The sequence below is a fragment of the Anomaloglossus baeobatrachus genome, chromosome 8 (assembly GCF_048569485.1).
Source record: "Anomaloglossus baeobatrachus isolate aAnoBae1 chromosome 8, aAnoBae1.hap1, whole genome shotgun sequence".
Taxonomy (NCBI): Eukaryota; Metazoa; Chordata; class Amphibia; order Anura; family Aromobatidae; genus Anomaloglossus; species Anomaloglossus baeobatrachus.
Window position 1 is genome coordinate 246308862 of NC_134360.1, and position 123526 is coordinate 246432387.

At 47.7% G+C, this 123526-nt stretch overlaps 1 protein-coding gene and 1 long non-coding RNA gene across 2 annotated transcripts; both read left to right on the top strand.

Moving 5' to 3' along the window:
- The first annotated feature begins 36158 nt into the window (after positions 1-36158).
- LOC142249523 (uncharacterized) lies at positions 36159-64307 on the top strand. The gene is made up of 3 exons (XR_012725074.1): positions 36159-36271; positions 63742-63888; positions 64161-64307. It is a non-coding gene; the product is annotated as an uncharacterized LOC142249523 (long non-coding RNA).
- Positions 64308-64709: 402 nt separating this feature from the next.
- Positions 64710-111482, top strand: PTCH2 (patched 2). Its single transcript, XM_075320511.1, has 24 exons — positions 64710-66933; positions 68406-68598; positions 85028-85217; positions 86345-86414; positions 86525-86616; positions 96270-96465; positions 96557-96678; positions 96759-96906; positions 97279-97410; positions 97496-97651; positions 98713-98805; positions 98922-99047; positions 99422-99540; positions 99630-100035; positions 100122-100434; positions 100644-100786; positions 101943-102123; positions 102206-102486; positions 102574-102711; positions 102921-103063; positions 106188-106287; positions 106379-106654; positions 108341-108817; positions 109424-111482. Exons 1-23 carry the CDS (start codon positions 66787-66789, stop codon positions 108815-108817), a joined length of 4242 nt encoding a protein of 1413 aa, XP_075176626.1. The 5' UTR covers positions 64710-66786; the 3' UTR covers positions 109424-111482.
- Positions 111483-123526: the final 12044 nt, after the last annotated feature.

Consider the following 123526-nt stretch of genomic DNA (forward strand, 5'->3'; position numbering starts at 1 on the left):
TGACTTTCGGCCTCCTCCCTCCGCATCCTCGGTCGGTGGCAGGCTCTCCCGCTTTTGCGACATTTGGCTGTCACAGGTCAAGGACCGGTGGGTAACAGACATTTTGTCTCGCGGGTACAGAATCGAGTTCAGTTCTCGACCTCCACTTCGGTTCTTCAGAACCTCCCCACACCCCACCCGAGCAGATGCCCTGCTGCAGGCGGTGGACTCTCTAAGAGCAGAAGGAGTCGTGATCCCTGTCCCCCCTCAGGAACGGGCGCGAGGATTTTACTCCAATCTCTTTGTGGTTCCAAAAAAGGACGGCTCCTTCCGTCCTGTTCTGGACCTAAAACTGCTCAACAAGCATGTGAACGCCAGGCGGTTCCGGATGGAATCCCTCCGCTCAGTCATTGCCTCAATGTCTCAAGGAGATTTCATAGCATCAATAGACATCAAAGATGCTTATCTCCACGTGCCGATTGCTACAGAGCACCAACGCTTTCTACGCTTCGTGATAGGAGACGACCATCTTCAGTTCGTAGCTCTGCCATTTGGTCTGGCAACAGCCCCTCGGGTGTTCACCAAGATCATGGCGGCAGTGGTAGCAGTCTTGCACTCTCACGGACACTCTGTGATCCCTTACTTGGACGATCTACTGGTCAAGGCACCCTCTCAAGAGGCATGCCAACTCAGCCTGAATGTTGCACTGGAGACTCTCCAGGCGTTCGGGTGGATCATCAACTTCCCAAAGTCAAATCTGTCACCGACCCAATCACTAACGTATCTTGTCATGGAGTTTCATACTCTCTCAGCGATAGTGAAGCTTCCGCTGGACAAGCAGCGGTCTCTACAGACTGGGGTGCAGGCTCTCCTTCAAAGTCAGTCGCACTCCTTAAGACGCCTCATGCACTTCCTCGGGAAGATGGTGGCGGCAATAGAGGCGGTTCCGTTTGCGCAGTTTCATCTGCGTCCACTTCAATGGGACATTCTCCGCCAATGGGACGGGAAGTCAACATCCCTGGACAGGAAAGTCTCCCTTTCCCAGACGGCCAAAGACTCTCTGCAGTGGTGGCTTCTTCCCACCTCATTATCACAGGGAAGATCCTTCCTACCACCGTCTTGGGCGGTGGTCACGACAGACGCGAGTCTGTCAGGGTGGGGAGCAGTTTTTCTCCACCACAGGGCTCAGGGTACGTGGACTCGGCAGGAGTCCACCCTTCAGATCAATGTTCTGGAAATCAGAGCAGTGTATCTTGCCCTACTAGCCTTCCAGCAGTGGCTGGAAGGAAGGCAGATCCGAATTCAGTCGGACAACTCCACAGCGGTGGCATACATCAACCACCAAGGGGGGACACGCAGTCGGCAAGCCTTCCAGGAAGTCCGGCGGATTCTGATGTGGGTGGAAGCCACAGCCTCCACCATATCCGCAGTTCACATCCCCGGCGTAGAAAACTGGGAAGCAGACTTCCTCAGTCGCCAGGGCATGGACGCAGGGGAATGGTCCCTTCACCCAGACGTGTTTCAGGAAATCTGTCGCCGCTGGGGGGTGCCGGACGTCGACCTAATGGCGTCACGGCACAACAACAAGGTCCCAACCTTCATGGCACGGTCTCGCGATCAAAGAGCGCTGGCGGCAGACGCCCTAGTGCAAGATTGGTCGCAGTTCCGGCTCCCTTATGTGTTTCCACCTCTGGCACTCTTGCCCAGAGTGCTACGCAAGATCAGATCCGATTGCAGCCGCGTCATACTTGTCGCCCCAGACTGGCCGAGGAGGGCGTGGTATCCGGATCTGTGGCAGCTCACGGTCGGCCAACCGTGGGCACTCCCAGACCGACCAGACTTACTGTCCCAAGGGCCGTTTTTCCATCGGAATTCTGCGGCCCTGAACCTGACTGTGTGGCCATTGAGTCCTGGATCCTAGCGTCTTCAGGATTGTCCCAAGGGGTCGTTGCCACCATGAGACAGGCTAGGAAGCCCACGTCCGCTAAGATCTACCACAGAACGTGGAGGATATTCTTATCCTGGTCCTCTGCTCAGGGAGTGTCTCCCTGGCCATTTGCATTGCCTACCTTTCTTTCTTTCCTGCAATCTGGGTTAGAAAAAGGTTTGTCGCTCAGCTCCCTTAAAGGTCAGGTCTCGGCGCTATCCGTCTTTTTTCAGAGGCGTTTGGCACGCCTTCCTAAGGTGCGCACGTTCCTGCAGGGGGTTTGTCATATTGTACCCCCGTACAAGCGGCCGTTAGATCCATGGGATCTGAACAGGGTACTAGTTGCCCTCCAGAAGCCGCCCTTCGAGCCTCTGAGGGAGGTTTCACTTTCTAGACTATCACAGAAAGTGGCTTTTCTGGTAGCGATCACATCTCTTCGGAGAGTGTCTGAGCTGCCAGCTCAATCATCCAAGGCTCCCTTCCTGGTCTTCCACCAGGACAAGGTTGTGCTGCGCCCCATTCAGGAGTTTCTCCCGAAGGTGGTGTCCTCTTTTCATCTTAATCAGGATATCTCTTTGCCTTCGTTTTGTCCTCATGCAGTTCATCGGTATGAGAAAGATTTACATTTGTTAGATCTGGTGAGAGCACTCAGAATCTACATTTCCCGCACGGCGCCCTTGCGCCGTTCGGATGCACTCTTTGTCCTTGTCGCTGGTAAGCGCAAAGGGTCGCAGGCTTCTAAGGCCACCCTGGCTCGATGGATCAAAGAACCAATTCTTGAAGCCTACCGTTCTGCTGGGCTTCCGGTTCCATCAGGGCTGAAGGCCCATTCTACCAGAGCCGTGGGTGCATTCTGGGCATTACGACACCAGGCTACGGCTCAACAGGTGTGCCAGGCAGCTACCTGGTCGAGCCTGCACACTTTCACCAAACATTATCAGGTGCATACCTATGCTTCGGCGGACGCCAGCCTAGGTAGAAGAGTCCTGCAGGCGGCAGTTGCCTCCCCGTAGGGGAGGGCTGTCTTGCAGCTCTAACATGAGGTATTTCTTTACCCACCCAGGGACAGCTTTTGGACGTCCCAATCGTCTGGGTCTCCCAATAGAGCGCTGAAGAAGAAGGGAATTTTGTTACTTACCGTAAATTCCTTTTCTTCTAGCTCTTATTGGGAGACCCAGCACCCGCCCTGTTGTCCTTCGGGATTTTTGGTTTGTTTGCGGGTACACATGTTGTTCATGTTGAACGGTTTTCAGTTCTCCGATGTTACTCGGAGAGAATTTGTTTAAACCAGTTATTGGCTTTCCTCCTTCTTGCTTTTGCACTAAAACTGGTGAGCCAGTGATCCCACGGGGGGTGTATAGCCAGAAGGGGAGGGGCCTTACACTTTTTAGTGTAATTGCTTTGTGTGGCCTCCGGAGGCAGTGCTATACACCCAATCGTCTGGGTCTCCCAATAAGAGCTAGAAGAAAAGGAATTTACGGTAAGTAACAAAATTCCCTTCTTTTTAATTATTTATTTTTTGGCTAAATACAAGGCTAAGCACCCTTTAGCGCCACATGAAAGTCACTAAAGGGTGCCAGCTTAGAAAATGCAGGGAGGTGGGACATTATATAGGTCTTTCTCATCTATCTATCCATCTATCTATCTATCCATCTTTCCCTCTATCCATTATCTGTCTAGCTATATTATTTATTGCAGTTACCGCATAAAAAACTGCAGGGACCAACCTGCGGAAAAACCGCGGCAAAATCGCATGCGGTTTTCCCGTGGTTTTGGTGCGGTTTTTTTTTTTTTTTTTTTTTTTACCGCAGGTGCGGTAATCTTCAACTCCCAGAAGTTTCTCAAGAAATTTTCTTGAAAATAATTTTTCTAGTGTGCACATAGCCTAAGTGCAGAACCTCGGATAAGCAGGACTATGATATAACATTCTATACCCCTCCAGTAATCGTGCCCCAGTGTCTCGTTGTCATCGTAGATTCGTTTACATGTTGTTTTAATCCATCTCGTAAGTAACACACAGTAAAAGTAATGGGCACTTGTCAGCGGCCCACCCTCTGTAATTGTAGGGTACGTGGCATAGAACATGTAATTTACCTCTTTAGGTCTCCTTTCTCCTTCCCCACTGTCACACGGACGGTCACACATCTATATAAAAAGAGAGAGCGAAGACAAATCGCAACGAGTCATCGACCAGAGCGGAAAAGTCTCCTACACATTGCAGTCTTCATGGGAGCAGTATTATAGCAGTTATATTCTTGTATATAGGGGGCAGTATTATAGTAGTTATATTCTTGTATATAGGGGCAGTATTATAGTAGTTATATTCTTGTACATAGAGGGCAGTATTATAGTAGTTATATTCTTGTACATAGGAGCAGTATTATAATAGTTTATATTCTTGTATATAGGGGCAGTATTATAGTAGTTATATTCTTGTACATAGGGGACAGTATTATAATAGTTATATTCTTGTACATAGGGGCAGCATTATAGCAGGTATATCCTTGTACATAGGGGACAGTATTATAGCAGGTATATTCTTGTACATAGGGGCAGTATTATAGCAGGTATATTCTTGTACATAGGAGCAGTATTATAGCAGGTATATTCTTGTACATAGGAGCAGTATTATAATAGTTTATATTCTTGTACATAGGGGCAGTATTATAGCAGGTATATTCTTGTACATAGGAGCAGTATTATAGCAGGTATATTCTTGTACATAGGAGCAGTATTATAATAGTTTATATTCTTGTATATAGGGGCAGTATTATAGCAGGTATATTCTTGTACATAGGGGCAGTATTCTAGCAGGTATATTCTTGTACATAGGAGCAGTATTATAATAGTTTATATTCTTGTACATAGGGGCAGTATTATAGCAGGTATATTCTTGTACATAGGGGCAGTATTATAGCAGGTATATTCTTGTACATAGGAGCAGTATTATAATAGTTTATATTCTTGTATATAGGGGCAGTATTATAGCAGGTATATTCTTGTACATAGGGGGCAGTATTATAGCAGGTATATTCTTGTACATAGGGGGCAGTATTATAGTAGTTATATTCTTGTATATAGGGGCAGTATTATAGTAGTTATATTCTTGTAGATAAGAGGCAGTATTAATGGGTTTACAAACCAACCAAAAAGTGGAGGAGGCCAGAAATGTGCTCACAGGACAATGTGGGAAGCAGAAGCTTCATCCGATTTATAAAGAAAATGTAAAATCTGTTTCGGGAGACCAGCGAGATTAGAAAAATAATATGTAATAACCTATTTCAATGTCTTACCAATATCAACTTAAAATGTCCTTTTTATTCCAGAAAAAGGGACATCCGTAGTTTTTATTTCTATTCTGTTCTTTTAACCAAAAAATACATTTCTATGCCATTCATTAGCAGCAAATGCTCAAGTATTGTATAAAATACTGTGATTAGTGATCACTATTTTCCGGTACAGAATTTAATGTATTTTTTGCTTCGTTCCTTGGGCTGTTTTGTAGAGCTCCAGGAGCAGAATTTCCCCCATTCACCTCTCCCACAGCCCCTCTACCACCACCATCCATTGGACCCCCTCTGCCACCTCTCTCCTGTGCTTCCCCCACTTCCTCTAGGCTATGACACAATGTAATCAGTTCTTTCTCTTGTGTTTAAATGGTTAATTGTGTTTGGGTAAGGAGGAGGGGTGGGGTTGGGGGGGTGCTGTAGACCACCCAGCCAGTTACAAATTGGGAGGGTGCAGTGAACAGAGAGGAGTAAAGAAAAAAAAAAAAAGACAGGACAGAGGGCAAGCTAATTGTTCATTTATTCCATGTTGTATAATGTTTGTATATTGTACCGCACACCCCCCCACGGAGGTGCAGCACTCCAAGGTGCTTATTACAGTAAGCGGCGGCTCCAGCAGTGAAGGGGTGCAGGGTTGTAAGGCGATGACATGTGATTAGGGTGCGGTAACAGACTGCAGCGTGGGTGGTCAGGGCCTGATGGCTGCGCTCTGTGGGGTTGCGGTGCCCCGGGGCAGAGGAAGGTGCTGTTCCTTAGTTACTCGCGGTCCTGGCAGAGCCGTGCGCAGGGAGATTGGCATCGGTCTGAGGAGTGGGAGACAATTGGTGGCAGATTTTGCAGTGAATGAATGTGGCACAGTTCTGCAGAGATTCTGTTCTTGGCCCGAGCTGCTAATAAAGACCTGAGTACCTCCGAAATTAGGGAAGAAACTGAATGTTTTTTGGTTAACGGCGTCCTTTCCCAAACCCATTGCCCACTTTATTGATATGGGAACATAAAGGAATTGCCTGCTTTAAGCGTACTGCAAAGGGAATCTGTCACCAGGTTGTTTTCCACCTAATCTGAGAGCAACATAATGTAGGGGCAGAGACCCTGATTCCAGTGATGTGTCACTTACAGGGCTTCTTAGTGCAGTTTTGATAAAATCACACTTAATCAGCAGTAGATTATCATTACAGGACTACTTGGAGTGCAGCAGGTAGTCCAGCATATTCATGAGCTCTGTATAACTGCCAGATCTGCAGCAGAGAAAACACTGATTTTATCAAAATGACAGCAAACAGCTCAGTAAGTGACACATCGCTGGAATCAGGGTCTCTGTCTCTACATTATGCTGCTCTCAGACAGAGCAAAAACCTGGTGATGAGTTCTCTATGGGGAGTGTGGAGTAAGTCACTGCCTGACTCCTCCTCTAGGGCAGCTAATCTGCCGGGTTGATCCTTTTGCAGGCCCCTTATATACATTTATTAGATGGTTTGCCTGTCCTGTCAGAATCTGTGGATTCAGCTGACTTTAGTCTGTTTTGGAGGCCTTAAAGAGAATCTTGACACAAGATGTCTCCTACCTAATCTGAGACCAGCATAATGTAGGGGCAGAGATCCTGATTCCAGCAATGCCACTTGCTGGCCTGCTTAGTGTAGTTCTGATAAAATCACTGTTTTATCAGCAGGAGATTATCAATAGAGGACTAGTATACCTGCTGCCACGTATTCTAACCACAGCTCCACCACCGATTGGCTGCTTTCTGTGTACACTGTGCATAGGCAGACAGCTGCCAATCAGTGATCTGCACGGGGTTATACAGAGAAATGGGAGATCTTTTTAGTAAATTCGTTTTCTATCAAAAGTGCAGAATGCAGCTCAGTAATTTATATATTGCTGGAATCTGGATCTCTGCCCTATATCCTACTACTCTCAGATGGGATAGCAAAAACATGATATAAGATCCCCTTTCAAAGGATTGTCCACTACTTTTGACATTGATGGCCTATTCTTAGGATAGATTGTCAATGTCTGATCGGCCGGGATCCAATACCCCACACCCCCGCCGATCAGCTGTTCCCGGTCCTGGCGGTAGCAGCAGGGGGCCAGAAATGCGTAATTTCGGCGTTGCTTTGTCTTCTGATAGAAGCCGCGGACGGGTACTGCACATCCGCCTCCCATTCTAATCAATAGGGGCCGGATGTGCAGTACCCGCACGCTATCGGAAGACTGAGCAATACCGGAACTGAGCATTTCCGGCTGCCTGCCGGGACAGAGAACAGCAGATCGGCAGGGTGTCGGACTTCATTTCAGATGATGATTGTGATTGGTTGGCTAAAATCATTCATTATGGTTGAAGTTGCCCATTTTCATACATTTTAGTCCAATGTGACATGGAAGTGGTGTCTGTGTTTCTATTATACTTTATCTCTGTCACACTACCGGCTTTTTCTTACAAATATCGTGGTACAGAAAAAATCACCAAATACTCATGTGCAAAAAAAAGGGGCAAGTTGGAGATAGTCACACAAACCCCAAAAATGGGCCCCTCAAAATTGTTGGCACCTTTCCAAAATTGTGGGTAAACTACTTTTTTGTTTTAAGCATGTGATGTTTGTTCAAACTCACCTAGGGGAAGTAATGTGGGCAATATGAAAATCACACCTGAAATCAGATAAAAAGGGGAGAAGTTGACTCAATCTTTTCATTGCATGTGCCACACTAAGCAGGGGGAAGAGAATTGTCTGAGAACCAAAATTGTTGAAAAAAAATCTCAAGGTTGCAAATCCATCTTCTGAGATCTTGATGTTCCTTTGTCCACGATGCGCAACATAATCAAGAAGTTTACAAAACACAGCACTGTAGCTAATCTCCCTGGATGTGGACGGTAGAAAAATATTCATGAAGGGTTGTAACGTAGTCCAGATGGTGGACAAGTTCCAAGGAAATTTTAAGCTGTCCTACAGGCTCAGGGTGCATGAGTGTCAGCCCCAAACAATCCGTCCACACTTTAATGAAAGGAAATGCTATGGAGGAGACACAGGAGGTCTCCACTGCTGACACAGACATAAAAAAGTTAGACTGCAGATTGCCAAAGTTTTTACATGAGTAACCAAAATCCTTCTAGGAAAGTGTCTTGTGGACAGATGAGATCAAGATAGTAGAATTAGTAGAAAATGGAATGAGGCCTGCAAATAAAAACACCGTACCTACAGTCAAATATGATGGAGGCTGAAAGATGTTTTGGGGTTGTTTTGCTGCCTTTGGCACTGGGTGTCTTGACTGGTGCAAGGTATGCACACCAGTGACTATGTAAGGGGAATACATGGAATAGCAGAAACTGCTGTGTGAATACTGACTTGAAAAATCCAATAGCTATATGAAGAGTGAAAATGTGAAAAATGGAATCTGCATTACTGCCATGAACATATGAATCAAGAGAAATTTCTCTTGATTCATATGTTCATGGCAGTAATGCAGATTCCATTTTTCACATTTTCACTCTTCATATAGCTATTGGATTTTTCAAGTCAGTATTCACACAGCAGTTTCTGCTATTCCATGTATTCCCCTTACATAGTCACTGGTGTGCATACCTTATCTCCCCATAGTGATGTTTTTTTAGGTTTTTTGCACCCAGTTCAGACTTAGAATGGTGTTCCAAACGTTATTCGTTATTATTGACTGGTGCAAGGCATCATGAGATTTGAAGATTACCAAAGGATGTTGGGTGTCAATGCAGTGACCAGTATCAGAAAGCTGGGTTTGCGTCCTAGGTCTAGGGTCTTCCAGCAGGACAATGACGCCAAACATACTATAAGAAGCCCCCAGAAATGGATGGAAACAAAGCGCTGGAGTGATCTGAAGTGGCAGCAATGAGTGCAGATCTAAATCAAGGGTGCCAACACTTTCAGCCATTAGTGTAGCTGGCTGAACATGAAAACTGGGAACTGGCTGGTTTCATTAGGGAAAGAGTAGAAAGTTGCCCAATGCTAATCTTCCACCAACCCATAATTTTATTTTATTTTTCTTTACAGAGATCGCCTTCTGGTGGTAACTGCTTCCAGGCAGAATCTTATCATGTATCTCTGTTTACAGGGAGCTCCCCCTAGTGGTGACTGCAGACAGGATCTTATCATGTATCTCTGTTTACAGGGAGCTCCCTCTAGTGGTGACTACAGACAGGATCTTATCATGTATCTCTGTATACAGAGAGCTCCCCCTAGTGGTGACTGCAGACAGGATCTTATCATGTATCTCTGTATACAGGGAGCTCCCCCTAGTGGAGGCTGCAGACAGGATCTTATCATGTATTTCTGTATACAGGGAGCTCCCCCTAGTGGTGACTGCAGACAGGATCTTATCATGTATCTCTGTATACAGGGAGCTCCCCCTAGTGGTGACTACAGACAGGATCTTATCATGTATCTCTGTATACAGGGAGCTCCCCCTAGTGGTGGCTGCAGACAGGATCTTATCATGTATCTCTGTATACAGGGAGCTCCCCCTAGTGGTGGCTGCAGACAGGATCTTATCATGTATCTCTGTTTACAGGGAGCTTCCTCTAGTGGTGACTGCAGACAGGATCTTATCATGTATCTCTGTATTCAGGGAGCTTCCCCTAGTGGTGACTGCAGACAGGATCTTATCATGCATCTCTGTATTCAGGGAGCTCCCCCAAGTGGTGGCTGCAGACCGAATCTTCTGAATCTCTCTACACAGGGAGTTCCCCAAAGTGGTGGTTGCAGACCGAATATTGTCATGTATCGTTGTATACAGGGAGCTCCCTCTACTGGTGGCTGCAGACAGAATGATATAATAAGATTGTGCCTTCAGCCACATATATATCATGTATTTCAGTATGCAAAGAGCTCCCCCTAGTGGTGGCTGCATGTAGAGTATCTCTGTAGCATGGAGCTTCCTCTAGTGGTGGCTGCAGACAAAAAAAGATCCTATGTGTTTCTTTAGATCAGAGCTTCCCCTATTGGTGACTGTAGACCGAATATGATCATATATCTCTATGCAAAGAGCTATATCTAAACTAGAAATGGTTGTACATGGTAAATATCTACTTTAAACAGGTTGTCCAGGCTTTTCACAAATGTTTGCAGTCACTCTGTTACTGCAGACTGGTGCATCCTCATGTTGCGCGCTGTAAGGATTCTCTGGTGGCGGGACTGATTGGTCATGTGACAGCAAGTATGCGATAGGTTACTCCTGGTCACATTCTGACTAGACGTGTGTGACCTTGCTCAATTAACTGGCATTGAGCGAGGCCGCTGATGTCTAGTTGGAATGTGACTGTGAGTCTGTATATTGCATAGCTGTAGTCACTTGACCACTCGGTCTTTGCGAATCCTCAAAGTGCGAATTCACAAGTCTGCAGTGACATTGAGTGACTGCAGATTTTTGTGAAAAGCCTGGACATCCCCTTTAATGCACATGTAATAAAACACTGTGGCTGAGCACTTTATTTGCTTATCTAAAGGATTTCTTTTAAAATCATAAGTTATCCCTTATGCATAGGTTAGAGAAGAATTACTGATTGTTGGGGGTCCAACTGATGGGACCACCAGTGATCTTGAGAACGGGGTCCTATAGAGCTCCATCTTCAGAGGAGCAGAGTTGCGCATGCTTGACCCTCGCTGCCAGAGAAAGCGAAGTACAGCACTCTATTTCCAGCAGTCCCATAGACAATGAATTGTGCTGGAGTGACAGTCGAGTGTGCTCATCTCTGCTTCTTTCCAGGTATATAACAGAGAGTAATAGAGGAAGGGTCTTGCATCCGCGCCAAGGACTCGATGGATTCAGAAGGAGATTAATGCTTCTTTAATAACATGCATAGGTCGACGCGTTTCAGGAGTCACAGTTCCCTTCATCAGGACAACAGGCAAAAGGAACATCAAATTTGATGTTCCTTTTGCCTGTTGTCCTGATGAAGGGAACTGTGACTCCTGAAACGCGTCGACCTGTGCATGTTATTAAAGAAGCATTAATCTCCTTCTGACTCTCTCGAGTCCTTGGCGCGGATGCAAGACCCTTCCTCTATTACTCTGTTATCTGCCATCTCTTGGGGCTGCTGCCTGGACCCGGGTTCCTATATGCCTGCATAATGATTGTGACTGTCACAACCATTATAGGTGAGTGTGATTCATTATTTCACCCCTTTCCCCACTGGGATAAGACCCTATTGCACTTTTTCTTCCACAGTTCGTATTCATCTTTCCAGGTATAGAGAATAGCTGGAGGTCCCAGACGTCAGACCCTCGGCAATGTAAGGGTCTCCTATTCCATAGATACCAAAAACCTAATTTTTCTGAATAACCCTTTAAATACTGTTATTTTGAGCTGTAGTGGTGGAGTTGTGACCGGTCTGCCATATTGGTTGGCACCGAGCTTTCCCAGGAACATATAGATAGAATGTAACGAGTTATCACGATACAACCTTTATAATATTTGATCCTACATAATGTAAACTGCTGTTTTTTTGTTTTGATTTTTTTTTGCCATCAACCCCCCCCCCCCCCCCCCCTTCCCCTACTCGAGTGCCCCGTGTACGCAGATTTACTGAACTCGGTGTTGGCAAACATCGCGCTGGGTTATTTTGTAACTTTCTGTGAGAAATGACACAACGGGCAGTTTCTCTGCCGGGTGAAATAAAAGATTGTGAGGGCTACAAACAGCCCCCTTACTGCCACCTGCTACTCACTGCCGCGCCCCCCCCACCCCCACCGAACCCACCCGGCCCCCTCCACCGAGACACAAAACAAAACAAAAAGCAACAACAAAAGACCCCCAAAATCTTAAAGGAGCCATTCATCAGAGCCACAAAAGAGGGACGTAATACGTTATTATAATTAGTCTTGGGTGGTAGGACTTGCTGCGTTAACCTCTTCCCTGCCAGAGCCCGGACTCTACTCAGCGACACTGTATCCTGCCAGTGTGCAAAGGGACATCGGACACGGTTCATTATACAGAACTGCAGTTATTCTATAGGTGTGCGCCCCCTACAGTGTGCAGCATGGTGACTGATACTTTGGCGGTGTATTGTCACCAGGAACTCGTGTTCCCATTCACTGTCACATCAGAGACTTTATATTCATACAAAGAAAAAAAGAAATAAGTTGCCCAGCACACCTTCGCCATACCTCCACCATTCCTCTGTGCTCAGCACACCTCCACCATTCCTCTGTGCTCAGCACACTTTCGCAATGCCTCCGTGCTGAGCTCACCTTTGCCGTGCCTCCGTGCCCAACACACCTCCACCATGCCTCCGTGCTCAGCTCACCTTTGCTGTGCCTCCGTGCCCAGCACACCTTCGCCGTGCCTCCGTGCCCAGCACACCTTCGCCGTGCCTCCGTGCCCAGCACACCTTTGCCATACCTCCGTGACCAGCTCACCTTTGCCATGCCTCCATGCCCAGCACACCTTCGCCATGCCTCCGTGCCCAGCACACCTTCGCCATACCTCCGTGCCCAGCACACCTCCACCATGCCTCCGTGCTTAGCTCACCTTTGCCGTGCCTCCGTGCCCAGCACACCTTCGCCATACCTCCGTGACCAGCTCACCTTTGCCATGCCTCCATGCTCAGCACACCTTCGCCATGCCTCCGTACCCAGCACACCTTCGCTGTATGTCTGACTGCAACCAGTCATAGGCGCCGGTGGGCGGGGAAAGCAGGGAATTCATGATGGATTAATGAGCGGCCGGCATTTTCAAAAGAGAAGAAGCCGCCACAGTGAGAACGCCGTGCAGCGCCGCGCCGGTGATCGTGGATCGGTGTGTATGATAGAGGGGGTGGGAGGGAGAGACAGACATGGACAGAGAGAGAGATAGAAACATAGAGAGAGACCGACAGACCGGCCGACAGAGAGAGACTGACGAAAAAAGTGCCTTTTATATTAAAAAAAAAACATAAAACGTGGATCGCAATAATAATGCAATGCAAGCGCACTGCTGAACATTTTGGCAGCGATTTTCTACAACTCATTGATTTCAATGGGTGTAGAACGCAGCCAAAATGGCAAAAACAATTGACATGCTGCTTCTTTGAACGCATGTTTTTTTGCCACAAAATATGCAAATTAAACGCAGCGTTTAGAAACGCAAAGTGCGGTCTAGAAATCCCCATTTTACATTGACTTTGCTGGAAAATCAAAACGCATGCCTTTTGGCATGAAAAAGGTGCTTCTCAAAACGGACCTAAAATGCAGCAGAAACGCAGGTGGAAACGCAAAGTGGGGTCTCAGCCTTAGGCTATTTGCACATAGGAGGAGTATTCTGCCCGGAACCCGCAATAACTGACATTGCTGTGCAACATGTTCAGTCTTTTGTTACCTCTTTTAACCACTTTCGGTTCGGAACCTGTAAAGCATGTTCATTCTTCGGTCACTCTTTTTATAGTGGGCAGCATAGAGAAAAGATGATGGAGGCAAAACCGCAAGCGATGCCCCTTCGGGAAAAAGACCGCCAGCGGCTTTGCCTAGGAAATAGTCAGCAGCTCCGCCAGTCGTTTAACCTCCGTCACACGTACTTACGTGCTGAGCGACGTCGCTGTGGGCGGCGGACATCCACTTCCTGAAAGGGGTGGGACGTTCGGCGTCACAGCGACATCACACAGCGGCCGGCCAATAGAAGCGGAGGGGCGGAGATGAGCGGGACGTAAACATCCCGCCCACCTTCTTCCTTCAGCATTTCTGGCGGGTGCCGCGGGACGCAGGTAAGCTGCTGTTCATCGTTCCCGGGGTGTCACACGGAGCGATGTGTGCTACCCCGGGTACGATGAACAACCGGCGCAAAGTAAAATAAACGATTTTTTAAAAATAAACGACGAGCACACGACTCACGATTTGTCACCGATTTGTGATCGCTCATAGGTGTCACACGGGACGACGTCGCCAACGAAGCCGGATGTGCGTCACAAAAACCGTGACCCAGACAATCTATCGCACGATAAATCTCCTCGTGTGACGGCCGCATTAGTGTAGTTTTGATAAAATCACTATAAATGTGCAAAAAGACTGAACTGCACATTCAGCAGGTGTGAACAGGTGCTAGCTGAAAACACATTATAACTACAAAACATATACAGCTGCACACTGAAATGCTAACAATGAATAAGGGAACTCTGGTATTGCCCAGACATGGAGGTTTTTAACCCACATTTCAGTGTGCGGCTGTACATGTTTGGTAGTTATATATTGTTTTCAGCTAGCACCTGTTCACACCTGTTGGATGTGCGGGTCAGTCTTTTTGTATATTTATAGAGCATCTCTTTCTGATTGAGTATCATGCCTTGTAACAAGGCTGTGTTCACTCCCCTATATCGCAGGAGTCTAGCTGCCCAGACATGGAGGTTTTAACCAGATAGTGGAATTTCAGGTTAGGTTCCCGGTATACAGAAATTACCTTGCCATGGTGACCGGGCTCACATGCATTGGCCAATACATATGCTAAATATCTCTTTTTTTTTTTTTTCAAATATTCCTATAGCAGTAATGTAATACCAGACTTCCCTTTTTCATTGTTAGCATTTCAGTGTGCAGCTGTATATGTTTTGATAAAATCACTGTTTAATCAGCAGGAGATTATCATTACAGGACTATTTGGGTTGCTGCCAGGTAGTCCAGCATGCTAGATTTGCAGCAGAGAAAACATTGATTTTATCAAAATGACAGCAAACAGGTCAGTAAGTGACACATTGCTGGAATCAGGGTCTCTGCTTCTACATTATGCTGCTCTCAGATGGGGGAGCAAAAACCTGGTGACAGATTCCTTTTAAATAAAGAAAAGAGAGAACACTCCCATTCCTTCACCGACTTACATTTCTCCAAAACTTGTTGTGTATGAAACCACCTTTAGGCCATGTGTGCACTAGAAAGTGACCTTTTCTCAAGGAAAATCCGGACCCTCTTAAAGAATCCCTCACCTGCGGTAAAAAAGCGCACCAAAACCGCAACGAAATCCGTATGCGGTTTTGCCATAATTTGGTGCGGATTTGCCGTGGTTTTTCCGCAGGTTGGTCCCTGCGGATTTTTACCATTATCTATGGCAAAAAACGCAGGTACCTGCGAAAAAGAAGTGACATGCACATTAATTCCACAGCGGAAAATCCGAGGGTAAATCTGCAGGTATACAAAAACACAGTGTGCGTACAGCTTTTTTTCATACCCACAGGTTTTGCTGGGGATTGACTGCAGAAATGTTAGACACATTTTCAGCAGCAAATACGCGGTAAATTCGCAGCGTGCGCACAGGGCCTCAGGCTTCCTTCATGTGCATTTTTTTTTTTTTTTTTTTTAGCACTCTTGGCTTTTATAAAAAATGCATGAAATTAATGACATTTTTACAAGTTGTTTTTTTTTCTATTCAGTTATCCAGATGTTCCCCCCCCCCTATAAAAGGGAAATACACTTTTCCTAAAGATGGTAAAAACGTAATAAAGCATCGAGTGAAGCCACAAAAAGATGCACTGATTATAGTACTTATCATAGTTGCCTACTGACTACCACCTAAAATCTGCCCATAGCCACAAAAACGTGGCTAAAAAAAGCTAATCAAAACAGAATATTAGCTTTTTCCAAAAAAAGCGCCTTTATGTGATGGAAATTCCACTTTGGTACAGTATCCGCTATTAACCCTAAAACTTAAAAATGTGAAAAAATTCCTTGCAAGAAATAGGGGAACAAATTCGGGCGCCCAGAAGAACCACTGAAATCTGGGAAAAATAATTTGACTCTTGGCAAGGAAAAAAAGAAAAGTAGGGATCAGTAAAAATATCGGATTCTACTTTCAAAACGAGTTTTACCCCATTACAGTCACTGATAACTTTACGATCATTTTGCTGCCTCCTGTTTGGGGTATTTTCACCTCCTTTCGTGCGCCCCATTTACGCCTCTGATTTATATTGGATGTATTTATTTTTGCAGACAGTCCCGCAGAATTTCTCCCTCGGGCTGTCAGACCTGGTGGTCACTGGAGAAGTTGAACCTTGTAACCTTTAATTATGGCCATTTCTGACCTATTGACTGCCACACACTCCTATTAGATTTAAACACATGGATAAGAGATTTTGGGGGGTCCACACAGCAGTCCTCGCTACAGGAAGAGCCAGAAGGGACCATAAAGGTTCGGTTCCACTTGCGATTTGCATGGACGAGTGCGATCCGATACAAATCCGGTTGTATTCGCACCGGTGCAAAACTGTGGAGCAGTGTCCATCTGCAATTGATTTCTCATGCCACAGCGGCATGCGGAATGAATCACAGCATGCTGCGTTTGGCAGCGAGTTTCGGCTCTCACACCCTCATACAAGTCTATGGGAGCGTGTGAAACATCGCACTACACTCGCATGTCTTCCGACCGCAGTGCGATATATATGTAGAGAGACACAGCGAAGGACATGGGAAGAAAGTGCTCCCCCCCTCTCCTCCGTAGCTGTGATCAGATTGCAAAATCACATCCGCATGACCCTCGGCTGACGCTCGCACCAGAGGGTCATTAGCATATTGCTTCCGCTGCTCTCGCATCACAAGCTGTACACATGTGGAACCGTACCCGTGGGCTATGTGCCCACAGGAGCTTGTTTCTGCGGATTTTGCCGCGGAAAACCTGCGGATTTTTCTGGATTTTCCAGATAAATCCGCAGGTTTTAGCATGTACAGTCACTCCCCATGTTATCCTATGGAACATGGGGCGTGCTGTGTCCACGCTGCGGAAAGTGCGGCTGCCGAACATGCTGCAGATGTAGGCATCCGCATGTATAATTGCATGTCAATTATTCATGCGGAATTACCTGCGGATGTCCCGGCCCTCCGCTATGGAGATAGAGGCCGGGACGTCCGCAGGTAAGCCGCATGAATGTCCGCATGTTTCCCGCAGCTATTCCGCTGGAATCTCGCAGCTAAAAATAGCTGCGGACGCCGGCGGGCAGCTGCGGGAAACATGCGCTCGTACCTGCGGATACATCCGCAGGTACGAGCGCCCGTGGGCACATAGCCTAATAGTGAGGCACCATGATGTCCAGACCGGTGCTCTGTGCATGGGACCATATACTGAATCAGTTAGCAGAATTTTAGACAAAATGGACATAAATTTGATTTTTAACCTGTGGTCACATCTTGTGCTCAAGTCACAGCCAGAGCTGCATTCAAATCAATGCTGATCATTATTTGGAGTAATATTAGCTGTGTGTGTGTATATACAGTAATATATAATATATACGGTATATATGATCTTCCCTACCATGCAGTGCACTCGGATTAGTGCACTGTCAGGAGTAAGCACTACATGTTACAGTAGGTGGCAGCAGTGAGGTGCAATCTAACAGGCAATCAAGACACGATCGGATAGAAAAAAGCGGACAAGTTTTCATCTGTATTGTCATCCAACTTTACACATCAGCAGTTATTCAAATTTACAAGAACATATACAGTTTCTATATTCAAGAATTTAAATGTATCCATAAAAATCGGATGCTTTACAGTTGATCAGTTTGGGATCTACATTTTGCGCACCCGTAGACTTGCATGGGTGAATTTCATTGAAAATGTGCGGAGAATGCTGCAATTATTCATGTAGACATTTGGTTAAAAACAGACATCTGAACAGCTCCAATGAATGATATTGGGCCAAGTGCGGTCAGGTTTTTTTTTTTTCTTCGTGTCAATGTAACCAATTGCAGCTCTAGATATGACTAGAATATAAAACAAAATTCACTATTCTGTAACATATACAGTGTGTCCACCCATATCCTGTCCACCGCCATTACCTTGAGAACGGCGGCAGCTATAGGCATAGAAGTGGTGTCTAGGTATAGTAAAGTAGCCATGCGTTACGCAATGAAACCACCTATAGCGCCACCTGGTGGAAAGCAACGGAGTTAGCATTTTTATCTCGAAAACGGAACGAGATAGAGAAAAAAAAGTGAACTAAAAAATTGCAGGGCATCATCAATTCAATCACAATCAACACCTTGCATACAGAAATGCTATGATATGGAACCCATAACCCCCCAAAACATTGAATACTGGTCACGCATATGGCGCTCCTTTAACTTTGATGCTCACAGTGGCCCCCGTCAGCTGCAATGCACATCTGGCCTCTGCACAGCATACTGTATCTTGCTGCACATTGTGCAATATGGTAGGTGACACGTTTGCACACATCTGTGATACGTGGTCGTAGGTCCTGTAATGTTGGTGGAGGGGTCGCATACACCTGCTGTTTGATGTGACCTCACAGAAAGAAGTCCAATGGGGTCAGGTCAGGTGAGCGGAGGCCACTCCACACAGCCACCATACCCAATGACTTGTAGGAAGGTCTCCATGAGGTATCGCTTCACGTCCACAGAATTGTGAGGTTTATACTTTCTAATCATAGCATTTCTTTATGCAAGGTGTTGATTCATATTGAATTGATGATGCCCTACAACTTCGTAAGTCACTTTTTTTTCTCTATCTCGTTCCGTTTTCGAGATAAAAATGCTAACTCCGTTGTTTTCCACCAGGTGGCGCTATAGGTGGTTTCATTGCGTAGCACATGGCTACCTTACTATACCTAGACACCACTTCTATGCCTATAGCTGCCGCCGCTCTCAAGTTAATGGCGGTGGACAGGATATGGGTGGACACACTGTATACAGGATATGGGGGGACACACTGTATACAGGATATGGGTGGACACACTGTATAGAAGATTGTACGTTAACCTAAAAAAAAATAATAATGAGCAAATCAGAATTACTTTCACCCCTGCAGGACAATCGGCATCATTCCGGATTGATGTGCCGACCATGGCAGTTAAGTGACTGCCGATTTTCTACATGCCAGACGACCGACCACGATTCTATGTGCACAGAATGGTCGTTAATATGATTGTTCTGTGCACATAGAATATTATTGCTCGCGGCAGCACGTCTCTTTGCACAGGATGATGTGCCCGATGAGAACAATGATTTCTAAGCGAGCCCAAAAAATGATTTCACATGGCACTACGCCTCTCATTAAATTACTTATTTTTGTTATTATTTACAGCTGATGATTTGTGACAGTGTACACCAGGGATGGATATGGTGCAACATGTGCAGCCACTCAGGGGCCTAAGAGAAAAGAGGGCCACATCCACCTCCAAAACAGCTTCTGGCAGATCCCGCTGCCCGCTTCGGGATGTTTACACGGCAGGCGCACCACCGGCCTGCCTCGGAGGTGGAGCACGAGTGCACGATAGGACCTAAAAGATGATGAACTATGCCCGAGCAGGATGAAGCCAAAGGAAACTCTGGTGGAGGTCTGCAGCAGTCCTGCCGTGCTAATCTTTAGACTGGCCTGGGTATAGGGGCGAAAGTCTAATCGAACCAGCTAGTAGCTGGTTCCCTCCGCAGTTTCCCTCAGGATAGGTGGCGCGCTCCAGAGAACATAAAGGGGTCTAATATGAGGAGCACAGGAGCCCTCTCCTGTCTGTGTCCCCCCCCCACCCGCTGAAAACTGTCTTCTCTATTCACTTTTGCAGGATAAGTAAGTTTGCACAGATTTTGATGCGCTTTCAGCCATTTTTCTACATTTGATGATATTTCTCTGTTGAAGGTGCACATTTGCCCCATTTTTGGATGACCCATTTTCCCCCCTTGTACTTTTTTTTTTTTTTATAACTATAAATCTTTCTGAAAGGTTTATGTAACTAGGACTTTGGCGGATTAATCTGCTGGGGACATGAGGGGGTTAATTCCGCCTCCCCGGGTTTGGAGCCTTTTGTAAATAAGCTGTTCCCGTCTCCTGGTGTCTTTGGTATATTTGTCTCTCTATCATTTTGGATCTGTGTCTGTGTAAATAAATGCCCCCCCCCCCCCTCCTCCTCTTCTACCTCCTCCCTCTACTCTATGGTTGGGTGCAAACTACCCAGAGTGGCCCCATGTGAGGCCTGCAGCCTTCACGGGCCATGTGGAACAGTTCTGCAGCGAGCTGGTCATCCCCGGCTTGTTTATATAGAAGCTGGCAGGCCTCAGATGAAGACCTCCCTCAGTTTGTTAAGGTTCCTGTCTGCCTCTCATCCCTCCACCAGCCTGAGAGACGTTCACACACGTTCCTGCAGACGGTGCCAGATGGGGCTAATCCCCGGCTGTGAACACATCCTGCTGCGGACCTGAACGGCCGCGTACCCTAAAACCACAAACTTCCTTCTCATCTACGTTGGAGGCTACGCCGCAGATTCCATCAAATTTACCCCCAAAAAATAAAGCCGCGCAGTGTGAAACGTTCCGATAAAAGGGACACCTGACAATGGGCCAGACCCTATAAAGTCAATGGGGTCCATCGGTGTGCATCACGTAACACACCCAACTTTGCACTTTCAGCTCCTATGAAGATAAGTTTGAATGGAAATGTGACAAAATTAAACACAATTCACCCAAAAGAAGAGGGGTGCACGCGTTTCATGCATTGTAACAAACCCTCAGCTATTTAAAGTACACATAAAGGACAAGTATTGGACTTTGGATGGTTGCAATATTTTAATTTACTGACACCAAACATTATTGAAAATGGCAAAATGATCATCAACGGTTACACCAGACCTGCATGCACTGGCGGACACAGACCGAATAGGGGCCCCCGTGCAACAACAATATGAGGGTCCTTTACAGTCAAAAAGCTCCTCATAATGCACAATTCCACCTGCATTCTCCCTCGGACGCCCTGTGCGGTTGCACCAGTGATACGACCGCCCCGCCGCCATGTTTTGTGTTTTGTTTTGTTTTTTTGCAGGTAATAAACAAATGTAACCTTTTGAATTCATATGAAGTTTCCTAAACATCCGAGCATTAAATGGATGCAAAACGCGTGAACTTAGGCTGACGCATTGAACCGGACCCTAAAGAAGAGCCGTCGGTTTAATTTGTATTAAATAAATTAATAGCACAAATGAAAATGAAAAACTTTGTAATATATCTTGTCAGACAAATCTGCTTCTCATGGGTTATATGTCTGGAGCGTAGACTGAAGGGTAAGTGATCAGGATCTCCGTCAACATACGCACATCAGGTCCAGACGGTCATTGTGATACTTGTAGTTCCATTCCTGCAGGGTCCAGGCAGTCGCTGTCAGACTCTGTACATTCTGTAATAATCTGCATTCAGCAGCAAATCTGCCAACTCGATGAGGACGGGGCAAGGCTGCAGCAGTGACCAAGAGACGGGCACCGATCTGTGGCTCTGTGGAATGTGGACCGCGGTCCGTTTGGACAGGTCTCGCAGGGTTGGGGTGCTCGTTCTGATTCATCTGTCATTCATTTTCAGGTTTTCAACTTTTTGTAACATCTCAAGAGAACAAAGCTGTAGTACTGACCCCGTCCTCCGTGTGAGTCATCATAATGGACCCGGTGACTAGTACGGTATGTAGCAAGTGTATGGCTTCTCCTGTATATACCGGGATATGTCCCAGACGCACAGTACCACTCTGTATATACCGGGATATGTGACAGACGCACAGTACCACTTCTCCTGTGTACAGTATATCAGGATATGTGCCATATGCATAGTAGTGTACCACCCCGCGCTCGGCTGCCTGCCGAGCCCCTCGGGTCCGGGCTCGTTTCTGGTGGGTGGCTCGAGCGCCTCCGGAACCAGGGGGTCACGTCGCTCTGATGGGAAGCTGGCGATACGTGTAGGGATTTCGGTGGGGAGGTTCACGGCCGGGGCCGTGGTATTTAGGGATTCAAGTTCGTGACGCCACCCACGGGTTGTGGTGAATATGGACACCACCGCTGCCGTTAATTAGGCTCCCAGGGACGATGTTGTGCAGCCTGGTGTTAACCCCCCCATGGGCAGGGGGTGATGGTCCCGGTGGTTGAGAGGTGCGGGCGTGTTGGTGTGGTGCGGTGCGCGGCCCAAGGGCACTGTTGTACTCACTATGACAGATACACCGGAGTCTCTTGTAAACCAAAAGGATGGTGGTCTGTGCCCGCAGCCGGCTGCGCTGTGCCCCTTATTCGGGTTGGTGGTTTCTGCCTTTCTCCTGCACCTCTGTTTGTGGATCTTGACTGCCTATGCTTCAGCAACGGTAGTCCGCTCCCCGGCTGTGTGTGTGTCGGGAACCCGTTTGCCCGCAGGCGCTGGCCCGTGGGATCTCTCTGCCTGTGCGGTGGCTTTCTATCCCCCTCGGTGGGCTGTTGCCATCTTTCGGGTCTTGGGACGTGAAAGGACCTAAGGTCCAGACCCCAATCAGTAAATTCAATGTGGTCCAGTGGCTTCTGGACCTCGTTCTGGGTCTGAGTACCCCTCCTGGTGCTATGGTTTCAAGTTGGTTCCCCAGTTCGGTACCGGCGGGCCACTACCCTGTCCCGGTCCCTTACGGTTCCACCAGCTGTCTTCCCGGCTCCTGCAGGCGGCCACCACCGTCTGTCTCCTGGCCACAGGGTATCCGGGCTCCTACCCAGATCCCTGACAGACGTCTGCACGTTTCCAACTCCTCTCCTTTTACTACTCCACTATCCTCTCCCTCCCAACAGATCTGCTGTGTTTTCCCGCCTCAGGCTATCCGAACTCCTCGGTAGGCGTGTGTCACAAACCACCGGGGGGGTCACTCAGAAATCCCCCGCGCTGGCTACCAGTACGTCACAATCGGGGGGTAACAAGTGGGGGGTCACCCCTCCTTTATACCTCCCGACCGACAGACAGAGCACGTGACGCGCTCTCTAGCGCCCCTCTTATAGTCAGGCCAATTATGGAATTGCCCGACAATAAGCAAGGAGGCCGCTATACTACTTATGCCGATTATTGAAGGGTCCCCGGTGAGAGTAGGGTATATATTCCCCCGACCTCCGCGGGCGGAATATATAAAATCTCCCCGAATCTCACTGGCCTCCCCACAATAATCCTTGGCACAAACTCGCTGCCACCAACCGCTTCACGGTAACTATTAGCCGAACACACAGACGTGGGATTCAAGATCGAGATAACAGAACAGCCCAAGATTAATTATATAATTTAATCAGCCTAAAGCACACTAGAAACTACAATATATACAATAGGGAATCTACAGAATATACATATGTCAGAGTACAGTTACAGATAAAGCATGGTTTACAGACAGGTATGCAATTCAATAAGTTACCTTGTGCGTCTGGCCACAGGGGGGCGCTGTAGACCAGGTTTCCAGGAACTCCCACAGATGTTTCCTGCACGTGACCCCCAGCGAAAGAACTCTGGAAAATGGCCGAAGTAGGGTTATCAACCTGGGCAAATCCAGGTCCCCTCCTACCTTCGTGACCTCAGAGGGAGCACTGCTCCACCCCTGGCTGGAGTTATGGACAAAATCCACAACATGGAATATGGCCATAACTTGGCCTGGGAGCGTCGTAGGCGGACGCCAATGCTCTCATTGTGACAGTTATGAATTTAGCTACAGAATGAGAGGTTTCATGACTTGTCTACTAGTTCCACATTGGCTGATATCACGCCTGGGGTATTTCCCAAGCTCCCGCTCCCATAAAAAAGGTGTGCCAGCATCGTCCGCATGCGAAAACACCATTTTTATGGTTGCCGTATTTATCGGAAATATGGCTTGCGAGATATGAACCATTTTTTACTGGAGTCGTTCTGTCTGGCTAGTTCCAGAGCCTTATAATGAGATACAACTCTTGTTACAGGGTGACGGCAGGGAGTCATCCTGTGTCCTTTGTTCCCACATCACCTAATTTCCATATCACAGGAGATGGCCATGGGAGGGGTTGCTAAACAAGTTGTGTGAAGGAAAGGGGGGGTGACACCAGGAGAGGGCTTCCTGACATAACTTGAATATCATGATTTATCGTCATATCTCCGGATTTACCTCACGCCTCCCCCCTTTTGAGGGCGCTAGGGGGCAGCACACTCCGGTGTTCCCCCGTGCGCCCGTCCGCGACCTCTCCTTGTCGGGACAGCCCGTCTGCGTTACCGTGGTCACGGCCCCTTTTGTGGCGAATGGTGAAGTTGTATTGCTGGAGCGCAAGGCTCCATCGCAACAGTCGCCCATTCGTCCCAGAGACGGTGTGCAACCAGCTGAGGGGGTTGTGGTCCGTCTCCACGATGAAGTGGCGCCCGTATAGATAGGGTTGCAGACGCTGCAGGGCCCACACTATGGCCAGGCACTCCTTCTCCATTGTGGAATAGGCCACTTCCCTCGGTAACAGCTTCCTGCTCAGGTACAAGACTGGGTGCTCTTGGCTCGCAGAGTCCACCTGGCTGAGCACCGCACCGAGGCCGAAGTCACTGGCGTCGGTCTGTACTACAAACGGCCGCGTGAAGTCGGCTGCCTGTAGCACGGGCGGGCTGGACAGGGCGTCCTTTAGGGCCCGGAAGGCTGTCTCGCAGTCCATTGTCCAATCGACTGCAGAGGGCAGCTTCTTCTTGGTGAGGTCCGTCAGGGGCTTTGCCAGGCTACTATAGCATGGAACAAACCTCCTATAGTACCCAGCGGTCCCCAAGAAGGACATCACCTGCTTCTTGGTCCTGGGGGTGGGCCAGGATGCGATGGCCTCCACTTTCTCAGGCTCGGGCTTCAGTGTTCCCCCGCCTACCCGGTGACCGAGGTACTGGACCTCGCTCATGGCCAGCTGACACTTGCCCGGCTTGATGGTCAAACCTGCCCGGTGGACCCGCCTGAGCACCTGTGCTAGATGCTCTAGGTGATCTTCCCAGGTGGGACTGAAGACTGCAATGTCATCCAGGTACGCGGCCGCGTACCCTTCAAGTCCCTTGAGCAGGGTGTTGACCATCCGCTGGAAAGTGGCAGGGGCATTCCTCATCCCGAATGGCATCACCGTGGACTCGTACAGTCCAAATGGGGTAATAAAGGCAGAGCGTTCCCTGGCCTTGCGAGTCAGGGGGATCTGCCAATATCCCCGGCTCAGATCCATGATGGTCAGGTACTGAGCCCCGGCCAACTGATCGAGCAGGTCATCGATGCGTGGCATTGGGTACGCATCGGCGACCGTGACAGCATTGAGCCCCCTGTAGTCCACGCAGAACCGAGTGGTTCGGTCCTTCTTAGGGACGAGGACTACAGGCGAGGCCCAAGCGCTGTTGGATGCCTGGATCACCCCCAGCTTCAGCATCTCGTCAATCTCCTGGCGCATGTGTTGCTGCACCTCCAGGGAAACCCGATATGCTGAACGCCGGATCGGGGGATGATCCCCAGTGTCCACGTGATGGACAGCCAAGTCAGTCCTTCCGGGCTGGTTGGTAAACAACCCCCGGAAGGGGTGTAGGGTGGCCCACAGCTGGGACCGTTGGTCCTCCAAGAGCTGGTGGCCAACCTCCACATCCTCAATGGATCCGCCTGCCCTAACCTGGGCTAGCATATCCAAGAGGGTTTCCGCTTCTCCCTCCTCGGGCAGGTTGCACACGGGGAGCGCACATGCCTCCCGCTCATGATGTGCCTTTATCATGTTCACATGGAAGGGCTTCCGCCTTCCACGGGCAGGGTCCAGGGTGACCAGGTACGTCACAGGGTTGAGCTGCTGGTACACGAGGTATGGGCCTTCCCAGGCTGCCTGAAGCTTGTCCTGTGGTACGGGGACCAGTACCCACACCTTTTGACCCACTTGGTAGGTCCTCTCACAAGCGTTCTGGTCGTACCAACGCTTCTGATCGGCCTGGGCTTGAGCCATATTGTCGTGTACCAGTTGCGTCAAGGCCTGCATTTTGTCCCGGAAGCGCATGACATACTCGATAACCGACACTCCAGGGGTGGCCAAATCCCCTTCCCAAGCCTCTTTCACCAGAGCCAGGGGGCCCCGCACACGTCGCCCGTACAGGAGCTCAAACGGTGAGAATCCTGTTGAGGCCTGTGGAACCTCCCGGTAAGCAAATAACAGGTGTGGGAGATACCGCTCCCAGTCACGCCCATGGGAGTCGACCAACATCTTAAGCATCTGCTTTAAGGTGCCATTGAACCGCTCGCACAGGCCATTAGTCTGTGGATGGTACGGGCTGGCCACCAGATGTCGCACCTGGACTTGCTTACAGAGGGCCTCCATCAGCTGGGACATGAATTGGGTCCCCCGGTCAGTGAGCATTTCCTGGGGAAAACCCACTCGGGAGAAAATCTCCAGCAATGCGGTGGCCACCTTGTCAGCCCGAATGGACGACAAGGCCACTGCTTCTGGGTACCGGGTGGCATAGTCCACTACCGTCAGTATGAAGCGTTTCCCGGAGCTGCTGGGGATGGCCAGCGGGCCGACCAGATCCACAGCCACCCTCCTGAAAGGCTCATCGATGATGGGCAGAGATACCAGTGGGGCTTTGGGGCGTGGCCCCGCCTTCCCCACTCTCTGACAGGTTTCACACGAACGGCAGTAGGCAGCCACATCGGCCCCCATTTTTGGCCAGTAGAAATGCTGGTTTAACCTGGCCTTGGTCTTAGCGATCCCTAGGTGTCCGGCCATCGGAATCTCATGTGCGATCCGCAACAACTCCGTCCGGAACGGATAGGGTACCACCAACTGTCGGTCCCTGGGCCACGCCTCCGGTGAACCCTGCTGGACCGTGGCCCGGTACAGCCGTCCTTGGTCCCAGACCACTCGCTCCGGGTCCGAGTCCGAGGGAGGCTGTGCCGCCTGCTCCTTAAGAGCTTTCAGGCTGTCGTCAGCTTCTAACGCTGCCTGAAACCCCTGACTAGATGTGGCCAGAATCGACGAGACTGTCACATCTTCGGTCAGTACCCCGGGACCTGTGTCCTGGCCTCCACCTGACTCGGCTGCCACTTGGTCAGAAGGGGAAGAGCTATCGGACCTCCGGGAGGCCCCTTGGCTTCCAGCACTCCCACTGCGGGTGACAGCGGCCACAGCCGCTGCGACCGTGGGTCGTGCCTGCTCCTCCTCCGTTCCTGACCAAGTCGCCGGTTCAGGCAGACCGACCTGGCTTCCTGACACCCCGGTTGTGGGGGAACCATGCACCGAGATCTTACCTGGGAGCACTTCCGCTCCTGGACCGGCCCCAATCTCACCTGCCTGTTCCCCTCCTGCAGCAACAGAACCCCGCTGTGAAATCTCTGGGGACCCCACATTTGCTGTGGTAGCCCCCACCCCACACACTGGTCCTCCCCCTGCAGCACCCTGCTCTCTGCTTATCCCTGCAGAGGGCAGCAGATCCCAGCTCACAGGCTGATTACTTGTAGAGGCATTGTCACACCTTTCTCTGACCCCCTCCCCTGTCACAGCTGCAGCTGTGTGTGTGTCTATGGTGTCTATGCAAGCAGAAATATCAGAGTTCACTCCCTCCTCCCTTACATCATTCATAGATAACACATTAACATTGTCCGGAGGCATGTCAGTACTGGCTGAAGGTTCAGCCCTTGGTTGGGGCCCAAACTGGGAGGTTATCTGCCCCAAATCTGTCCCAAGTAGCACGTTTGCGGGGATCCGATCAGTTACCCCCACCTCCCTCACCCCTCGCCCTGCGCCCCAGTCCACATAAATGTCAGCAACAGGCAGCGCCGGGTCAATGCCTCCAATCCCGGAGACAGCGAGGGTTTTTCCAGGGATCAAGTCTTGGGGGGACACCATCTCAGGCCGCACCAGAGTCACCTCCGAGGCGCTGTCTCGCAGTCCTATGGTCACAGACCGGCCGACGGTGACAGGTTGGAAGCTGTCCAGGGACCTACCACCACCCCCACCCACACAATACACCTTGGGCGGCCCTTGGGACGGGGACGGAGCCGGGGCCTTGGGACGCTGAGGGCACATGGCCTTGAAGTGTCCAGGTAGGTTGCACTGGTGGCACCGTCTTGGTTCTGCCACGGGCCTGGAGAGGGGAGTTGAGGGGGACACCCCCTGCAGTCTAGGGGCAGGTGGGGCAGTCGCAGAATTCATCTTACCCCCTCTCCAGGTGCTGCTGGTGGCTGCTCTCCTGGCTTCCGGAGCCCGATTGTTGGTGTAGTCATCGGCCAGGGCAGCTGTAGCCGTGGACCCCTTTGGCTTCTGGTCTCGGATGAACTGGCGGAGATCCTCAGGGCAGTTCCACAAGAGTTGCTCCGTGATGAACAAGTCCAGGATCTCCGGTCCGGTGGAAAGCTGCAGGCCTTGGGTCCAGTGGTCGGCAGCTCGGGCAAGTGCCCGCCTGTGGTCAGCCCAGGAGTCCTTTGGTCCCTTCTGTAGGCTCCGGAACTTCTTGCGGTAGGACTCTGGGGTGAGGTTGTACTGTTGGATCAGGGCCCGCTTGATGGTGTCGTAGCCCTGATCTGCCTCAGCAGGCAAGTCCCCAAGGATATCCAGGGCCTTACCCCTTAAACGGGGGGTCAGGTATTTGGCCCACTGCTCCTTGTCCAGATGGTGCTGCAATCAAGTCCGTTCAAAAGCAGTCAAGAAAGAGTCCAAGTCTCCATCCTTCTCCAGCACTGGGAAGTCCTCAACACGGACCTTTGGAAGTTTGGTGTCTTGAAGGTCACGTGTGGCTGATGAGGGCCGGAGCTGAGCTAGCTGCAGCTGGTGGTCACGGTCTGCCTGTTGCCGTCGCTCCGCAGCCTCACGCTCTGCCTGGCGCTCTTCACGCGCTGCCTGCCGCTCTGCCCTGCGCTCTGCCAGGAGTTCCTTGTAGCCCTCCTGGTCTCCAGCCTGGAGAAGGGCCATAGCCATTTGAAGAAGGCTATCCGAGCCTCCCAGGCTCGGTGGAATGGCACGTGGTGATCTGCGGCCCGCTGCGGAGCCTGGTGATTCACTGTCCGTTGCAGAGCGGAGGGCTGGCATCTGGCTCGTTGAGGACCCTTGGGCGAGCTCCTCCTCATTTTGTCCAGCAGTGCCAGGTTGTGCGATGTCCTCTGCAGAGCTGTTCTCTGGCGTCGGGCTCTTGGAGGGCTCGTGGACAACCTCCTCATCGTCTCTGGCCTGAGCATCGGCCATTCCTTTGGCTTTGCTCCTGGTGCTCTCAGCCATTCTTGCAGACTTTGGTCACTGACACCGAACTGACACCTGATGCCTCCACACACCTTACAGTATCTGCACTCTGACACTCTAGTGTTGAGCTAGTCTGAAGACCCCAGCAGCCACAGCTGCTGCAGGCAGTCTTTAGTGTCTGGGAGTATGGGTCTCACACTCACACACACTATTATCTCGATCCCACCGCTTGCCACCAATATGTCACAAACCACCGGGGGGGTCACTCAGAAATCCCCCGCGCTGGCTACCAGTACGTCACAATCGGGGGGTAACAAGTGGGGGGTCACCCCTCCTTTATACCTCCCGACCGACAGACAGAGCACGTGACGCGCTCTCTAGCGCCCCTCTTATAGTCAGGCCAATTATGGAATTGCCCGACAATAAGCAAGGAGGCCGCTATACTACTTATGCCGATTATTGAAGGGTCCCCGGTGAGAGTAGGGTATATATTCCCCCGACCTCCGCGGGCGGAATATATAAAATCTCCCCGAATCTCACTGGCCTCCCCACAATAATCCTTGGCACAAACTCGCTGCCACCAACCGCTTCACGGTAACTATTAGCCGAACACACAGACGTGGGATTCAAGATCGAGATAACAGAACAGCCCAAGATTAATTATATAATTTAATCAGCCTAAAGCACACTAGAAACTACAATATATACAATAGGGAATCTACAGAATATACATATGTCAGAGTACAGTTACAGATAAAGCATGGTTTACAGACAGGTATGCAATTCAATCAGTTACCTTGTGCGTCTGGCCACAGGGGGGCGCTGTAGACCAGGTTTCCAGGAACTCCCACAGATGTTTCCTGCACGTGACCCCCAGCGAAAGAACCCTGGAAAATGGCCGAAGTAGGGTTATCAACCTGGGCAAATCCAGGTCCCCTCCTACCTTAGTGACCTCAGAGGGAGCACTGCTCCACCCCTGGCTGGAGTTATGGACAAAATCCACAACATGGAATATGGCCATAACTTGGCCTGGGAGCGTCGTAGGCGGACGCCAATGGTCTCATTGTGACAGTTATGAATTTAGCTACAGAATGAGAGGTTTCATGACTTGTCTACTAGTTCCACATTGGCTGATATCACGCCTGGGGTATTTCCCAAGCTCCCGCTCCCATAAAAAAGGTGTGCCAGCATCGTCCGCATGCGAAAACACCATTTTTATGGTTGCCGTATTTATCGGAAATATGGCTTGCGAGATATGAACCATTTTTTACTGGAGTCGTTCTGTCTGGCTAGTTCCAGAGCCTTATAATGAGATACAACTCTTGTTACAGGGTGACGGCAGGGAGTCATCCTGTGTCCTTTGTTCCCACATCACCTAATTTCCATATCACAGGAGATGGCCATGGGAGGGGTTGCTAAACAAGTTGTGTGAAGGAAAGGGGGGGTGACACCAGGAGAGGGCTTCCTGACATAACTTGAATATCATGATTTATCGTCATATCTCCGGATTTACCTCACAGCGTGGCCAACCGCCTGGCTCTGCCCCCTGGTGTGAACGTCAAGACCTGAGAGGGGTGACTCAGGGTTTTGTAGGTTGGCTGGTTACACCTTTTTAGGGGCTGGTGTTTGTGCAGGGGGTCTACCTGTGACTACCGGGCTAGTCCAGGGCGTCACAGTAGCCCTTCTCCTGTATATACCAGGATATGTGACAGATGCACAGTACCACTTCTCCTATATATGCTGAGATATTTGACAAATGTGCAGTACTATGTCTCCTTTACATACCGAGATATGTGACGGACACACAGTACCACCTTTCCTGTATATAGCGTGATATGTGACGGAAACACAGTACCACTTCTCTTGTAGGTGCCTGGATATGTGACAGATGTACAGTACCACTTCTCTAGTGAATGCCTGGATATGTGACAGACGACAGTACCATTTATCCGGTATATACTGAGATGTGTGCCAGACACACAGTACCACTTCTCTTTTATAGGCCTGGATACATGACAGACACACAGTACCACCTCGCTTGGATATGTGACAGACGCACAATACAACTTCTACAGAATATACTGGGATATGTGACAGACACACAGTACCACTTCTTCTGTATATATCGGGATATGTGACAGACACACAGTTCTCTTGTAGTTGCCTGGAAATGTAATGTGTACATTATACTACTTCTCCTGGATATGTGATGGATACAGTACCATTTCTCTTGTATATGCCTGGATATATGACGGATGCACAGTACCACCTCGCTTGGATATGTGACAGACGCACAGTGCAACTTCTGTATATATCAAGATATGTATCGGACACACAGTACCACTCTTCCTGTATATATTGGGATATGTGATGGACACACAGTACCACTTTTCCTGTATACAGTATAATGAATATGTAATGGACACACAGTACGTCCTATGTAATGGACACACAGTACCACTTCTCCTGTATATAATGGATATGTAACAGACACACAGACCCACTTCTCCTGTATATAATGGATATGTGACAGACACACAGTACCACTCTTCCTGTATATATTGGGATATGTGACAGACACACAGTACCACTCTTCCTGTATATATTGGGATATGTGATGGACACACAGTACCACTTCTCCTGTATATAATGGATATGTAACGGACACACAGACCCACTTCTCCTGTATATAATGGATATGTGACAGACACACAGTACCACTCTTCCTGTATATATTGGGATATGTGACAGACACACAGTACCACTCTTCCTGTATATATTGGGATATGTGATGGACATACAGTACTACTTCTCCTGTATATAATGGATATGTAACGGACACACAGACCCACTTCTCCTGTATATAATGGATATGTGACAGACACACAGTACCACTCTTCCTGTATATATTGGGATATGTGACGGACACACAGTACCACTCTTTCTGTATATATTGGGATATGTGATGGACACACAGTACCACTTCTCCTGTATACAGTATAATGAATATGTAATGGGCACACAGTACCACTCTTCCTGTATATATTGGGATATGTGATGGACGCACAGTACCACTTCTCCTGTATACAGTATAATGGATATGTAATGGACACACAGTACCACTCTTCCTGTATATATTGGGATACGTGATGGACACACAGTACCACTTCTCCTGTATACAGTATAATGGATATGTAATGGACACACAGTACCACTCTTCCTGTATATATTGGGATATGTGACAGACGCACAGTACCACTTCTCCTGTATACAGTATAATGGATATGTAATGGACACACAGTACCACTCTTCCTGTATATATTGGAACATGTGACGGACACACAGTACCACTCTTCCTGTATATATTGGAACATGTGACGGACACACAGTACCACTCTTCCTGTATATATTGGAATATGTAACGGACACACAGTACCACTCTTCCTGTATATATTGGAACATGTGACGGACACACAGTACCACTCTTCCTGTATATATTGGAACATGTGACGGACACACAGTACCACTTTTCCTGTATATATTGGAATATGTGACGGACACACAGTACCACTTTTCCTGTATATATTGGAATATGTGACGGACACACAGTACCACTCTTCCTGTATATATTGGAATATGTGACGGACACACAGTACCACTCTTCCTGTATATATTGGAATATGTGACGGACACACAGTACCACTCTTTCTGTATATATTGGGATATGTGATGGACACACAGTACCACTTCTCCTGTATACAGTATAATGGATATGTAATGGACACACAGTACCACTCTTCCTGTATATATTGGGATATGTGAAAGACGCACAGTACCACTTCTCCTGTATACAGTATAATGGATATGTAATGGACACACAGTACCACTCTTCCTGTATATATTGGGATATGTGACAGACGCACAGTACCACTTCTCCTGTATACAGTATAATGGATATGTAATGGACACACAGTACCACTCTTCCTGTATATATTGGGATATGTGACAGACGCACAGTACCACTTCTCCTGTATACAGTATAATGGATATGTAATGGACACACAGTACCACTCTTCCTGTATATATTGGAACATGTGACGGACACACAGTACCACTCTTCCTGTATATATTGGAATATGTAACGGACACACAGTACCACTCTTCCTGTATATATTGGAACATGTGACGGACACACAGTACCACTTTTCCTGTATATATTGGAATATGTGACGGACACACAGTACCACTTTTCCTGTATATATTGGAATATGTGACGGACACACAGTACCACTTTTCCTGTATATATTGGAATATGTGACGGACACACAGTACCACTCTTCCTGTATATATTGGGATATGTGACAGACGCACAGTACCACTTCTCCTGTATACAGTATAATGGATATGTAATGGACACACAGTACCACTCTTCCTGTATATATTGGAATATGTAACGGACACACAGTACCACTCTTCCTGTATATATTGGGATATGTGACGGACACACAGTACCACTCTTCCTGTATATATTGGGATATGACGGACACACAGTACTACTTCTCCTGTATATATTGTGATATGTGATGGACAGACAGTACTACTTCTCCTGTATATATTGTGATATGTGATGGACACACAGTACCACTTTTCCTGTATATACCAGGATATATGACAAACAATACCACGTCTCTTGCATTCTTTGCCGGGGTATGACGTGTACACAGCGGTGTGGGAGCGTTGTGGGTGGCGGGGAACATGCTCTGGTCAGCAGAGTTTAACCACTAATGCCAACTCCATCCTCTCAAATAAAAATAGGAGCCGCTTCACAGACACTTTACAGGCTGAGCCGAAAATAAAAACACAAATCACAGGATCCGGGACTCTGACCTGGGAATTCCTTCCAAGTGTTGCGGGCTCAGCCAAGTCACGTCACCAGGCCAGAACCGTACGACGTCTATGGCATTCATACATGGACATCTAAAAATACATTGAGATTGTATCACACACCATGGGCTTCCATATGGTGTCTAAAAAGGCAGTATCACAAGGCAGGATTAGATACATCTCAGCGGACAATATCACACTTGATAAGCTTAGATACATGTTAGCAGACATATCACAAGTAATGGGTACAGTATCTCAGCAGACAGTATCATATATCACAGGCTTAGATACAGTACCTAAGCAGAGAGTGTCACACATGAAAGACTTAGATGCATGGTTCAGCATCATTACTCTTCCAAGAACAAATTCTTTTTTTTTTTTAGAAATCTAGAGGTTTGGTCTGGGTTCAATTTTTGATCTGAGGTTTCATTTGTTAATGGGGTCTAGTTTGGGGCCTGATTTAGGGGGTCTGGTCAAGCGTTGCAATTATTCAGAGGTTTTGTCTTGGGGTCTCTTTATTTAGGGGGTCTGGTGTCTCATTTAGAGTTTTTGTCTGGGGGTCTCTTTATTTAGGGGGTCTGGTGTCTCATTTATTTATAGGCTTTGTCGGAGGGGGTCTCTTTATTTAGGGGGTCTAGTGTCTCATTTAGAGTTTTTGTCTGGGGGTCTCTTTATTTAGGGGGTATGGTGTCTCATTTATTTACAGGCTTTGTCTGGGGGTCTCTTTATTTAGGGAGTCTAGTGTCTCATTTATTTAGAGGTTTTGTCTGGGGGTCTCTATATTTAGGGGATCTGGGGTCTCATTTATTCAGAGGTTTTGTCTTGGGGGGGGTCTATTTATTTAGGGGCTCTAGTGTCTCATTTATTTAGAGGTTTTGTCTTGGGAGGGTCTCTTTATTTAGGGGGTCTGGTGTCTCATTTATTTAGAGGTTTTGTCTGGGGGTCTCTTTATTTAGGGGGTCTGGTGTCTCATTTATTTAGAGATTTTGTCTGGGGGGGTCTCTTTATTTAGGGGGTATGGTGTCTCATTTATTTACAGGCTTTGTCTGGGGGTCTCTTTATTTAGGGGATCTGGGGTCTCATTTATTTAGAGGTTTTATCTGGGGGTCTGTTTAGTTAGAGGGTCTAGTGTCTCATTTATTTACTCTGGGGTCTCTTTATTTAGCGGTATAATCCAAGGTCTCTATTTAAACGTTTGGTCTGGGGTATCTATTTACTTAGAGGTTCGGTTTGGGGACTATTTTCATTTAGGGTTTGGGGTGTTATTTATTTGTCCGGTGAAAAGAAGTCTATTCACACTGATGGGGCACTTTTATCCATCACCCATCGCTCCATTCTTCCCCTATGGGGTTCCCAAGGGCTACGCTCGGTTTTTGACAGTCCCATTGGGAACAGACTAGCAGGTCGGATGGCCATTTTGCAATAGGGATGAAAGTACCTCGTGGATTAAGAAAATGTCCCCGTTTTGCCGATCGGTGCAGGTCCCAGCGGTTGGACCCCACCAGTCACTAAGTAATCACTTCTTATGTGGAGAGGTAATAACTTGTTTTCACTAAACATCTCCATTTCATTTTGGGTCTGTATTAGTTTGGAGGGTCTGAACTAATTGGGGGGGTTGCTCTGAATTTAGGAGGTAGGGGGCATGATTTATTTAGGAGCGGACTGGAGGCCTGATGCTTGAGGAGACCGCAGCACACGGCAGGGCTGGACACGGCCATTGGAGGACGCCGATACGTAACATTCCTGTGTCCCCTTCACACACAATGGGCAGAAATACGTGACACAGGTAGATTGAGACGACGTGAGGCCTCATAGGGCACAAAATGGCGGTTCTATGAATAAAAAGCGGTCAGAGGAAGTGCAGACAAATAGAGTTGTGTTTGATAAAAAACAAAACAACTTGTGAGGGAATTCATACACGTAAAGATACTGAGGAGAATGATTTGTAGCCCCCTCATGATTATTGTTTACAGCTCTGCTGCCTGATATTACACCAATGGCACCGCCCACACCAGGCAGCAGCCGCCCGGATGTGAGGCTTTCTTCACAAGCGTTCCTGCTCTTTATATCACCCTTTCAGAGGAAGTAATATCGCTGATTGGCTGTTATAACTGTCAATCATCCCATGCTTTCCCCCTATTGCTTTCCGTACCGTTGCTGGGCGGGACTCTCCTCTATTGGCTGTACACTGCGCAGGGGGTGTGGTCTGCTCGGCAGAGGTTAGGCTGGTTTTTGTAGTTCAATAGGTGATGTATTATTCACACAGGATTAATATTACACTACCTTTCCCATCATGCCTTACTGCGCACTGCCTGTCACATCTCCACCCCGCGACCCAGAAGAGGGGAAGGTAAAGGAAGTGCTGTATCTGCTAATATCAGCTATGCAAAGGCTGTGTGTAGCTAGCTCAGCCTACTCAGTTACTGTTTATATCGAATCCTCTCCTGTGTGATACTGTCTGCTGAGCTGTGTATCTAATCCTCTCCTGTGTGATACAGACTGCTGAGCCGTGTATCTAATCCTCTCCTGTGTGATACAGACTGCTGAGCCGTGTATCTAATCCTCTCCTGTGTGATACTGTCTGCTGAGCCGTGTATCTAATCCTCTCCTGTGTGATACTGTCTGCTGAGCTGTGTATCTAATCCTATCCTGTGTGATACTGTCTGCTGAGCTGTATCTAATCCTCTCCTGTGTGATACTATATACTAAGCTGTGTATCTAATCCTATTCTGTAATACTTTCTGCTGAGCTGTGTATCTAATCCTATTCTGTGTGATACTGTCTGCTGAGCTGTGTATCTAATTCTATCATGTGATACTATATACTGAGCCGTATATATAATCCCATCCTGTGTGATACTGTCTGCTGAGCTGTGTATCTAATCCTCTCCTGTGATACTGTCTTCTGAGCTGCTGTATCTAATCCTCTCCTGTGTGATACTGTCTTATGAGCTGTGTATCTAATCCTCTCGTGTGATACTGACTGCTGAGCTGTGTATCTAATCCTCTCCTGTGTGATACTGTCTGCTGAGCCGTGTATCTAATCCTATTGTGTGTGATACTGTATGCTGAGCTGCTGTATCTAATCCTCTCCTGTGTGATACTGTCTTATGAGCTGTGTATCCAATCCTCTCTTGTGTGATACTGCTGAGCTGTGTATCTAATCCAATCCTGTATGATACTGTCTGCTGAGCTGTGTATCTACTCCTGTGCTGTGTGATACAGCCTGCTGAGCCGTGTATCTAATCCTATCTTGTGTGATACTGACTGCTGAGCTGTGTATCTAATCCAATCCTGTATGATACTGTCTGCTGAGCCGCTGTATCTAATCCTCTCCTGTGTGATACTGTCTGCTGAGCTGTGTATCTAATCCTCTCCTATGTGATACTATCTGCTGAGCTGTGTATCTAATCCTATCCTGTATGATACTGTCTGATGAGATGTGTATCTAATCCTCTCCTGTATGATACTGTCTGCTGAGCTGTGTATCTAATCCTCTCCTGTGTGATACTGTCTGCTGAGCTGTGTATCTAATCCTATCCTGTGTGATACAGCCTGCTGAGCTGTGTATCTAATCCCATCCTGTGTGATACTGTCTGCTGTGCTGTATCTAATCCCATCCTGTGTGATACTGTCTGCTGTGCTGTATCTAATCCCATCCTGTGTGATACTGTCTGCTGAGCTGTATCTAATCCCATCCTGTGTGATACTGACTGCTGTGCTGTATCTAATCCCATCCTGTGTGATACTGTCTGCTGAGCTGCTGTATCTAATCCTATCCTGTGGATACAGTCTAAGCCCGTGTTTCCAATGTGGCGTAAATGCATTTTTGTTGCATCTATTTTTATAGGCTTCTATGGGGAACAAAACAGAAACCGCCTCATGTAACCAGCGTCGTTACGTTTTTAACTGCAGAATCAAATCTTTTCTGCACTTAAAAAACCCCAAAGCATTAAAAAAATCTGCTTCACATCTGCACCAAAAATGCATCAAATAAAGGAGAACATGTACAGTTAGGTCCAGAAATATTTGGACAGTGACACAAGTTTTGTTATTTTAGCTGTTTACAAAAACATGTTCAGAAATACAATTCTATATATAATATGGGCTGAAAGTGCACACTCCCAGCTGCAATATGAGAGTTTTCACATCCAAATCGGAGAAAGGGTTTAGGAATCATAGCTCTGTAATGCATAGCCTCCTCTTTTTCAAGGGACCAAAAGTAATTGGACAAGGGACTCTAAGGGCTGCAATTAACTCTGAAGGCGTCTCCCTCATTAACCTGTAATCAATGAAGTAGTTAAAAGGTCTGGGGTTGATTACAGGTGTGTGGTTTTGCATTTGGAAGCTGTTGCTGTGACCAGACAACATGCGGTCTAAGGAACTCTCAATTGAGGTGAAGCAGAACATCCTGAGGCTGAAAAAAAAGAAAAAATCCATCAGAGAGATAGCAGACATGCTTGGAGTAGCAAAATCAACAGTCGGGTACATTCTGAGAAAAAAGGAATTGACTGGTGAGCTTGGGAACTCAAAAAGGCCTGGGCGTCCACAGATGACAACAGTGGTGGATGATCGCCGCATACGTTCTTTGGTGAAGAAGAACCCGTTCACAACATCAACTGAAGTCCAGAACACTCTCAGTGAAGTAGGTGTATCTGTCTCTAAGTCACCAGTAAAGAGAAGACTCCATAAAAGTAAATACAAAGGGTTCACATCTAGATGCAAACCATTCATCAATTCCAAAAATAGACAGGCCAGAGTTACATTTACTGAAAAACACCTCATGAAGCCAGCTCAGTTCTGGAAAAGTATTCTATGGACAGATGAGACCAAGATCAACCTGTACCAGAATGATGGGAAGAAAAAAGTTTGGAGAAGAAAGGGAACGGCACATGATCCAAGGCACACCACATCCTCTGTAAAACATGGTGGAGGCAACGTGATGGCATGGGCATGCATGGCTTTCAATGGCACTGGGTCACTTGTGTTTATTGATGACATAACAGCAGACAAGAGTAGCCGGATGAATTCTGAAGTGTACCGGGATATACTTTCAGCCCAGATTCAGCCAAATGCCGCAAAGTTGATCGGACGGCGCTTCATAGTACAGATGGACAATGACCCCAAGCATACAGCCAAAGCTACCCAGGAGTTCCTGAGTGCAAAAAAGTGGAACATTCTGCAATGGCCAAGTCAATCACCAGATCTTAACCCAATTGAGCATGCATTTCACTTGCTCAAATCCAGACTTAAGACGGAAAGACCCACAAACAAGCAAGACCTGAAGGCTGCGGCTGTAAAGGCCTGGCAAAGCATTAAGAAGGAGGAAACCCAGCGTTTGGTGATGTCCATGAGTTCCAGACTTAAGGCAGTGATTGCCTCCAAAGGATTCGCAACAAAATATTGAAAATAAAAATATTTTGTTTGGGTTTGGTTTATTTGTCCAATTACTTTTGACCTCCTAAAATGTGGAGTGTTTGTAAAGAAATGTGACAATTCCTACAATTTCTATCAGATATTTTTGTTCAAACCTTCAAATTAAACGTTACAATCTGCACTTGAATTCTGTTGTAGAGGTTTCATTTCTAATCCAATGTGGTGGCATGCAGAGCCCAACTCGCCAAAATTGTGTCACTGTCCAAAGATTTCTGGACCTAACTGTATAAGTAAGAAAAACAAATAACTCCATCAGAGGACACTGTTATTGTGCATTATGGGGCGACACCTGCAGAAAATCACAGCATTTGTACCATGTGTGAACATGGCCTAAAAAGGACTTTTGATTTAAAGGGGTTTTCCAGAAATAACATTTTTGGGGGGATAATGTTTACTTTTAGGCTATGTGCCCACGGGACTCTGTATCTGCGGATTTTTCTGCATCAAAATCCGCAGCTTTCCCCCGGAATCCGCACCTTTTCATAGGTGCGGATTTTATGCGGATTTGACGCGGATTTTGTTACGGATTTTGCGATTTTTTTATTTTTTTTTAATTCAATTGAATAGGCAAAATCCGCACGAAAATCCGCAACAATAATTGACATGCTGCAGATTTTTCCGCACAAAAATCCGCACGATTTCCGCTGCGGAAAAATCCGCAGCGTGGTCACAGCATTTCCCAAATGCCATAGAAATGGCTGGGGAGTAGCTGTGCTGCAGATTTCTGGAAAATCCGCGGCTTTTCCACGAGAAATCCGTGGCAAGATCCGCGCATTTTCCGCAGCGTGGGCACATAGCCTTAGGCCCCCGAGGAGATGCATCTTCCTTTTCTCCTTCCCTGCATCTTCCTTGGTGGCTTTTTTTTTTGTGAAGGCCCCTCGCAGCTGCGATGGTTGTCGTAGTCCCGCCCTGCTCGGTGGCCATCGCTGCGCCCATGTTATCATCCGCTTTTATCTCATTTTTCGAAATATTAGAAAAATGATGGAATCCCAGGAAGCTCGGGTCCGGTGCTATAATATCCTTATAATATCCGGCATTGTGTGCCGCAGCGGTGACCGGGGAGGAATGTGCAAAGGTACAGGTGCGAGGCCGCTCTGTGCATTGTATATACCCGGCCGTCTGTGTTTAGACTATATCTATCAATGCCTGAGTGTATACAAGAGCCCGGCCAGCGCAGATCTGAGCCCGCTATAGAGTGTCACATAATGGGCCGGGGGCTGGAAACGCTAAACCTTCCCTCATCTATTATGTCCCACACAGTATAGGCTTAGATACACAGCTCAGAAGAAAGTATCACACATCATAGCATTAGATGCAGCAAATCAGCAAACAGTATCTCACATATGATTGGATACAGCAGCTCAGCAGGACAGAATCGATCATGATAGGATGAGATACAATAGATCAGAAGACAAGCTTAGATGCAGCAGCTTATCAGTTATCATTACACATGATTGGACTGGATACATCTCTGTGGAGTGTCACACGTGGTAGGATTAGATACAGCTAAGCAGACATGTACATGACAGGATTAGATACAGAGCTCAGCAGAAAGTATTGCACATGAGATTGGATGCATCAGGTCTGTGGAGTATCAGATGCGAATGGTTTAGATACACAGCTCAGCACACTGTATCACACATGGTAGAATGGGATACAGCAACCTTGCAGACAGTATAACACATAACTGGCTTAGATACAAATCTCAGCAGACAGTATCACACATGACAGGAAGAGATACAGCAGCCAGTATCACACATGATAGGGTAAGATATTGCAGAGCAGCAGACTGTATCACACATGATCGGATGAGCTACGGCAGCGCATCAGACAGTATCACATAGGATGAGATATGGCAACTCAGCAGATAGTATCACACATGATAGGATGAAGTATGTCAGCTCAGGAGACAGTATCACACATGATAAAATGAGGTACGGCAGCTCAGCAGACAGTACCACACATAATTGGATGAGGTACGGCAGCCCAGCATACAATATCACACATTATAGGATTATATACAGTGTCTCAGCAGACAGTATCACACATGATACAATTAGATAAGGTAGCTCAGCTTACTGTATCACACATGATAGGATGAGCTGCGGCAGCTCAGCAGATAGTATCACACATGATACGATTAGATACAGCAGCTCAGCAGACTATCGCAAATGATAGTATGAGGCACTGCAGCTCAGAAAACATTATAATTATAACCCATGATGCGATGTGATATACAGCTCAGCAGACAGTATCACACAGGATAGGATGAGATATGGCAGCTCAGATACAGTATCACCCATGATGGGATGAGATATACAGCTCAGCAGACAGTATCACACAGGATACAATTAGATACGGCAGCCCAGCAGACTATCACACATGATAGCATGAGATACGGCAACCCCACAAACAGTATCACATGATAGGATGAGATATGGCAGCTCAGAAACAGACCAACCCCGAGTTAGCCCCCCCTTATTAAGAATTTGGGTAAAAAATGATTCCATTCGTTAGATCTTTGTTAGATCCGGTTTGATCAACCAAAACTAACGTTAGATCTCCTCTACAAAATTAGATATTTACGATCTTTTTCAGGGGGGGCTAACCCGTAGTTAGCCCCCCCTCTTTTGAAATTGGCCGTTTTTTGGATGGATTCTGATAGATATTCGTTAGATCCGGTTTGATCAGCAAAAATTAACGTTAGATCTCCTTTCGTTCCCGAGATATTGGGGGTGTCAGGTGGGGGGTTAGCTACGGGTTAGCCCCCCCTCTTTTGAAATTGGCCGTTTTTTGGATGGATTCTGATAGATATTCGTTAGATCCGGTTTGATCAGCAAAAATTAACGTTAGATCTCCTTTCGTTCCCGAGATATTGGGGGTGTCAGGTGGGGGGTTAGCTACGGGTTAGCCCCCCCTCTTTTGAAATTGGCCGTTTTTTGGATGGATTCTGATAGATATTCGTTAGATCCGGTTTGATCAGCAAAAATTAACGTTAGATCTCCTTTCGTTCCCGAGATATTGGGGGTGTCAGGTAGGGGGTTAGCTACGGGTTAGCCCCCCCTCTTTTGAAATTGGCCGTTTTTTGGATGGATTCTGATAGATATTCGTTAGATCCGGTTTGATCAGCAAAAATTAACGTTAGATCTCCTTTCGTTCCCGAGATATTGGGGGTGTCAGGTGGGGGGTTAGCTACGGGTTAGCCCCCCCTCTTTTGAAATTGGCCGTTTTTTGGATGGATTCTGATAGATATTCGTTAGATCCGGTTTGATCAGCAAAAATTAACGTTAGATCTCCTTTCGTTCCCGAGATATTGGGGGTGTCAGGTGGGGGGTTAGCTACGGGTTAGCCCCCCCTCTTTTGAAATTGGCCGTTTTTTGGATGGATTCTGATAGATATTCGTTAGATCCGGTTTGATCAGCAAAAATTAACGTTAGATCTCCTTTCGTTCCCGAGATATTGGGGGTGTCAGGTGGGGGGTTAGCTACGGGTTAGCCCCCCCTCTTTTGAAATTGGCCGTTTTTTGGATGGATTCTGATAGATATTCGTTAGATCCGGTTTGATCAGCAAAAATTAACGTTAGATCTCCTTTCGTTCCCGAGATATTGGGGGTGTCAGGTAGGGGGTTAGCTACGGGTTAGCCCCCCCTCTTTTGAAATTGGCCGTTTTTTGGATGGATTCTGATAGATATTCGTTAGATCCGGTTTGATCAGCAAAAATTAACGTTAGATCTCCTTTCGTTCCCGAGATATTGGGGGTGTCAGGTGGGGGGTTAGCTACGGGTTAGCCCCCCCTCTTTTGAAATTGGCCGTTTTTTGGATGGATTCTGATAGATATTCGTTAGATCCGGTTTGATCAGCAAAAATTAACGTTAGATCTCCTTTCGTTCCCGAGATATTGGGGGTGTCAGGTGGGGGGTTAGCTACGGGTTAGCCCCCCCTCTTTTGAAATTGGCCGTTTTTTGGATGGATTCTGATAGATATTCGTTAGATCCGGTTTGATCAGCAAAAATTAACGTTAGATCTCCTTTCGTTCCCGAGATATTAGGGGTGTCAGGTGGGGGGTTAGCTACGGGTTAGCCCCCCCTCTTTTGAAATTGGCCGTTTTTTGGATGGATTCTGATAGATATTCGTTAGATCCGGTTTGATCAGCAAAAATTAACGTTAGATCTCCTTTCGTTCCCGAGATATTGGGGGTGTCAGGTGGGGGGTTAGCTACGGGTTAGCCCCCCCTCTTTTGAAATTGGCCGTTTTTTGGATGGATTCTGATAGATATTCGTTAGATCCGGTTTGATCAGCAAAAATTAACGTTAGATCTCCTTTCGTTCCCGAGATATTGGGGGTGTCAGGTGGGGGGTTAGCTACGGGTTAGCCCCCCCTCTTTTGAAATTGGCCGTTTTTTGGATGGATTCTGATAGATATTCGTTAGATCCGGTTTGATCAGCAAAAATTAACGTTAGATCTCCTTTCGTTCCCGAGATATTGGGGGTGTCAGGTAGGGGGTTAGCTACGGGTTAGCCCCCCCTCTTTTGAAATTGGCCGTTTTTTGGATGGATTCTGATAGATATTCGTTAGATCCGGTTTGATCAGCAAAAATTAACGTTAGATCTCCTTTCGTTCCCGAGATATTGGGGGTGTCAGGTGGGGGGTTAGCTACGGGTTAGCCCCCCCTCTTTTGAAATTGGCCGTTTTTTGGATGGATTCTGATAGATATTCGTTAGATCCGGTTTGATCAGCAAAAATTAACGTTAGATCTCCTTTCGTTCCCGAGATATTGGGGGTGTCAGGTGGGGGGTTAGCTACGGGTTAGCCCCCCCTCTTTTGAAATTGGCCGTTTTTTGGATGGATTCTGATAGATATTCGTTAGATCCGGTTTGATCAGCAAAAATTAACGTTAGATCTCCTTTCGTTCCCGAGATATTGGGGGTGTCAGGTGGGGGGTTAGCTACGGGTTAGCCCCCCCTCTTTTGAAATTGGCCGTTTTTTGGATGGATTCTGATAGATATTCGTTAGATCCGGTTTGATCAGCAAAAATTAACGTTAGATCTCCTTTCGTTCCCGAGATATTGGGGGTGTCAGGTGGGGGGTTAGCTACGGGTTAGCCCCCCCTCTTTTGAAATTGGCCGTTTTTTGGATGGATTCTGATAGATATTCGTTAGATCCGGTTTGATCAGCAAAAATTAACGTTAGATCTCCTTTCGTTCCCGAGATATTGGGGGTGTCAGGTGGGGGGTTAGCTACGGGTTAGCCCCCCCTCTTTTGAAATTGGCCGTTTTTTGGATGGATTCTGATAGATATTCGTTAGATCCGGTTTGATCAGCAAAAATTAACGTTAGATCTCCTTTCGTTCCCGAGATATTGGGGGTGTCAGGTGGGGGGTTAGCTACGGGTTAGCCCCCCCTCTTTTGAAATTGGCCGTTTTTTGAATGGATTCTGATAGATATTCGTTAGATCCGGTTTGATCAGCAAAAATTAACGTTAGATCTCCTTTCGTTCCCGAGATATTGGGGGTGTCAGGTGGGGGGTTAGCTACGGGTTAGCCCCCCCTCTTTTGAAATTGGCCGTTTTTTGGATGGATTCTGATAGATATTCGTTAGATCCGGTTTGATCAGCAAAAATTAACGTTAGATCTCCTTTCGTTCCCGAGATATTGGGGGTGTCAGGTGGGGGGTTAGCTACGGGTTAGCCCCCCCTCTTTTGAAATTGGCCGTTTTTTGGATGGATTCTGATAGATATTCGTTAGATCCGGTTTGATCAGCAAAAATTAACGTTAGATCTCCTTTCGTTCCCGAGATATTGGGGGTGTCAGGTGGGGGGTTAGCTACGGGTTAGCCCCCCCTCTTTTGAAATTGGCCGTTTTTTGGATGGATTCTGATAGATATTCGTTAGATCCGGTTTGATCAGCAAAAATTAACGTTAGATCTCCTTTCGTTCCCGAGATATTGGGGGTGTCAGGTGGGGGGTTAGCTACGGGTTAGCCCCCCCTCTTTTGAAATTGGCCGTTTTTTGGATGGATTCTGATAGATATTCGTTAGATCCGGTTTGATCAGCAAAAATTAACGTTAGATCTCCTTTCGTTCCCGAGATATTGGGGGTGTCAGGTGGGGGGTTAGCTACGGGTTAGCCCCCCCTCTTTTGAAATTGGCCGTTTTTTGGATGGATTCTGATAGATATTCGTTAGATCCGGTTTGATCAGCAAAAATTAACGTTAGATCTCCTTTCGTTCCCGAGATATTGGGGGTGTCAGGTGGGGGGTTAGCTATGGGTTAGCCCCCCCTCTTTTGAAATTGGCCGTTTTTTGGATGGATTCTGATAGATATTCGTTAGATCCGGTTTGATCAGCAAAAATTAACGTTAGATCTCCTTTCGTTCCCGAGATATTGGGGGTGTCAGGTGGGGGGTTAGCTACGGGTTAGCCCCCCCTCTTTTGAAATTGGCCGTTTTTTGGATGGATTCTGATAGATATTCGTTAGATCCGGTTTGATCAGCAAAAATTAACGTTAGATCTCCTTTCGTTCCCGAGATATTGGGGGTGTCAGGTGGGGGGTTAGCTACGGGTTAGCCCCCCCTCTTTTGAAATTGGCCGTTTTTTGGATGGATTCTGATAGATATTCGTTAGATCCGGTTTGATCAGCAAAAATTAACGTTAGATCTCCTTTCGTTCCCGAGATATTGGGGGTGTCAGGTGGGGGGTTAGCTACGGGTTAGCCCCCCCTCTTTTGAAATTGGCCGTTTTTTGGATGGATTCTGATAGATATTCGTTAGATCCGGTTTGATCAGCAAAAATTAACGTTAGATCTCCTTTCGTTCCCGAGATATTGGGGGTGTCAGGTGGGGGGTTAGCTACGGGTTAGCCCCCCTCTTTTGAAATTGGCCGTTTTTTGGATGGATTCTGATAGATATTCGTTAGATCCGGTTTGATCAGCAAAAATTAACGTTAGATCTCCTTTCGTTCCCGAGATATTGGGGGTGTCAGGTGGGGGGTTAGCTACGGGTTAGCCCCCCCTCTTTTGAAATTGGCCGTTTTTTGAATGGATTCTGATAGATATTCGTTAGATCCGGTTTGATCAGCAAAAATTAACGTTAGATCTCCTTTCGTTCCCGAGATATTGGGGGTGTCAGGTGGGGGGTTAGCTACGGGTTAGCCCCCCCTCTTTTGAAATTGGCCGTTTTTTGGATGGATTCTGATAGATATTCGTTAGATCCGGTTTGATCAGCAAAAATTAACGTTAGATCTCCTTTCGTTCCCGAGATATTGGGGGTGTCAGGTGGGGGGTTAGCTACGGGTTAGCCCCCCCTCTTTTGAAATTGGCCGTTTTTTGGATGGATTCTGATAGATATTCGTTAGATCCGGTTTGATCAGCAAAAATTAACGTTAGATCTCCTTTCGTTCCCGAGATATTGGGGGTGTCAGGTGGGGGGTTAGCTACGGGTTAGCCCCCCCTCTTTTGAAATTGGCCGTTTTTTGGATGGATTCTGATAGATATTCGTTAGATCCGGTTTGATCAGCAAAAATTAACGTTAGATCTCCTTTCGTTCCCGAGATATTGGGGGTGTCAGGTGGGGGGTTAGCTACGGGTTAGCCCCCCCTCTTTTGAAATTGGCCGTTTTTTGGATGGATTCTGATAGATATTCGTTAGATCCGGTTTGATCAGCAAAAATTAACGTTAGATCTCCTTTCGTTCCCGAGATATTGGGGGTGTCAGGTGGGGGGTTAGCTACGGGTTAGCCCCCCCTCTTTTGAAATTGGCCGTTTTTTGGATGGATTCTGATAGATATTCGTTAGATCCGGTTTGATCAGCAAAAATTAACGTTAGATCTCCTTTCGTTCCCGAGATATTGGGGGTGTCAGGTAGGGGGTTAGCTACGGGTTAGCCCCCCCTCTTTTGAAATTGGCCGTTTTTTGGATGGATTCTGATAGATATTCGTTAGATCCGGTTTGATCAGCAAAAATTAACGTTAGATCTCCTTTCGTTCCCGAGATATTGGGGGTGTCAGGTGGGGGGTTAGCTACGGGTTAGCCCCCCCTCTTTTGAAATTGGCCGTTTTTTGGATGGATTCTGATAGATATTCGTTAGATCCGGTTTGATCAGCAAAAATTAACGTTAGATCTCCTTTCGTTCCCGAGATATTGGGGGTGTCAGGTGGGGGGTTAGCTACGGGTTAGCCCCCCCTCTTTTGAAATTGGCCGTTTTTTGGATGGATTCTGATAGATATTCGTTAGATCCGGTTTGATCAGCAAAAATTAACGTTAGATCTCCTTTCGTTCCCGAGATATTGGGGGTGTCAGGTGGGGGGTTAGCTACGGGTTAGCCCCCCCTCTTTTGAAATTGGCCGTTTTTTGGATGGATTCTGATAGATATTCGTTAGATCCGGTTTGATCAGCAAAAATTAACGTTAGATCTCCTTTCGTTCCCGAGATATTGGGGGTTCAGGTGGGGGGTTAGCTACGGGTTAGCCCCCCCTCTTTTGAAATTGGCCATTTTTTGGATGGATTCTGATAGATATTCGTTAGATCCGGTTTGATCAGCAAAAATTAACGTTAGATCTCCTTTCGTTCCCGAGATATTGGGGGTGTCAGGTGGGGGGTTAGCTACGGGTTAGCCCCCCCTCTTTTGAAATTGGCCGTTTTTTGGATGGATTCTGATAGATATTCGTTAGATCCGGTTTGATCAGCAAAAATTAACGTTAGATCTCCTTTCGTTCCCGAGATATTGGGGGTGTCAGGTGGGGGGTTAGCTACGGGTTAGCCCCCCCTCTTTTGAAATTGGCCGTTTTTTGGATGGATTCTGATAGATATTCGTTAGATCCGGTTTGATCAGCAAAAATTAACGTTAGATCTCCTTTCGTTCCCGAGATATTGGGGGTGTCAGGTGGGGGGTTAGCTACGGGTTAGCCCCCCCTCTTTTGAAATTGGCCGGTTTTTTGGATGGATTCTGATAGATATTCGTTAGATCCGTTTGAGCAACGGTCCTGGGGTGTAGATGGAGAAGAGGAGGGGTCCAAGGACAGAGCATTGGGGGACACCAACAGAGAGAGTGAAGTGAGGAGGTGGCGAGTGAGTTGGACAATCTAAAAGTTCGGTCAGTGAGTCATTCTCGTCCCCCGTGATGCCTACAGGCCCTCCTCTTCACAATCATCGCAGCACACTGCTCCCCTTCCCCCGCCACGACATATCGCCAATGAAGTCCTGATGCTGCCCACAATTCGCCCACGCCGAAGTCGCCGCTGCTCAAACGGATCTAGCGAATATCTGAATCCTTAAAAAAAAAAGGCACATTTCAAAGTGGGGGGGCTTGTTTTTTGCATAGCAAGTTGTATTTTTCCTTTGCACCACTTTGGGTGCATATAATGTTTTGTATAACTTTTATTTATTTTCAGGAGAGGGAAAATTAAAAAAAAATTAATTACGGTAATGTTTTTGAGTTTTATTATTAGTTAATTTTCTGTGCGGTAAAAGTAACAGAATACCTTTATTCTCCGAGTCAGGTCGGACACACCGATACAAAATTTATGACTTTTTTTTACTACTTTTAAAAAGTAAAACTTTTTTTAAATAATGAGAGAGGATTTTGCCTCGCCGCATGTGCAGCCCCGTAGCGCTTTTATTTTTCTGACTACGGAGCAGTGGGATGCCTCATTTTTTGCTGGAAGAGTTGTAGTTTTTATTCGGACCATTTTGGGGCATATTCGATTTTTTTATCGCGTTTTATGACTTCTTTTTGTGACACAAACAGTGAAACAAATAGAAATTCTGGCTTTTTTTATTTTTTTATAACGTTTACCCTGTGGAATAAATACTAAACTATTTAATTTTTGGAGGTTGGGATCCCAGCTGATGGTAGGACAGCTGGGATCTCACGATTGCTGACAGGGCTAGCCGAGGCTGCCATTCCCCCGCCCGACGTGAGAACTATGGCAGAGGAATAAGGCCCGGCTAACTCCGTCGTCAAAAATCAATGATCGGTCGTCAAGGGGTTAAAAATTCCTGTACACAGACTCTCATTTTTAGGTCCCATTTTTAATCAATTTAATTATCAAAACAATAAATCTTACTTATTAGTACAGTGAAAAACACAAGTAACAGTAATACCTTCCAGAAATAGAGATTTAACAATGGAAACCTGAACGTTTAGGACGCAAAATCCCTGGAATAGAAATAGGACACGTACATTGTAACATCTAGACGGAGGTCCTGAGTTATCGGTGTTTGACTTATACAAAAAAGAGAGAAAATTACTAATGTGACTAGATATAAATGTATTCAAATGTTTAATATCATAGAATACCAATAATAATTTACAAAAAATATTCACGAAAGATGAAGGCTGTATCTAAAAAATAGGAGGACTGAAAACTCCCATGAGTGCCAAGCAACTCAAACAAAAGAAAGAAGAACAGTAACACCCCAACACCGATCAGTAAGACCCCAACACCGATCAGTAAGACCCCAACACCGATCAGTAAGACCCCAACACCGATCAGTAAGACCCCAACACCGATCAGTAAGACCCCAACACCAATCAGTAACACCCCAACACCAATCAGTAAGACCCCAACACCGATCAGTAAGACCCCAACACCGATCAGTAAGACCCCAACACCGATCAGTAAGACCCCAACACCAATCAGTAACACCCCAACACCGATCAGTAACACCCCAACACCGATCAGTAACACCCCAACACCGATCAGTAAGACCCCAACACCAATCAGTAAGACCCCAACACCAATCAGTAAGACCCCAACACCGATCAGTAACACCCCAACACCGATCAGTAACACCCCAACACCGATCAGTAACACCCCAACACCAATCAGTAACACCCCAACACCCATCAGTAACACCCCAACACCAATCAGTAACACCCCAACACCAATCAGTAACACCCCAACACCGATCAGTAACACCCCAACACCGATCAGTAACACCCCAACACCAATCAGTAACACCCCAACACCGATCAGTAACACCCCAACACCGGTGTAACACTCAACCATAAAACCCAACACTGGGGTGTTACTGTTCTTCTTTCCTTTGTTTGAGTTACTTTGCACTCATGGGAATTTTCAGTCTTTCTATTCTTTAGATACAGCCTTCATCTTTCGTGAATATTTATTGTAAATTATTATTTGTATTCTATGATATTAAACATATTTGAATAAATTAATCTCCATTTCCCTAGTTTTTCTCCACTCATACAAAAACCCTACTTATGAATGGAGGAACTGTCTTTGGATAGAATTGCGTGGCGGTCAGAGCGCTCCGAGGCTGGCTTAGCTGCTAGTAGATGCTGTAGCTGTGCTCAGCCTGTGAGGAGCTTGGCAAGCGGTGCTGTGTGTCACTGCCTCCTAAGCGTCCTGACCCAGACTGCAGATGTGGGATCAGTTTAGACAGCAGCAGCCCTCCTGTAGGTGAGCGGAGTGATGAGGGATCAGTTCAGACAGCAGCAGCCCTCCTGAAGGTGAGCGGAGTGATGAGGGATCAGTTCAGACAGCAGCAGCCCTCCTGTAGGTGAGTGGAGTGATGAGGGATCAGTTCAGACAGCAGCAGCCCTCCTGTAGGTGAGCGGAGTGATGAGGGATCAGTTCAGACAGCAGCAGCCCTCCTGTAGGTGAGCGGAGTGATGAGCTCCTGCTGCCATGTGAGTCATATTGCTGTGCAGCAGGTGGTGAGCAGTGGGACTCAAGACACACAGGAGAGCAAAACCAATGCAACATTACTGACTTTGGGGGCATTATTGCTTAAGATGGGGGTATGTGAGGGTTATTATTTGTATTACATCTATTGTCATTTCGAAATCCATGCACATTTAATTTTTTTTGTTTCTTCTTGGTTGGTATAGTGTGGCAGTGAAAGCCACTGAGATTTGCATACTAACCTGTACTGTATTTATATGCAGAGTCTATAGACTATTGTAAGTGCCTTCAAATTGCCCCTTACAATTGCCACAGATGTCCACTAGATTTCCTTTTCTTCCATGATCGGCGTGATATCACGGGCATGGCTAGCACTGCGGCCAAACTCCTGATAGAGCTAGCAGCCAGCCAAACAGCAACCAGCCAATTAAGAGCACGGTCACATTGCTCTCCCCTTTTCTCCCTAATGCCAGTGAGCCAGATTAAGCGGAAGAAATAAGAATCCAGTGGATGGTTGTCAGGATAACTTGGGGGCACATACAGAATCTGTAAACCCTGCATCTATATACAAGTAAATATATATGCCCCCTCCCTGCTGTAAAGAATAGCTAAACTTTCAAACCAGTTTAACTCTATTGGCTTCCCCACCCTCATTATAACTTACCTTAGTCCTGCCAGTTGTGTGCTCCTGGACTGTGGTATCACCCATGGTTCTTGCCTTTCACACCCGCTCTGTCTCCCTGACATCCACCCAACATTTCCTCTGGCAAGTGTTTACATGTGTACTTACCCAAGATGGCATCAGCCCCAATCGGAGACTTCCTTTCCTCTGAAATCTGATTAGCAATAAGGAAAGGAAGGCTCTGATCCCTTCTGGTGCAATCTTGGGTGACTACATACAGTATGTAGTCACCAGCAAGAGGAAATATCTGGTGGACATTGGGGAGACCGAGTGCGATGCAGCGGCCAGGAGCGCTGTACTGCTGCAGGACTAAGTAAAGTTATAACAACAATAACAAGGCCCAAGGAGACAATAGAGGTAAACTTGCTTAAGAGTTTAGCTACTCTTTACAGAGCGATTGTCTTTACTCATTTGTTATACCTGTAAACAGGAAAAACTACATTTTAACATATATTACAACTTCTGAATTCCCACATAGTTTGTTTGGGTCTACCGTTTTTACAGAGTAGCTCATGTCGTCATAAACTTCCCAACAACTGTCCTTTCTTCTACAATATGAAATGTAATGGTTTCCTTGAACATGCATTATAATGGCTCCTAATGTGTAACGTATATCTGATATGATCACTTGAGTGGGGAATTCAGAGATCCGTCGCTTTATCGGTAAACCAACACGTGGCTCTATTATAAGATGTGGTCCTGGTTTGTAGATAATTGTAGCACGTTCGCTGCAGTTGGGTGTACATGGTTTATTAATGAGCTTAGATGAAATTTGCATAGCACGCTCAAAACCATGTTTTACATCATTAGTGTTGATTGGCCAAAAGATATTGCATTGTTCTTTGTTGTTTTTACATGTCACATTTTGACATGTAGATATTTCTGTTAAACTGGGGATGTCTTTTAAAAACACTTCTACTGTATGGCCAATGTAATCTTCTGCATCCAAACTTGTAATTCCACCTAGAAGTGTGTAGCTTCTGTAATTTTCCAGTATCAACTGAGCTCTCTTTCTGTACATGTTTTGATTTGACCCAAATTCCACAAAATACTTAACAGCACCCAAAAATGGGTTTTCTGAGTTAGTTATGAAGTTTCTGTATGAGTCATAATCAACAAACATGGTTGACAAACTATGCAGCAGTGAGTCAAATGGGCAAGTATTATTGACCTTATAAACATTATTATTGATATTAATGGTGTTCAAGAGATTCCCATTGCGCAGGATACCTAAAGGTTTTCGTGTACAAGGATCATCAATTATTTGACATATATTTGGATACGGCGTTAAATATGTTGGTCTCTTCTTGAAAGGTATGTTCAGTGGGGAAAGTAAATCCTTGGACTTCAACGACTTGTTATCACCTTCATTTTGTGCTATGGGAGTATGTACAATTTTCAGTTGAGAGTTGGTTTTACCCCGCCAACATTCTTCTTCCCTAAGCTCTACCACACTCTGTTCTGTGTTCCTACTTTCAAAAACACTTGTGTCTTTCATAGATTGTTGAAGGGGCAGGAGAGTGTCTGTCAGCTTCTTTATGTGTTCACTAACCACTTCTTTTTCATGACTTTTTTCCTGCTGCCCATGTTTGTCTTTGGCAGATTCATCGATGACCTCTTCCTTTTCCAATGTTACTAAACTGCTACTTTCTGTTACATGTACAGCAGCTGCTATTTTTGAGCGCCCACACAGAGCACTTAAATGCAATGCAACAAATTTGTCAACTCGCATTGGAGTTTGAATATGCTGAAGAATGGAGTTCTTCAAAAGGCCAAAATCTCCCTCAACTGATGCAGAAGAGGCTGTTTTATTTGGTGATTGAAAAACTGGTTGCATCACAGATGTCCAAATAGGAAAATACTTCAGAAGGTGAAGTAGTTTATGAGAAAAATCTGGACAGAAGTAAGGGTTTGGCTGTTCCCCCTGTTCTAGACTTGCAGTTTCTGCTTCTTGCACAATGTCATTTAGCCAACCTGACAGTGGCTCACTATAGCTCTTTTCATTTTCATCACTCAGCATTTCAGTCTCCTGACAATTCTCCATATACTCATCAATAATTCTCAAATTCCCAGTCTCTATGCAATGGCAAAGGTATGCCTTTGATGATTTATATTTTGATGTTTCATGATCACTGACGTTACCTGTTGTCTCAGATACACAAAGAATAAAGGTACTGAGAACAAGCTGTTTAAGAATGTCAAATGATTCACACTTCACCAGAAGTCCAACACATCGTATATAGAACTTCCTCACAAGTTTTGCATTTTTTGGAAAGCACTTCCACCGACATACAGTTTTAATCAGGTGGGCAACATCTCCTCGTATATAGCATTTTGGTTTTTCACTTTTATTGCCAAGTAGGAGGAACAAGCAAGTCCTCAAGTATGTGTTAAGGCTACAGTCATTTAGAGCTCGTGACAATGCACCAAGTAATGCATGAGAAAAGTCGCAGACACATTCTTTAGGCAACGTCTGTACATCCTTTATCCATTTTTCCAGCCAAAATGTTATAGTTGGAGTATCTTGAGTTTCACTCAACATTTGAGATACACTCATTTGTGTATTCTCAAAGTTAATAACAATCTCATATAAAAAAATATGAGCAGACAATTTATTTTCTCGTTTTATTTTGAATACCAAACTCCCTGTGGCATCTACTTGAATGCGAGGGAGGCAATGCTTTGAACAATACTTCTTAAAAATATATATTTGTTCCTTTGACCAATAATGAACAAAAAAACCATCATATGAGATAGTATGGATATCTCCTGCATACTTATGAGTACTCTTCATCTGAGACAGTGATAAAACTGGATCTTTCAACTTTGGTGTACCAAACATCCTATCCATAGCTTCTTGCCTAGCATCTTGACAAATTCTTAGTGATGGTATGGTTGGTGGTTCCTTTTCTCCAAATGCTATTTCGGAATCAATTGTTTCTCGTCTCCAATTGTAGGGTAAAGTTTTTAACATTTCTTCTCCAAGTTTCCTTCTCTTCTCACCTCTCAACTGATTTTTTTGGAATGTGGTATGGGTCTTGTGTCAGGTGCTCGAACATGAAGAATTAAAGGGTTTCCCAGATCAGGTTCTTCTTCTGCATAAATATGCACTGCTGCTTTGCACTCTGTGCAATGCCCATCTGCAGTTAAGAACTTTCTTGCTTTGTTTTCACCCACACAAACTTTGTTCCTCTTAAAGGAGAAGGCACATGGGAGTCCATGCTGTTTATAAAGAACCTCTGTGATAATAGAAGTCCATGCATGTTTTTTGAGCACCATGCGCCTCTTTTTGCTGTCACCCTCATTATAGAACACAGTTTTGGGCTTGATCTCTAAGTATTGGTTATAAGGGATTAATACATGCCATAGAAGTGTTGGTCTTGTCCCTGTGTGCGCACAAAGCCACCCTCTGAAGAGTGTTCCTCTGGAGAGTTTTCATCAGATGTGCTTGTGTCAGGCCACAACTCATTCATTTCTGTATCTTTGGATTGAGGCAAGATGTTATGTTCCATACGTAAGTACATCTGCAAATCATACCTATTTTGAAATACATAGTCATGTATCTGTTTGGGTTTAAATATAGCCTTGGAAGTTTCTGATTCTTCCATCAAGGAGCTATATTTCTGCAAGGCGGGGTGAGAACATACTTCCCTCCAGATAAGATCAGAGGCTGACTTTAACTGTCCATTAGCATTGAAAATGCCAGGATAAGATTTTAATGTTTTTTTTAATGTCTGACTATCAATAGAGGGTTTTCGTGGCATCTAAAAACAAAAATAGGTAAACATTAGAATGGATAAGCTACTATGTTTTTTTCTTGTCACTAATCAGATCTTACAACCTATATGTCTAGTTTCAAATAAACATTACTGCATGTAACATGGAAAGTGATCCTCGCCGATACACCATGGACATCTCAGTGTTTTGGTTGGAATTTCATTGTAATTTGAACTGTCATTAAAAAATAGATTTTGTTTAACAGGTACCGCAACCTTTTTTTTAATTAATTTATGTTGTTTAAATTCTGTCATGCTGTGGCTGCTGGCCACAGCATGACCGTAACGTATGTGTGGCAGTGCGGCGTGACATCTGTTCCCCAACGCCACTTGGCACATTTTCCTATTGTGCACTTATGTGCTTAAGGGCTAGAACACACAAACGAGTTTTGACGGGCGAATTCGTCCATCAAAATTCGTTCTAAATTCGCCTGCAATGCTGCCCTATGGGGAAGCACACACGGACGAATTTAAGCGGGTGTCATACACGGCGATATCGTGTTCAATATCGCCGCTATTTGGTCATAGCGGCGATATTGCACAGCAATCACCGCGTGTGACATCCCGACGCCGACCGTCGCAAGGTTTCTGAAGTTCCCAAACCTTGCGAGTGGGGCAAAACCGCCGCATCGCCACGTGTGACGCGGCGATGCGACGGCAGCAGAGACTCCTCTGAGCTATTCCTATGGAGCGGAAGCTCCCAGGAGTCTCCGCCCCATCGCGTGACGTCACACGCACCGGTCCGCCTCCATCTTCTCACCATCGGCTTGCAAGGTGTCAGTGTGTGACACCTCGCAGCCGTCGGCGGGCCGATGCGCGGGGCCGCGGCATCGCCTGCGATGCTGCGGTCGCGTCGCTATGTGTGACGCCCACTTTAATTCTCGTCGGCGCCCAACTAGGCGCCGACGAGAATTATCAGTTGCATGCAGCTGATTTCTGAGTTCGCCCAGCGCTGTGAATCAAAGTTCCAGGAGGCTCAGAAACGGCGCCAGCAAAACGCCCGGCATGAGCGTCTGTGTTCATCCAGCGTACTCGCCGGGTGAGTACGCTGGAAGAACACATACGCTCGTGTGTTCGAGCCCTTAGGTGGGATTTAATTTCCTAAGGCTCCTTTCAGATTGCGTTTTTCCCTATGTCCACAGGTCCCGTCGGGGCATCCATCTGGACCGCCCCTCCCCCACTTTGCAAAGCGTGCTCCGGACGCATGCGCTCGACAGGGCCATTCACTGTTATGGAGCGCACTGCGTTACCGTGTGCTCTGTTTTGTGCCATTTTTTGCACATTTACGTTTCTGCAGACGGACATCCGAACGTAGTGAGCTCTCTACATCCACTCTCCTGCTGCCATCCATATCTGCATACATTGATCAGCAGATCCATACACACACTCATGCACAGATAAAGATAGGACAATTACACACAGTAGATCAGACCTTCCTGCATAGAAATATGCCATACATAGGAAATCAATACCTACCTTCACATTTAGTGAACACACTTGTACCAGAATGTGTTTCTCTGCCTGCTCTTATGACTGAAGTGAAAATGAACATCCAAAGAAAAGGTCACACACAGGGTCAGACAGAGGGTGGGATCAAAATCACTCAAAAGTTGATACATTGTGTTGATAAAACTACATGCACATGTAAAAGGAGCTAATGCTATGTCCACACTTTGCTTTTTACCTGCTTTTTTGCTGCTTTTTCAACTGCAGCGTTTAATGCCAAAATGGATGTGTTCTGCTTTTCAAGCAAAGTCTATGGGAATTTGGGTTTCTTGTGCACACTATGCAGTTCAAACTGCAGCCTTTTTGTTGCAGAACTTTGTCAAAAACTCAGCTTTGCAGTGCAAAACCCAAATGGCAAAAACAACTGACATGTGAATTGTTTTTGCCATTTGGGTTTTGCACTGCAAAGCTGAGTTTTTGACCAAAGTTCTGCAACAAAAAGGCACCTTTTTGAACTGCATAGTGTGCACAAGAAACCAAAATTCCCATAGACTTTGCTGGAAAAGCAGGCAGATCTCACCAGCGACCAGTGACCAGCCCCCAGCCAGCAGCGACGTGCAAGCGACGCTGCGCTTGCACGGAGCCGGCGTCTGGAAGCTGCGGACACTGGTAACTAAGGTAAACATCGGGTATGGTTACCCGATGTTTACCTTAGTTACCAGCGCACACCGCTTAGGCTGCTTTCACACATCCGGATTTTTGCTCTGCGGCACAATACGGCGTTCTGCAGAAAACGCCGGTTGCGTTTTTTTTTGCCTAGACTTACATTAGTGCCGTATTGTGCCGCAGGGGCTTGCGTTCGGTCCGGTTTTGGCCGCATGGGGCAGATTTAGCCGATGCCGCGGCCGGATCGATCGAACGTTCCCTGCAACGTTTTTTGCTCCGGCAAAAAACACCGCATCGCGCCGCATCCGGCCGCTGCGGCGCATTTTTCAATGCATACCTATGGAGGGCCGGATGCAGTGCGATGTGGAAAAAACCGCATCCGGTCGGCCGCATGCGTTTTTTTTCCACTGCGCATGCTCAGTAGCATGCCGCAACCGGAAAAAAACAGACGGGCCGCATGTAAAAACTTATGCAAAGGATGCGGTGTTTTCGCCGCATCCGTTGCATAGTTTTCACAGCCGTATTGAGCCGCAGGGCTCAAACCGGATGTGTGAAAGTAGCCTTAGCTTAGTGTGTGTAGGGAGCAGGAGCCGGCACCGGCAGTGTGAGAGCTGCGGAGGCTGGTAACGAAGTTAATATATCGGGTAACCACCTTGGTTACCCGATGTTTACCTTGGTTACAGCTTACCGCAGGCTGTCAGACGCCGGCTCCTGCTCCCTGAACATTCAGGATTGTTGCTCTCTCGCTGTCACACACAGCGATGTGCGCTTATCAGCGGGAGAGCAACAATAAAAAAACGAACCAGCACTGTGTGTAACGAGCAGCGATCTCACAGCAGGGGCCAGATCGCTGCTCAGTGTCACACACAGCGAGATCGCTAATGAGGTCACAAAAACCGTGACTCAGCAGCGATCTCAGTAGCGATCTCGCTCTGTGTGAAGCACCCCTAAACAACTTACCAGCAATCCCAACAACGATACAACCTGATAGGGATCGCTGGTAAGTTGCTAGGAGGTTGCTTGTGAGATGTCACACAGTCAGGACCTAAGCGACGCTTCAGTGATCCCACCAGCAACCTGACCTGGCAGGGATCGCTGGAGCATCGCTACATGGGTTGCTGGTGAGCTGCCATACAGGCAGATCTCACCAGCAAGTGACCAGCCCCCAGCCAGCAGCGACGTGGAAGCGATGCTGCGCTTGGTAACTAAGGTAAATATCGGGTAACTAACCCGATATTTACCTTGGTTACCAGCGCACACCGCTTAGCGCTGGCTCCCTGCACACCTAGCCACAGTACACATCGGGTTAATTACTTGATGTGTACTCCAGCTACGTGTGCAGGGAGCAGGAGCCGGCACTGACAGTGTGTGAGAGCTGCGGATGCTGGTAACGAAGGTAAATATCAGGTAACCAAGGGAAGTGCTTCTTGGTTACCCGATGTTTACCATGGTTACCAGCGTCCGCAGAAGCCGGCTCCTGCTCACTGCACATTCAGTTGTTGCTCTGTCGCTGTCACACACATTTTGAGTATGAAGGGCTGGAGAAAACGGGTTTATTGCCGCGCTAAAAACCACGAGCATGTATAAGTCAAATTATTCTCTTTATTTAGATCATTCCTACGCGTTTCCGAGGCTCATCTGCCTCCTTCCTCAGGAAAAAGAATCTTACAGACAGAGAGGATTTATCCTTATGAAGCAGCAAACAGAGAAAAAAAAATAAATAAATAAAAATAAAAAAAAAATAAAAAAAAAAATAAAAAATGTAGTCACATTTCATACTCAAAATCTGCTCTATAACGGGGCCGCTGCAGAACCACCCAAGCGCTCATCCATGCTAACAAAGGGGTTGTGACTGGCACAACCCGGCCAGGTGAGTGCACTGTTTTTATCCTCTTTCACTCTGTAAACCGGGTAAAACCCTATTGCGCCTTTCTTGTCTCCCCCATTACAGCGCTGTCACACACAGTGATGAGCGCTTCACAGCGGGAGAGCAACAACTAAAAAATGGTCCAGGACATTCAGCAACAACCAGCGACCTCACAGCAGGGGCCAGGTTGTTGTTGGATGTCACACACAGCAACATCGCTAGCAAGTTGTGCCTAAGCAGCGAGGTTGCTAGCGATGTTGCTTAGTGTGACGTGGCCTTTAGGCTAAGTTCACACTGCTTAAATATGACACCTGTTTTGTCTGAACCGGAATTAAACTCTGAATGTGGTAGTGCAGGGGTTCCTTGGTGTCTCCTGCTGGCGGGGTCTCCCCTCCAGTGTCCTATGCCGGGGAAATGCCAGGGAACCACAGACAAACCCTGCAGTACAAGACCCACAGGTAGCCGACAGCAAGAGAGGCCATGAGTACCCGTGCTGCTGCAGCGAAGCGGGAGGACGATGTGCAGGGGAGCACTGCTCACCGGCATCCCTCTGTTGTGGTGCTGTAAGGATTCCCTGAGCTTTCCCGCTGGCAGGGTGACATCACCCCACCAGCGTTCTGCAGCCTGGGGAAATCCCAGGGAAACCCCTTCAGCACCATACATCACATGCTCACATTGGATTACAGAACAGGTACTACCAGGGGTCAAGTTCTGGGAAAAAAATGTGGGAACTCACCGAAGATTTCCTACTTGCCCCCACTCTGATCAGAGTTACACTAACATCGTAATGAAATAATACTGCCATACTGTGACTGAATAAACCGCATGCAAAGACCAATATTACCCCTATACAGTGACCATAGATAAGCAGAAACTAGCTACACGCCGCTCTGCAGACCGCAGTAGTGATTATGTTACCTTTAGTCCTCTTTCACATGATCATATGTGTATTGCGCGCATTAAAAATGCAGCGATGTCACTGCGTATTTACCGTCGTATTTCACGCAGCCTAGTGATTTGTATTAATTGGGCTACGAAATATGCTACAAAATAGAACATGCCGTATTTGTTTTTCACACATTTAACGCATATGAGAATAAACCCATCGGTTTCAATGGGTATATTTCATCGTGAAATACACATGCGTGAAAAACACAGCGTATTACACGACAAAAATAAGATCATGTGAAAGAGGCCTTATATCCATCCAATGGTCACATGCAACGTTTGCTGTTACTGGGGTCATTTGCTCTTCCTATTTCTAGTCCAGACCGCCACAATGATTTTTCCCAGCCTCTACTTGTCTCTGTAGTATTTTGCATTCAGACAGCTACGGGTTAGACCCCCCCAGAAAAAGAGCGTAAATATCTCGGGAACGAAAGGAGATCTAACGTTAATTTTTGCTGATCAAACCGGATCTAACGAATATCTATCAGAATCCATCCAAAAAACGGCCAATTTCAAAAGAGGGGGGGCTAACCCGTAGCTAACCCCCCACCTGACACCCCCAATATCTCGGGAACGAAAGGAGATCTAACGTTAATTTTTGCTGATCAAACCGGATCTAACGAATATCTATCAGAATCCATCCAAAAAACGGCCAATTTCAAAAGAGGGGGGGCTAACCCGTAGCTAACCCCCCACCTGACACCCCCAATATCTCGGGAACGAAAGGAGATCTAACGTTAATTTTTGCTGATCAAACCGGATCTAACGAATATCTATCAGAATCCATCCAAAAAACGGCCAATTTCAAAAGAGGGGGGGCTAACCCGTAGCTAACCCCCCACCTGACACCCCCAATATCTCGGGAACGAAAGGAGATCTAACGTTAATTTTTGCTGATCAAACCGGATCTAACGAATATCTATCAGAATCCATCCAAAAAAACGGCCAATTTCAAAAGAGGGGGGCTAACCCGTAGCTAACCCCCCACCTGACACCCCCAATATCTCGGGAACGAAAGGAGATCTAACGTTAATTTTTGCTGATCAAACCGGATCTAACGAATATCTATCAGAATCCATCCAAAAAATGGCCAATTTCAAAAGAGGGGGGGCTAACCCGTAGCTAACCCCCCACCTGAACCCCCAATATCTCGGGAACGAAAGGAGATCTAACGTTAATTTTTGCTGATCAAACCGGATCTAACGAATATCTATCAGAATCCATCCAAAAAACGGCCAATTTCAAAAGAGGGGGGGCTAACCCGTAGCTAACCCCCCACCTGACACCCCCAATATCTCGGGAACGAAAGGAGATCTAACGTTAATTTTTGCTGATCAAACCGGATCTAACGAATATCTATCAGAATCCATCCAAAAAACGGCCAATTTCAAAAGAGGGGGGGCTAACCCGTAGCTAACCCCCCACCTGACACCCCCAATATCTCGGGAACGAAAGGAGATCTAACGTTAATTTTTGCTGATCAAACCGGATCTAACGAATATCTATCAGAATCCATCCAAAAAACGGCCAATTTCAAAAGAGGGGGGGCTAACCCGTAGCTAACCCCCCACCTGACACCCCCAATATCTCGGGAACGAAAGGAGATCTAACGTTAATTTTTGCTGATCAAACCGGATCTAACGAATATCTATCAGAATCCATCCAAAAAACGGCCAATTTCAAAAGAGGGGGGGCTAACCCGTAGCTAACCCCCCACCTGACACCCCCAATATCTCGGGAACGAAAGGAGATCTAACGTTAATTTTTGCTGATCAAACCGGATCTAACGAATATCTATCAGAATCCATTCAAAAAACGGCCAATTTCAAAAGAGGGGGGGCTAACCCGTAGCTAACCCCCCACCTGACACCCCCAATATCTCGGGAACGAAAGGAGATCTAACGTTAATTTTTGCTGATCAAACCGGATCTAACGAATATCTATCAGAATCCATCCAAAAAACGGCCAATTTCAAAAGAGGGGGGGCTAACCCGTAGCTAACCCCCCACCTGACACCCCCAATATCTCGGGAACGAAAGGAGATCTAACGTTAATTTTTGCTGATCAAACCGGATCTAACGAATATCTATCAGAATCCATCCAAAAAACGGCCAATTTCAAAAGAGGGGGGGCTAACCCGTAGCTAACCCCCCACCTGACACCCCCAATATCTCGGGAACGAAAGGAGATCTAACGTTAATTTTTGCTGATCAAACCGGATCTAACGAATATCTATCAGAATCCATCCAAAAAACGGCCAATTTCAAAAGAGGGGGGGCTAACCCGTAGCTAACCCCCCACCTGACACCCCCAATATCTCGGGAACGAAAGGAGATCTAACGTTAATTTTTGCTGATCAAACCGGATCTAACGAATATCTATCAGAATCCATCCAAAAAACGGCCAATTTCAAAAGAGGGGGGGCTAACCCGTAGCTAACCCCCCACCTGACACCCCCAATATCTCGGGAACGAAAGGAGATCTAACGTTAATTTTTGCTGATCAAACCGGATCTAACGAATATCTATCAGAATCCATCCAAAAAACGGCCAATTTCAAAAGAGGGGGGGCTAACCCGTAGCTAACCCCCCACCTGACACCCCCAATATCTCGGGAACGAAAGGAGATCTAACGTTAATTTTTGCTGATCAAACCGGATCTAACGAATATCTATCAGAATCCATCCAAAAAACGGCCAATTTCAAAAGAGGGGGGGCTAGCTACGGGTTAGCCCCCCCTGAAAAAGATCGTAAATATCTAATTTTGTAGAGGAGATCTAACGTTAGTTTTGGTTGATCAAACCGGATCTAACAAAGATCTAACGAATGGAATCATTTTTTACCCAAATTCTTAATAAGGGGGGGCTAACTCGGGGTTGGTCAGAAACAGTATCACCCATGATGGGATGAGATACACAGCTCAGCAGAGAGTATCACCCATGATGGGATGAGATACACAGCTCAGCAGAGAGTATCACACAGGATAGGATGAGATACACAGCTCAGCAGAGAGTATCACACAGGATAGGATGAGATACACAGCTCAGCAGACAGTATCACACAGGATTGGATGAGATATGACACCTCTTCTTTAGCAGGCAATAATCACCATCAATCCATCGTCATCACAATTTTTTTTTTTTTGCAAATACCGTAATTTCTAAATATTGGTCCATCCTGTGTGTTGTGTCCGGGCAGCTTTATCTACAGCCTCTTTATGTGCATAGAATTTGTAACCCACCAATAATAGCAATGATATAATGTATACAATAATCATGTCCCACACTGCTGATGCTGGGGGTTGTAGTTCTGCAGTGTCCTGTATAGTTCACTGATACATTCTGTCTTATATTTCATTGCAGGACCCCCGGCAGCAGCCTGGAAATAGCCCCCTGCAGAGGGAGCCAACGCACAACATTAACCTAACCCGCCCTCTGCTGGCCACTGCCGCCACTGCGCCTGTCACAGATCACAATTTACCGTAAATTCTGAATTTTTGGGAGAAATAGGTGAGAATATTTTCCTGCAGGTGTTAACACTAATCTGCTTATATCTAATTATTAGTAGTTTTTTTTGCACATTTTTTTTATATTTTTGTCTCATTGCAGATGAATACATAGTAGTCATCTAGCTCATGTGCAGTATATATATATTTACTTCATACGTAGGGCCGGTAACTAGTCAGCGCTCACATTTGGGGTCAGAAATGACCCAAAATAGGAAAAAAAAAATCCAGATGTTGTATCATTTTTATATAATGTTGTAAATTCATCTCTATTAGTGACCATGGGCTGCCATCACGGATCCGATATCTGCGCACACAATGGGATGGAAGAATATTGGGAGACACCAGAAGATGGAACAATTCAGCTCAGTTCTTCTTTAATTGCTGCAAGATGGCCGGAGAAGCATTTTTTGGAATTTTTTTTTTTGGGGTGGTGGAGGGGGGGGGGGGGTTTGCTGTATTTTCTGACACAATGTTTGTGCAGTGATGTGATGCGTGTGAAATGGATCATTTAGCGGCTGGGAGGGAGAGAGAGGCCCCAGCTTTTATAGAAATACACACATCCCTTACATAAATAATCCATTTCAACTCTCTGCAATCTCGTTCTATAAACATCTGTCTGAAAAAATCAACTGAAATTGGGGAAGGCTGCGCCTGGGACGGCCCGCATTTCTCCTAGCATAAGAAAAAAATGCATATATATATATATATATATATATATATATATGTATGTATATATATACATATATATATATACATAAATATATATAAATATATATATATATATATATATATATATATATATATATATATATATATGCTATGTATGTAATATGTGTGTTTTTCTCTTTTTGTTTGTAAATTTAGAATTTGGAATGTTTATAGTAACAGTACATGCTAAGGTCCAAACTTTAAGAAAAAACACAAAAAAACGTACAGGCAACATAATAGGTGGGCAAAGAAAATAGATAAATAATAATAAAAAAATAAATATTATATATGTATATTGAAAAAAAAACACCATACAGATAACATAATAGGTGTTCAAAAAAATAGATAAATGACAATAATAGAAAAAAAATATATAAAAAAATAATAATAAAAAAATATATATATATATTAAAAAAACATACAGACAACATAATAGGTGTGTAAAGAAAAGATACATAATAATGAAAATATATATATATATATACTTATAGAAAAAAACACCAACATAGTAGGTGTGCAAAAAGAAATAAAATCAATATACAGAGAGAAATAAACACCATACAGGCAACATAATAGGTGTGCAAAAAATAGATAAATAAAAAAAAAAAATATATAAGATAACATAGTAGGTGTGATAAAAAAAATACAAAAATAATTATATATAATAATAATTTTATTCATTTATATAGCGCTATTAATTCCTCAGCACTTGACATACAATGGCAACATTTTCCCCATTGGGGCTCACAATCTAGAGTCCCTATCTGTATGTCTTTGTATATATATATATATATATATATATATAAAGAAAACACCATACAAACAGCACAGTAGGTGTCCAAAAAATTGATAAATAATATTAAAAAATTTAAATATATATATATATTCTCTCAAAACACCATCCAGACAACATAGTAGGTGTGAACAAAAAAATACTAATAAAAAAATAAAAAAGAATATATAGGAAAGAGAACACCATATAGACAACATGGTAGGTGTGAAAAAATAATAGAAAATAAAAATAAATACCATACAGACAACATAGTAGGTGTGGAAAAATTGATAAATAATAATAAAAGAAAATAGAGAGAAAAAAAAAACACCATACAGACAACATAGTAGGTGTGCAAAAAAATAGACAAATAATAATAATTTAAACAAAAAAAAAATTAAAAAATTATATATATATATATATATATAAAAAATATATATATATTGATTAATCCCTAAAATTCCCAACTTAAAAAGACATGAAACCTAATATAGTATCTCTCAAAATTGATTTTTAAGTAAAGCTTTTTTTTTTTTTTTTTTAAATCAACATTTTCTGAATAAAAATCCTCTTTTGGTATTTGTGGGGCGCCCCTGTCCCCCCTTCCCGGTAGTCTGGGTGTTCCATATAGCAGAGCGGAGGGGATGTGTGTTTTTGTCTCTGCCGCACAATGGCTGGGTTGCAGCTGTCTCTGTGCAGTCTGTCTGTTTGCACCACTAAATAAGAGATGAGGGGCGATGTGGGAAGGGTGGGTTTTCGGGGCTGTTTGGACAGAGCAGGGTGGTAAGAAATTTGTAGCATTTGGAGGTCTGCGGAGCAGAATTCCTGTAAAAGTTGTGCGGCTTCTATGTTGGAGCCCCCTCCCTCCCCTCCTGTCCCCTCATTGATTTGAGAGGGAGCAGCCTGGGTGGTCTCCTCGCTCCCTCCTCACTTTGGGGAGCTGTTGCTTAGCAGCTAATAATAGGAGTTGTTTAGAGAGTAATTTGCCTCTGCCCTGGCCAATGAGAAACTGCACACATTTCCATGAGCCTCCCCCCCTCCCCTTCCCGTCCTCTCTCTTTACAGGCACAGTAGAGAGTAGCCTTCAGCACAGATGCTGAGAGGCCGGACACCGGATCACACTGTGCCATCATCTTCCTCACTTCCAGGGATTTCTCACATTGCAGTCTCCGGGACTCGAGCATTGGTGCTGGCTCATTGATTTGCATCGGATCAGAGTTGGGAAGCATGAAGAAGACCCCAGGACCTAAGGAGTTGCCCACCTAGATGGAAGCCCCCCAGCCGGCAGCCCCCTCGTATTCCCCGTCCTGCTCACTTGTGCATGGATTATTTTCTGTTGATTCTTTCTAGTCGGTGATTTTTTTGACATATTTACCCTCGAACCGCAATCGCTGCCCCTCTGCTCGCTATAGGATACCAATGGCCTCTGTTCCCCCCAGCACGGGGGAAAGAGGCTTTCCAGGTTTACCCCCGGGCTACAAAACTTCCTACCCGGCTCCAGGATCCGATCTGCTGCGGAGACCCAGCTATTGTCACGCCGCCTTTGCACTTAAGCAGATATCTAAGGTGAGTTGTCAGAGCGGCTCGTGTCATCATCTGTCACCGGGTTAATGGCCCTCACCCATCGGGGCCAACGCCGGGGACACTGGTGCGCCCAGATGTCATCTCATATTATGCATGAAGCCGGCTCAGGTTGGTGCTGACCTGCAGAGCTTGCACTCAGGTCCCGGTCATCTCCAGGATGCATTTTGCTCCTTCCATTCATTATTTGGGCTGTCTTACCCACTGTTCACATTTTGGAAAGATTTTACGTTTGTTTTCTTTTAAGTTGTGGGTGGGACGTGGGGGTCTCCACATTCCTGCACATGTTCTAATGGAAAATTCATTGTTATTGTGCTTTTATTCATTCCGGGTGGGAGCAGGGACCAGCGAATCGTACATCTATGCTGGTTATTATAGTCCAGCCGCTAAAGGGTTCAAATTTCCGGTAACACATGGACCCTTCAGGGGGACTTTGCAAAGTCAAAATATTCCAAATTCCCCCCACATGTCTCTAGTGTGACTGCAGGAGATGAGGGCAAACATTGCTGCTATTGCGGCACAACCTGCAGAGCTGACAGTCGGCGGGTGCGGAGGTATCGCTGCCTGGCATGGTGGTGGTGATGGGTGCAGAACCTGTGCTTCTTCACACATAAGTGCTGAAAGGGTTACTGTCACGTTGTGGGGTCTCTATCTTTTTTGGACCGGCTCCTTTTTCCTTCTCAGTCTTGACATTTTTCAGAGGGAGGAAACGTTGCGGCCGTTGCGTCAGCAGGACCACCTGTGTCGGGAGAAACCTCCTATTTCCCTGCCACAGGATGCCAGCTTGCCCTGGACGGTCCCCTCTGTGGTTGACTTTAGTTTTCCCGCCACAGGGGACTGGCTTTGGGACAAGGCCACAAGAAATGCGTGGGAGGGGAGGGTCAGGGTTCTCATTCAAGGCTCTCCTCTATCATTTTTGGAATTATGGGGAAACGTCCTTTCTCCGCGATTCCCTCTTCCTGGTTGGTAGTCACCTGTCAGACGTTGCGAGCGCAGGGGAAGTTGGGGTGGGGGGGGGGCATGCCAGGCCAGGTGGGTCCTTTTAATAAGTCATCTGGGTTTTCACATCATCAGAAGAGTATTTTATGACCTTGAGAGCTCATGAGCAACATCTATAAAGAGTTGTCCCATAAAACTCACAACAACCTGCTAGGAATTAGAGGTCATTGCATGACACATGGTTCCGCGCCGCTCCCGTACTGCAACATCTGCTCTTAATCTTTCCTCTGGCACAACACGCAACGCCAGGCATCATGGCATCAGGTCCGGGCCTCACTTGTTGCATTGAGGGGGTGGTTGTCCATAGACTCTGAGTATAAGAACATTGGGGTGACTTGAATTTGACTCCTGCTATGATGCTGAGACTTGTAGTCCCCCCCCCCCCCCGTTAATTATGGTGCCCTGGTAGAAGTCTTGCAGTGTCAGCCATCACATTTTGACCCTTTTTTCTTTTTTAGGGTAAAGCCGTGGGTCAGAAGGCTCCGCTCTGGCTCCGCGCTCAGTTCCAGGCCCTGCTCTTCTCTTTGGGATGCTCCATTCAGCGACACTGCGGGAAGGTGCTGTTCATCGGGCTGCTGGTGTTCGGAGCATTGGCCGTGGGCCTAAGGGTGGCCTCCATTGAGACTGACATCGAACGTCTATGGGTGGAAGGTCAGTATGGCAGCATTGGAATGGATTTTACAGTAGCTTCTTACTGTTGTGCTACAAGTAACATAATGACCTGTAATGTCCAGCAGCAAAGCTTCCTGACAACCCATAGGGCTACTATTACAACTTTTGGTTGTCACTCAGCTTCCCAAAACCCCTGAATGGTACATACTGGCTAAAGTATCATTGCAGAAGTAAGTGCCCTTTTGGGTTGTAGCAAAGCTTCCTGACAACCCATAGGGCTACTTTTACAGCTCTTGGTTGTCACTCAGCTTCCCAAGACCCCTGAAAGGTACATACTGGCTAAACTATCACTGCAGAAAGGAGTGCCATTCTGGGTTGAAGGAAAGCTGGATGACAACCCATTGGGATACTATTACTTTTCTTGGTTGTCACCCAGCTTCCCAAGACCCCTGAATGGTGCATAATGGCTAAAGTATCACTGCAGAATTGTGTCGTTCTTGGTTGTAGGAAAGTTTCCTGACAACCTATTGGGCTACTTTTACAGCTCTTGGTTGTCACCCAGCTCCTCAAGACTCCTGAATGGTACATAATGGCTAAACTATCACTGCAGAAAAGAGTGCCATTCTGGGTTGTAGGAAAGCTTCCTGACAACCCATTGGGCTACTATTACTTCTCTTGGTTGTCATCCAGCTTTCCAAGAATGGTACATACTGGCTAAACTATCACTGCAGAAAGGAGTGCCATTCTGGGTTGTAGGAAAGCTGGATGACAACCCATTGGGCTACTATTACTTCTCTTGGTTCTCATCCAGCTTTCCAAGAATGGTACATACTGGCTAAACTATCACTGCAGAAAGGAGTGCCATTCTGGGTTGAAGGAAAGCTGGATGACAACCCATTGGGATACTATTACTTTTCTTGGTTGTCACCCAGCTTCCCAAGACCCCTGAATGGTGCATAATGGCTAAAGTATCACTGCAGAATTGTGTCGTTCTTGGTTGTAGGAAAGTTTCCTGACAACCTATTGGGCTACTTTTACAGCTCTTGGTTGTCACCCAGCTCCTCAAGACTCCTGAATGGTACATAATGGCTAAACTATCACTGCAGAAAAGAGTGCCATTCTGGGTTGTAGGAAAGCTTCCTGACAACCCATTGGGCTACTATTACTTCTCTTGGTTGTCATCCAGCTTTCCAAGAATGGTACATACTGGCTAAACTATCACTGCAGAAAGGAGTGCCATTCTGGGTTGTAGGAAAGCTGGATGACAACCCATTGGGCTACTATTACTTCTCTTGGTTCTCATCCAGCTTTCCAAGAATGGTACATACTGGCTAAACTATCACTGCAGAAAGGAGTGCCATTCTGGGTTGTAGGAAAGCTGGATGACAACCCATTGGGCTACTATTACTTCTCTTGGTTGTCACCCAGCTTTCCAAGAATGGTACATAATAGCTAAACTATCACTGCAGAAAGGAGTGCCATTCTGGGTTGTAGGAAAGCTGGATGATAGCTTTGTATGAGCTGTTCTAGAGGCCACATTGGTTGTCACCCAGCTTTCTCAGCGTTAGATATGACGCTTCATGGACTTATTCTTGGGTCATAGTGTCGGCGACTGCTTTCATTGATTCCTTCTGATCTGGTCGTTCGGATGCATAAAACGCGTCACGTATGAGGTGCAGTTTGGGACTTTGCCGCTGCGTTTCCTGGCGGTGGTTCCCTGTGGTTTCTGCGCCCCGATGCTCATAAATCGTCAGCACAGGAGCCCCAGTGTTCCCGGCAGCACAGAGCGCAGTGTTTAATATTCACAGCTCTCACGTCGGCCGGAGGAAAAGCTTCGGTAAACAGGACGCTGGACGTGTCCCAGGTCTGACAGCCTTCCCTGCAGCTACTGCAGAACCTCTTGGTGTAAGATTAATATGACATTGCTTAAATTCCATGGCTACTTTCTGGTTCAGCAAGTCCTGCCATGATGGGTGGAGTAGTCCTTGCTTCTTGAATGCTTCTCTCCTTTGATCTCGCTTATGACGGGCAGGGGGGTCTCCAGGAGGTTACAGTACACATCCCTCCCCATGACCCCGCTTTTTAGGGGTGCAGGGGGGTGCAGGAGCGGACGGCATACTGTGTGATTATTTTTTTTTTTTTCCCAAGCAGGAAGGCTGCAGAACGAGGCAACGTACCATAGACAGAGAAAACAAACTGAGCATTAGGGATCTGGCCTCCTATAGGCTCCTTTCTGTAAGCAGGAAGAGCAGGGAGGAGGGGAGCTGCGGGGAATGCCTGGGTGGTCACCATAGGTAGTGGGTGGTCTAGGACCTAATAGGGGGACCACAAAAGGCTTGTTGCTGGAGCTGAGTAGATGGTGAGCAGCTGTGTCTTGTAAGGAGAGGGGGGAGGGGAGGCCTGTTAAACATATACCGCGCTCTATACGGTAAAAATAACCCACATGATGGACGATTTATAGGTCCGCGGACACGAGTATCCGTGCATCTGTCCCTGCATACATGGAAGTACATGTGTGTGCGTGTGACGTGTACCGCAGACTATCTCACCACTATTACATCAAAACCGCGTCCAAAATTTAAAAAAAAAAAAAAACATGCAATTTTGCAATTAATTTCACATTTATTTTATTTTCCATACGCAATTTTAATGCGCCCTCCTCATAGATGAGATACGACGATGGGGCAGAGGCTAATCCCGGACAATATTCAGTATATAGCGCAAATTAGAAGGTCTTAAAATGCGTCAAATTTGTCCAGACGCTTCTCTCTTAAAGGGATTGTCCTGTGAAAACAAGAAATTGGATAGGTGATGATTTAGTGATCCGCTGGGATCCGCACTGATTGGCAGAATAGGGAATTTTTTATTGCTAATGAGACACTTTTATCCCCGTTATAAGATGGCGCAGCAGGTGAGACGCTAGATCTCTGGACCATTCATTCCTATGGGGCTGCTGATAATAGCCGAGTGCGGCGCTCAGCAGCCCCATAGGGAATGTATAGAATGGCATTCACACATGCACACTGCCGCTCCATGTCACACATGTGCACTACCGCTCCATGTCACACATGTGCACTGCCGCCCCATGTCACACATGTGCACTACCGCTCCATGTCACACATGCGCACTGCCGCTCCATGTCACACATGTGCACTGCCAATCCATGTCACACATGCGCACTGCCAATCCATGTCACACATGTGCACTGCCGCCCCATGTCACACATGTGCACTGCCCCCCATGTCAAACATGTGCACTGCCGCTCCATGTCACACATGTGCACTGCCGCTCCATGTCACACATGTGCACTGCCGCCCCATGTCACACATGTGCACTGCCGCCCCATGTCACACATGTGCACTGCCGCTCCATGTCACACATGTGCACTGCTGCTCCATGTCACACATGCGCACTGACGCTTCACGTCACACATGCGCACTGCCGCCCCATGTCACACATGTGCACTGCCACCCCTTGTCACACATGCGCACTGCCGTCCCTTGTCACACATGCGCACTGCTGCTCCATGTCACACATGCGCACTGCTGCTCCATGTCACACATGCGCACTGCCACTCCATGTCACACATGTGCACTGCCGCTCCATCTCACACATGCGCACTGCCAATCCATGTCACACATGTGCACTGCCGCCCCTTGTCACACATGCGGACTGCCGCCCCTTGTCACACATGCATCACTGCCGCCACATGTCACACATGCACACTGCAATCCATGTTACACATGCGTACTGCCTCCCCATCTCACACATGCGTACTGTCGCCCCTTGTCACACATGCGCACTGCCGCCCCTTGTCACACATGCGCACTGCCGCTCCATGTCACACATGCTCACTGCCTCTCCATGTCACACATTCGCACTGCGGCCCCATGTCACACATGCACACTGCTGCCCCTTGTCACACATGCGCACTGCCACCCCTTGTTACACATGCGCACTGCCGCCCCTTGTCACACATGCGCATTGCCGCCCCATGTCACACATGCTCCCTGCCTCTCCATGTCACACATTCGCACTGCCGCCCCATGTCACACATGCGCACTGCCGCCCCTTGTTACACATGCGCTCTGCCACCCCTTGTCACACATGCGCACGGCCGCTCCTTTCTGATGTGGGTAATAGTGCCCGTTCTGCCCCGTTGATCCATTAAAGAGATGATAACTGGTTTTCACCAAAGAATTTCTCTAATTTACACTGCCTCTTGGTTGGTTACTTTTTTTTTTTTACTCAAATTTTGGTACAATTGCCATTTTAATCCTCACCCTTTCCCCCCTCGAAGTCACCAAATGATCAACCAAACACATAGGGGCCAGAAATTTGGCTTAAAACTTCAAATATTGCAAATTTTGGGGGAAAATCATAGTTACACCAAATCTTTCTTCGTTTATGGCGGCTGTGGTAACTTTTTGTGGGCTGAGTTTGTGCTGTAAATCTTGGCAGAAATGTGCCGTAGTCTTGAGCGTCTGCACCATGGGGAGTGGGAGCCATACTGCTGCTCGTGGTCAATGCTTGGGCCGTCGTTTTACTGTAGATTCTGATTTTTCCAGAGGGCGATGGTGGCGGTGCAGCGAGGTTTGGTGAAGGGTGATGGCGGCGCAGCGGATTGAATTCTGAGCCATAGTTTGAGATTTTGCGCCTTTATCTAGTCACATTCACATAACCCCGGATGCAGGGAGTCCGAGCGTCTACATCCATGGTGGCGCACATAAATCAAGGGGGACCTGGGAGCCATAAGCGTCAATTTCCAGTGAATTAGTTACTGAAATAAAGAACAGATTGTAGATTAGGCCCCTGCAAAGTGTAAACATCTGTCCAAGGTGACAGCGCTGAGATGTGTGAGGTGACAGTAACCTGTCCGCAGCGAGCGTGCGCATGAACCTCCGTGAGGTGAACACACCGATTATGACTATATTGTGTCACTTTGTCAGGACTAATAAAGTTGTTTAATGCAAATGAAACAAATAATAAAAAAGTGCAGGTGTTGCCCATAACAACCAATCAAATCACTGCTTTCTTTCTATCACTGGAGGGGCTGCCCATGGCAACCAATGAGATTCATTTTTAGAAATGATCAAAGAAGTTATCTCACTGGTTGTTACGGGAAAATATAATTGCAGAGTGTTTTGATTGGATTTTTTGGCAGTAGATAAAAGCAGTGATGTGATTGGTTGTTATAGAAAGCAGTGATGTGATTGGTTGTTATAGAAAGCAGTGATGTGATTGGTTGTTATGGAAAGCAGTGATGTGATTGGTTGTTATAGAAAGCAGTGATGTGATTGGTTGTTATAGAAAGCAGTGATGTGATTGGTTGTTATTGAAAGCAGTGATGTGATTGGTTGTTATGGAAAGCAATACTGTAATCGGTTGTTATGGCAGTATATCATAGCAGTGTTGTGACTGGTTGTTATAGAAAGCAGTAATGTGATTGGTTGTTATAGAAAGCAGTGATGTGATTGGTTGTTATGGAAAGCAGTGATGTGACTGGTTGTTATGGAAAGCAGTGATGTGACTGGTTGTTATAGAAAGCAGTGATGTGATTGGTTGTTATTGAAAGCAGTGATGTGATTGGTTGTTATGGAAAGCAATACTGTAATCGGTTGTTATGGCAGTATATCATAGCAGTGTTGTGACTGGTTGTTATGGAAAGCAGTAATGTGATTGGTTGTTATGGAAAGCAGTGATGTGATTGGTTGTTATGGAAAGCAGTGATGTGACTGGTTGTTATGGCAGTAAATGAAAATCATGTGATTGGCTGTTATAGAAATCAGTGATGTGATTGGTTATTATAAAAGAGTATGAAAACAGTGATGTAATTGGTTGGTATAGAATATGGAAAAAGAGTTGTAACTGGTTATTACAGAGAGTTTGAAAGAAGTGATGTGATTGGTTGTTATGGAGAACATGCAAGCAGTGATGTGATTGGTTGTTATGGAACATGTAAACAGTGTTGTAATTGGCTGTTATGAAGAATTTGAAAGCAGTGATGTGATATCGTTCATGTTCTCCATAACAACCAATCACATCACTGCTTTCATGTTCTCTATAACAACCAATCACATCACTGCTTTCATGTTCTCTATAACAACCAATGATATCACTGCTTTCATGTTCTACATAACAACAAGTGATATGATTGGTTACCATAGAATAAAATGAAAGCAATTATCTGATTGGTTGCTTTGGCTCCAAACCTCACACTTGCCTGTACATGAGGGTTTATGTGTCTGGTCGCTCATTACTTCCGCTCCGACCATCTTCATTCACGCTGTCGTCATTTTTTGTACCTGTGATATGTTTTGTTATTTTTCGGCCCTGGTATTTGCCAAGCAGCAGAGAGGGTGGTTTGCTATATTCAGGATGTGTGTAGGCCGCAGCCTGGCTGGCAGTGACCTGTAATTATAGAATGTGGCGGTGGCCTGAGAGTAGGAAATGTTTGATCTGTTTTGTGGAGATAGAAATCTATGAATCCAGGACATATGTGTATTATACTGTATGTAATGTATGGCTGCCAGATGGGATCCCGCCTCGTACCTGCCATCATCCGCGGCTCTTCTATTGATTGGCCGGCCTGGTGCGTCGTCATGGTTGTATTGTGGCGCACAGGTGATGTCGTGCCAGGCTGGCTAATCAATAGAAGAGCCGCGGACGGTATCGGGTCAGAGGCGGCTCTCAGGGCTCTCATCACTGACGTGGCTGCTAGGCCACATAACCGGCCTTAGGAGATAAATGACGCCAGCGTCCTGCGCTACTTCGTTTGTTTTTTCCTGCTTAGCCGAGGATTCTCATCCACACCATCTGCAAGTCGTCCTTATTGACTCCCACCAACAAAAAACAGCGTCTAAGCCCCACTTCTCCTCCGCAATGTCCCCCGCGCCTCTAAATACAAATCAGACTCCCCCACTCTGCTTATTATAAGTCTTATAATTAATCCCGGGGGTGAATTGCTGCTTCTCCCGGACTTTATGCTTCACTTTACAGAAGTTTCAGCAGAAACCTGGGACAAATGAATGAGGGGTCTCATGGAGGGAGGGGGGTCATTACCGCCCTTCTCCTTTTCCCCTCTCTCCCTCTTATTCCTTGTGTCTTATTTGCAGTATAGAACAATCTATAGGAGGGAGGACAAAAGGCCCAGTCTGACGGGTAAAGACCTTTTGAGGCTTCGGGAAGACGGTGCATCTGGTCTTGGTATTTATGGGTTGCAGCGCTTGGCTCCATCTTAAGTGCTATAGCAGCATTTATATGGGGTGTGGGAAAAAGAAGAAGAAGAAAAAAAAAAGAAGCGTTTCAGCCTGTGGTTAAGATGTTGGTCTGAAATTCTTTGTTGCCAGCACGCCCTGCAGTCCTGAAACTTCACGAAACCTTTTCTTTTACAGAAGCAGAGCTACTTTTGTCTATGGTTGTGACCAGCATTGCAACAAATCCTCATTCACTTAAATGCTGCAATACCAGACATGGCCTGCGGATAGAAGTGGCGCTGTTTCTTTCCTATGCCTGTTTTTTTTCATTTAAATTGGGTACTTTATAGTCGTATAGACCCTAAAATAACCCCATAGGGCCTCGCTGTCTCTTTGTGCCATTAATTGTAGCAGTTTGGGGAAAACATCCAAAATCATCTCAAACTCATTAGTATAAAACGAGAAACTTTTTTTTGTAAACAGGATTATGTAAATTAAAGAAAGGTGATTGGTCGGAGGCTCCATAATGGAAGCGGCTGATTTTTTTGGGCTCATTGTGTCGTCTGGAGCAGGTAGAATACCCTCAGTGAGACGTATCCTCTTAAGCAACATGGTGCCTTTCACACGCTCCTTAATCCATATAATCCACCCAAAAACACTTAGGGTACCTTCACACTTTAGCGATGCAGCAGCGATCCGACCAGCGATCTGACCTGGTCAGGATCGCTGCTGCATCGCTACATGGTCGCTGGTGAGCTGTCAAACAGGCAGATCTCACCAGCGACCAGTGAACAGCCCCCAGCCAGCAGCGACGTGCAAGCGACGCTGCGCTTGCACGGAGCCGCCGTCTGGAAGCTGCGGAGACTGGTAACTAAGGTAAACATCGGGTATGGTTACCCGATGTTTACATTAGTTACCAGTGTGAGCAGGGAGCAGGGAGCCGCGCACACTGAGCGCTGGCTCCTTGCTCTCCTAGCTGCATTACACATCGGGTTAATTAACCCGATGTGTAATGCAGCTACATGTGCAGAGAGCAGGGAGCCGTGCACACTGAGCGCTGGCTCCTTGCTCTCCTAGCTGCTGTACACATCGGGTTAATTAACCCGATGTGTACAGCAGCTACATGTGCAGAGAGCCGGAGCCGGCAGCACAGGCAGCGTGAGAGCTGCGGAGGCTGGTAACTAAGGTAAATATCGGGTAACCACCTTGGTTACCCGATGTTTATCTTGGATACAGCTTACCTCAGCTGTCAGATGCCGGCTCCTGTTCCCTGCTCGCTTCATTTGTCGCTCTCTTGCTGTCACACACAGCGATCTGTGTGTCACAGCAGGAGAGCGGCTTTGAAGAAAACGAACCAGGGCTGTGTGTAACGAGCAGCGATCTCGCAGCAGGGGCCAGATCGCTGCTCATTGTCACACACAGCGAGATCGCTAATGAGGTCACTGCTGCGTCACAAAAAGCGTGACTCAGCAGCGATCTCGGCAGCGAGCTCGCTGTGTGTGAAGCACCCCTTAAACTTTGCTTGTCCCTGCAACACTCATGCAGATATCCTTGTGGGGGTGCTGCTGGCGGTGGTGTCAGGGGGATAAAGGGAGCCCCCGGGGGAATGAAAGGAAAGGAGGAGGCCGAGGAAAGTCTTGTTAGTCAACGTTTTATTGTAGCAAAATTATGTCAAAATTTGAAGCAAATTTTTATATTATTATTATTTATTATTATAGCGCCATTTATTCCATGGCGCTTTACAAGTGAAAAAGGTACACATAAAAAACAACTACAACAATCATGAACATTACAAAAACAGACTAATATAGGAGGAAAGAGGACCCTGCCCGCAAGGGCTCACAGTCTACAGGAGGAAAGAGGACCCTGCATGTGAGGGCTCACAGTCTACAGGAGGAGAGAGGACCCTGCTCGCGAGGGCTCACAGTCTACAGGAGAGAGAGGACCCTGCCCGCGAGGGCTCACAGTCTACAGGAGGAGAGAGGACCCTGCCTGCGAGGGCTCACAGTCTACAGGAGGAGAGAGGACCCTGCCCGCGAGGGCTCACAGTCTACAGGAGAGAGAGGACCCTGCCCGCGAGGGCTCACAGTCTACAGGAGGAGAGAGGACCCTGCCTGCGAGGGCTCACAGTCTATAGGAGGAGAGAGGACCCTGCCTGCGAGGGCTCACAATCTACTGGAGGAGAGAGGACCCTGCCCGCGAGGGCTCACAGTCTACAGGAGAGAGAGGACCCTGCCCGCGAGGGCTCACAGTCTACAGGAGGAGAGAGGACCCTGCTTGCGAGGGCTCACAGTCTATAGGAGGAGAGAGGACCCTGCCTGCGAGGGCTCACAGTCTACAGGAGGAGAGAGGACCCTGCCCACAAGGGCTCACAGTCTACAGGAGGAGAGAGGACCCTGCTCACAAGGGCTCACAGTCTACAGGAGGAGAGAGGACCCTGCCCGCGAGGGCTCACAGTCTACAGGTGGAGAGAGGACCCTACCAACAAGGGCTCAGTCTACAGGAGGAGAGAGGACCTTGCCCACGGGGTTCACAGTCTGCAGGGGATGGGTGAGGATACAGTAGGTGAGGACAGAGCTGGTTGCGCAGTGGTGTACTGGTCTGAGGATTATTGTAGGTTGTAGGGTTGTTGGAAGAGATAGGACTTCAGGTTCCTTTTGAAGGTTTCCACGGTAGGTGAGAGTCTGATATGTTGGGGTAAAGCTTTCCAGAGTATGGGGGAGACACGAGAGAAATATTGTATGCGATTGTGGGAAGAAGAGATAAGAGGGGAGTAGAGAAGGATTACATTTGAACAAACAATTTATAGCCCAGGCTACCTTCACAGTGAGGATTGGAGGTTGTGTGCAGGTAAGTACCAGTAGACTAGGTCACAGGTGTATGGAGGAGACAGGCATTGGATGACTTTGTATGTCATGGTTAGGGTTTTGAACTGAAGTCTTTGGGCAACGAGAAGCCAGTGAAGGGATTGGCAGAGAGGAGAGGTTGGGGAGTAGCGGGGGGACAGGTGGATTAATCGGCCACAGAGTTTAGGATAGATTGGAGGGGTGCAAGAGTGTTGGAAGGGAGGCCAGAGAGCAGGAGGAGGTTGCAGTAGTCGAGGCGGGAAATGATGTGGGCCTACACTAGGGTTTTTGCTGATTCTTGGCTAAGGAATAGTAATTAAGGGATTATATAGTCTCCATTTATAGCGACGAGGGTCTGCTAACATTTCTCGCCTCGCCGCCTCATTCCTGCAGAGGATCCTTAGATTAAAGCAAAAGGTGAAAATCCGGTAATCCAATAAGTCAGATTTTGAGGATACATTTTTCCATCTTCTACAAGTCAGATCCAATAATCCAGAATATTTAACAATTGATGCTGGATTAAAGGGCCGTTACTGTAGTCAGGGATGGTGTGATATAGATTACTGATTTTTTTGGCAGACGTAAAATAAAAAAAATGTGACTACATTTTGCTTTTTTGAAGGGTTTGCGTGTAATTGGTCAGGATCACGGCCGCTTACTCATTCCCAGTTGTGCTCGCTCCCCGCGCTGGGACGCTGCCATTATTTTTTTATTTTACTTGCGCGGCCAGTGCCAAGGTGGTGTGTGCGCTGGCAGCGTCTCTGAGCGCCGTGGAAAGACTCTGTGTGTGTGTGGTTGTTCAGCGCTTGTTATCACATCTGTAGCTGAAAGGAAAGTTAACCATAGGGTGGGAATATTTCCTGTTTAAACACGATGACTGGGTGCAGGAGACGATGGAAAAAAGAAAAAAAAAAAGACGCTTTAACCCTTTCCCAGCTATCCAGACATAACGCCCAGGAATGCCGCTGTTTGTTTTGCCAGTCGACCCGCCATTGACAGATTTAACGCAGCCGCGGGTTCCAGACTAAGCATAAAAATATCGCAATTATTCAGTCCTTTTTTTTATTTTTTTTTGCTCGGCTCCCCAGACATAGAGGAGTTAATGACGCAGCAAATTCACAACCCTTCCTTCTCGAGAAATACCAAGAAGTGGCGCAGAAGACGCTCACCTGCCCGTTTTTAAGACGCGCCGCTCGAGTTGACGTGCCGCCAGGACCTCTGCTAACATAACATACAGCGCTCACGTGCGTCTCCCCGTTCCTGTGTCAGGAAATTTTGGCCATTCCAGAGCGGCAGTCAACCAGGGTGAAGCAAACGGCCGTCCTGGGCAAAGACCTCGCTGCAGAACTTGTAAAGATCCCATTCATCACCGCCCCCATAAAAACCTTTACCTGAAATATTTAGGGGTCCTGGGAGCCTCGTGTCAGGCCTCAGCGGCCGAATAACAGGATTCTGGGGTGTAGGATAACAATAGGCTGATAAGTGCAACCTCATGGTTGTGGGGTTTATTGCATTATTAAGGGGCCCCTGGGTCCCCGATACTTTCCTACCGCAGGTTATGCCGAGCATTTACCACCCAACGCCCCGTTTCTGGGATATTCTGGTTTAGGGCCGTTAGAGCTTCCCATTTGGGACCACCCTTTCATGAGTAAATACCCCCATACACATTAGCCAAACCAACCGATTTTAGAGAAACTGGCCTAGTATCTGATGTGTATGGGGGTCTCCCGATTCACCTAGTATCTGATGTGTATGGGGGTCTCCCGATTCACCTAGTATCTGATGTGTATGGGGGTCTCCCTCCTGGCCTAGTATCTGATGTGTATGAGGTCTCCCTTCTGGCCTAGTATCTGATGTGTATGGGGGTCTCCCTCCTGGCCTAGTATCTGATGTGTATGGGGGTCTCCCTCCTGGCCTAGTATCTAATGTGTGTGGAGGTCTCTCTCCTGGCCTATTATCTGATGTGTATGAGGTCTCCCTCCTGGCCTAGTATCTGATGTGTATGGGGGTCTCCCTCGTTTCCTAGTATCTGATGTGTATGGCGGTCTCCCTCCTGACCTAGTATCTGAAGTGTATGGGGGTCTCCCTCCTGGTCTAGTATTTGATGTGTATGGGGGTCTCCCTCGTTTCCTAGTATCTGATGTGTATGGCGGTCTCCCTCCTGACCTAGTATCTGAAGTGTATGGGGGTCTCCCTCCTGGCCTAGTATCTGATGTGTATGGGGGTCTCCCTCTTGGCCTAGTATCTGATGTGTATGGGGGCCTCCCTCCTGGCCTAGTATCTGATGTGTATGGGGGTCTCCCTCCTGGCCTAGTATCTGATGTGTATGGGGGTCTCCCTCCTGGCCTAGTATCTGATGTTTATGGGGGTCTCCCTCCTGGCCTAGTATCTGATGTGTATGGGAGGTGTCTTCCTCCTGGCCTAGTATCTGATGTGTACTGGGGTCTCTCTCCAGGCCTAGTATCTGATGTGTATGGGGGTCTCCTGACTAGCCTAGTATCTGATGTGTATGGGGGGTCTCCCTCCTGGCCTAGTATCTGATGTGTATGGGTGCCTCTCTCCTGGCATAGTATCTGATGTGTATGAGGGTCTCCCTCCTGGCCTATTATCTGATGTGTATGGGGGTCTCCCTCCTGGCCTAGTATCTGATGTGTATGGGGGTCTCCCTCCTGGCCTATTATCTGATGTGTATGGGGGCCTCTCTCCTGGCCTAGTATCTGATGTGTATGGGGGGTCTCCCTCCTGACCTAGTATCTGATGTGTGTGGGGGTCTCCCTCCTGGCCTATTGTCTGATGTGTATGGGGGTCTCCCTCCTGGCCTAGTATCTGATGTGTATGGGGGTCTCCCTCCTGGTCCAGTATCTGATGTGTATGGGGGGCCTCCCTCCTGGCCTAGTATCTGATGTGTTTGGGGTCTCCCTCCTGGCACAGTATCTGATGTGTATGGGGGTCTCCCTCGTTTCCTAGTATCTGATGTGTTTGGGGTCTCCCTCCTGGCTTAGTCTCTGATGTGTATGGGGGTCTCCCTCCTGGCCTAGTATCTGATGTGTTTGGGGTCTCCCTCCTGGCTTAGTATCTCATGTGTATGGGGGGTCTCCCTCCTGGCCTAGTATCTGATGTGTATAGGGGTCTCCCTCCTGGCCTAGTATCTGATGTGTATGGGGGTCTCCTGACTAGCCTAGTATCTAATGTGTATGGGGGCCTCCCTCCTGGCCTAGTATCTGATGTGTATGAGGGTCTCCCTCCTGGCCTAGTATCTGATGTGTATGGGGGGCCTCCCTCCTGGCCTAATATCTGATATGTATGGGGGTCTCCCTCCTGGCCTAGTATCTGATGTCTATGGGGGTCTCCCTCCTGGCCTAGTATCTGATGTGTATGGGGGTCTCCCTCCTGGCCTATTATCTGATGTGTATGGGGGTCTCCCTCCTGGCCTAGTATCTGATGTGTATGGGGGTCTCCCTCCTGGCCTATTATCTGTTGTATATGGGGGTTTCCCTCCTGGCCTAGTATCTCATGTGTATGTGGGTCTCCCTCCTGGCCTAGTATCTATTGTCTATGGGGGTCTCCCTCCTGGCCTAGTAATTGATGTGTATGGGGGTCTCCCTCCTGGCTTAGTATCTGATGTGTATAGGGGTCTCCCTCTTGGCCTAGTATCTGATGTGTATGGGGGTCTCCCTCCTGGCTTAGTATCTGATGTGTATGGGGGTTTCCCTCCTGGCCTAGTATCTGATGTGTATGGGGGTTTCCCTCCTGGCCTAGTATCTGATGTGTATGGGGGTTTCCCTCCTGGCCTAGTATCTGATGTGTATGGGGGGGTCTCCCTCCTGGCCTAGTATCTGATGTGTATGGGGGTCTCCCTCCTGGCTTAGTATCTGATGTGTATGGGGGGTCTCCCTCCTGGCCTTGTATCTGATGTGTATGGGGGGGTCTCCCTCCTGGCCTATTATCTGATGTGTATGGGGGTTTCCCTCCTGGCCTAGTATCTCATGTGTATGGGGGTCTCCCTCCTGGCCTAGTATCTATTGTCTATGGGGGTCTCCCTCCTGGCCTAGTATCTGATGTGTATGGGGGTCTCCCTCCTGGCCTAGTATCTCATGTGTATGGGGGGGTCTCCCTCCTGGCCTAGTATCTGATGTGTATGGGGGTCTCCCTCCTGGCTTAGTATCTGATGTGTATGGGGGTTTCCCTCCTGGCCTAGTATCTGATGTGTATGGGGAGGTCTCCCTCCTGGCCTTGTATCTGATGTGTATGGGGGGGTCTCCCTCCTGGCCTATTATCTGATGTGTATGGGGGTTTCCCTCCTGGCCTAGTATCTCATGTGTATGGGGGTCTCCCTCCTGGCCTAGTATCTATTGTCTATGGGGGTCTCCCTCTTGGCCTAGTATCTGATGTGTATGGGGGTCTCCCTCCTGGCTTAGTATCTGATGCGTATGGGGGTTTCCCTCCTGGCCTAGTATCTGATGTGTATGGGGGTTTCCCTCCTGGCCTAGTATCTGATGTGTATGGGGGTTTCCCTCCTGGCCTAGTATCTGATGTGTATGGGGGGTCTCCCTCCTGGCCTAGTATCTGATGTGTATGGGGGTCTCCCTCCTGGCTTAGTATCTGATGTGTATGGGGGTTTCCCTCCTGGCCTAGTATCTGATGTGTATGGGGAGGTCTCCCTCCTGGCCTTGTATCTGATGTGTATGGGGGGGTCTCCCTCCTGGCCTATTATCTGATGTGTATGGGGGTTTCCCTCCTGGCCTAGTATCTCATGTGTATGGGGGTCTCCCTCCTGGCCTAGTATCTATTGTCTATGGGGGTCTCCCTCCTGGCCTAGTATCTGATGTGTATGGGGGTCTCCCTCCTGGCCTAGTATCTCATGTGTATGGGGGGGTCTCCCTCCTGGCCCAGTACCTGATGTGTATGGGGGTCTCTTGCTCAGCTGGGCCGAGTGCTCATCTATATGGGGGGAGTTGGAAGAGATGGCGGCTTGATGTCAGTTGTATATGGCCAGTTTAAGAAGTAAAGGGCATCCAAGTCCCCCCATGATGATCCAGTATTTTAGGGGGAGGGGATATAGTGAAGTGCTCCCGCATAGGACCACCTATTACTATTCTTTTCTCTTGGCCCGCAGTACGAGCACTGTTGGCCCCCAAAACCTGACAACTAACACATAAGTAAGTGCCCCCCGCCGGTCGGCAGACGCTCAGCGCCACTCGTCATTCCTAGAGATCCCGTCTGCTCGTCATTCTCGGGTCCCGACCTCTCATTTTCCTCAGATTTGTACAATTAAGGCTCTTTCCATTTTTCTTGCTCGCCGTCCAGTAGGGAACGTTTTTTTTTTTCCCTCCTTGCGTGGGAGTTTGTGTGTCTGCAGCGAGCGAGCGATGTGTCTGCATCACATGGTGAACAGATGAGAGATGAACCTCCACTATGGGTGGTCCAGATGGATGAGGGAAGACAGGACAGGAGGCAACATAAAACATGGGCCCCCTGTAATTACAACGCTTCCTTCTAATAAACTGTATTTATGGCCGCCCGCCTGCCCGCCCGGTGCTGCTGCTGCAGGAAGTTAGCGCCACCGCAGGCCTCTTGTTGAGGTAGGGTTAGCGGGGTCCCATGATTTACTGTGGCTGCGGCATTTTTCGAGGAGGCACATCTTATTTTTCCTCATCCTATATAGGGACAGGGTCACCTCTCATCCTCCGTGTCCCCCCCCACCACATACACACTTCTCCCGTCCTTTGCAGCAACCTCTCCGTTTGAAGTTTGCGTCCTCGGTCCCATTGCCGTCTCTTTTCATGTCTGTTCCCTGGGTTAATTAGGGAGTTGAAATTCCTCAGCCTCGCTCAATGGGCTTTGAAGCCCAGATGGACCAGCGCTCCTTCAAATTAACACTAATGACAAGAAACTTTCTTTCTCGCTCACAAAGTTTGCAAGCGGCGCGGTGAATACCCCGGCCATACAGTTCCCACAGACGGGGGGGCTCGTTATGACATGGACACATTAACCCGTTCTGCTCCACCAGAGGAGACATGATATATACAGGGTGGTCCAAAAGTAGGTGGATAGTATGTCTATAGGGTTATCAAACATGGTGTTGCCCTTAGCAACCAATCAGATTCCACCTTTCATTTTCCAAAGAGGCTGTGAAGAATGAAAAGTGGAATCTGATTGGTTGCTAAGGGCCACTGAGTCAGTTTCACTTTACACCATTTTTGATAACCCTATTACACACACTGTCCACCTACTTTTGGACCACATTGTATATATTTTTTTACAATATGACCTCCGATGAGGCGGATAAAGTCGCATGAGGGTATTAACGCTCGGAATTTCCTGTCTTGTATCATGTACTTTTTTGCATTATGTCATACACCAGCCAGGAATGCAAGGACCCCGCTGCAAAATACTGAACAGTCCTTCTTTGCTTTCCTCCTCCAGCGGGAAGCCGGGTGAGTCAGGAGCTCAGCTACACGAAGGAGAAGATGGGCGAGGAGTCCGTCTACACCTCGCAAATGCTCATCCAGACCCCGAAAACGGAAGGCGAAAATATCCTGACCCAAGAAGCTCTCCTGCTGCACCTCAGCGCCGCGCTGGCTGCGAGCAAAGTGCAGGTCTCAATGTATGGAAAGTAAGTGCCACACTGCTATGGGATGCTGGGATTATGATATCGTTGCTGGGTCTTGGTATTTGGAGGGTGTAATGCTGCAGAACCTCTTAGGGTTTGTGCACACAATCCGGACATGCTGCGTCCTGGACGCGGCAGGTGTTGACCTGCGGGTCCGCGACTCTCCTCTGCAGGAGATCCACAATCCAGGCTCGGGCAGTTGCAGTCTCTCGCTGTGTTCTCCCTGCGGAGAACACTCGCGTCTCCGCAGTAAAGAACACTCGCGTCTCCGCAGCAAAGAACACTCGCGTCTCCGCAACAAAGAACACTCGCATCTCCGCAGCAAAGAACACTCGCGTCTCCGCTGCAAAGAACACTCGCGTCTCCGCTGCAAAGAGCACTCGCGTGTCCGCACCAAAGAACACTCGCGTCTCCGCAGCAAAGAACACTCGCGTCTCCGCAGCAAAGAACACTCGCGTCTCCGCAGCAAAGAACACTCGCGTCTCCGCAGCAAAGAACACTCGCGTCTCCGCAGCAAAGAACACTCGTGTCTCCGCAGCAAAGAACACTCGCGTCTCCACAGTAAAGAACACTCACGTCTCCACAGCAAACAACACTCACGTCTCCGCAGCAAACAACACTCGCGTCTCCGCCGCAAAAAACACTCGCGTCTCCGCTGCAAAGAACACTCGCGTCTCCGCAGCAAAGAACACTCGCGTCTCCGCAGCAAAGTATTGACATGCTGCGGCTTGGAGAGCCGCACCGCATATCAGTTAAAGCTGCTGCCAGTACATGCACAATGGGCATGGGATTTCTATAAATCCCTCCACTGTGCTTGTACTGTACATCGCAGCGTTTTGGACACAGCAATAACGCACTCTGTCCAAGACGCTATGATCCCTGATCGTGGGCACGCAGCCTTAAAAAGCAGAGCCGTCAATCACAATTCACTCCGTGCATTAACTATAGGAAGGGTATTGCCATGGACACTTTAGGCGACTTTGGGTTCTGCTACATCACATGTGAATGGGGTCGTATAGGGGGGGCCGCGTCTCTGCAAAATAAATTGGTCGTCACAATACGACCCGGCTGCGTATTATCGGCCTTATTACATCCCTGCATCGTGACTAATCATTTCTTTCTCTTCCCAGGTCGTGGGATCTAAATAAAATTTGCTACAAATCAGGCGTCCCAATAATCGAGAACGGGATGATCGAGCGGGTGAGTGCAGTGTGTGGAGGTTGCTAGATCTCCATCCCGATGACGGAGAATTCATTCCCATCATATTAGGGGTTTTTGTGACAATTGTTGTGATCTTTCCTGTTTTGCAGATGATTGAGAAGCTTTTCCCGTGCGTCATCATCACTCCATTGGATTGCTTTTGGGAAGGGTCTCAGCTGCAGGGAGGCTCTGCCTATTTACCGTAAGTAATTTTCCTCCTCGTTATGGCGGCAATGACACCTTTCACCCCCCCTCCTCTTATAATCAAGAGATATTTTTCTTTTCATGTGTGTTTATAGAGTTTTGGGAAATGTTAGAGCGTCTATAAAAGCGTTCCGTTTTTTTTTTTGGCGTCCTGTTGGCCGTCGATTTAATAATTTGATGGTGGTCGTCTGAGCTGCCTCTTAAAGAAACATGACAGACGGATAATGGAGCATGTCGGCTTTCTGTCACTATCTTGGAGACGCAGGAAAGTGTCATCCCTCCAGAATCCGGCCCCAGATTTACACATTGTGGCAACCTTGACTGAGCCGGTGTCGCCCCCGCAGGACTTCACATATCTCCCCGCCTCACCCTCCCTCAATTTCACTCTGGCAATTATGTGTCTATTAAGGCCGGGGGAGTGGGGGGAGCTGCAGAGGCTTTGGTGGGTTGTGGGGGGGGTGTAAGTGGAAAGGGGGGGGGGGAGGAACAGAAGATGGAAGCGGGGACAATAGTGACTATTCTTTGTGTTTACAAGTGTGTTTATCTATATGGGGCCCAAGCTGAGCGCCTGCTTTGTCAGCAAATGGTAACAGAATGTATTCTCATGCTAATGATGCTGTAAATGGCTTCAGTCGCTAAACAAATTGAAATGCTGCCATTATTCAGGCCACTGGTGGAATAAAGAACTGTAAAAGAGAGGGGAGAAAGGAGAGAGGGAGACAGCAAGAGACGGAGAGCGAGACGTGGAGAGAGCGAGAGAAGGAGAGTGAGACATGGAGAGAGCGAGACGTGGAGAGAGCGAGAGAAGGAGAGTGAGACATGGAGAGAGCGAGAGAAGGAGAGTGAGACATGGAGAGAGCGAGAGAAGGAGAGCGAGACATGGAGAGAGCAAGAGAAGGAGAGCGAGACATGGAGAGAGCAAGAGAAGGAGAGCGAGACATGGAGAGACGGAGAGCGAGACGTGGAGAGAGCGAGAGAAAGAGAGCGAGAGAAGGAGAGAGCGAGAGAAGGAGAGCGAGACATGGAGAGACGGAGAGCAAAACGTGGAGAGAGCGAGAGAAGGAGAGCGAGACATGGGGAGAGCAAGAGAAGGAGAGCGAGACGTGGAGAGAGCGAGAGACAGAACGAGACATGGAGAGAGCGAGAGAAGGAGAGCGAGACATGGAGAGACGGAGAGCGAGACGTGGAGAGAGCGAGAGAAGGAGAGCGAGACATGGGGAGAGCAAGAGAAGGAGAGCGAGAGAAGGAGAGTGAGACATGGAGAGAGCGAGACATGGAGAGAGTGAGAGACAGAGCGAGACAGGGAGAGAGCGAGAGGAGGAGAGCGAGACGTGGAGAGAGCGAGAGAAGGAGAGTGAGACATGGAGAGAGCGAGAGACGGAGAGCGAGACATAGAGAGAGCGAGAGACAGAGAGCGAGACATGGAGAGAGCGAGAGGAGGAGAGCGAGACGTGGAGAGAGCGAGAGAAGGAGAGTGAGACATGGAGAGAGCGAGAGAAAGAGAGCGAGGCAAGGGGAGAGTGAGAGAAGGAGAGCGAGACATGGAGAGAGCGAGAGAAGGAGAGTGAGACATGGAGAGAGCGAGAGACGGAGAGCGAGACATGGAGAGAGCGAGAGAAGGAGAGCGAGACATGGAGAGAGCGAGAGACGGAGAGCGAGACATGGAGAGAGTGAGAGAAGGAGAGCGAGACATGGAGAGAGTGAGAGAAGGAGAGCGAGACATGGAGAGGCGGAGAGCGAGACAAGGGGAGAGAGTGAGAGAAGGAGAGCGAGACATGGAAAGAGCGAGAGACGTAGAGCGAGACATGGAGAGAGCGAGACAAGGGGAGAGAGTGAGAGAAGGAGAGCGAGACAAGGGGAGAGTGAGAGAAGGAGAGCGAGATAAGGGGAGAGTGAGAGAAGGAGAGCGAGACATGGAGACAGCGAGAGAAGGAGAGCGAGACATGGAGAGACGGAGAGCGAGACAAGGGGAGAGAGCGAGAGAAGGAGAGCGAGATGTGGAGAGAGCGAGAGAAGGAGAGCGAGACATTAAGAGAGCGAGAGAAGGAGAGTGAGACATGGAGAGAGCGAAAGAAGGAGAGCAAGACATGGAGAGAGCGAGAGAAGGAGAGCGAGACGTGGAGAGAGTGAGAGAAGGAGAGCGAGAGAGGGAGAGACGGAGAGCGAGACGTGGAGAGAGCGAGAGAAGGAGAGCGAGACATGGAGAGAGTGAGAGAAGGAGAGCGAGACATGGAGAGAGCGAGAGACGGAGAGCGAGACATGGAGAGAGCGAGAGAAAGAGAGCGAGACATGGGGAGAGCGAGACACAAATAGCTGGACATGGGGAGAGAGTGAGAGAAGGAGAGCGAGACATGGAGAGAGCGAGAGACGGAGAGCGAGACATGGGAGAGAGTGAGAGAAGGAGAGCGAGACATGGAGAGAGCGAGACACAAATAGCAGGACATGGGGAGAGAGTGAGAGAAGGAGAGCGAGACATGGAGAGAGCGAGAGACGGAGAGCGAGACATGGGAGAGAGTGAGAGAAGGAGAGCGAGACATGGAGAGAGCGAGAGACGGAGAGCGAGACATGGGAGAGAGTGAGAGAAGGAGAGCGAGACATAGAGAGAGCGAGAGAAAGAGAGCGAGACATGGAGAGACGGAGAGCGAGACAAGGGGAGAGAGCGAGAGACGGAGAGCGAGACGTGCAGAGAGCGAGAGAAAGAGAGCAAGACATGGAGAGAGCGAGAGGAGAGCAAGACGAGGAGAGAGCGAGAGAAGGAGAGCGAGACAAGGGGAGAGAGCGAGAGAAGGAGAGCGAGACAAGGGGAGAGAGCGAGAGACGGAGAGCGAGACGTGGAGACAGTGAGAGAAGGAGAGCGAGACATGGAGAGACGGAGAGCGAGACATGGAGAGAGCGAGAGACGGAGAGCGAGACATGGAGAGAGCGAGAGACGGAGAGCGAGACATGGAGAGAGCAAGAGAAGGAGAGCGAGACATGGAGAGAGTGAGAGAAGGAGAGCGAGACATGGAGAGAGCGAGAGAAAGAGAGCGAGACATGGGGTGAGAGTGAGAGAAGGAGAGCGAGACATGGGGAGAGAGTGAGAGAAGGAGAGCGAGATATGGGGAGAGACAGTGTCAGACATGGAGAGAGCGAGACATGGAGAGAGCGAGAGAGGAAGAGATAGAGAAATATGGATAAAGAAAAAGTGAAACAGAGCAATGAGTAGAGAGCGTCAAACATGGATAATTAGCTAAAGAAAGATCGCAAAAAACGGGGAGCTGGAGGAGTGGAGAGAGAGCAAAATATAGAGAGCAGGAGTAAGAGAGAAAGGTCTCCTAAAAAGAGAGGGGTGAATTGGAGACAGCAAAACATGGAGTCAGGGGAAGAGAGTGCAAAACACAGGGTGATGCCGGAAAGAGCGAAATCTGCATAATGGGATCAATGAGAGCTAATCCTGGGGAGAGGAGGAACAGAGAGAGCGATAAAGAGAAGACAGGGAAACATGAAGAGAGGGGTGAAGAAAGACCGAGCGAAGCCTAGAGAGGACAAGGATAGAGACCGAGAAATGGGAAACACTAAACAAAACAACCCCCCCCGTGCCCTGATAGAGGAGACGTGTATAGTCTATAGAATAATTATACACCTTCTGTTCAGCTCCATAACTCTGGGCCGCTCGGTGAGATGGTCTGCAGGATGCTGACCCGTACTCTGGGCCGCTCGGTGAGATGGTCTGCAGGATGCTGACCCGTACTCTGGGCCGCTCGGTGAGATGGTCTGCAGGTCGCTAACCCGTACTCTGGGCCGCTCGGTGAGATGGTCTGCAGGACGCTGACCCGTACTCTGGGCTGCTCTGTGAGATGGTCTGCAGACCGCTGACCCATACTCTGGGCCGCTCGGTGAGATGGTCTGCAGACCGCTGACCTGTACTCTGGGCCGCCCGGTGAGATGGTCTGCAGACCACTGACCCGTACTCTGGGCCGCTCGGTGAGATGGTCTGCAGGCCGCTGACCCGTACTCTGGGCCGCTCGGTGAGATGGTCTGCAGGCCGCTGACCCGTACTCTGGGCCGCTCTGTGAGATGGTCTGCAGCCCACTGACCCGTACTCTGGGCCGCTCGGTGAGATGGTCTGCAGGCCGCTGACCCTTACTCTGGGCCGCTCGGTGAGATGGTCTGCAGGACGCTGACCCGTACTCTGGGCCGCTCGGTGAGATGGTCTGCAGGCCGCTGACCTGTACTTTTGGCCGCTGGGTGAGATGGTCTGCAGGATGCTGACCCGTACTCTGGGCCGCTGGGTGAGATGGTCTGCAGGACGCTGACCCGTACTCTGGGCCGCTCGGTGAGATGGTCTGCAGGCCGCTGACCTGTACTCTGGGCCGCTTGCTGAGATGGTCTGCAGGCCGCTGACCCGTACTCTGGGCCGCTCTGTGAGATGGTCTGCAGCCCGCTGACCTGTACTCTGGGCCGCTCGGTGAGATGGTCTGCAGGATGCTGACCCGTACTCTGGGCCACTCTGTGAGATGGTCTGCAGGCCGCTGACCCGTACTCTGGGCCGCTCGGTGAGATGGTCTGCAGGACGCTGACCCGTACTCTGGGCCGCTCGGTGAGATGGTCTGCAGGCCGTTGACCTTTACTCTGGGCCACTGGGTGAGATGGTCTGCAGGACGCTGACCTGTACTCTGGGCCGCTCGGTGAGATGGTCTGCAGGCCGCTGACCTGTACTCTGGGCCGCTGGGTGAGATGGTCTGCAGGACGCTGACCCGTACTCTGGGCCGCTGGGTGAGATGGTCTGCAGGACGCTGACCCGTACTCTGGGCCGCTCGGTGAGATGGTCTGCAGACCGCTGACCCGTACTCTGGGCCGCTGGGTGAGATGGTCTGCAGAACGCTGACACGTACTCTGGGCCGCTCGGTGAGATGGTCTGCAGGCCGCTGACCCGTACTCTGGGCCGCTCTGTGAGAAGGTCTGCAGGACGCTGACCCGTACTCTGGGCCGCTTGGTGAGATGGTCTGCAGACCGCTGACCTGTACTCTGGGCCGCTGGGTGAGATGGTCTGCAGACCGCTGACCCGTACTCTGGGCCGCTGGGTGAGATGGTGTGCAGGCCGCTGACCCGTACTCTGGGACCTTCGGTGAGATGGTCTGCAGGCCGCTGACCCGTACTCTGGGCCGCTCGGTGAGATGGTCTGCAGGCCGCTGACCCGTACTCTGGGCCGCTCGGTGAGATGGTCTGCAGGACGCTGACCCGTACTCTGGGCCGCTGGGTGAGATGGTCTGCAGGCCGCTGACCCATACTCTGGGCCGCTGGGTGAGATGGTCTGCAGCCCGCTGACCCGTACTCTGGGCCGCTCGGTGAGATGGTCTGCAGGCCGCTGACCCGTACTCTGGGCCGCTCGGTGAGATGGTCTGCAGGCCTCTGACCCGTACTCTGGGCTGCTCGGTGAGATGCTCTGCAGGCCGCTGACCCGTACTCTGGGCCGCTCGGTGAGATGGTCTGCAGGCCTCTGGGCCGCTCTGTGAGATGGTCTGCAGGCCTCTGACCCGTACTCTGGGCCGCTCGGTGAGATGGTCTGCAGGCCTCTGACCCGTACTCTGGGCCGCTCGGTGAGATGGTCTGCAGGCCTCTGACCCGTACTCTGGGCCGCTGGGTGAGATGGTCTGCAGGCCGCTGACCCGTACTCTGGGCCGCTCGGTGAGATGGTCTGCAGGCCTCTGACCCGTACTCTGGGCCGCTCGGTGAGATGGTCTGCAGGCCGCTGACCCGCTGCTGAAGTTTCTGTCGGCGGTTTCAGGCCTCTTCCGCTTCAGTTCAGCTTTGGGGATCTCTCCCTCTTTTTTTAAGGCACAGAGAGTCAGAGGGAGAGGCTGCAGAACAAAGGAGCAGTAATGTGTGCAAAAAACAAAAGCGTTGAGTTGGCTTCAGTGAAGCAAAAAAAGGACGGATAAAGGGACTTCACTGTGGAAGCAACTGCCAGCCGCTTGGTATGTGGGAATCTGGAAGAATCAGCCTCGTTTCTGGCCAGATTTAATGAATTATTGCACTACCCCTCCCTCGCCCGCCAGAGCAATTCTCTATGTGTCGTGTCCCCTTCTCCGCTAATGTCCCCGGAGCTGCTCCGGGCGGAGGACTTTGTATCTTTCTTCTGCAGATACAATCTAGACCGCTCTCTTTCTAGATGGCCTAATGATTGGTGGGACCAGTTTTTTTTTTTTCCCCTGGCCCCGGAGTATTCTGCACTCGGGGATGTTTTGGACCATGGAGAGGCAGTAAAATAAAGCTGCCCCCCCCTCCCTCCCTCCCGCCACCTACCTCTCCTCTCCTTTTCTCTACCTCCTCCTCCTCCTCCCTCTCTCTCTCCTCCCTCCCCCTCATTCACCTCCCTTTATCTGGGGGCTTGAGAAAACACAGAACTTGTTACGTGGGGTCATCACATCTTTTCGAGGGGTAAAAATGGTGAATTTCCCAGCAACCCAAAGAGGGGATGCAGGGACCCATCGCCTCTATAAGCCAGTTGTTTGGGAGGCCCACAGATCCAAGTAGATGCCCCCTTTTCATGCGAGAATTTTCTTTGCTCGCTGTTAACCCTTCAGTTGCCAGAATTTAATTTCACCGGAGCTCAGAGACCCCCGAGAGAGGGTCCAGACGTGATATCGGTCAGGTTCTTCACTTGCCGGTTTTTCAGGTCATCGTTGGTATAAAATGTAAGTTAAGACACTTGATAACGTCGAATTTTTTCGGCTCTTCATCGGGGGACACAGGAACCCCGTGGTTCCTGTGTCCCCCGATGAAGAGCCAAAAAAATTGAACGCTGCTGGATAATCTACACTCCTGGACCACCCTCTACTAGAACCGATTTGCACCAACAGAATAAGACATTTGTAACTTTCTAACATCTTAACTGTCAAGATCCCAGCTTGCTGTCAGCGGATGGAATTCTTGGGGATTCTTTACATTTTGCTTGTTACATTGTGAACTGAAAGTATCAGCAGCACAAGTTTTGCAAAATTAAGCGAGGACCTGATTTCTGACAATGAACGTTTCCATTCCTTGAGATCTTGCAGAAGTGACGCACGTGACACCTTAGAACGTCGCGCAATATGTCACTATGCAATGATTGCGCTCACATGAGGCATCATCGGGAGGAATATCCCCAGCGCACGCTCATTCCTGGAGTGGTTTCCTATCGTCCGGCTTCCCTCGCTGTTTCCCCCCCCTCCGTCCGTCCCAGCGTTTTCTCGCAGGGATTCCCGGTCTATCAAGATGTTAGCGAGTTGCTGATAATTGCCCTGACTTGCGCTACGTGCTGATGAAATGGGAGTACACAGCTTTGTTCCCCTGTGTAACAGGATAATACATGCTCTTTTTCTTTTTTTTTCCTCTTAGCATCTGGCACGCCTCATCGGGTAAGGGGGGACGAGCCCCAAGGAGAAGCTCAGATCTTAGAAGGAGAAAGAGGGGGAAAGCGGCAGTCAGACGATCGCAATAAGAAAAAAAAAATTTTAATATCGGATTTTTCCCCTTTAAATTCCCTGTAGCCCTTGTTTCAACTACTAAGAGCCGTGGGCAAGTGTGAGCGGGGCCCGATAATCTGGCATCATCTCTGTAGCAAGGCCTGTGGTCGTGCGCCCCAAACTGTGACTCTCCAGCCATTACCAAACTACAACTGCAGCACGAGCTGGCGAAACCGATCTGCGTCATCTCACAGGCTCCAAACACTAAGGATTCTGTGTGAGATGGTCTGCAGGCCGCTAATCCCTACTGTGGGCTGTTCTGTGAGATGGTCTGCAGGCCGCTGACCTGTACTCTGGACCGCACTGTGAGATGGTCTGCAGGCCGCTAATCCCTACTGTGGGCTGTTCTGTGAGATGGTCTGCAGCCTGCTGACCTGTACTCTGGACCACTCTGTGAGATGGTCTGCAGGCCGCTGACCTGTACTCTGGACCGCACTGTGAGATGGTCTGCAGGCCACTGACCCGTAATCTGGGCCATTCTGTGAGATGGTCTGCAGGACGCTGAACCGTACTCTGGGTCACTTTGTGAGATGGTCTACAGGCCTGCTGACCCGTACTCTGCGTCACTTTGTGAGATAGTCTGCAGGACGCTGACCTGTACTCTGGGTCACTTTGTGAGATGGTCTACAGGCCTGCTGACCCGTACTCTGGGCCGCTCGGTGAGATGGTCTGCAGGCCGCTGACCCGTACTCTGGGTCACTTTGTGAGATAGGCTGCTGACCAGTACTCTGGGCCGCTCGGTGAGATGGTCTGCAGCCCGCTGACCCGTACTCTGGGTAACTTTGTGAGATAGGCTGCTGACCCGTACTCTGGGCCGCTTGGTGAGATGGTCTGCAGGACCCTGACCCGTACTCTGGGTCACTTTGTGAGATGGTCTGCAGGCCGCTGACCCGTACTCTGGGCCGCTCGGTGAGATGGTCTGCAGGCCGCTGACCCGTACTCTGGGCCGCTCTGTGAGATGCTCTGCAGGCCGCTGACCCGTACTCTGGGCCGCTCGGTGAGATGGTCTGCAGGCTGCTGACCCGTACTCTGGACCGCTCTGTGAGATGGTCTGCAGGCCACTGACCCATACTCTGGGCCGCTCGGTGAGATGCTCTGCAGCCTGCTGACCCGTGCTCTGGGCCGCTCTGTGAGATGCTCTGCAGGCCACTGACCCATACTCTGGGCCGCTCGGTGAGATGCTCTGCAGCCTGCTGACCCGTGCTCTGGGCCGCTCTGTGAGATACTCTGCAGGCCGCTGACCCGTACTCTGGGCTGCTCGGTGAGATGGTCTGCAGGCCGCTGACCCGTACTCTGGGCCGCTCGGTGAGATGGTCTGCAGGCTGCTGACCCGTACTCTGGGCCGCTCAGTGAGATGGTCTGCAGGCCGCTGACCCGTACTCTGGGCCGCTCGGTGAGATGGTCTGCAGGCCGCTGACCCGTACTCTGGGCTGCTCGGTGAGATGGTCTGCAGGCTGCTGACCCGTACTCTGGGCCGCTCGGTGAGATGGTCTGCAGCCTGCTGACCCGTACTCTGGGCTGCTCGGTGAGATGGTCTGCAGGCTGCTGACCCGTACTCTGGGCCGCTCGGTGAGATGGTCTGCAGCCTGCTGACCCGTACTCTGGGCCGCTCGGTGAGATGGTCTGCAGGCTGCTGACCCGTGCTCTGGGCCGCACTGTGAGATGGTCTGCAGGCCGCTGACCCGTACTCTGGGCCGCTCGGTGAGATGGTCTGCAGGCTGCTGACCCGTACTCTGGGCTGCTTGGTGAGATGGTCTGCAGGCTGCTGACCCGTACTCTGGGCCGCTCGGTGAGATGGTCTGCAGGCCGCTGACCCGTACTCTGGGCCGCTCGGTGAGATGGTCTGCAGGCTGCTGACCCGTACTCTGGGCCGCTCGGTGAGATGGTCTGCAGGCCGCTGACCCGTACTCTGGGCCGCTCGGTGAGATGGTCTGCAGGCTGCTGACCCGTACTCTGGGCTGCTTGGTGAGATGGTCTGCAGGCTGCTGACCCGTACTCTGGGCCGCTTGGTGAGATGGTCTGCAGGCCGCTGACCCGTACCCCACGGACCCCTGAAAATTGAACATTATGGCACAGCAGAGCTGCCCGCACTTGTAAGGTGTTGCAGAATGTATTCCCTGATTTGCGGTGTGTAGTGACATATTTCATCCCTTTCTTGTTGCAGGGGGAGGAGAGACATTCAATGGACGAACCTGGACCCCATCCAGCTGATGGAGGAGCTCAGCCAATTCACCAGCCTCGATGGCTTCAAAGAAATGCTGGACAAGGCGGAGGTGGGGCAGGCGTACATGGAGCGGCCTTGTCTGGACCCCACAGACTCCGAGTGTCCGGACAGCTCTCCCAACAAGAAGTCACAAGAGGTTAGCCCCAGCAATGTGATCCTCCCACCATGGCCGCCTTCCTGCAGAGCCAGGATAGTATTCTAATACATACGTCCATGTTGCATCGCAGACCCCGGACATCGTGGCCACACTTCAGAACGGCTGCCACGGATTTTCCAAGAAGTTTATGTACTGGCAGAAGGAGCTGATCCTGGGTGGGATGACCAAGGGGACCAACGGAGAGTTAAAGAGGTAATGTGCAGCTCTATTCTGGGCCGGTTATTGCTCCGTGGCCGGGCCACGATGCTGACGTTTCGGGTTTTTTATCTTAGCGCTGAAGCTCTGCAGACCATGTACCTCCTGATGAGTCCGGGGCAGCTGTACGAACACTTCAAAGATGACTACGAAATCCACGACATCAACTGGAATGAGGAGAAGGCGGCCGCCATATTGGAGTCGTGGCAGCGAAAGCTTGTAGAGGTGTGTGACCTTTTTATACCCCATATATCATATTTGTGTCCGTGGGTTATTTTTCACTGAGGGGGTCAGTAAAAAGAATGGGGGTGGGTTTACTCCGAGGAGCTGCAGCTTCTCCGGAGACCTCCAGAGACCAGGTGACCTCAACCAACCTCTGCCCTCTGCGCCCCCCGGCATCTGTAGTCATCAGTCCTTTGTTTGGAGGGGGGATTTGTTTGGCGGGGAGGATAAAATAACAAGGAGAGAAGAGATCCAGCAATCTATAGTATATACCCTGCAGACCGGCACTGGGGTCCTGCCGCCTCCTCGTCCTCCTAATGGTATAAACACATTGTAGACAGAGGGCGATGATAACAAAATGTCATCCGTTCACAGCAAGCGCAGCAGTCCATCCCGCAGAACGCCTCGCAGGACATCCATGCCTTCTCCACCACCACCCTGAATGATATCATGAAGTCCTTCTCTGACGTCAGTGCCATCCGTGTGGCCGGCGGGTACCTGCTGATGGTAGGGATCGATGCTTTCACCTAATATTTGCAGTGATATTGGCTCATAGGGAACAGAGTTAGTAAATCGTCTGCTCTCCCCACAGTTGGCCTATGCCTGCGTCACCATGCTGCGCTGGGATTGCTCGAAGTCTCAAGGAGCGGTGGGTTTGGCCGGCGTCCTCCTTGTGGCTCTCTCCGTAGCATCGGGGCTTGGACTTTGCTCCCTTCTTGGCATCTCCTTCAATGCCGCAACAACCCAGGTAATTAATTAATCCTTAAAGGTGTTGTCCACTACTTTGACATTGATGGCCTATCCCTAGGGGTACTTTGCACGTTGCGACATCGCTACTGCGATCTCGTCGGGGTCAAATCGAAAGTGACGCACATCCGGCGCCAGTAAAGTCTAGATGCACCGATAAACGATCGCAAAAGCGTCGAAAATCGGTGATCTGTGTAGTGTCGGTCATTTCCATAATTTCGCTTCCGCGACAGGTACGATGTTGTTCCTCGTTCTTGCGGCAGCACACATTGCTGTGAATGAAGCCGCAGGAGCAAGGAACATCTCCTTACCTGCGTCCCGCGGCTCCCGCCTACAATGCGGAAGGAAGGAGGTAGGCGGGATGTTTATGTCCCGCTCATCTCCGCCCCTCCGCTTCTATTGGCCGCCTGCCGTGTGATGTCGCTGTGACGCCGCGCGACCCGCCCCCTTAGGAAGGAGGCGGGTTGCCGGCCAGAGCGACATCGCAGGGCAGGTGAGTGCATGTGAAGCTGCCGTAGTGATAATGTTCACTACGGCAGCTATCACAAGATATCGCAGCTGCGACGGGGGCGGGGACTATCGCGCTCGGCATCGCTACAATCGGCTAGCGATGTCGCAGCGTGCACAGTACCTCTTAGGATAGATCATCAATGTCTGATCGGCCGGGGTCTGACACTCTGTACCCCGCTGATCAACTGTTCTCGGACCTGGTGCTCAGTTCCAGCACCGCTTTGTCTTCTGATAGCGGCCATGGCCGGTACAGCACATCCGCCTCCTCTTCAGATCAATAGGAGGTGGATGTGCAGTACCCGGCCACAGCCAATAACAGAAAACGGAGCATCGCCAGAACTGATCATTTCCCGCCACATGCTGCTCCCGCCGCCTTGACCGAGAACTGCTGATTGGCAGGGTGCGGAGTGTAGGACCCCGGCCGATCAGACATTGATGACCTATCATCAATGTCAGCGTAATGGACAGCCCCTTTAAAAGTTAATTGCACACTGTGCAGTTCATCGAGGACTCCTCAAAATCTTATAAAATGTTTTGTCTCTTCCTTTAAAGGTGCTGCCATTTCTTGCGCTTGGTATCGGCGTGGATGACATGTTCTTGCTGGCGCACGCTTTCACCGAGGCCGGCCTGAGTACCCCATTAAAGGTGAGTGATCAAATTTACATCCATTAAAATATCCACCGCTTTAAAAACCACCGGCTGACGCTGCCACCACCGACACCTACAAGGCTCATGGATGTGTTTTTTTTTTTCTATTGTAGGAAAGGACCGGCGAGTGCCTGAGACGCACGGGTACAAGCGTGGCGCTGACGTCCATCAATAACATGATCGCTTTCTTTATGGCGGCTTTGGTTCCAATCCCAGCGTTGCGGGCGTTCTCCCTGCAGGTAACATTACACAGTGAAACATTTGCAGATAAGGGGTGAGGGGGTCCGTCCATCTCCAGTGACCCTGGAGGGTAGTGAAAGGAGAGACAGCATCAGAAGTCTCTAATGGGAATTGTCCGAGCTGCTCAGGTGAAAGGTGACATCAGTACAAAGGCCTTGGATACATTAAGATGTCACCTCCCTGGGGGCTGGCGGTGGTGGGGGGTGGGCTGGGACTTTCTGGGTGGTCTGTGAGATAAGGATGGAATGGAGACTACAGGATGTGTCCACCTAATTATATACAACACCAAGCCTGGAATGTGAACTGAAGAAACGTTCCAGAAGTGATGAGAATTGTCGGAATGATATATCTCCCATGCTTCTTCTATTTTCAGGCGGCTATTGTGGTTGTGTTCAATTTTGCGATGGTTCTGCTCATATTTCCTGCCATTCTGAGCTTGGATCTCCAGCGTAGAGAAGACCAGAGGCTGGATATTCTCTGCTGCTTCTACAGGTAGATCATTGACCGTCTGCTTATTATTCATGGGTCAGGATGTTCATCTCATGGCGAAAGGTTTGTGACTTCCGGATTCTTGTTTGTAGCCCGTGCTCCTCCAGAGTGATCCAGATCCAGCCTCAAGAAATGCCCGACGCTAATGACAATCACACTTACCATCCATCATCCTACGGGAACCCCACCATCACTACCAGCACCCATATCACTACCACCGTCCAGGCCTTCACCCAGTGCGACTCATCTGGGCACCATGTGGTCACCATCCTACCACCAACCTCCCAGATCTCCACGTCGCCCTCCGTCATTGTCCCTACTGTGGACCCTTTGGGGTCTCAGGTCTTCAGCCCCTCCAGCTCCACCCGAGATTTGCTGTCTCAAGTGAATGAAACGAAAGGAAGGCGCGAGTGCGTCCCTCTTCCCTTCCTGAAGTGGAGCCTGTCTGAATTTGCCCGTGAGAAGTACGCGCCTCTACTGCTGAAACCGGAAATGAAGGTGAGTTATGGGGCCAAACGATTATTTAGATCTAGCGAAACCTGAAGATTTGCCTGTACTGAGGCCACTGCTGCTTTTCTTTCTAGGGGATCGTGGTCGCTCTCTTCATGGCCCTTCTAGGCCTGGGCTTGTACGGGACCACCATGGTTCATGATGGCCTCTACCTGACCGATATTGTCCCTCGAGAGACCAAGGAATACAACTTCATCTCCGCTCAGTTCAAATACTTCTCCTTCTACAACATGTTCATTGTTACAAAGGGAGGGTTTGATTACCCCAAGACTCAGACATCCTTGTACGAACTCCACGAGTCCTTTGGCTCAGTCAAGTACGTCGTCCGAGAGGAGGGAAGAGACTTACCCAAAATGTGGCTGCATTATTTCCAAGACTGGCTGAGAGGTGAGGACCAAACTGTATTATAATGTAGAAGGGATAAGTCAGAGATGGTGGGACCACCCAGGACGTCTTATGGGCATAGATAGACCCACGTGACGTTACCTTTATGTGAAGGCCATTGTCAGGACTTCACTAGACTTTTGTCAGGTGGTTTGTAAATTCAGGGTTTTTTTATTTTATCCTCATTTATAATACATTTTCTTTTCCCTCAGGCCTTCAGGATTCTTTTGACAAGGACTGGCAGTCCGGCCGCATCACACAGGATAATTACCGCAACGGCACAGAAGATGGCATCCTGGGTTACAAACTCCTCATCCAAACAGGAAACAAGAAGGATCCCTTTAATATTGATCAGGTATATATATATATTATTTAGGGGCCCCTTTATTCAATAAATAGCTATCGACCGACAGCTATATATCCCGACTACTGTATTCTCTACAAGAAAGCCGGTGTCAGACTCCTCTAGTGTTGGCTTATCTCGTAGAGAACCAAATTGAACCTACCCGATCCTTAACTCCCCCAACATCATCTGTCGGAAGACCCCCTATACACATTAGATTGTCAGACAATATTGGCAGGTCAGGTTTTGCCCACATTGGTCTAAGATGTATGGGGGGATGGTCTTTACTCTGTGAAATGTACAGTCTTCTACATACTTGTAAGTAAACTCAGTGGTTAGCACTGTAGGAAGGGTGGCTCAGTGGTTAGAACTGCAGTCTTGCGGTGGCTCAGTGGTTAGCACTGCAGTCTTGTGGTGGCTCAGTGGTTAGCACTGCAGTCTTGTGGTGGCTCAGTGGTTAGCACTGCAGTCTTGTGGTGGCTCAGTGGTTAGCACTGCAGTCTTGCAGCACTGGAGTCCTGGGTTCAATTCCCACCAAGGACAACATCTGCAAGGAGTTTGTAGGTTCTCCCCGTGTTTGCGTGGGTTTCCTCCAGGTACTCCGGTTTCCTCCCACACTCCAAAAAACATACTGATAGGGAATTTAGATTGTGAGCCTCAATGGGGACAGTATTGTCAACGTATGTAAAGTGCTGTGGAATTAATAGCGCTATATAAATGAATAAATATTATTATATTATTATTATTATTATTATTAATAAATTCCGTTCCCTTAATATGGTGGTTCAGTGGTTAGCACTGAAGTCTTGTGTTGGCTCAGTGGTTAGCACTGCAGTCTTGTGTTGGCTCAGTGGTTAGCACTGCAGTCTTGTAGTGGCTCAGTGGTTAGCACTGCAGTCTTGCAGCGCTGGGGTCCCGGATTCAAATCACACCAAGGACAACATCTGCAAGGAGTTTGTATGTTCTCCCCGTGTTTGCGTGGGTTTCCTCCAGGTTCTCTGGTTTCCTCCCACACTCCAAAGACATACAGATAGGGACTCTAGATTGTGAGCCCCAATGGGGACAGTGTTGTCCAATGTATGTAAAGTGCTGTGGAATTAATGGCGCTATATAAATGAATAAATATTATTAATAATATATCTTTATTATTCTTCTTCTCCCTGCGCAGCTGACTAGTCGGCGACTGGTGGACGAGCACGGCCTCATCCCTCAGGATGCTTTTTATATCTACCTGACCGTGTGGGTCAGCAATGATCCCCTGGGCTACGCCGCCTCTCAGGCCAATTTCTACCCTCAGCCTCCAGAATGGATCCATGATCGATATGACACCACAGGGGAGAATCTGAGAAGTGAGTTTTTACCCTGAGTGGATTGATATAAGCAATTATTTTTGTGAAGAATTAAAATAATCCATGTCTCCTTCCCTCTAAGTTCCAGCTGCAGAACCTATCGAATTTGCCCAGTTCCCCTTCTACCTGAATGGTCTACGCCAGACGTCCGATTTCATCGAAGCCATTGAGAGCGTGCGCTCGGTGTGCAAGGAGTTTGCGGAGCAGGGGGTGTTCAGCTACCCCAGTGGGTACCCCTTCCTCTTCTGGGAGCAGTACATCGGTCTGCGGCACTGGTTCCTCCTGGCCATCAGCATCGTCCTGGCTTGCACATTTTTGGTGTGCGCCCTCCTCCTCCTCAATCCGTGGACGGCCGGCATTATTGTAAGAGCCCATAAAATGCTGAATTATCAGAATGAGGCACGAGGCGCTGCGGCCGCTGGATTAACCTTCCCCCGTCTTGTGCTCTAGGTTTTCATCTTGGCTATGATGACGGTGGAGTTGTTTGGCATTATGGGATTGATTGGCATCAAGCTCAGCGCCATTCCTGTGGTCATCCTCATCGCCTCCGTTGGCATTGGAGTAGAGTTCACGGTTCACGTGGCATTGGTAAGTCGCTCGCTCAGCCATTTCTGCTAATATGTGTAGATCAAAGGATGGAACAGACAACGGAATGGTTAATAGTGCCAAATCAGGGTACAACCTGGGGGTACGGTGTTACTGAGATTTCACAGTGTGAATACAGCCTCGGGGGTATATTTAGGAAGGTTTTTCAATTTTATTTCCAAAAATTAATCTTATTTTTATTTTGCCTGCAGGGATTCCTCACGGCCATTGGTGACCGGAACCAGCGCTCTGTTCTTGCCCTAGAACATATGTTTGCCCCGGTTCTGGATGGCGCTATATCCACGCTCCTCGGGGTGCTGATGCTCGCAGGATCCGAGTTCGACTTCATTTTAAGGTATAGTTCTCTTTTCTTCTTTTCGATGTAGTGTGCTTGATTACGACATGATATATAGCGTTACACTTACTCTGCCTTGTGCCATTTGGGCTCAGCATCAGGTCAGTCCTTGATCATTTAAAGCCCCTTAAAGAGTACCTATGCTTTAGTTTATTTATCTTCTAATTTACGATGTGCGATTAAATGCCCTGCAGATCAATGGGGTCCAAGTGTTAAGACCCCCACAGATCAATCAAAACACTTGTCTGGAAGAAGGACTGCTCTACTTCTGCTTGAAAGATGTAAGGCTATGTGCCCACGCTGCGGAAAATGCGTGGAATTTGCCGCGGATTTTTCGCGGAAATTCTGCTGATTTTTCAACAATCTGCAGCACAGCTACTCCCCAGCCATTTCTATGGCATTTGGAAACTGCTGTGCCCACGCTGCGTTTTTTTCCGCAGCGGAAATAATGCGGATTTCCCTGCGGAAAAATCAGCAGCATGTTAATTATTCCTGCGGATTTACCTGCGGATTTTGCCCATGCAAGTGAATGTCAAAAAAAGCAAAATCCGCAACGAAATCCGCGTCAAATCTGCGTCAAATCCACACCAAATCCACACCTATGCAAAGGTGCAGTTTCCGGGGGAATGCTGTGGATTTAGCTGCAGAAAAATCCGCGGATACAGAGTCCCGTGGGCACATAGCCCTAAGGCCCAGTGCCCACGCTGCGGATTTTGACGCAGATTTTCAGAAATCTGCAGCAAAATCTGCATGTCCATTGTGAAGCCAGCAAAGTCTATGAGAATTCAGAAATGCTGTGCCCACATTGCTTATTTTTCCCTTGCGTATTTGGTGTAGATTGGGTGCAGAAAAATAGAATTCCGCACCAAGTACGCAAGGGAAAAATACTCAACGTGGGCTCAGCAGTTCTGAATTCTCATAGACTTTACTGGCTTCAAAATGGACATGCAGATTTTGCTGCAGATTTCTGAAAATCTGCATCAAAATCTGCGTCAAAATACGCAGCATGGGCACAGGGCCATATACTGCTCTGTCAAGTAGAAGCAGATAAGGCAAGTGTCTTCAGTTATCAGTGGGGTCTCAGAACCCAGACCCCCCGCAATTTTCAGTGTGAATTTACCCTATGGATGTGTTCACACTGCTTTTTTTATTTTTTTTTTTTCCCCCCGGAGGTCAGAAACATCAATTTTTCAAGCAGAAGACGCTTCAGGAATTTTGTCATTTTCTTTGGAGTTTTGTAATCCTGAAGCATCCCCTTTTTTGGCATCCTTTGGTCGTTTCCTTAGGGCTTTTCCAACATTTTTGACCATTCACGCTCAAAAAGAAAACTGGACCTCTTTTTGAGCCGTCCCATTGACTTGCATTAAGTATAGAGCGCCTATAGGGAACTGTCGGCTTTTAACAGCATTTTATTAGCGGTTTTCAGGTGGGTTTTGGAGCAGACTGCCTGTGCGCATAGTGCAGTTTTTGGTGCAGATTATCTTCCAGTTTGTTGCCCAAATCTGCATATCTATTCTTATCCCAGCCCAAGAGAAATAAGAAATGCTGTGCGCACTTTGCTTCTTTTTTCCTTGCAGTTTTTGGTGCAGAAAAAGAAGCAGCATGTCAATTGTTGGTGCGTTTTTTAGCCCTTTCAGCCATTGAATTCATTAAAGAAAACGCACCGAAAATGCAGCAAAAAACCATGCGTTTTTTTGTGCAGAAAATTTCTGCACAATACCCTAAGGCCTTGTGCGCACACTGCGTTTTTACCCGCGTTTTTGCTGCAGAAATTTCTTGAGAAAATGGTTGTAACCTTTCTGCAGACATTCCCCAGCAAAACCTATGGAAAAAAAAAATTAGCTGTGTGCACACTGCGTTTTTTTTCTCAAGAACATTTTTTCTGCAGAATTTCTTGAGAAAAAGAATGAGGATGTCACTTTTTTTCCTGCAGGTACCTGCTTTTTTTTGCCATAGATAATGGTAAAAAAATGCAGGGACCAACCTGCGGAAAAAGCGCGGTAATAACGCATGTGGTTTTTGGTGCGTTTTTTGACCGCAAGTGTGCTAATCTTTCAGACTCTCGAGAAATTTCTTGAGAAAAATCCTTTTTCTAGTGTGAACAGAGCCTTAGACTGAATTCATGCATTTATTTTTTTTTTTGCACCTCCTGCAAATCTTTAACCTTGTGGCGCATTCTGCGCTGTGTGGCCATGTAGAGGTTAACTTGACTATTTAAACCCCTCGTAGATTGACAAAGTTTGACCTTGGGGTCGGGGCTGCGTTGGCAGAAGATTAGAGCCCAGGGGGCTCCGTGTTAAAAAGACGCAGTGTCTGAATCTGATCCAAGAGCCTTCTTCAACCTGGGAGGTCTTGTTTAGAGGAGCAGGGAGGCGGGAGACAGAGCAAGTCCTGACTGATCAGGAAATAGCACAGCGATCCCTCATGTAAACAGACATTCTGTGCACAGTTTGGTATAAACAGCTGAAGTCGCTCAGAGATCTGACTCCTTCCCCCCCACAATCCTAAACTAAACACTCAATGAGAGAGATTACTGCACCCAACATAAACATCACATCCCACTTCTAAGAACTCTGCTGATTCACATCTTGGAACAGCGGCCACTTAACCCTTCCTCCACCACATGCATATAAGTGGCTAATGTGGTGCCGGCGTCATGCTGCCCCCCTTTTCCACCCCCCCATCACGAGGACCACCACTAAAGGTCTGGACAGACCTTGCTCTTGGCACGGGGACAGGTGACCCAGTTCTGCTCGCGTCAACCTTCCAGTTTTATTCTGTGCCAAGAACGCTTCTCCTTGTGTCTATCCTGCGCTCTCACGCTGCGTGTGACACTCTCCCCCATCCCCCCTGGGTCAGAATGCAGGTTGTAATGGATGGATATGGGGGGGAGGGAGAGGTCAGGACACAGGGGCACCCCCCACTGACGGGGAAGGAATCCCCAGGGAAGCAGCAGGCTCCTATGCTCTGACTTAGTGAGACTGGCCCTTTAACTGTGCGGTGTTACCCATTCAGCAATCAAGTCAGCTTGCTGGGAGTTGTAGTGCAGAAATAAAATATTTTGCCCTATTGTAATAAAAATGAACGCGGGACCCCCTGTGACGATATCCCCTCTTCTCTGCAGGTATTTCTTTGCCGTGCTCACGATTCTCACCATCTTGGGGCTGCTGAATGGACTTGTTCTGCTGCCAGTGCTGCTGTCTCTGATCGGACCCCCGGCGGAGGTGAGTCCTACGATGAGATATTTTCTAAGAATGCCGACCCTCTATCATCTGTGTGATATCGCTGACCTAATGCTATTCCTCATATTCATAGGTGACCCCTGCAGACAACAGTAACTGCCTCCCGACCCCCACACCGGAGCCGCCGCATCTCAACCACCACGCCTTCTACATGCCGCACAAAGCCGGAGGACAAGGGGGCTTCAGTGACCCCGAGGACTCCTCAGAATATTACTCCGAGACCACCGCAACATCAGGGATGGAGGAAGACGATCCCCAACTCTACGAGCGCAGCCCATATATCATCCCCCCAAAACCATCGCACATCCTGCTGGAAGCCAGCAAGAGCCCCTCGTACCCCAAAATCATGGTAAGTAATCCAGAGACTAAAGCATTCATGAAATACCAGTAAATCAAATGCAATAGCACAGCGCCACCTAGTGGCCATTCTCTAAAGGAAAAATATTGCATAAATGTAAAATATTTTATACAAGTTGTAAGCAGCTGTAAGTGCCTCCTAGTGGCCATTCTCTAAAGAAAAAAATATTGCATAAATGTAAAATATTTTATACAAGTTGTAAGCAGCTGTAAGTGCCTCCTAGTGGCCATTCTCTAAAGAAAAAAATATTGCATAAATGTAAAATATTTTATGCATGTGGTAAGCAGCTGTAAGTGCCCCCTAGTGGCCATTCTCTAAAGAAAAAAATATTGCATAAATGTAAAATATTTTATACAAGTGGTAAGCAGCTGTAAGTGCCCCCTAGTGGCCATTTTCTAAATAAAAAAATATTGCATAAATGTAAAATATTTTAAGCATGTGGTAAGCAGCTGTAAGTGCCCCCTAGTGGCCATTCTCTAAAGAAAAAAATATTACATAAATGTAAAATATTTTATGCAAGTGGTAAGCAGCTGTAAGTGCCCCCTAGTGGCCATTCGCTAAATAAAAAAATATTGCATAAATGTAAAATATTTTATGCATGTGGTAAGCAGCTGTAAGTGCCCCCTAGTGGCCATTCTCTAAAGAAAAAAATATTACATAAATGTAAAATATTTTATGCAAGTGGTAAGCAGCTGTAAGTGCCCCCTAGTGGCCATTCGCTAAATAAAAAAAAATTGCATAAATGTAAAATATTTTATGCAAGTGGTAAGCAGCTGTAAGTGCCCCCTAGTGGCCATTCTCTAAAGGAAAAATATTGCATGCATGTAAAATATTTTATGCATGTGGTAAGCAGCTGTAAGTGCCCCCTAGTGGCCATTCGCTAAATAAAAAAAAATTGCATAAATGTAAAATATTTTATGCAAGTGGTAAGCAGCTGTAAGTGCCCCCTAGTGGCCATTCTCTAAAGAAAAAAATATTACATGCATGTAAAATATTTTATGCATGTGGTAAGCAGCTGTAAGTGCCCCCTAGTGGCCATTCTCTAAAGAAAAAATATTACATACATGTAAAATATTTTATGCATGTGGTAAGCAGCTGTAATTGCCCCCTAGTGGCCATTCTCTAAAGAAAAAATATTACATGTAAAATATTTTTTGCATGTGGTAAGCAGCTGTAAGTGCCCCCTAGTGGCCATTTTCTAAAGAACAAATATTGCATGCATGTAAAATATTTTATGCATGTGGTAAGCAGCTGTAAGTGCCCCCTAGTGGCCATTCTTTAAATAAAAAATATTGCATACATGTAAAATATTTTATGCATGTGGTAAGCACCTGTAAGTGCCCCCTAGTGGCCATTCTCTAAAGAAAAAAATATTGCATTTATGTAAAATATTTTATGCAAATAATAAGCAGCTGTAAGTGCCCCCTAGTGGCCATTCTTTAAATAAAAAAATATTGCATTTATGTAAAATATTTTATGCATGTGGTAAGCAGCTGTAAGTGCCCCCTAGTGGCCATTCGCTACATAAAAAAAATATTTATTTTATGCAAGTAATAAGCAGCTGTAAGTGCCCCCTAGTGGCCATTCTCTAAAGAAAAACCATTGCAAACATGGAAAATACATTTTATATGTATTAAACAACGTCAGATGATTAAAACTTTGTTACTTCCGTTACAGTTGGTAAAACCTTGCAAAGAAACCCAAGAAGAAGTCATCCAGGACGGAGCAGATACGACTCTACAGGACATGACCCGGAACAACAATCAAGATCCTAAGGACTCTCAGGAGCCTAAAGACTGGAGAAAGCGCAACCAGGGGTCTGCATGGGCGAAGCAGCCCCCCAATTCCAGGACTCAGTACAGTAGTAGGCCTCAGGGTCACAGAACTACACCTCCAGCCTACTGTACAAAGGTGACGGGACCCAGCGGCTCCATCACCACCGTCACCGCCACGGCCTCTGTGACTGTCGCGGTGCATCCCAACTTGCCGGGAGCTGTGCGGGCGTACAGCCACGAGGCCTACGAGGACAGCGATACGGACTGTATGGAACACAGGCCCAAATGGGTCAGGAGTAAAAAACGGCGCCCGGAAGTGTTCGAGCTGGAAGATCTGGAGCAGAACCAAAGCACGGAGCGATCGTCTGTTGTGCGCTAGGTCAGTATATGGAGGCAGGAGACATACTGCCATCAAGTGGCTGTCAGTAGTACTGCAGTCATCACTCGTGACTATTACTACTGTCTGACGCAAATATAATCGCTCTGTGGTCGCCATCTTGAAAAACATTACGGTTATGTGCGTACTGGGCGGTCTTGTGCGTTTTCAGGGTGCGTTTTTTGGCTCAAAACTGCATGACTTTGCTTCCCCAGCAAAGTCTGAGACTTTTCATTTTTGTTCTCCGCACACAACTTTTTTTTTCAGCTGCGTTTTTGAGCTTAAAAAAAAATGGACATGTCAATTCTTTCCTGCGTTTTTCTGTGTTTTCCCCCCATGCAATGCATTGGAAAAACGCAGTGATCAAAAACGCACCGAAACGCGTGCATGCATTGTTGCTGGTGCATTTTATTTTTTGCGCACTTTTGCCGCAGGTACGTGTTTTGCGTTTTTGTGCGTTTTTACCTGCAAAAAACGATCAGTGCGCACATAGCCTAAAGCAAAAATCCATCAACCACAAGCTTAATACTTTATGCACCTATTTAAGAACCTCCATTTAGTTTATGGTAAAGTTGCACTGTTTTAACACATTTTTTTTTTCTTTTTCAGAGGAGCGTGCCCTTCAAGATCCTGCATCTTTGTACATTAGCCCCAACTCCCGGAGCCGTCTACAAGGAGAGAAGAGAATACTAATCCGATTAGATCAATCAAGTATTAGAGACTGCGAGCGACTATTATAAGAAAACGTCTATTTAATAAGCTGATAACGTACTGTAGATGCGGGGGAGGGGAGGGGACCCCCCAAACCTTGCCCTGACCCCCTCCTCCCATCCAACCTTCTATGTCTAGTGCAAATCAGACTCACCAGTTTTGCTGCTATGTGTTAACTCCTTTATTGCTGGAGTAGTTTTTTTTTGTTTTCTTTTTTTTTTACGCAGTGTTCCTTTATTTTTGGGAAATTGGAAGAAGATGTTAAAAAAAAAAAAAAAGCACTTTCCTTCCGGGAATTTTTTTTTTACTGATTTCCCTCATCGACGTTCTAGTGCTGACTTTTCGTTCCTCTGTATCAGGATCCATAATTGGCTGTCATTTCAGATACACGCTGCATCTATGCAACATATTCCCGCCCCCCCATATTTTTATGATCCCTACAGTTTGTTACAAATGTCTCAAAGGTCAATGGAAAAAATTTCTCAAAGGTCAATGAAAAAAATTACATTTTGGAGCTTTATAGTGTCACTTTAAGGCGATGTGCCCACAAGACACCGTACCCGCGGATTTAGCCGTGGAAAATTCGTGGATTTATCTGTATTGTCTAGATAAATCCGCAGGTTCTAGCAAGTACAGACACTCCCCATGTTACCCTATGGGATGTGGGGAGTGTTGTATCAATGCTGCGGTATGTGCGACTGCGGAAAATGCTGCGGATTTCCCGCAGCCGCGCGTAACTGCATGTCTATTATTCATGCGAAAATATCTGCGGAATTCCCACTCCTTCGCTATGGAGATACAGGGCGGGAATTCCGCAGGAATTCTGCACGAAATCCGCACCGTTTCCGCAGGTTTACCGCAACAATTCCGCAGAAATACTGCAGCAATGGATAGCTGCGGATTCCGGGGAGCAGCTGCGGTAAACCTGCGGCAAAATCCGCAGGTACATTGTCCCGTGGGCACATAGCCTAAAGGCAGTCTTTTGAGAGTCTTTTTTGGGGGGGCTTTTTAGAAGAATCTTTTCCTAAATCCTCCTCAAAAACTCTTGGAACATTCACTTCTATGTCAAATCCACTTTGTTGTTCACACAAAAGTCTGTTTTTTGGGGGGGATTTTTTCCTGGACAGGTTTTGTAAAACTCATGGTGGAAAAAAAAAAGTTCTTGTTACCTCTTTGAGGTTTTGTCCAATCAAAAATTGTACAAGAAAAAACACTTCAGGAAAAGAAAAACTCAAAAAATTTGCAATTTTTTTTTAAAGCTTTTTTTTTCAGACTCTGTTTTGGAAGCGGATCTTCTCCAGAATCCTCCTCCAAAAATGCTTCAAGAACAGTTGGAAAACTCTTCCTATGGGAAATCCCAATTTGTTTCTCATATGAGGAGTTTTTTGGAGTATTTGTTTACCCCTTTAGGCCATGTACGCACTAGAAAGTGACTTTTTCTCAAGGAAAATCCGGACCCTCTTAAAGAATCCCGCACATGTGGCAAAAAAAAGCGCACCAAAACCGCAACGAAATCCGCATGCGGTTTTACTGTGGTTTGGTGCGTTTTTGCCGCGGATTTTCCGCAGGTTGGTCCCTGCAGAATTTTAACATTTTCTATGGCAAAAAACGCAGGTACCTGCGGAAAAGAAGTGACATGCACATTAATTCCGCAGCGGAAATTCCACGAGTAAATCCGCAGGTATAAAAAAAAAGCAGTGTGCGCACAGCATTTTTTAAAACCCATAGGTTTTGCTGGAGAATGACTGCAGCAATATTAGACACATTTTCTACACCAAATCCGCGGTAAATCCGCAGCGTGCGCACATAACCTTAGAAGGTTTTAATAAAATTCCTGGTGGGAAAAATAAATGTATATCACCTATTTGAAGTGGATCCCGATGGAATCCATTCCAAAGTAAGATCTGGAAAGCAAAAAAAAAAAAACTTCCCTAAAAAAGAAGCATTTCTGGAGAAAAAAAACCTCCCCCCCCCCCCAAAAAAGAAGCGTTTCTGGAAGGAAAAAAAAAACAGCTCCAAAAAAGAAGCGTTTCTGGAAGGGGGAAAAAAAAAAAAAAAACGTTTCTGGAAGAAAAAAAAAAACCTGCTCCAAAAAAAAAAAAAGAAGCGTTTCTGGAAGAAAAAAAAAACCTGCTCCAAAAAAGAAGCGTTTCTGGAAAAAAAAACTTCCCCAAAAAGGAAGCGTTTCTGGAAGAAAAAAAACCTTACCCAAAAAGGAAGCGTTTCTGGAAGAAAAAAAACCTTACCCAAAAAGGAAGCGTTTCTGGAAGAAAAAAAACCTTACCCAAAAAAGAAGCGTTTCTGGTGAGATTTATCAAAAAAACTCACAAAAGGGGCTAATTTTTTCCAACCCTAAAAGAATTGGAGGGTCCATTTTTGGAAAAATGAGCCCCCACCTCCAGCAATATCAGACACAGAGCTCTCGTCTGCCCCCGATTTCTTCTGCCCCAATTCTTCCCCCCCAGAACTTGTAGCACTGCAGATTCTCAATAACTACATGACTAATTAACCTCTTAATGCCTTCACTGCCAGAATGTTGTCCAGCACTAAAGTGGTTAATCCCCACTTTGTATCCGCTGTGAATGATGGAACCGTTATAAATGTCTCTATATAAATATATAGGATTATATATATATAAATGGCCTGTCCTTTATAGGACATCGTTATATTTGTCCCGCTTCAGGGACCTCTATAGTATTCTGGTGTTTGTTAATTAATATAATAATTATTATTGTTATTATTAGCGTGGTGTATATAAGATGTGAAACGGCAGCTTCTCTAACAAATATATATAAATATTAACCCTTGCGTGGCTGCCGGGAGCCGCAGGGCGATGCACAGGTGACCATGCGTCTCCCTGCGGCACCCTGCGACGTGACGGGTCTAAGGTCTTAAGTGTTTGTGTCTGTTCTGTGGACTGAAGCTCGGTACAAGGTGTCACTGCGCCAAATCTAAATTATTTATATTAAATGGAAAACAAAGGTTTATTTTTGTAGATTGTACAGAAGTTGTAGCCGCCAACCGAAGTCTATTTTTAAAGAGTAAAATATATATTATATATGATTATAATCACCGGCTCTCGACTCTTAATTCTTCTCTATGTTTATGTCAAGTGCTAACAGTACTAAGCACAAAATCCCCTTATATCATTATCTGTACGGGCAGTATTATAACAGCTATATTCTTGTACATAAGGGCAGTATTATAATAGTTATATTCTTGTACATAGGGAGCAGTATTATAGTAGATATATTCTTGTATATAGGAGCAGTATTATAGTAGTTATATTCTTGTATATAGGGGGCAGTATTATAGTAGTTATATTCATGTATATAGGAGCAGTATTATAGTAGTTATATTCTTGTACATAGGGGGGTAGTATTATAGTAGTTATATTCTTGTACATAGGGAGCAGTATTATAGTAGTTATATTCTTGTACATAGGGAGCAGTATTATAGTAGTTATATTCTTGTACATAGGGGGCAGTATTATAGTAGTTATATTCTTGTACATAGGGGGTAGTATTATAGTAGTTATATTCTTGTACATAGGGGGTAGTATTATAGTAGTTATATTCTTGTATATAGGAGCAGTATTATAGTAGTTATATTCTTGTACATAGGGAGCAGTATTATAGTAGATATATTCTTGTACATAGGGGGCAGTATTATAGTAGTTATATTCTTGTATATAGGAGCAGTATTATAGTAGTTATATTCTTGTATATAGGGGGCAGTATTATAGTAGTTATATTCATGTATATAGGAGCAGTATTATAGTAGTTATATTCTTGTACATAGGGGGGTAGTATTATAGTAGTTATATTCTTGTACATAGGGAGCAGTATTATAGTAGTTATATTCTTGTACATAGGGAGCAGTATTATAGTAGTTATATTCTTGTACATAGGGGCAGTATTATAGTAGTTATATTCTTGTACATAGGGGGTAGTATTATAGTAGTTATATTCTTGTACATAGGAGCAGTATTATAGTAGTTATATTCCTGTACATAGGAGCAGTATTATAGTAGTTATATTCTTGTACATAGGAGCAGTATTATAGTAGTTATATTCTTGTACATAGGAGCAGTATTATAGTAGTTATATTCTTGTACATAGGGGGTAGTATTATAGTAGTTATATTCTTGTACATAGGGGGTAGTATTATAGTAGTTATATTCTTGTACATAGGGGGTAGTATTATAGTAGTTATATTCTTGTACATAGGGGTAGTATTATAGTAGTTATATTCTTCTACATGGGAGCAGTATTATAGTATTTATATTCTTGTACATAGGGGCAGTATTATAGTAGTTATATTCCTGTACATAGGGGCAGTATTATAGTAGTTATATTCTTGTACATAGGGGGTAGTATTATAGTAGTTATATTCTTGTACATAGGGGCAGTATTATAGTAGTTATATTCCTGTACATAGGGGCAGTATTATAGTAGTTATATTCTTGTACATAGGAGCAGTATTATAGTAGTTATATTCTTGTACATAGGGAGCAGTATTATAGTAGTTATATTCTTGTACATAGGGGACAGTATCATAGCAGTTATATTCCTGTACATAGGGGCAGTATTATAGTAGTTATATTCTTGTACATAGGGGGCAGTATTATAGTAGTTATATTCTTGTACATAGGAGCAGTATTATAGTAGTTATATTCTTGTACATAGGGGCAGTATTATAGTAGTTATATTCCTGTACATAGGGGCAGTATTATAGTAGTTATATTCTTGTACATAGGGGGCAGTATTATAGTAGTTATATTCTTGTATATAGGGAGCAGTATTATAGTATTTATATTCTTGTACATAGGGGCAGTATTATAGTAGTTATATTCTTGTACATAGGAGCAGTATTATAGTATTTATATTCTTGTACATAGGAGCAGTATTATAGTAGTTATATTCTTGTACATAGGGGGCAGTATTATAGTAGTTATATTCTTGTACATAGGGGCAGTATTATAGTAGTTATATTCTTGTACATAGGAGCAGTATTATAGTATTTATATTCTTGTACATAGGAGCAGTATTATAGTAGTTATATTCTTGTATATAGGGGCAGTATTGTAGTAGTTATATTCTTGTACATAGGGGGCAGTATTATAGTAGTTATATTCTTGTACATAGGGTCAGTATTATAGTAGTTATATTCTTGTATATAGGGGCAGTATTATAGTAGTTATATTGTTGTACATAGGGGCAGTATTATAGTAGTTATATTCTTGTACATAGGGGGCAGTATTATAGTAGTTTACATAGGAGCAGCACATTTTATTGTACACATGCAATATGAAAGACCCCCATATATTTCAGATAAAATATCCATGCTCAGACTGATTGTCACATATCTGATTGAGCCCTAAAGAAGATAACAAGAGACACCTGTCAGCAAGCAGTGATCTTAACAAGGATGAAGAGTTTAATCACAGAAGCCCACATTTACTATGCTCCTAGGTGCTTTTGGACCCTTTACTGCCTGTGTGGAAAACAGACCCAACACCTCCAGTCCATGGCTATGAAAGTTATCCGGCCTCTGGCGCCACCTAGTGATAAACAGAGGAATCTATCACCCATGAATATTTCACCGGTGACTGAATCCTTTATTAGAAAGGATACAGAAATGATTAAGCCTCCATCCAGCCCCATGTAAAGGAACTTCACTGAATATACGTTTTGTATCTGTAGCAATACATTCTTTATCTTTGTAATGTTCATGGCTTAGGGTCCTTTTATCAATACAAGAAAGGATTCTTTACAGTAAGAGCCATCATTCAGTGTAACCCCAGATCACAAGACACAGAAATGTTTAATCAATAGCAATAAAAAACAGCAAATAATTTGACGCTAATGAATTTCTACCCGGCTATCACCCACCTACTACAGTAGCAACAGGGCGAGGGATTTGGGTTCTTTTTTTTTTTTTTTTTTTTACCCTAAAAGTGGAAATACGCAATACCACATATGACCAAGAGAGGGAGATCCAGTGTATTATACAATGTAGCTAGGAGCAGAGCAGCACAGAGGCTTTCAGGACACCGTCTGTATAGGAACTGGCTTTGGCTTCCACTATTTTCTACAATTTTAGATTGTTAGCTCCTGCGGCAGCAATGTGTATGTTGCATTGTATATGCATTTAGGCAGGAGAGTACATAGAGATCAAATCATAGGAGCCCAGAGCAGAATTTGTAATTACACCCCACCCTGTCCCTCCGCCTCCCTCACGATGCACAGGCAGGGTCACACAACGGCCGATCACCCAACTTCCAAAGATAGGGCGAGGAACGTGATTGTGTCACACATAATTGTGCCGCCATTAAACCCCCTTAAAGTTCCCACCCGAGACGATACCCCATTCATTGCCCTTATAAAGTAGAATCCCAATAAAAATGCCCCCAAACACAGTGCAACCCCCCACAATGAATGCCCAGAGAGTACCGGCCACACATACAGTATGGCAACCCCACACACTGTGAGGACCCCACAGTCCCCGAACACTGTATGATGGATCCCACAGTACCCACGTACCATGTGATGGATCCCTCAGTACCCACGTACCATATGATGGATCCCTCAGTACCCACGTATCATGTGATGGATCCCTCAGTACCCACGTACCATGTGATGGCCCCCACAGTACCCACGTACCATGTGATGGATCCCACAGTACCCACGTATCATGTGATGGATCCCACAGTACCCACGTATCATGTGATGGATCCCACAGTACCCACGTACCATATGATGGATCCCACAGTACCCACGTACCATGTGATGGCCCCCACAGTACCCTCGTAACATATGATGGATCCCACAGTACCCACGTAACATATGATGGATCCCTCAGTACCCACGTACCATGTGATGGATCCCACAGTACCCACGTACCATATGATGGCCCCCACAGTACCCACGTACCATGTGATGGATCCCTCAGTACCCACGTACCATATGATGGATCCCACAGTACCCACATACCATATGATGGCCCCCACAGTACCCACGTACCATATGATGGATCCCACAGTACCCACATACCATATGATGGCCCCCACAGTACCCACGTACCATATGATGGATCCCACAGTACCCACGTACCATATGATGGCCCCCACAGTACCCACGTACCATATGATGGATCCCACAGTACCCACGTACCATATGATGGATCCCACAGTACCCCCACACCGTATGATGGCCCCCACAATACCCCCACACCGTATGATGGCCTCCAGAATACCCCAACACTGTGTGATGACCCCCTAGTCCAGCAACACCATATCATGTCCTCCACACTCCACTAACATCATATCATGGCCCCCACATTCCTCAAACACCATTTGATGGCCCCCACAGTACCACAACACATTTTCTTTTTCGCTCCTAATTGGGAGACCCAGACAGTGGGTGTATAGCTACTGCCTCTGGAGGCCGCACAAAGAACTACACTTAAAAGTGTAAGGCCCCTCCCCTTCTGGCTATACACCCTCCCGTAGGAGTACAGATTCCTCAGTTTTAGCTTTGTGCGCAAGGAGGTCAGACACGCACGCATAGCTCCATTGTTTTTAGTCAGCAGCAGCTGCTGACTATGTCGGATGGAAGAAAAGAGGACACATATAGTGTCCCCAGCATGCTCCCTTCTCACCCCACTGTATGTCGGAGGTGTTTGTAAGGTTGAGGTACCCATTGCGGGTACGGCGGCAGGAGCCCACATGCTGATTCCTTCCCCATCCCTTTTTACAGGGCTCTGGGTGAAGTGGGATTTACCGGTCTCCAGGCACTGAGACCGTGCTCCATCTACAGCCCCTGGAGAAGATGCTGGATGGAGCGGAGTACATCAGGGACATGGCCCTGCTTCCTCAAGGTACTCTGTGTCCCCGTGTATCTGGCGCTCACACCGCAGCATGCTGGGTGTTGTAGTGCGCCGGGGGACATCAGCGCTGCGGCGCCTGTGCCATGGCCTCATTCAGCTTTGCTGAAGCAGGCACATTTATGGGAATAGGCCGCGCCGGCCGCTGGGACTGCGGCGCGGCTGGCACTTGTAGTGCGCCGGGGACTTCAGCGCGGCCTGCGCTTTTACGGCGGCCGCGCTGATAACTACAGTCCCCGGCTTTTGCGGCCTGCTTCCTTTCGTTCCCGCCCCCACACCTGCCAGTCAGGAGAGGGGCGGGACGCTGCCCACGTCCAGAACTCGGTCGCGCCGGCCGCTCGAACAGCGGCGCGGCTGGCACTTGCGGTGCGCCGGGGACTTCAGCGCGGCCCGCGCTTTTACGGCGGCCGCGCTGATAACTCGAGTCCCCGGCTTTTGCGGCCTGCTCTCGTTCGTTCCCGCCCACAGACCTGCCAGTCAGGAGGGGGGCGGGACGCTGGCCAGTGCATCAGCGCTGAGGGCTGGAGTCGTTTTTACATACTCCAGCCCTCACAGTCAGCACAGAGGGGGCACTGTTCCCGCACTTTTGTTTGGGAACTCCCACGGACCGCCCCTCTCCACAGACGCCGGCAGCCATTCTTGCTGACACGCTGAGCTGCAGAGGGGAGCCGGGGAGACCCAGACAAGGCATTCTGCAGCCTCTTACCCGCTGTTCAGCGGGCGGTAAGCAGCCCTCAGGGCTCACCCCCTCTTGTGCTCGTAGTATTCTTAGTATTTTGTTGCTACAAATACTTGGTATTACATAGCGCTGGTCGCCCTTTGGCTATAGACTCTCTCACATGCAGAGAGCCAGCAGCATGTCGCCCGTAAAACGCAAGGGTGCCAAGGCACAGACATTGTATGCTTCCTGCACCGCATGTGGGACTTTTCTACCGGCAGGCTCCACGGACCCCCATTGTGTGCAGTGCTCGGCCCCTGCGGCGCTTGCACAGTCGGGACCTCTGCTGGACGTGTCCCAGGGTGTACCACCTGTGAATGCTGTCCAGGTGACAGGAACTGAGTTTGCAGCTTTTGCTGACAGAATGTCTCTCACTATGTCACAAATTCTTGACACATTGCGAGCTAGGCCTGTACTTCAGACCACGGACACTGTGCATGTATTGCCCCCTGGTCCCCCTCAGCTCCTAGCTCCGGGACGGGCATCTACACCTCAGGGTGAAGACTCTGACTCGGACGATGGCCCCGGGCAGCCTAAGCGGGCTCGTTATGACGGGCCTTCACATTCATCTCAATGGTCTGGATCCCAGCGGGATGAATCTATGGGTGATGAGGCGGACTTAACTGATCAGGATTCTGATCCTGGGACCGCTCTCAATCTAGATACACCAGATGGTGACGCCATAGTTAATGATCTTATATTTAACATCAATAAGATGTTGAATATTTCCCCACCAGCTCCTCCTGTAGAGGAGTCAGCTTCGCAGCACGAGAGAATCCATTTCAGATACCCTAAGCGTACATTAAGCACTTTTCTGGACCACGCTGACTTCAGAGACGCAATCCAGAAACCCCACGCTTATCCTGAAAGGCGTTTTCCTAAACGACTTAAAGATACACGCTACCCTTTTCCCTCTGAAGTGGTCAAGGGTTGGACCCAGTGTCCAAAAGTGGATCCTCCAATTTCCAGGCTTGCAGCCAGATCCTTGGTTGCTGTTGAAGATGGAGCGGCACTTAAAGATGCCACTGACAGGCAGATGGAGCTCTGGCTGAAATCCATCTATGAAGCGATTGGAGCGTCATTAGCGCCTTCTTTTGCGGCCGTATGGGCACTCCAAGCTATCACGGCCGGGCTTGCGCGAGTCGACTCAGTCACACGTGCATTTGCCCCGCAGGTAGCACCATTGACCTCGCAAATGGCGGCATTCGCGTCGTACGCGATTAATGCTGTTCTTGACGCTACAAGCCGCACGGCAGTGGCGTCAGCCAACTCAGTTGTTTTGCGTAGGGCTCTGTGGTTGAGACATTGGAAAGCAGATTCTCATTCCAAGAAGTGCTTAACCAATTTGCCTTTTTCTCGTGACCGATTGTTTGGAGAGCGTTTGGATGAAATCATCAAACACTCCAAGGGTAAGGACTCTTCCTTACCGCAACACAGACAAAACAAGCCCCAACAGAGGAGGGGTCAGTCTGGTTATCGGTCCTTTCGAGGACAGGGCAGGTCCCAATTCGCCTCGTCAAAAAAGACTCAAAAGGACCAGAGACGTTCAAATTCTTGGAGGTCTCAGTCACGCCCAAAAAGACCAGCCGGAGGAACCGTTGCCAAAACGACGTCCTCCTGACTTGCGGTCTCCGATGCCCACACCCGCGGTCGGTGGGAGGCTGTCCCACTTTGGCGACATTTGGCTAGCAAATGTCAAAGACCGTTGGGTGAGAGATATTCTATCTCACGGGTACAGGATAGAGTTCGGTTCTCGTCCGCCAACTCGTTTCTTCAGAACTTCTCCACCACCAGACCGAGCCGATGCTCTGTTGCAGGCGGTGGCCGCTCTAAAGGCGGAAGGAGTGGTGACCTCCGTCCCTCTTCAGGAACAGGGTCACGGTTTTTACTCCAATCTGTTTGTGGTCCCAAAAAAGGACGGATCGTATCGTCCCGTCCTGGATCTGAAGTTGCTCAACAGACACGTAAAAGTCAGGAGGTTCCGGATGGAATCCCTACGCTCCGTCATAGCCTCAATGTCTCAGGGAGATTTTCTAGCATCAATAGACATCAAAGATGCGTATCTCCACGTGGCGATTGCACCAGAGCATCAGCGTTTCCTACGTTTCGTCATACACGACGAGCACCTACAGTTCGTAGCGTTACCCTTCGGTCTGGCAACAGCCCCCCGGGTCTTCACCAAAGTCATGGCAGCAGTAGTAGCTGTTCTGCACTCGCAGGGTCACTCGGTCATCCCGTACCTAGACGACCTGCTTATAAAGGCATCCTCTCAAGAAGCATGCCAACACAGTCTGAAGGTGGCGCTAGACACTCTCCAGACTTTCGGGTGGATTATCAACTTTCCAAAGTCTCATCTAACCCCGACCCAATCTCTGACTTATCTTGGCATGGAGTTTCATACTCTATCAGCGATAGTGAGGCTTCCACTGGACAAGCAGTGCTCGCTACGGACTGGAGTGCAATCTCTCCTTCAGAGCCAGTCGCACTCACTGAGGCGCCTCATGCATTTCCTAGGAAAGATGGTAGCAGCAATGGAGGCAGTCCCGTTCGCGCAGTTTCATCTGCGCCCTCTCCAATGGGACATTCTGCGCCAATGGGATGGGAAATCGACGTCCCTCGACAGGACTGTCTCCCTCTCTCAGACTGCCAAGGATTCTCTACGTTGGTGGCTTCTCCCCAACTCATTGTCACAGGGAAAGTCGTTCCTTCCCCCGTCCTGGGCAGTGGTCACGACAGATGCGAGCCTATCAGGGTGGGGAGCGGTGTTTCTCCACCACAGGGCTCAGGGGACGTGGACTCAGGAAGAGTCCACCTTGCAGATCAATGTTCTGGAAATCAGAGCAATCTACCTTGCCCTGCGAGCCTTCCAACAATGGCTGGAAGGCAAGCAGATTCGGATTCAGTCGGACAATTCCACGGCGGTGGCGTACATCAACCACCAAGGGGGAACACGCAGTCGCCAAGCTTTTCAAGAAGTCCAGCGGATTTTGACGTGGGTGGAAAGCAGAGCGTCCACCATATCTGCAGTTCACATCCCAGGCGTGGAAAACTGGGAAGCAGACTTTCTCAGTCGCCAGGGCATGGACGCAGGAGAATGGTCCCTTCACCCGGACGTGTTTCAACAGATCTGTTGCCGCTGGGGGTCGCCGGACGTCGATCTGATGGCGTCACGGCACAACAACAAGGTCCCAGTTTTCATGGCACGGTCTCACGATCACCGAGCGCTGGCGGCAGACGCCTTGGTTCAGGATTGGTCGCAATTCCGACTCCCCTATGTGTTCCCACCTCTAGCATTGTTACCCAGAGTTCTCCGGAAAATCAAGTCCGACTGCCAGCGAGCCATACTCGTCGCTCCAAATTGGCCAAGAAGGTCGTGGTACCCGGATCTGTGGCATCTCACGGTAGGCCAACCGTGGGCACTACCAGACCGTCCAGATCTGCTGTCTCAAGGGCCGTTTTTCCATCTGAATTCTGCGGCCCTGAACCTGACTGTGTGGCCATTGAGTCCTGGATCCTAGCGGCCTCAGGTTTATCTCAGGGAGTTGTTGCCACAATGAGACAGGCTAGAAAACCATCCTCAGCTAAGATCTATCACAGGACGTGGAAGATATTCTTAGCGTGGTGCTTGGCTCAAGGGGTTTCTCCCTGGCCATTTGCATTGCCAATTTTTCTTTCCTTCCTGCAGTCTGGGTTGGAAAAAGGTTTGTCCCTTAGCTCGCTTAAGGGTCAAGTCTCCGCGTTATCCGTATTCTTTCAGAAGCGCTTGGCACAGCTTTCTAAAGTACGCACGTTTCTCCAAGGAGTTTGTCATATCGTTCCTCCTTACAGACGGCCATTGGAACCCTGGGATCTGAACAAGGTTCTCCTTGCTCTTCAAAAGCCGCCTTTCGAGCCTTTGAAAGAGGTTCCCCTTTCTCGGCTTTCACAAAAGGTAGTTTTTCTTGTAGCGGTCACGTCTCTTCGAAGAGTGTCCGAGCTGGCGGCGTTATCTTGCAAATCTCCCTTCCTGGTATTTCACCAAGACAAGGTAGTACTGCGTCCAATTCCAGAGTTTTCTCCCAAGGTGGTTTCTTCCTTTCATCTCAATCAGGATATCACTTTGCCATCTTTGTGTCCGCATCCAGTTCACCAATTTGAAAAGGGTTTACATCTGTTGGACCTGGTGAGAGCACTCAGGATTTACATTTCTCGCACGGCGCCTCTACGCCGTTCGGATGCGCTCTTTGTCCTAGTCGCTGGTCAGCATAAGGGATCGCAAGCTTCCAAATCCACCCTGGCGCGGTGGATCAAGGAACCAATTCTTCACACATACCGTTCTGCTGGGCTTCAGATTCCATCTGGACTGAAGGCCCATTCTACCAGAGCCGTTGGTGCGTCCTGGGCGTTGAGGCATCAGGCTACGGCTCAGCAAGTGTGCCAGGCGGCTACCTGGTCGAGTCTGCACACGTTTACCAAACACTATCAAGTGCATACCTACGCTTCGGCAGACGCCAGCCTAGGTAGACAGGTCCTTCAGGCGGCGGTGGCCCACCTGTAGGAAGAGGCTGTATGACAGCCCGTTCATGTGGTATCTTTTTACCCACCCAGGGACTGCTTTTGGACGTCCCACTGTCTGGGTCTCCCAATTAGGAGCGAAAAAGAAGAAGGGAATTTTGTTTACTTACCGTAAATTCCTTTTCTTCTAGCTCCAATTGGGAGACCCAGCACCCGCCCTATTTGTTCTTAGGGTTTCGTTTTTTCGGGTGCACATGTTGTTCACGTTGTTTCTTAAGTTCTCCGATCTAGTTATCGGATTGAATTTGTTTTTGAAACTGTTATTGGCTTTCCTCCTTCTTGCTTTGGTACTAAAACTGAGGAATCTGTACTCCTACGGGAGGGTGTATAGCCAGAAGGGGAGGGGCCTTACACTTTTAAGTGTAGTTCTTTGTGCGGCCTCCAGAGGCAGTAGCCATACACCCACTGTCTGGGTCTCCCAATTGGAGCTAGAAGAAAAGGAATTTACGGTAAGTAAACAAAATTCCCTTCTTTATGGTCCCATAGTCCTCAAACTCCATGTGATGGCCTCCACACTCCTCCAACACTGTATGATGGCCCTACATCATATAATGGCTCCTACACTACTCCATCACTGTATAGTGGCCTTCACAGTTACCCAATAACTTATGATGGCCCCCACACTCCTTCAACATCAACAGCAGTGGCCCCAACACCGTATGATGGCCGCCAAAGTCTTCCAACAATGCATGATTGCCCCCGTAGCACTCCAACTCTGTATGATGGCCCCATAGTACCCCAACACTATATGCAGGCTCCCATACTCTCCCCAACATTGTATGATGGCCCCCACAGTCCCCAACAACATACGTATAATGGACCCCACAGTCCTCCAACACTGT

What these genes read in the sequence shown, in the direction of transcription:
- PTCH2 (XM_075320511.1), top strand. Translation starts at nt 66,787, where the DNA reads ATGGCCTCTGTTCCCCCCAGCACGGGGGAAAGAGGCTTTCCAGGTTTA. An exon ending in GGAGGCTCTGCCTATTTACC is followed by an intron (nt 86,617 to 96,269) that starts GTAAGTAATTTT and finishes TTCTTGTTGCAG; the next exon opens with GGGGAGGAGAGACATTCAAT. An exon ending in ACCAACGGAGAGTTAAAGAG is followed by an intron (nt 96,679 to 96,758) that starts GTAATGTGCAGC and finishes TTTTTATCTTAG; the next exon opens with CGCTGAAGCTCTGCAGACCA.